General features: G+C 53.2%; 7 protein-coding genes, 1 long non-coding RNA gene and 1 pseudogene across 18 annotated transcripts; 4 read left to right on the forward strand and 5 right to left on the reverse strand.

Moving 5' to 3' along the window:
• Nucleotides 1-7147: 7147 nt before the first annotated feature.
• LOC112836890 (carboxylesterase 4A-like) lies at nucleotides 7148-13670 on the reverse strand (annotated as a pseudogene).
• A 1177-nt stretch (nucleotides 13671-14847) lies between these two features.
• On the forward strand, nucleotides 14848-23271 carry LOC141370537 (uncharacterized). Its single transcript, XR_012374636.1, has 3 exons — nucleotides 14848-15323; nucleotides 21432-21591; nucleotides 22972-23271. It is a non-coding gene; the product is annotated as an uncharacterized lncRNA (long non-coding RNA).
• Nucleotides 23272-25834: 2563 nt separating this feature from the next.
• On the reverse strand, nucleotides 25835-37621 carry CES3 (carboxylesterase 3). Of its 6 annotated transcripts, none has more exons than XM_073880168.1 (13): nucleotides 37318-37621; nucleotides 36031-36235; nucleotides 35789-35927; nucleotides 35490-35623; nucleotides 34830-34983; nucleotides 34622-34726; nucleotides 34014-34115; nucleotides 33512-33649; nucleotides 28659-28739; nucleotides 27443-27590; nucleotides 26646-26795; nucleotides 26429-26507; nucleotides 25835-26349 (listed from the first exon to the last, which is right to left on the reverse strand). In XM_073880168.1, exons 1-13 carry the CDS (start codon nucleotides 37397-37399, stop codon nucleotides 26139-26141), a joined length of 1728 nt encoding a protein of 575 aa, XP_073736269.1. In that variant the 5' UTR covers nucleotides 37400-37621; the 3' UTR covers nucleotides 25835-26138. The 6 variants fall into 6 exon arrangements, with proteins under 6 accessions (XP_073736269.1, XP_073736270.1, XP_025744841.1 ...); XM_073880169.1 differs by having other exon boundaries at nucleotides 34622-34752; nucleotides 34830-34864; nucleotides 37318-37620; XM_025889056.2 differs by having other exon boundaries at nucleotides 25835-26325; nucleotides 37318-37620.
• A 3845-nt stretch (nucleotides 37622-41466) lies between these two features.
• Nucleotides 41467-52141, reverse strand: CES2 (carboxylesterase 2). The gene is made up of 12 exons (XM_025888865.2): nucleotides 51954-52141; nucleotides 47838-48042; nucleotides 46825-46966; nucleotides 45862-45995; nucleotides 45523-45781; nucleotides 45160-45258; nucleotides 44753-44893; nucleotides 44538-44618; nucleotides 44142-44286; nucleotides 43589-43726; nucleotides 42992-43064; nucleotides 41467-42533 (listed from the first exon to the last, which is right to left on the reverse strand). Exons 1-12 carry the CDS (start codon nucleotides 52027-52029, stop codon nucleotides 42347-42349), a joined length of 1680 nt encoding a protein of 559 aa, XP_025744650.1. The 5' UTR covers nucleotides 52030-52141; the 3' UTR covers nucleotides 41467-42346.
• Nucleotides 52142-53180: 1039 nt separating this feature from the next.
• Nucleotides 53181-55068, forward strand: CIAO2B (cytosolic iron-sulfur assembly component 2B). Its single transcript, XM_025888867.2, has 5 exons — nucleotides 53181-53367; nucleotides 53527-53606; nucleotides 53841-53966; nucleotides 54421-54466; nucleotides 54858-55068. The coding sequence occupies exons 1-5, from the start codon at nucleotides 53223-53225 to the stop codon at nucleotides 54953-54955; spliced, it is 495 nt and encodes a 164-aa protein (XP_025744652.1). The 5' UTR covers nucleotides 53181-53222; the 3' UTR covers nucleotides 54956-55068.
• Nucleotides 55069-60769: 5701 nt separating this feature from the next.
• Nucleotides 60770-64115, forward strand: RRAD (RRAD, Ras related glycolysis inhibitor and calcium channel regulator). Its single transcript, XM_025888993.2, has 5 exons — nucleotides 60770-60909; nucleotides 61165-61549; nucleotides 62210-62283; nucleotides 62414-62618; nucleotides 63472-64115. Exons 2-5 carry the CDS (start codon nucleotides 61180-61182, stop codon nucleotides 63747-63749), a joined length of 927 nt encoding a protein of 308 aa, XP_025744778.1. The 5' UTR covers nucleotides 60770-60909; nucleotides 61165-61179; the 3' UTR covers nucleotides 63750-64115.
• A 2518-nt stretch (nucleotides 64116-66633) lies between these two features.
• Nucleotides 66634-76155, forward strand: CDH16 (cadherin 16). 2 transcript variants are annotated; one of them, XM_025888922.2, is made up of 18 exons: nucleotides 66634-66768; nucleotides 67758-67815; nucleotides 68102-68185; nucleotides 68602-68757; nucleotides 68828-68966; nucleotides 69352-69510; nucleotides 70274-70470; nucleotides 71071-71193; nucleotides 71404-71554; nucleotides 71737-71964; nucleotides 72047-72123; nucleotides 72197-72385; nucleotides 72482-72723; nucleotides 73210-73343; nucleotides 74119-74361; nucleotides 74490-74597; nucleotides 74900-75016; nucleotides 75786-76155. In XM_025888922.2, the coding sequence occupies exons 1-18, from the start codon at nucleotides 66635-66637 to the stop codon at nucleotides 75881-75883; spliced, it is 2637 nt and encodes an 878-aa protein (XP_025744707.2). In that variant the 5' UTR covers nucleotide 66634; the 3' UTR covers nucleotides 75884-76155. The 2 variants fall into 2 exon arrangements, with proteins under 2 accessions (XP_025744707.2, XP_025744708.1); XM_025888923.2 differs by having other exon boundaries at nucleotides 66678-66790.
• A 12885-nt stretch (nucleotides 76156-89040) lies between these two features.
• PDP2 (pyruvate dehydrogenase phosphatase catalytic subunit 2) lies at nucleotides 89041-97422 on the reverse strand. Of its 5 annotated transcripts, none has more exons than XM_073880176.1 (3): nucleotides 97357-97422; nucleotides 96138-96307; nucleotides 89041-93961 (listed from the first exon to the last, which is right to left on the reverse strand). In XM_073880176.1, the coding sequence occupies exon 3, from the start codon at nucleotides 93905-93907 to the stop codon at nucleotides 92312-92314; it is 1596 nt and encodes a 531-aa protein (XP_073736277.1). In that variant the 5' UTR covers nucleotides 93908-93961; nucleotides 96138-96307; nucleotides 97357-97422; the 3' UTR covers nucleotides 89041-92311. The 5 variants fall into 5 exon arrangements, with proteins under 5 accessions (XP_073736277.1, XP_073736276.1, XP_073736278.1 ...); XM_073880175.1 differs by having other exon boundaries at nucleotides 96138-96336; nucleotides 97357-97407; XM_073880177.1 differs by lacking the exon at nucleotides 97357-97422 and having other exon boundaries at nucleotides 96114-96729.
• A 13349-nt stretch (nucleotides 97423-110771) lies between these two features.
• Nucleotides 110772-119852, reverse strand: CA7 (carbonic anhydrase 7). Its single transcript, XM_025889067.2, has 7 exons — nucleotides 119609-119852; nucleotides 116821-117018; nucleotides 113942-114060; nucleotides 113068-113163; nucleotides 112902-112964; nucleotides 112218-112373; nucleotides 110772-111535 (listed from the first exon to the last, which is right to left on the reverse strand). Exons 1-7 carry the CDS (start codon nucleotides 119646-119648, stop codon nucleotides 111413-111415), a joined length of 795 nt encoding a protein of 264 aa, XP_025744852.1. The 5' UTR covers nucleotides 119649-119852; the 3' UTR covers nucleotides 110772-111412.
• Between the last annotated feature and the right edge of the window lie 3928 nt (nucleotides 119853-123780).

Raw genomic sequence — 123780 nt, forward strand, 5'->3', positions numbered from 1 at the left:
TTACCCTCCAATGGGGAGAACTGCTCTTTCCTGATATTCCCACAAAAATCTTGGGTTGACTTTAATAGGCTCTAATAGTTTGGGTTACCTGATCATCCCTGAACTGTGGACATTGAATTGCTGTCGAGAGGGTAATATTGCAGGAATGGATGTATTGGGCAGGCAAAAACACCAGACGGTACCTGGGTTAGTGCCTGGCACGAAGTTACAAGCTCTCAAAGAATGGTGGCTATGACAATCTTAAAGGTCCTTTCTGGCTCTGAAATTCTAGGATGTCTATAACTCTATACTTTGATACAAATCCAACGATAAATGTTGGCAGTCAAGGGAAGCCTGGGATAACAGTTTGAGTTCATACAAGGTCTAGTTAAAATACCATAAAATGAGCTGAGAAGGGGCCTGAAAAGGAACACATGCTCTCCTATAGCAGAGGGTAGCTGCCTGTGGCTTGCCTTCTTTTGTAGCTGAGCCAGAGGAGAGGCAATGACAGAATTAGGGTGTGACCCCGGAAGGGATTCCCTGAGGCTCTGGGGGCTGCTCTGTCCATAGCTGTCTCGAAGGATCTTGCTTCTTTTAAACATTGAATGACTTGGCTGGACCAGCTCTGGGAGCTGAAGGATGCCCAGGATGGGCTGGGGGGAGTGCATTGGGCTGCAAACACTGCCCAATGTGGCTGCTTTGGTTAGGTGGTGACCAAGCAATCCCCCAGTCAGAGCCATGTGTGGCGTAAGGGTTGTGTGTAGGTGGCAAGCCCAGAGGAGGCAGGGCTGGAGCTCAGGTTCCAGCCAGGCTCTCATTCACATGGTAAACCAGGTAAGTGGTGCCCCCTGGAGGTTAGTGCTGCAATAGCTCTTCCGTCTGCCCTACCTGGACACTGTGGAAGGGAAGCCTGTGCCACCTGGGACAACGGGGTTACTGGCTGTTTCCTGGCTTCTCACTTAAGATTCCCATTACCAAGAGCTGTTTGCGTATCCTCCCTCTTTGAGAAAATTATTCTTTTCCCAGATGTGCTGAGTATTGTAGGTGTATTGGTCGCCTGGAAGCTAGGCAGTTAGGATTTCTCCTGGTAGGGAGGATCAGAGAGGCCAACTGAATGTCCGAGGTCACACAGCAGAGGAACAGTTGTATTAAAACTCAAGATCCCTGCCCATCAGTGGCCTTTCCTAGCCCAGCAGAATTCTGTGTTTCGGGAGTAGCAAACTGATGGTGGTATTCCTGGCAGATGCTGAGAGGCCCAGTTTTAGAGTCTTGGGTCCGGGGTCTCTGGAAGGACCTGGAAGCTACAGTCCTTCCTCCAGGCCAGAAGAGCTGCTCCTTAGTTAAGAGACATAAAACAGCCACAGGTGCCTCCACCAGCTTTTGATGAATTTTTCTGCCACTGATGCTAATTTCCTGAAAGGCTTTTCTTCCACCTTCAGGTTCCCCCTCAAAAGGGTTCTTGCTCCTTAACAGTAGATGCATAATGCAGTGGCTGCTTGGTGAGGTCACTGGCATGCTCTTCCACCAGTACCTGTGGCTAAAAGCTGGGAATGGATAAGTCCTGGACCACAGCCAGAGGAGACTGGGGCTGGAGTAGGGTCCCACTGGGATTGTTCCCAGATGCACAGATGAGGAGAAGCAGGCCCAGAGAGGCAAGCGGCTTGCCTGAAGACACACACAGAAGAACAGGCCCCGATAAGAATATTCATCCGAAAATAGGTATGCTGAACTCTGCTCTGTGAGACCATCTGATCTTGAGTTCTTTCAGGCTTCAAATGGGTCTTCCTCTCCTTCCCATTTGCCCCACAGACCAATGGGCCCAAACCCAGCTCCTTGTGACCATGAAGTTATCATTGTGATTTTAGAGAGTAGGAGGCCAGAATCCTGTCCTGATCAGCTTTCCATGGTGGAGAGGAGGAGAGAAGGGTCTTCCCCAGCAACACTGGGCCCTACCTATGTCCCCACCCTGGACAGGACATCCCCTTGGGGCTTTTTCTGGATCTGGTGGGTAGGGGCTGAGGTCTCCCAGGCCCTAGGAAGGGGTGATGAGTTCCCAGGCTGGGCTGGGTGGGAGAGCTCTCAGCCAGAGTGCCCCAGGAGCCCTCCGGTGTGTGTGGGGGGAGGGGGAGTGGTCAGAGCTGGCCTCCTGCTTTTGTCTAAAGCTCCTTGGAACAACAGGACATCTAGGAGTCTCTCCCAACTTCTACCTCCCCTTCCCTCATCTGTCACCAAGTCCTGTCCATCTGCTTTATGAACTTGCTCGCTGTCTTCTATGAAGGACTCATTGTCTAGTTCTGCATTGCCCTCCCCTGGTTTCTCCAATTCTACTCTCCTCCTTCGGTTCCTCTGGATACTGTAATCTCAAAGATCCTTCTGGAAGGTGAATCTGACCAGAACATTTCCCTCCCATGGCTCCCCAGTGCCTCAAGGTAGAGTCCATGCTCCCTCCCAGGCTTACAAACCTGGTGCCCCAGTTCTGGGCCCGTTTCCCCTCTTAGCCTTCCCGTATGGGCCACAGTGACACAGAGCTGCTGGGATGGAACAGGCTAATTCCTACCTCCAAGCCTTTGCTCCTGCTGTGCCCTCTAGCCGACATAGCTCCTCCTCCTCCCCCCCCCCCCCCCGCTGCCTCCATACCCTCCACCCTTTCCTACTGGTCCTTTCAGATGCTCCTCCAGAAGACTTCTCTGACCCACCACCTCACCCAAGTTACATCAGCATCTCACTGTGCTCCCACAGCCTTTGCCACTGACCCTTTCTATCATCCACCCAAGGTCTCAGTGGCCAGGCAACTGGGATGAGAAACAGATCCCTGCCTACTGCCACCGTCTGAGTACCCGGGTACTTCTCTTTCGCAGCCGGAACAGCCTCAGCACTGCCCTGGCTCTCTGTCCATTTGCCTGTCTGCGTGTGTGTCCACCTGCTTCTGTTTCTTCCCTCCACGCCCTTGACTTTCTTGGCAGATTGTTCCCCTGTCTCTTTTATCTGGCTCTGTTCTTCCTCATGCCTTAATATACTTGCACCTCATTTCATGAAGGACTCAAGGTGGCGTCTTTGTCACTTGCGTCCCTTCCTCACTCAGTCCCCATACGCCAGTTTCTCACAGGCGCTTTCTCTTTCCACACAGCTAATGAATTTGGTATATGGAAAGGGGAGTTCTGACTCCTTTAGAAAAGCGATGTCCTCTCCCTCCCAGGAAGTGGGGCCCTTCAGGGCACACAGCAGGTCGCCAGCCCGTTCCTACCAAGGCCAGACATGAGAGGGCTGGGGGCAGAGGGCACAGAGAAAAGGCCACTCTGAACCCCGTGCCACTGCATCCAGCACTGGTCAGGAGCCTCAGAGCCTTTAACCCAGGCCCCTGTGGCACTGATGGGGGAGTCCCACAGAAGAATTGTGAACCTTTCTCCTGAACCCTCCCCCACCGCATCTTCCCTTCTAGAAACTTCAGCCTCATCTAGTGTGTCTTGGGCATAGGCTTCCCTTGTCCCTCACTACAGGGCTCCAGTATGTCCAGCTTGGGCTGGGAAGGGGTCAGTTGGGGAAGGTGAAGCCTTGAAGTGGTGGCACCTGACCCTACTGCTCCTCTTCCAGCCCCTCTCCTTCACCTGATACCTCCCTGGACCTCAGAGCTTCCATAAGCTTGGGATCCCGGCCAAGGCCCTGGGGCATCCTCCCTGGCAGCCTGTGGGCTCTTGGAAGGCAGGATTGATCCCTTTTGGGTCTCCTAGAGTCCACAGGTGGCCAGTCACGGCACGGGACCCTGGCGAGGAAGTCCATGACTCATCCATCGGTGATGAGCACCTGTGGCCCTGTGCTGCCCACCCAAACTCCTGCCCACCTCCCGGCCACGGGGGCACTAGCCAGCATGGGTTTCCACGGCCACCAGCAGGGAACTGCTCTGGGCGCGGCCAGCCCAAGCGGGGCCCTGGAGAGCCTGAAGCCAGGAGAACCGCGAGACCTCAAGGACCTTGGGCAGAGCCCGCCCCTGCACGGAACGCCTGCGTCGCCTGCCTGAGACCGGGGCTGCTCCGTCCCACCGCGCTGCCTGCCGCCCGCCGCCCGCCGACTGACGGCTGGCTCAATGGGCACGGGCCGTCAGGGGCGCAGGAGTCCTCCAGGGGAGGGAGGCCCCGTTCCGCTGCCCCCCGACCCCGGCCCCCCGTCCTCGCGCCCCCACGGCGGCGAGTTTCAGCTCCCGGCGCCCTCGCGTCCGCCCGGGCTCTGGCCCCGCGCCAGGCGACTGGATCCATCACTGCCGCTGGCAGGAGGCGGGTCGGCGGGTCCCCCGGGGCTCCCAGGCCGCCGGCGCTGTCTGCCCGGGCCGCGAGGGCGGCGGCGGCGGCGCTGCGGGGGCTGCGGTCAGCGCCGCCACCGCGGACGCGCCGAGTCTCCCGCACTAATTGGCCCTCCCTCCGCCGCCCTCGCGGGTAATTGCTGCTTCGCGGGGTGGGGGCGGCCGGGGTGTCGGAGGGGAGGGACGGGCGCCGCTCCGGAGCCGGGCGTGAGGCTCGGCCCGAGCTGAGCCGCGGGGCGGCCGGGGGCCACGTGCGCGCGCTGCTCTACGGCGGCTTTGCGCCCGTCCGCCTTCGTCTTCGCGGCGGCCCTGGCACGCCGCGGTCAACCCAGGGAAAAGTCTCTCAAGTGCCCTGGGGCCTTCACCAAGATCTGAGAACCGCTCCCTGCGGGATGGGGCCTGGCAGGAGGAACAACTGTGGGTGGCCGTCGGAGACTCGGGTGCAGCAGGGAAGCCGAGGTGGGCGCCGGCCAGTAGGTAGCCTTCCCCGCCTCCCTCAGCCAGTGGTGCCTCCACAGGAGGAGCGCACAAGGAGAGGGGAGTCTTCCTGAGAGGACAGGGTGGGTGTGGGGCAGGAGCTGTGGGGGGCAGGGGGCCAGCCCACCATCCTGGCGGACCACTGGAATTCCTCCAGGCTCCAATTCCGAGAGAAGGTCCTAGGGTATCCCTGGGAGTCCTTTATGAGCCTGGCATCTGCTGCAGCCTGGCTGAGCCCTGACTGAACCCTAGTTCCTCCTAAGCCGCACACCCTCGGGTCTGGGAGATAACAGCCTCTGGGCAGGTGGCTCTTTGGAGAAGGTTCCTTCCCCAGACGTGAGAGAGCCTGAGGAGGGAACCGAGGGACCCTCAGAAGCAGGCCTGGACCAACCTGCAGTCAGACGTCTGGACCTTCAGGTCGGCGCTCAAGCCCAGCTAGGCCCTGCGGAGTTCTGCCCAGGTTGCCCAGGACCACCCTCCAGGCGGCTGAGCTCCTAGCTCTCACTCAGGGTCCCACTGAATGGTCGTTTGGTTGACTGTCCCCTGGTTAGAGGTGGGCAGGGATGTTCTGCTGCCTATGCCTCCCCTGAGAGGAGAGCTGCCACACCTCCTCTGGGGACCATCCTCCCTCAGGGACTGCTCCAGGTCTGGACGGAGGTGGCAGGGTGAGTCAGACAGGCCTGTGTCAAATTCCCACGCTGCCACTACTAGGTCATGACCTAGAGCGAGGCCTTTTATGTCTTGTGTCTGTTTCCTTATCTGTAAAATATGGGTAATAAAATCCATGACACGGTTGCTGTGAAGATAAATATTTGCTTGAAAGGGGTTTTGTCCTCTTCCATCCATCACTTTGCTTTTGGGGTTCAGATACTGAGGCATGGAAGGTTGGGGGCCTCTGCCCCCCCCCACTCTCTGCAGCTTCTAGTTGTCTCAGGAACTCAGGAAGCCCTAGGAATAGAGACTAAGCAACATGGTAGTTTGGGGCATAAGACCTGTGGGACGCTACACGATTGTTTATAGGAGCATTATTCACAATAGCCAAAAGGTGGAGACAAACCAAAGGTCCATCAACAGATAAACGGCTAAACAACATATGGTGTGTATTATCTATTTATTATTTATTCCGTCTTAGAAAGGGTATGAAATTCCGATCCATGCTACAACATGGATGCAATCTGAAGACAGTATGCTAAGCAAAATAAGCCAGACGCAAAAGGACAAATATTGTACGATTGCACTTCTATGACGTACTTGGGATAGTCAAATTCACAGGGTAGAAAGTAGAATAGTGGGTATCAAGGTTTGGGGATGAGAGGAAATAGGGAGTTAGTGTTAAATAGATATAAGATTTTCAGTTTGGGATGATGAAAAAATTCTGGAGATGGATAGTGGCAGTGGTTACATAACAACATGAATGTACGTAATACCATTGAACTGGGCATTTAAATATGACTAAAATGGTAAATTATATGTTATATATATTTTACCAACAAAAAACTAAACTAAACCAAAAAAACCTTGGGTACAGGTTGGGGTATGCCCAGGTTGAGTTGTAGGAGAGGCCAGAGTGAGGAGTCTGGATGCAGCACCAAGACCTAAACCCATGGACAAGTGAGCATGGGGTATGGGTGTCCTTGAGGGGCACACTTGAGACAGTGAAGAAAAAAGCCAGGTGTTTTGCAACCCAGGCAAATTGCCACAGCCCCTGAGTGTAGCAAAGCAGGCTCGGCCCTAGGAGGAACAGGCAGCAATGCACCCTTCCTCTGAGGGCTCAAATCAAGATGCCATCTGCTTTGCTCAACCATTGTACAGATGGAGAAATTCAGGTCAAGTCCACATGTTTTTACTGAGGACCATTCCTTGGTCCAGGCTTTGGAGGGGCCTTGGGGGGAGGTGCGTAGGGGAGGGAGAGAAGATCCTAAGCAATCAAAGCTTCACTACATGTAATAAGTAACCTGCCCAAGCCCTCAGGCCAATGTGATGTGAATAGGCACAAGGTTGAGCAGGATGAGTGGTAAATGATAAACTGGGTGCAATGCTAGGGGCAGTGGCAGTCTGGGTGGATTTCCCAAAAGAAGTGGCTTCAAGTCAACCTTGAAGGGTGGGAGGATTCGGAGAAGTAGGGCTTGCCCTGAGGCTGGGCACAGCGTAGCAGGAAAAGGACCTGGCCTAACCTGATGGCATCAGTGAGACAGGGGGGCATCATGGGATGTCAGGTAGTGCAGGGCCCCAAACAACAGGCTAAGGCTCTAGCTCTGGCCTGGAGATAGGAGGGAACCTCTGCAGGTCTTACATTGTGGAAGGCAGGACGCTTGTCTCAGATGTGTCCATGGTCAGTTCTCCCTAAGGCTTAGGTGGTGGGACAATCCCTTAGGCTCCCTACCTGCATAACCACCCTCAAAAATGCCTCTGCTTCTCAGGTCCTCAATGCTGGTGCAGTCTCATCCGAAAGGCGATCTTCTCCTCCTTGAGCTTCACACCCACCCTCGTGGTGAAATCCATCCACAGGTACTTCTCCTCCTTGTTGTATTGTGGCCGGTAGGTCAGCTTCCCAACACTGGGGTTTCTGCCTGGAAGGAAGAAGGAAAGGGGATTGTTCATGCCCATTTTCACCCTGCCTTCTTCTCTTTCCCTTCCCCGATTCACCTTCCCTTTGGGAGTTGGGGTCCAAGAAGTCTTTACAGAGATGATATATAGACCTTTAAGAAAAATTAGAAGACTATGTGGTGGCAAGGGCCTTCCAGGCAGAGGGAACACTATGTGCAAAGGGTTGGAGGTATGAAAGACCAGGGCTTTTGGAGGAAGCAAGTGTAAGGTTACAGGAAAACATGGGGCGTGTGAAGACGGTGGATGTGGAGAGAGGATGACACAGTAAAGGTTTTGAAGATTTTCATGCCAAGAGGCTAAGGGCTTGGGACTTTAGTCTGGGAGTAGAGGGAAGCCATGAAGAGTTTTAAGCAGGTGAGTGGCTTGGTCTGATGATATTTCACAAAGATCCCTTGAGTGTCATAAGGGAGATGGATGGTAAGGAGAGAGAATGTGGAGATGGGAGACTAGTCACAAGGCTGGCCAAAGCTCAGACCACATGTCACCTCTGCCAGGAAGCCACTCCTGCCCACCCAGTCTCAGTCAGACACCCTTCTCCGTGCTCTCAAAGTACCTTCTGCTCCCCCCCCCCAGTAGAGCAACTTAATGTTTTTGTTATAATATTAACCAGTTGCTGGAGGATGCGGGTCATGTCTGCAAGATTCTTGAATTCCAGCTCCCAGTATAGGGCTGGGTAAAAAACAGAGCATTATGAATGCATGAGTGAATGAAGAGTGTGGTCATGGGACAGAGAGAAACACATCCTAGGGACGTTTAGGACCTGGTGAGTGGGGAAAGGTGAGGGAGAAGGGGCAGTCTGCTTGGGCTGATTGTGCATTTCCTTTGGGACACGCAGGGACAAATTACCAGATGCAGCTGGCCAGTGGGTCAGATGCCCAGATGTGTTGGGGGACCAGACTCACCCTGTATGGGCTAAAGGCGGCCCAGTATTTCATCATCTGGAGGCTCAGCGCCTTCTCCTCAACTGTGGAATGGCCGGGGGTCGGAATATGATGTGACATTTGGAACAGAACGTGGGGGGCTAACATCCCACCCTGCTCCTTCCACTATTGCTTCCATACCAAAAGTCTTTCATTTTCGGGAACATTCTAGATTAGGAACTGAGTAGCTCCTTAGGGTCGGTCAATGGAGAGGGGGCATCCCTCACCCCCCACTATCCATCCAGGCCTAGGGGCCTTTCCTATCACCTCTGCCCACCCGTCTACCCAGCTGCCCCGAGGCCTTTCGGATGAGACTGCACCTGTCCATCTGGCCTCATGCATCCCTCTGCAGCGAACTTCCACTTTCCATTCTTCCTGCCTCTGTTTCAGAGCCAGCCCTCATCATCTCCTGTGGGATATACCCCACCTTCCCTCCCAGTTGGCCTCCAGGCCTCTGCTCCTATTTCTTTCTAACCCAGTTCAGCACACTGAGCCATCTCTCTAAATGCACATCTGGCTGTGTCACTTCCCTGCTTCAAATCTTTCCCAGGGTATTTTGAATAAAGCTGTTTAGCTTTTCTGGGCCTCAGTTTCTTCATCTGCAGAATGGAGAAAACTTCTCTTTTTGTAGAACTGTAGAAAGAGGAGACTTCCCTTTCTGGATTGTTGAAGGAATTGAATGAATACACAGAAACGGCTTAGAAGAATGTCTGGCACACAGAAAGTGTTCAAGCGTTTCAGTATTATTACTGTGGCAGGTAAAGCCCTGTGTGATGTGGTCCCAGTTCACCTCCCAAATGTGGCCCTCAGAGGGTACCTGACCTGACACCCACCCTGCAGGCACACTCCAGGTCAGTGGTTGCTCCCCAGTCTCCAACCCAGGCCCCTGACTCCCAGGCCTGGTCTGGACCCCAGCCTCGCCCACAGGGCAGATGGTGCACTCTGTTCAGGGGATAGAGCTTTGGGGGGAGGTAGGGAGGCAGGAGGTGCTGGGTGACAATGCTGAGTATCCCTACTCTCAGCACTGTCCTCTCTCGGACTGGCTTGGTTTTCTCATCAGTGCAACCCATGGCCAGAGGTGTACCCTTGGACACCTGTCCACTTGTCTGTGGACCTGCATGGTCCTGTACACATCTGCATATGCATCTGTGCAGTGGAGGATGCACTCATGAATTGTGGACCTGAGTCTGTGCTGGGTCTGCCCGGGCACTGCACTCACCAGTCCCGAGATACACATGGCCCACGAAGACTGGCCAAACAGGGTTACGCAGTCTGGGTCTCCACCGAAGGCTGCGATGGTTTTTTTGTACCCAGCGCTGAGTTCCCGCGGGCCTGCGTGTCGCCCGCGCTCGGGAGAGCGGGGCTTATAATCAGGGTCCCGAGCCCCGACCGTCTGGTTGCTCAGGGGATCCTACCTGGTTCTGTCTGGCCCCACCTCGCCTCGCCGCGTCCCTGAGACACCTGGTCTTGGGACCACACCTCTTCTCCTAGAGTTAGGTCCCTCTCCATCGCAGTACGGAGCGTCCGCAGAAGTTAGGCGCAGACCCTGCACGCACCTCTTGCAGCCACGCCCCCACAGCCCCCTCCCCTCCCCTTCCACCCGGACCGCACCTCCTCCGCCCTGGGCACAAGTCCGGAGAAGGCCGGGTCCCTCGTCCCCCGCGCCGGTCCCCGGCCCCGCCTACCTCAGGAAGGCCAGGATGCCGAGCCTATGCTGCCGCAGCACAAGCACCGCTTTCTCGCGGGCGGCCAGTTCAGACGCATAGTACGTGGAAGCGGAGCCCACGAGGAAGGGGCCTCCTGGGAAGCAGACCATCACCCGGGCGCGGAAAGCCGAGGCCTGAGCGGGGCGGTGGAGTGGCTGAGCCGGGCGGCGCGCATGAAGATGAATACTCAGCCGCAGCACAGCGTCCCAGGCGCGCGCTGGCGGTACACGGTCAGGTACAGACCGTCCTCGCTGAAGCTCAGCCACTTGTATTGTTTTCGCGTGCTGGGATACATGGAGGTGATCTGCCCCAGGCCTCCTGAAACCTCCTGCGGCCACGATATGAGTTTGGGCCCGATGTGGTGGCCATAGAGCGGAGAATGGTTGAAAACCCAGGTTCCGCATTTGGGGGAATAGAATAGAACCAAAAGCAATATTTAGGCTCTCTCTCTCTCTCTCTCTCTCTCTGTGTGTGTGTGTGTGTGTGTGTGTATCTATCTGCCTGTGTCCGAGTGGCTGCCACTAGCGTTAGGGTCCAGGGGTGGGAGGCAGCTCAGCTTGGCTTCCCCAAGATCCACCCCTCTGCCTTGAGCCTGGCCCCATGAGTCTTTGTGGGGAGAGATTCCCTGCTCCTGTTGGAGACGCTGTTGGTGCTGTCAAGCCAGAAACCTGGGCACCCTGGGCACCTCCCTGTCTTTCACGTCCCCTCCCCTCCCTCAGTCTCTGTTCTGCCTCCCAAACAGCTCTTAAATAGGCCTCCTCCTCTATTCCAGAGCTGCTGCCCTGCCAAGGCCATTACCACATCTGGCCAGGACACTGCCCCAGCCTCTTTATGTCCCTTCCAACTCATCCTCCTCAGAGGACTGATAGAAAACAAAAACCTGACCATTTCACTCCCCTCCTTAAAACCTTCCTGGGCCCCCCTGTGTTCAGGATTAGGGCCAGATTCACCCGCACTGCCCCAGGCCCTCCTCATCTAGCCTTCTTCTGGCCACCCCTTCCTGCAGATACACATGGACCCTAGCCTCCCACCTCCAATTCCCTATGCTTCTGTCCCCTCTGCCAAATGCTTTCTCCTCTGCCTGGCAAACTCCTACTCATGTTTAAGGCTCAGCTCAAGTGGTTCCCCCTCTGCTGGGCACTTCCCCTCTGTGCTTCCCCAAAGCTCTAACCACGTTGACTACAGCACTGGGTTGGAGTTGAACCATGCACTCCCAAGGGGCAGGGATGGATGAGGATTTATCTGAGTCCTGGCACCCATGTGGACATTTGTGGAGCTTGGCTCTTGGGCCACCTCACCTTTTCTCCCTGCTGGCCCAGCCCTGAGAGTGGCTGTTCTCAATAGTTGGGGCTGGGTCCATCTGACTGGCTACAGGAGATCCTGTCTGCCTATTCTGCTCCATTCTCTGCTTGTTCCCTTGCTGCTCTGGCCCCAAACTAGTCATTATCCAAACTAGTCACTGGTCTTCTTCCCCTCTTAACTACCACCCTGTAGTCTGTTCTAAGCCATCCACAAATTCCTATACCTAACACTCTGTGTTCCAAAGCGCTATTGTCTGACAGTTCATGGCCAGTGTTCCAACAACTGACACCCAGACTTCGGTGCAGTGGATACTCCAATCTCTAAACCCCTGATCCTTGGGGCTCTAGTAATGGCTATCCCATGTTCTGTCACCTGATCCATGGAATTCCAAATAACAATCACAGAGTGTTCAGAATGTCTGGGCTTCTCTCAGTGATGGTCGTTGTTCTAATGACCAACACCCCAGCATTCTAGTAACAGCCATTCATGTTCTAACAGTGGATGCCCTGTTCTCAACAATTAGACACCCAGGGTGGTGGTTATCGTTTTTTTAAACATTCTTTTTTTTAAGATTTATTTATTTATTTGAGAGAGAGAGAGAGAGAGAGAATGTGCATGAGCAGCGGAAGGAGCAGAGGGAGAGGGAGAGAGAATCTTAAGCAGAATCCACACAGTGCAGAGCCCTTGGCGGGCCTGATTTCATGATCCCGAGATCGTGACCTGAGCTGAAACCAAGAGTTGGTCACTCAACTGACTAAGCCACCCAGGCACCCCTCCCCCCTTTTTTTCTAGAGAGAGAACGAGAGGGCACCTGTGCTTGTGTGGGATGGAGGAGGGGCAGAGGGAGACAGAGAAAATCTCAAGCAGGTTTCACACCTAGCGCAGAGCCCAGCATGGAGTCTAGTGCAGGGCTTGATCTCACAACACTGAGATCTCGACCTGAGCCGAAATCAAGAGTCAGAGTCTCAACCCACTGAGCCACCCAGGCACTCTGGTGGTTGTAGTTTCTTAATATCAACTGACACTCAGGTTCTTACAGTAGACATTTTTCTAAACCCAGTGCTTTATCCAACTAATTGTTAATGATTGCCACAGAATATTCTGGACAGTGGGTTACTCAATGATCTGAATAAATAATTAATACATTTGTTCTGGGTAAATTCCCAAGCCCAAGGCTTCAAAAGGCAGGCATAATCTCAACAATGCTCATGTGACTCAGGGTTTGAGCCTTGCTAGAGGTTGCATTAAGATTCTGGGACATTAAAACTGAACCTGAGCCTGTGACCTCCCCATCTTGGAGCTCCTTCTGCAGTGAAGGGTTGGATGTGCCATGTGGGCTTGTCCTTGGGCTCAAGTCCCAAGTGAGAGGGAAGAGCTCAGGGTTCACTGAGTATGGTGTGTGTGTGTGTGAGAGAGAGAGAGAGAGGGAGAGAGAGAGAGTGAGAGAGAGAGAGAAAGAAAGAAAAAGGAAAGAAAGAAAGAAAGAAAGAAAGAAAGAGAAAGAAAGAAAGAAAGAAAGAAAGAAAGAAAGAAAGAAAGAAAGAAAAAGAAAGCAAGCACAAATGAACTGCTCCTCACATACTTTTAGGACAACTCAGCTCCCAGAAGGTCCCGGGGGCACATCAGTGAGCACCTCCTCCTTACCTGGAGCTCTCCCATGAGAGAGACAAGAACAGAATTATCAGTGCCTTAAACACCATCTGGGCCAATTACTTCATTATATAGGTTTGGAAACTGAGGCCCAGAATGGGCCCCTGGCCCACTTATGGCCGCACAGTGGACCCTTTTTAGAGTGTTGTTCAAACCCTGACCCAGAGGCAGGCATTGGGCCACTGCCCTCCTTAAGGTTCGCCCACCTCCCAGACAGTAGTCCTTTGGCTCTTATGCAGGGACATAGGTGGTGGCATTTCTGATTCCTTCCCAGGATTCTGGGGGCCCTGGGGCAGTGAACCTGCAGGCACCCACAGGAGGTCTGGAGAAGGAGACTCCTAGGAAGACATTGATGGGTGTCTTCCCATGTGCATCTGTTTTCCTTGGAGGGTCCCATATTTGGTAACCACTAGAGGTTCTTTGGTGTGCAGGGTACCTAGGAAGAGAGGAGAAGGGTCACTCTGGCCCCTGAAAGAACTCTGTCCCATCTGCCATGGCACCAGTTGCAGCTGGAAGTTTTTCACAATTGTGTACTTGCCCACTTTTTCTGTGTTTCTCTCAGTATGTTCGTCTCTCATTATTTAAGATTTAAGATTTCAACACTATGTTGGTAGGTGCATAAAGGTTCATGTCTGTTGTATAAATTATTTTCTGTCATTTAATGCATCATTTAATGTCAATATCATTGTGTCATTTTGATTCTGCTTGTCTGATAGTGATATTACCATATCTCTTTCTTATTGCTAACATTTACCTGGCATACTTCTGGGAAGAAATCACACACATATAGGCATTCTCATTCATATATCTACTCAAATTAATACTCACACGTACATACAAATCTATACATACATAGGTACATACAAGCTCAGCTCATTTACAACGAAGCATGCAGAAATGCAAGAGCTAAATGCACACCCATATGCATACATACATATGCATGTAAGAACAGTTATATAAAGGTTACAGTGTATCCATATGTAGCATACATTCATTCACATGTTACACATAGGCACACAGACACACCACAAGAAGATCTACACCTTAGCCAGCTCTTGGACTGAATATGAACTAGACCAAGTTGAATTTAACCTCTGCCTATGGCACTTCCTCCTCTTCTGGGCTCTCATCCAGCCCCACTCACTTTGCCAAGCGTCACTTAGGCCTCACATCTGTTGCCCTTTCCTGAAGCACCCTTGTCATTTCTTCCCCTCCTTTATCAAAACTGAATTGTTCTGTGCCCTGGTCCCCTGGGGCCCACTCTGCAAATGACAGAAAGCAAATATGATCCAAGTATTACTGAACTTGCCTGTGTATCAGAATCATGTGGGGGAAATCATTGTTAAAACCCAGGTTCCTAGGCCCACCCTCTGAATGAGAATCTCAGGGTTGCATCAGGAAAGTGATTTACAAACACCTCCTGGTTTTGGGAATAGCATTTGGAGTTGGTGTGATAGAGGACACACTCTAGCTGCAGGTGGCCAAAAGTACCTCTCTGCGCATGTCCCCAGGTCTCTGCAGGGCTGATGAAAGCAATATCTGAGCGCAGAGGGATGGTTGTAATGGTGAGCCTGCAAAATCACGTAGGCAGGACAGTGCGGGCAAAGGGTCATCTCAAATCTCCTATGTGTGCTGTTCTTTGCAGTTTACAAAGCCTTTTCACATGGTCCTGCCATGTGAGCTTCTCACTGGCCCTGGGGAGAGCTGGGGGAGGCCTATGGGCCCAGAGAGGGGCAATGACCAGCCTGAGGTCTCAGGACAGAGCACAGAGGCGGAGGTCTGCCACATTATCTGGATTTGCCCTGAAGCCTGGGTCCACTCCTGATTGACTAGCCAACAACCATGAGTTACTGATCCTCTGGCACTGTGCCAAACACTTTACATGGACTCTCACCTCGTCCTCCTAAAACATGTAGAGGGTAATTGTTATTATTATTGCACCATACATATGTGGCAATGGAAGTTATATAACTTGCTCAAGGTCACACAGTGAGGCTCTCCTCAGAGTTTTGCTCTAAGCAGGGTTGTTTTGCTGTCCTCACTCCAGTCTCTGGGGGCACCTAAGCATGCAGCAGAGTGCTCTATACCCATGAACAAGAGCTGCCTTGGAGTGGTCTTTTTTTTTTTAAGATACTTCACTTTTTTTTTTTTTTAAGATTTTATTTATTTATTTGACAGAGAGAGACACAGCGAGAGAGGGAACACAAGCAGGGGGAGTGGGAGAGGGAGAAGCAGGCTTCCTGCGGAGCAGGGAGCCCGTTGCGGCGCTCGATCCCAGGACCCTGGGATCATGACATGAGCTGAAGGCAGACGCTTAATGACTGAGCCACCCAGGCACCCCTTGGAGTGGCCTTCATCACAGCCTTGCTATCTATCCAGAGACAATAGGTAAGCACTTATGAAAATACTCCACCTTTTGAGTAGGCATAAAATGTTAATTAAAACCAGGAGTTAAGGGGTGCCTTGCGGGGGGCGCTCAGTTGGTTAAGCATCTACCTTCAGCTCAGGTCATGATCCCTGGGTCCTGGGGTTGAGCCCTGCCTCGGGCTCCTTGCTCAGCGGGGAGTCTGCTTCTCCCTCTCCCTCTGCCTGCCACTGCCCCTGTTCATGCTCTCTCTCTCTCAAATAAATAACAACAAAATCTTTAAAAAATTGTTTATGTGTAAGTATCCTGTAGCCTTGTTGGCAACAGTCTTCCCCGCCCAACATGACCAGAAGGGATGGGTGAGGAAGGGATGTTATATCTACATTATATAATATATACTACACGGTCAGTAATGGCATGTTCTGTAAGACTCTATAGCAGCAGGGGGCTTAATGTGGTGGTTCTGAGCCAGGCTGCTGGGTTTGAATTCCAGCACTTGCCATTCATAAGCTGCATGACCGTGGGAAAATCACTTACCTTCTCTGAACCTCAGTTACTCCATCTGTGAAATCAGCATAATAGTAGTACTTAACTCATACAGTTGTAGTGAGGGTTAAGTGGGCCAATGCAGGGAAGGCACTTAAAACAGGGAAAATCCATTATGTCAGCTGTTGTCATCAGTACTTGGGAAAAGGCTGATGTCATTCCCGAACTTGAAAAGGGCAAAATTTGAAATTATATATTGGTCATGGAGAGTGAACACCAAAACACTCCAAAGATGTCTAAAGTAACAGGAAGGATTAATGTCAAAGTGGTGTCAGTGGTTGCCTCTGAGTTGCACGCATTAGTGACCTTGATTTTTTTTTTCTTTAACTTTTCTGTATTTTCCATATTTTCTTTAACAACATTAATGGAGGGGGGGCTCAGTCGGTTGGGCGACTGACTCTTAATCTCATCTCGGTTTTTGATCTGGGTTGTGAATTCAAGTCCCGTGTTGGGCTCCATGCTGGGTGTGGAGCCTACTTAAAAAAAAACAAACCCAACCAACCAAACAAAAAACAGTGGAGAGTTCACCATCAGTGTGGGGTTCAAGAGACTAGGGATGGGAGGACAGGGAAGGCAGGACCAAGGAAGTGGGGGCTATCAATAGCTCCATTTGGTCTGGACCATGATCTTCTTTCTGGACCACATTCCCCTCTGCATCACCTCTACCAGCCTTCCCTGTGGGTTGTGTGTAGCCACATCAATAGGAGTATGGAGCCCCATTTAGGGGAGATGACAGAGCTGCTTGTTTCTTCTGCCTAGGATCTGACAAGGTTGGTTTACCCTAATGCAGTAAGCATGTGTCACTCAAAGCAAGGGCCAAGCGGGGAATGGAGGACAAGGGAAGGGAGTGGTAGAGAAGGCAGACAAGACTATGAATCTACCTATCAGGCCTGGGGGCCGGTCACATAGAGACTACTCTACTCAGCTGTGCAGCAACTTGGCCAGTTCTCTCCTCTTTTTAAAATATTTTATTTATTTATTTATTTGAGAGAGAGAGCGAGCGCACAAGCGGGGTTGGGGGAGGGACTAAGGGAGAGGGAGATGCAGACTCCCTGTTCAGCAGGGAGGCTGATGTGGGGCATCCCAGGACCCCAAGATCATGACCTGAGTCAAAGACAGAGGCTTAACTGACTGAGAGGCCCAGGTGCCCAACATCTTGGCCAGTTCTGGGTGGGCCTTAAGGTCTGGTCCTGCCAACACTTGGCTCTACTCCTGTCATTTCTCCCTGAGTAAGAAACAGCCTTTCACCTGGTCCATCCATATGGGGAGGAGTGTGGGCTAGGACTCACGTGGGCTCCATCCGATGTTGACATGGGGCACAGGGAATGTCGAATGGGGAGCTGGGTCAGCCAGGTGGCCTTGGTGCAACACTGTCTTAGGGTTAAGAATCTGTGATTCTGATATGTAGCACGAGGTGGCTTCTGTTCTGAGTCACCCGGCATTCTGTTTTTGGAGGGGGGAAGACCGAAGCCCCATCTGGTCCACTATTGGGCTTTACACATAAATGGACATGTCTAACAAGTGAGGTGGAGTGTTCTTAGAGGCCAGATGACAGGGTGAAGTCACAGTCCTGGAGAGAGGAGACTTGCTTGGAGCTGGCCTAGCATGTTGGGCCTGAGGTGAAGGTAGAGGGCCTAGTTCTGGACCCACCAGGGTTCTGATGTTGTGACCTCCCACCCACAGGGGGCAGTAAAGGGTACCTGTGAGGGTGGAAGAATCCTCTCACTGAGCTGAGATCCTGTGCCCAGGCTGGTCAGGGATGACTCTCATCAGGGTATATCAAAAACGGGGGGAGGTACGCTTCTCTATTCCAAACAGCATCAAAGGTAGTAGCTGCAGACCCAAGGAGAGTTTGTGTCTGTGAGGATCGCACCCTTAAGGAATCTCTGGGACCTTCTGGCAAGCAAGGATTCATAGATGACTAGCCCTGAGGAAGCCTAGAGGCCAGTGCCAGGGGTGAGGGTGGGAGAGTATAGCCGACACCAAGCCATGGATGGTAGATACAGCTAGGACCCCCCTAAGAGGGGCTTGGCCAGTGTGCCTGGCTACCTCTGCATCTACAGGCATTGCTCAAGAAAACACAGACTCAGTTCAGCTCTGGACTTGATAACTTCTGGGGCGCCTTCATGGCCTGGAGGCTCCCAAACAAAAGAAGTCCTAAACTTATACTCTGAAAACTACAAAACATTGTTGTAAGAAATTAAAACAGATCGGGGTGCCTGGCTGGCTCGGTCAGTAGAGCATGTGACTCTTGCCCTTGGGGTTGTGAGTTCAAGCCCCATGTTGGGTCTAGAGCCCACTTAAAAAAAATAAATTTATTTAAAAAAAGAAATTAAAGTAGATCCAAACGAATGGGAAAACACCCTGTGTTTGTGCATGAAAGGACTTCATATTGTTAAGCTGGTAATGTAACACTCCCCAGACTGATCTGCAGATTCAGTGCCATCCCTGTAAGACTCTTGGCTGACTTCTTGGTAGAAATCGACAAGTGGATTCTAAATTTCATACGGAATTTCAAGGAAGCTGGAATAGCCGAATCATGAACAAGAATAAAACAGGAAGACTCATAATTTCCTACTTCAAAACTTACTACAAAGAAATGGTAATCAAGAGAGGGTGGTATGTACTGACATAAGTCAACTGTAGAAATGAATGGAACAGAATTGAGAGTCCCGTGTATATATGTATAAATAGACCTGTTTACGCGTGGCTGAGTTTCGACAAGGGTGCCAAGGGTGCCAAGATCATTCGGTGGTGGGGAGAATGGTCTTGTCCATAACATGGTGTTGGGACATTTGGATTGCCACATACAAAAGAACGAAAAAAATGAAGACAAGCCATGGAATAGGAGAAAATATGTGCAAATCATATAGCCTTTAAGGGACTTGCATTCAGAATATATAAAGGACTCTTACAACTCAATAAAAAAAAAGACAAACAACTCAATTAAAAATGGGCAAAGGATATGAAGAGATATTTTTCCAAGGAATATGTTTAAAAGGCCAATAAACATATGGAAAGATGTTCAACATCATTAGCCATCAGGGGAAATGCAAATCAAAACCAAAGTAGATCCCACTTCACACCCACTGGGGTGACTGGAATAGAAAAGTCAGATTGTAGATGTTGCCAAGGACATGGAAAAATCTAAATCCTCATAGACTTCTGGTAGGAATGTAAAATGTGCCACCACTTTGGAAAATAGTCTGGCAGTTCCTCCAATGATTAAACATAAGAGTTAGCGTGTAACTTAGCAATTTTACTCCTAGGGGTGTGTGTGTGTGTGTGTGTGTGTGTGTGTGGTCTATCTTCAAGAGAAATAAAAACATGTCCACACAAAAACTTGTACACAAACATTTAGAGCAACATTATTCCTAATAGCTACCAGGTAGAAACAACCCAAATGATGAATCAGCTGATGAATGGGAAACAAAATGTGATATATCCATAAAATGGAATACTCTTTGGTCAAACAGAATGAAGTACTCATACATGTGACACCATGCTTATGCTAAGTGAAAGAATCACAGATGACTATGTCTAATAAGATTCTATGAATATGAAATGTACAGAACAGAGAAGCTAATAAAGACAGAAAATAGATTAGATATGAAAAATCATTTCATTGTATACTTCAAATAGGTGAATTATATGGTATGTGAATACAATCTCAAGAAAGCAATCTAAGAAAAAAGGAAAGCTGATGTGAAACAGAAGGACAATACCAACATTTTTGCAAGAATTTGGATTGACCAGAACTCTGATGTGTTGCTGGTGGGAGTGTAAATTGGTACAACCTCTTTGAAAACTGCTTGGTATAATCCACTCGAGTTGAAAGCTACAACACCATGACTCAGCAATTCCAAATCCCTCCCCTAATTCCTCGTGGTAGATATATACTGAATGAACGTGTCTGTATGCTCACCAGAAGACTTATTAGAAAGTTCCTATCAACACCATTCATAAAAGCCCCAAATTGGAGACTACCCAAAGGCCTGTTAAGAGAACGGGAAACATGCCGTGGTGTATTCACACGATGAAATCCTCTGTGACAATGAGATTGAATGATCCGCAACTACCCAGGACTCTTTGGATGCATCTCACAGACCTAATGTGGAGGGAAGTAGCCTGACACAAAAGAGCATCTACCATAAAATTCCTTTTTATTCCATTTTATGGAATCATAGGTTGTGTGATTCCATTTAGCAGGCAAAACTACCCTCCGCCATTGCGAATCAGTATAGCCATCACCTTTGGAGGGGAGTCCCGGAAAGGGCACAGGGGAACTCGTCCCGGGGGCTAATAATATTCTGTTTCTTAATCTGGGTGCTGGTTACATACTGGTGTGTATGTGAATATTCATTTTGTGAAAATTAATCAAGCTTTATACTTAGAATTTGTGTACATTTTAGTACATACATTATGTTTCAACATAGAAGTTTACTAAAAAAGAAAAATAAAGGAAAGACTTGGCTGGGTGTGGGGGGGCGGAATTTTGTGGAAGGAGTGACTCCTGACAGAGCAGGAACCTCAGCAACGTACAGAGCTACAGACCATCTCTGGAGGCTCTCTGGAGGCTCTCTGGAGGTAGGAGTGTGCTGCTGAAACCACTCAGACTCAAGAAAAAGCTGAGATTCTATTTTGGGGAAAAAGGCTGGGAATCAGAAAATAGCACTTGCTGCAAATGTAACCTTCGGTCACCATCTGATGAAGCAGCGCTGGCTCCAGAGGAAGAAAGGGAACGGAGGATCTAAGAGGTCTGCCACCTGAGGGTGCTCAGGGAGCATCTCTGGGGATGGAGAGTTACATCTAAGTCACTGGGAAGTATGTTTGGGAGCTCCCAGGGTGTGGAGGGCCCTCCAGGGGTAATCATCAAGTCCACATCTGAGCTGAGGCTATGCTTTATTGAGGAGCCAGCTGCAGATGCAGCCTTAGCCCAGGAGCACCGGCTGAGCCCCTCCCAGGGTGTTCTATCTGCCCCCTGTGGGTGGAAGGCCAGGCCAGAATCATGCTCTCCGCCTTCACCCAGGCCCAGCCGCTGAGCTGGCTCTGAGCACAGGCTCCTTCTCTCTCCAGGACCTTGGCCTTACCCTGCAATCTGGCCTCTAAGGACACCCCACCCCACTTGCCAGACATGTCTGCATATATCTAAAGCCCAACAGTGGACCAAATGGGGCCTTGGTATTCTCTCAGAAACAGAGCATGCTGGGTGACTCAGGAGAGGACTCATCCAGTCCTATATATGAGAATGTCCACTCTGGCCCAGCCAAGACTCTTTCCAAGCATCTTTATTGTTGCCACTGCCATCGTTATCATTATTCCTATTGTATAGGTAAGGAAACTGAGACCCAGAGGGAGAAATGACTTGGCCCAGGCCTCACAGGAAGTGTGACTTGCATTCCCACAAAGGAAGGTGGCTTACTGTCAGTAGGAAAGAGCAGAAGAAGGATGGGACCTTTGTTCATGCTGTTCCCTCTGTGTGGAATGCCATTCCCTGCATTGTCAACCAGGTGAACTCCTGGCTATCCTCCAAAACTCAGCTCATCCCCTTCTGGGTGTCTTTCTGATATGCTACACCCCTATAGGATACAGCCAGATTCCAGCAGTTTCTTGCATGAGACCAACCTGCCCAGACTTCATGCATAGACAGGGAACCGAAATCTCTGAGAGGGAAGGACCTGCCTGAACTCATGGAGAGACTCAGCCCAGAGACTGGCTCCCAAGGATTACCCTGGCTGCCTGCAGGTGAGCTCACCTCATGCCCTGGAGGTGGCCCGGGACTGGGGTTGCAGGGTGGGAAGCTCTGACCTGAGCCTGCTGTCACTGGATGTCTCGTCCAATTAGGAGACAATTGAGGAATTCCCACTGCCCACCTGTATTTTTCAGGTGGCCCTAACATAGTGCAGTCCCACCCCTGACTTCAAAGGTCCTAGGATACCTTCAGGATACCTTCAGGCCCTCTTGCTGCTGCCTGCAATGCTGTCCCTTTCCCAGAACTCTGGCCATGGCATTTCTGGTGCCACTCCCCAGGCCCAGCCTGAGACCCAGGTGTGCCTCCAGCTGGCCACATGGGGGCCAGGGTGCAGCCCCGCAGGAATGGGGTCCTGAGGACTGATTTGTGGGTGAAGCTCTGGGAGGCTGGGAAGGGCCAGGAGCCTCCCTCCAGTTTTGGGTCATGGGTCACAGAGAGCCTGACAGGGGCTTGCTCAGTCACACTGGGCAGATTCCTCCCAGCCCTTGAGGTGGTGACTTTAGGCAGCACCCACCCCAGGGGGTGGTCCTAACAGAGACTGGACTCCTGGGGGCTCACCCTGGCTCTGCCTCATACCTTGCCTGCCACATAGAGGTCCCCTCAGGAGGCGGGGGCCAGGCAGGGGTGATAGGACTCTGACCACCCACCCACCCACTCAACTTAGCTGCTCTGAGGCCCCTGTGGTGCTTCTAAGTCTGCTTGGAGGGCTGCCTGGTCTCCTAAGAGGCCTGGGGGCCCAATTCCCCCTCACTGCTTATCTCATCCAAGGGGAGTGATGGCCTGGCTCAGAGTCTTCACTTGCTTGGGGCTCTGAATGGTGTTGGGGTATGATGGGACCTGGAGACGAGGGAGAAAGATGGCCTGGGTGCTGACCCTCCATGGTGGGGGTAGGCTCGACACCTCAAGCCCTTTACCCTGCCAGCTTCACTATACCTGGAGGCTGAGTCAGCGGCAGGTGAGGCCTGGAGTCTGGTCAGGGGGAGGCCTGTGCACGCGGACCAGCCATAGCATCTGGAGTGCAGGCCCGAGGATGGAGGGGGCTTGTGTGGCATCCGACCAAGAGCAGCTCTGGACCCTGTCATCTCTCTTACCACAGTCTGAAGCTGTTACCCTGCAAGACCCCCTCCCTCTGGCCATCCCTTGCTGGCCTTGCCGCCCATTAGAACCCCAGTCCCTCCACCTACATCAGCCTCTGAGATCTCTCAACTCCAGCAAAGTGCATTCTAGACATGAGGGCACGTTCTGGAGTGGGAAGGACAACTCGGAGGCCAGTGGATTTAGCTATGAGTCCGGCTCTGTCATCTCTGTGTGTGTGGCCTCAGGCAAGGCACCCTCCCCTCTGATCCTCTGATTCTCAGTGTCCTCATCTGTAGAATGGAGGTCCACTCAGGACCCTGACGGACCATTCAGGACCCCAGAGGACTGTTCAGATGCTTGAGGGAGACGATGGATGTGAGTAAGCCTGACACAGAGGCAAGCTTAGCAAGTGTCCTCGTGGTGATGCCTGGCCAGCTGGCTGCCTTGTGCCCTGAGCCTGGTCGAAACTGTAGTCAAGGGGGCCATCTGATTCAAAGGACAGTACGGTTGTGGAGCCTGTGTCCGTATCTAGGCCAGAGAGCATTTACTGAGCCCTTGCTGTGTGTCAGGCACCATGCTAGGCACTTTACAGCTAATTATCATTCAGAGCTCACAGCAGATCTATGAAAGGGGACATGATCATTGTCCCCATTTCACAGATGGAAAAATTAAGAAACAAAGAAGCTAAATAATTTACACAAAGATACACACTCAGTAAATTGCAGAACTGAACTGGAACCCAATTAGGGTGTGTGACTATGAGTGTGTGGGACTGGCCACGTGGTGAGTAACTAAGTTTGGTGCTGGGTATACACATGCACGTCTGTTTCTACTGGAGTGGCTGCTGGTACCTCGTCCAGGTGGCTGGGCCCAGATGTGCGCATCTGACCCCACGGTCACCCCTGGTGCACACACACGCTGCTCACATGGACCTTCCTGTGACCCCGCACAGGGACGCTCCCTGGGCCCACCAGCCCTTCCCTGCAGGACCTGGCCTGTCTGAGTTTGTGGGTTCCCCCTGGCTTGCTCCCCTCAGCTCTGTGTAGCTGCTGGATCCTTAGGGCAGGGCCATCAGTCAGTCACAGATGACCTGGCAGGCCGGGGAGGGGTGTTCCACGATCAATGGCCCAGGGAAGAGAGACCAAAAAGACAGGAGGACTGAAATCCCAGCAGCGCACCCACCTTGTATGAGCGCTCCCCCTGAGTGACTGGGGTGGGGCCGGGCCATCCCCCTCCCTCCCTGTGTGGAAAAAACTCTAGAAGCTGGGGTTGGGGGCATGAGAGGGAGGGAAAGATGGCAGTGGGACAGGGTCTGAGGCCCACGCTCCAGAGCCCTCTGGCGATGGTGGCCCCCAAAGCTGGTGATGGTTCCCCCCACCCCATGGCTCCCAGGTTTGGTGCACCCTCAGGCCTGGAGGAAGAGGCCTCTCTACATCCAGCATGGTCAGATCTGGGCCCTTGATTCCCAGCCTGGGCTTGCTTGCCTCCAGGCAGCCCCTGGGGAGTCTTCCTTCCCCTCACCTCTCTGTCCATCAGTCAGCAGGTCTACCGTCTACTCTAAATCTAGAGCCAACCAGTGCCTTTCTACCTAGCTGGAAGCCACGCTGGTCCCCTCCCTGCTCTCCCTGTCCCCACTCTCACCACCACCCCCAACCAGTTCATGTCACCTGCTGGTTAAAACCTTCCCAAGGCCCTCCATTACCCTCAAGCACACACCCGCATTGCAACCCAAAAGGCCCCTCAGAGTCTGGTCTTTGCTGACCTCTCCAGCCTTTAGAACTGTTTCCTCAGTACATTTCAAGCTCCAGGCCTTTGTGTCTGCTGTTCCCTCTGCCAGGAACACCCTTTCCCGCTGCTCCCCATTCCTTGAGTCCGCTGCTCTGGCCAGCACCCTGGAGTAATCTCTGCTTGTCCTTCAGGTCTCAGCTTAGATGTCCTTCCTTCCTTCCCATGTCCCCCAGGTCAGGGCTGGCCTATGCCTCTGTGTACCTACAGTCCTCTGTGTCCCCAGTGGCACGTGGTGACTGGGGCTTGTTTACACGTCAGGCTCTCCACTCGCTTCTGGGGACAAACTTCCCTGCTGGAGAGAAGGGGAAGGGAACGGGAGGCCTTCAATGCCAGGTGAAGAACATGGACTTGCCCTAAGGGTGGCAAGGAATCACATGGAACTTTTGAGCAGGGGAGTGGCATGACTCAGGGCCCATTTGGCTTTATGTCTTTCCTTCCTGCCCAAAATGGACTTCCCTGAACAGCACTGGTGCCAACTGCAAGTGCTTTTCATGTAACTCTCAGCAGCCAGGAACTTAGTCTGCCTGAGGAAGGGTATTTGTGGGATTGGACCTGTAGGATGAGAGAGTGGGGGCAGGGAAAGTCCTTGTGATATGGATTAGAACCCAGATGTTTCGAGGGAATGGGACAATGATCCTCAAAAATAGAAATGTTTGCCCCCCCCCCAAAAAAAACCCTCTGGTTCCTTTTCACCTGTTGTAGCCTGAGTGGGTAGGCCTCTTCTTTTCTCTGTGACAAAAGCCTGACTGATGCACTAGTCCAGACACCCTCCCCCAACTGTTCTTCTGTGCCCTGGAAGGTACTGTGGGGGCTGTGCTGAGCTCCCCTAGAAGTTGGTCTCCCCAAGCTGGGAGGGGAGGGAGGATCCCAGCCAGGCCATAAAGTGTTGAAGCACTAGGGCTGGGAAACTCACATCTCATGCTAAGAGTCAGGGCTCTGGCCTAGCTGGATTCTGTTTTGTCTTGTGCAGGAGACAGGTGTGGGCAGCATGGAGAAAGCGACCTCCCTCAGCCTGAGTCAGGCTTTGGGGGTGATTACTGCTTGGGAGGCTACGATCTGTTCTAGGCTGGATCCCCTGAGGTCTCAGGACTCCCCTCTACTCCAGGACTGCCTTGTCCATCCACCCTCCTGGCTAAGGAAGACATCTGTGCCAGACTGAGCATAGGTTTGGTGGCTGAAGAGCCTGGGTTCATGTGCAGCAGCCGTGGTTCCCCGGCTCTCTGTCTTTCACTCACTCATCAAACATCCCTGACTCCGGATCCTGCCCAACCCTTGTGTGGGAGACGCAGAGTGGGGTCAGGCTGACTGCCACTCTCAGAGAGGTGAAAGAGACACAGACAAAGACGGTGCTAGCCTGCAGTGGGCTATGCTGTAATGGACACAGACTCAGGCCCAGAGAAGGCAGGGAAGGTTTCTTGGAGGAGGGGGGTCCCCTGGGGAGCTTGAAGAATGAGCTGGGACTGCCCATGAAGCAAGGGAGAAAGGCATTTCAGGAAGAGGGAGGAGTTTGTACAAAGGCCCCTGCAGAAGGAAGCAGGTGGCATTTCAACAGAGCACAATGCCATTCATAGAGGGGCTGGTTCCTTAAGGGACATGTCTATACATCAGCTTGGTTTAAGTTAAAGTTTCTTAGCAGCGGGAGAAAGAAGCTGCTTTGCTGGGACTCTGACCCCCCTCAGAGCTCCTCCTGAGCCTTTCGCATCTGCCGCCACTGGCCGATCTTGGCCGGAAGCCTCTCTGCCCAGAACTGCATTTGGGCTTCTCTCAGCTTCTGGCCAATTCGTGGTGTCAGGCTGATTTCCAAGTATTGCTCCAACTGGTTGAAGGGGGGCCACGGAGGCAGCCCCTCACCATTGGGGTCCCTGGGTGGGAGGAATGAATGAAGGCTAAGGCCTCCCGTGTTGTCCCCTGGGGGAAGATCTGAGTCATCGAGGCCCAAAGCCACATGTGCTGCTTGTCACTCACCCTGTCCGGGCAAACTGGGTCCACTGAGCCATCATGGTGAGACTCAGCTGCTTCTCCTCCTCTGTAGCTTCTGGAAAGGCTAGGGAAGGAACAGTCAGGTGGGTCGTGGAGAGAACCCAAGGGTTCCTTGCACTGACTGGAGACATGTGTGCCTACAAGCCCCAGCTTAGCCCGTTGAAGCCTGCAGCCCAAGGATCGCCTGTCTATGTGTCCTCACCCAGCAGGGAGTTCTCGTCCGTAAGGAAAGGACCCCCGAACATGAAGGCTATCTCAGCCCCATGGTCAGCCTTCACCCACTCCGGCTTGATCTTCGTGAAAGAACTGGGTCGATGCTGGAACTCATAGAAAAAGATGGGGACTCCAGAATCTGTGGAAAGAGGGCTGCCTCAGGGTTAGGTATCGTCAGCCTGATCGGGTCCTGCCTTTGGCAGGCCCGGCTTGTAGTAACACCAATCCCAGTAATGATACTGATGATGACAATGTCATTATCAGCAAGCATTTCCTGAGCACTTGCTGGCTGCCACACACCATTCCACGTGCTTTCTGTGTCACCACTCATTTCACCCTCCTGACAACAGACGAATTAGAGTCTGTTACTGTTGCCATTTTACAAATGAGGAAACTGAGGTACAGAGGGGATAGGCATCTTGCTCAAGGTCACAAAGATAGGAGCTTGGAGTTGTTTGAGGGCTATGTCAGGGACTAGCCACCAGGCTTGGAGGAAGCAAGACTTTTCTCCCAGGAGAAGTGCTGAATGTGGGAAAAATCACTCATGAGTCAAATGAATCCCTGAGAATTGGTGATGAGCCCGGCTGGGTGACCTTTGATGAGTCACTGCACCTCTCTGAGCCTTGGTTTACTCGCCCGCAGAGTGACCTGCCAGAGTCCCATCTGCATCCCAGAGAGGAAGCGGGGAATGGAGGCAGCGGCAGGGTGTGGGCCATGTCGCCTGTGATAACCCAGCTCCTGGTCCAAAATGGAAAGGGTGGGGCAGGTGACCAGGGATAGACTTACCTCGGAGGTTTCTAGAGAAATTCAAGGAGGGTAAGATAATGGTGATGTCAGCCAGAATGTCCTGGAAGGCGTTGCGTTTGGCTTCTGTGTCGGAACTGCTGCCTAGGTATTCATCTGTGATGCTGGGCATCACCTCAGGGGGCACATCCTGGGGCAGGAGGCCAGACTCAGTCCCACTCAGGTTCCGGAAGCCCCAGGAGACCCTCCCAAGAAGCCCCACACCCACCAGCATGGCCTCTTTCATATCCCAAGACTCATGTGCCCAGAAACCCTCCCTCCCTTGGGGGTTCTAGATAGTGTCTGGGCAGGATCAGGTCAGATCTGGAGCCAGAATGCCAGCTCTGCGATTGCTGCTTGGCTGTGTGATCTCAGCTAGAGCCTCCCTGAAAATTAGTTCCTGCCTGGCAGTGTTGTTTGGCAGCCTACGTGAAGTTCCTAGCTAAGGATTCTGGTCTTGAGGGATTGCCCGGTTGAAGTTAACCAGGAAGTTAGTGAAAGAACAGATCATGGGGGCTCCCCCAGAGCTCCAGAGAACAGTAATGAGGTTGTATGAATGGGGAGAGCTCTGGGGGTTCCAAAGTAGGGAGCGAAATATGCCTAGATCGAGCACTCTCTGAATACTAACTCCCAGTAGACTTTTCAAATACAGCACCCAGTTTCCTTGGGTGGGAAGTATATCCTCATTTACAGATGAAGAAATGGGCTCAACGGCTAACTGTGGACAAGTGACCAGGGTTGGGTTTGGACTTCGGGTCCAACTGGCTCCACATCTGACAGGATGATCTTAACAGCTGAAGCTCTGGGATCAGACAGACCTGGCAGAAGCTCTGCCTCTGCCCTTTACTTATCATGAGACCTGGAACCTTGGTTTCCTCATCTGTAAAATGGAGATAATGAAAATTTCTATTTCACAGGGTTATAATGAGGATTGAAGGAGATGAATGCCTGTCCTAGGGCTCAGCACAGTCTCTGGCACATAGTATGGGCTCATTAGGGGGCAGTCTATGATGACAATGATGACGATGATCTTTCTTTGAGAACCACACCGACTCATGTGCAAGAGGATTTCTAGGTGGAACTAAAAGTCAGCAGTTGAACCAATGGGTTTGGCAGTGTGGGGGTAGCTGTGGGGGATGGAGGGTGAGGGGAGAGGAGGGTGCCCTAGTATTCTGCATAGGATACCCACCGGACTACCACTTCCTCCCTTTTGACTCACCATACTGGCCAAGGAGGGTTTCACCATGGCCAATATATCCTCCGTGCTCATCTGTTGCATCTTATCCAGGAAACCCCAGCCCTGTGGGGACATCAAGGTCCTCTCGTAACAGCCTTATCATCGCCACCCCTCACGTGCAACCACGAGCAGACAAGTGTTCACGGCCCGGTGAACAGAGCCAAATGTGACCAGGTGCTGTAGGAGGGCCCACAGGGGAAGTTAAAATGCTGTCTTTAAAATGAAATGTTGTCGGAGCGCCTGGGTGGCTCAGTTGGTTAAGTGTCTACCTTTGGCTCAGGTCATGATCCCGGGGTCCTGGGATCGAGCCCCGCATCGGGCTCCCTGTTCAATGGGAAGCCTGCTTCTCCCTCTACCACTCCCCCTGCTTGTGTTCCCTCTCTTGCTGTGTCTCTCTCTGTCAAATAAATAAATAAAATCTTTTTAAAAAATAAATAAGATAAAATGAAATGTTGTCTTTATATGTTACAGTTTTAAGGGCATAGTGTCTGGGTTCAAATCCCAGCTCTGCCACTTTCTAGGTGCATGACCTGGGCCTATTACTTAAATTCTCTGTGTCTCAGTTTCTTGATCTGTGAAACAGAAATGACAATAACCTGCCTCATAGGATTTTGAAGACTGAAGTAGCAAATACAAGGACCCTGACATTCAGTAAACACTGTGGAAACATTAGCTATTGAAGTTAGTTTCATGGCTACAAGGCTCTTTGTTAATCTTTGTGAAAACAGGAACAGAAAACCCACAGATGAGTAAACTCAACGAGTGTATACCTAAAGGGGGATGTTAATTGCACTAAAAAGTAGAGGACTAAACTAAAGGCCACAGTAGTGAAAGGTGCAAATGTCTTAAAAATGATGGTCTACAAGAACAATAGACCAAAATCAGTTGTGTTTCTACACACCAGCAACAAACATCTGAAGATCATGTGCCGAAAACAATTTCATTTACAATAGCATCAGAAACAAAATACTTAAGAATCTACTTCATTAACAAAGTGCAAGATTTGTACATTAAAAACTCAAAAACATAATTGAGGGAAATTACAGAGGACCTATGTAAATGGAGAGACATCCTATGTGCGTGGGTGAAAGACTTCATCTTGTTAAGATGGCCATACTTCCTAAACTTGTCTATAGATTCAGCGTGATCCCTATCCAAATCTCAGCCACTTTTTTTTTTTTTGGCAGAAGTTGACAAGCTGATCAGAATTCATATGGAAATGCAAGGGGCTCAGAATAACCAGAACAATTGTTAGGGACTGATTTGTATGTCCACAAAAGGGTGTGTACAGTCATGACCCCCAGGACTGCAGAATGTGACTTTATTTAGAGATAGGGCCTTTAGAGAGGTAGTCAAGATGATTACAAAGGTAATCATTAGGGTGGGCCCCAGTCCAATATGACTAGTGTCCTTGTCAAAAGGGACAATTCGGACACAGAGATGGATGGTACAGAAGGAAGACAATGTAAAGACAGAGGGAGAATGCCCTCCATAAACCAAGGAATGCCTGAAGCTGCCAGAAACTAGAGAAGAGGCATGGATTCTCACAGTACTCAGAAGGAACCAGTCCGGCTAACACCTTGATTTCAGATTTCTAGCCTCTAAAACTGTGAGGCAATTGATTTCTGTTGTTTAAGCCCCGCCCCCCGCCTTGTAGTCCTTTGTTATGACAACCCTAGCAAAGTAATGCAGCAATTTTGAAAAAGAAGAACAAAGTTGAAGGACTTATACTTCCCCATTTCAAAACTTACTACAAAACTGTAGTAATCAGGATAGTGTGGTATTGGCATAAGGACAGACATATAAATTAATGGAATAGAAGTGAGAGTCCAGAAATACATTTATGGTCAATGATTTTCAGTAAGGGCACCAAAACAATTCAATAAGGGAAGAAAGGTTTTTTAAACAAATGATTCAGGAACAGCTGGAGAACCACATGCAAAAGAATCCCTAACTTAAACCATATACTGAATTAACTTCAAATGAATCAGACCTAAATATAAGAGCTAAAACTATAAAATTCTTTGGACAAAACATAGAGGTAAATCTGGATGACTTTGGATTAAGCAATCACTTCTTAGCTATTACTCCAAAAGCACAAGCAACAAAATAGAAAATAAATCAGACGTCATCAAAATGAAAGTGTTTTATTTATTTATTTATTTTTTAAGATTTTATTTATTTACTTGAGAGAGAGAGAGAATGAGAGATAGAGAGCACGAGAGAGAAGAGGGTCAGAGGGAGAAGCAGACTCCCCGCTGAGCAGGGAGCCCGATGCGGGACTCGATCCCGGGACTCCAGGATCATGACCTGAGCCGAAGGCAGTCGCTTAACCAACTGAGCCACCCAGGTGCCCGAAAGTGTTTTTTTTTAAAGATTTGTTTATTTATTTGAGAGAGAGAGAGAGCACGAGAGGGGGGAGGGTCAGAGGGAGAAGCAGACTCCCTGCTGAACAGGGAGCCCGATGCGGGACTAGATCCTGGGACTCCAGGATCATGTCCTGAGAGCCACCTAGGCAACCCAAAATGAAAGTTTTTTGTGTTGTAAAGGATACCATAACAAAGTGAAAAGACAACCCATGGAATGGCAAAAAAGATTTGCAAATCATATATCTGATAAGGGATTTGTATCTAGAATATATGAAAAACTCTTACAATTCAACAATAAAAAGACAATGCAATTTTAAAATGGGCAAAAGATTTTAAAAGACATTTCTCCAAAGAAGATATAAAAATGGCCAATAATCACACAAAAAGATGCTCAACATCTTAAGTCATTAGGGAAGTGCAGATCAAAACCACAATGAGATACCACTTCACACCCACTCGGATGACTATAATCAAAATGAGAGCTAATGAGTGTTGGCGAGGATATGGAGTAATTGAAATCCTCATACATTGCTGGTGGGAATGTGAAATGGTGCAGCCACTTTGGAAAACAGGCAGTTCCTCAAATAATTAAACAGAGTTACTATAGGACCCAGCAATTCCGCTCCTAGGTATATAACCAAGAGAAATTAAAACATATACTTGTACATGAATGTTCATAGTAGGATTACCCATAATATCCAAAGAGGTAGAAACAACCCAAATATCTATGAACTGATGAATGGATAAACAAACTGTACCATACCCATACAAGGCACTATTCAGTCATAAAAAAGAAGGAAGTACTGATATATGCTCCAACATGGATGAACCTTGGAAACATCCTATTAGATGAAAGAGGTCAGACAAAAGAACCCCACATATTGTAGGATTCTATTTATTTGAAATGTCTAGGAGGTACCTGCCTGGCTCAGTTGGTGGAGCATGTGACTCTTGATCTCGGGGTTGTGAGTCTGAGCCTCACTTCGGGTGTAGAGATTGCTTGAAATGTCTAGAACAGGCAAATCCACAGATTTGACAAAAAGTACATTAGTGGTTGCCAGGGGCTGGGGGGAGGCGGGATGGGAAGTGACTGCTAACAGGTACGGGCTGCGTTTTAGGGTGATGCAAATGTTCTGGAATAAGATAGTGGTGATGGTTGCACAACTTTGTGGATATACTGCAACCCACCGAATTATACACTTTTTAAAAGGGTAAGTTTTATGGTATGTAAATTACATCTCAATAAAGTTGATATTTTAAAAATTATGGTCTGCAAATGCCGGTAAAGTTGTAATAAAACCTGTAGACTCAAGTTGCTGGCTGCAGTTTAAATCGGTGTAGCAATTTCACAAAGTGCTGTGCTAGTGGCAATGCATAAGAGATGGAGAGGTCTCCATAAGATGTATGGATTACTTTCCATAGCTAAAGCTGCCACCATGGACATTTAGTAAACATCTAGTTGGCTGAGAAATGTACAGTTGTGCCCATATGGATGACAGGGGGAGTAAAGAGAATGCCTGCACCAGCGAGGAGGTGAGCAGCCCCCTGAGCCTCCCAATTCCTGAGAAACATCCTTGGCTACAAAGTCCCAGGCACAGCATTCTGCACCAGGCAGGCTTGCCCGGGTCTTGGGAGCCAGCCAGGTTGGCTCTTTCTCACCGTTCAATTCATGGCTCTAAGTTGACAGTGCGCGGCTAAGAGCACAGTTTCCCCTTAACGCTCTTCTGCCATTACACACACACACACACACACACACACACACACACTGCATACACACACCTGGCCTGGAAACTTCTACAAGCTTTGTCCTTGAGTGTCAAGATTGCATGAGCCTGTCATCCAGCAAAAACCCAAATGTCCTTCCTGGAGAGCAATTCCAAAGGAAGAAATCAAAGGACAAAAGCTATGGACGTGCAGAGTGCCCTATTAGCTTCGGTCATAAAAACTAGAAAGTACCCAAGTGTGGAAATTAAGGAATATTATGATGGGACCCTCCCTTTGTGGAAGGTTTTGCAGTCATTAAAATCAATCACCGTGAGGATGAGTAGAAGGAGAATGATAGGAAAGATGCTCAGAAGGAAAGCACGATGTTAACGCTTTGTGCGGGGAGTTCTGTGCACCTGGAAGGGACTGGAAGGCACTTGGGCCATGATGGTTAGGCTTTCGGGCACAGAGTCATACTAACCAGTCTCATAGAGTTTGATGTATAAACCAGACACCAAGGCAAGAATATGCTGCGAATCAGTACTGCCCAGAAGGCTGCTTTGTGCAAAAGCATGGTCTCCAAGCTTTTGCTTTGGGAAAATTAAGCTGGGTAACCTTAAGCAAGTCCCATAAACCTCTCTGAGCTTTACTTTTTCACCTACCAAATGGGGGTGTCAGCTCATAGGTTGCAGTGTGATGTTGGGGTGGCAGAGGATTGGCTAGGGCAGGGCCTTAAAAACACAAGAGCCAGAGGACACTCACCCTGGGGATGAGCCAGCCAAACTCATGATTGTTGACACCCACGAGGAAGGGCACAGAGTGGAAGTGCCTGTCCCTCAAGAGTTCCATGGGGCTCTTGGGAAAGAAGGTGCCATCAACGGTGTAGGAAGCCGTAGTGTTCTGCGGGAGAAAGCAAGGCACGGGTCTTCCCAGTAAGGCCCATGCCTTAAAAGATGGCATCCGGGGGTCCCCCGGCTGCGTCCCTGGGTGGCTGAGCCTTAGAGGGGATAGAGGTCACCAGGGTTGGAGGACCAGGAGAAATAGGGAGACCAGGCAATGGATACTTCCAAGCAGACCTCTTTCCTAGAAGAGCTGGCCCTGCATTCATGCTCCCAGGCCTGCTTGGGCCCTCCATCCCTTCCCCTCAGGGGTGGCTGCCCCAACGCTCACCCCAGACTGCTGATTGCTTCTCTGCTCCCACAGGAGCTGGACGGACCCCTCTGCGCCATTGCCTGCCACCGCCCCCCCCGAGAGGTAGGCATACCAACTTCACGTTAAGGATCTGCTCTTTGTTTGCCGTCTGCCGAAGGCACTGCAACATCTCAGCCGAAGAGGCAGAGCTGCAGCCCAGGGAGTCCGCGAAGCTCTGGGGACAGACGAGAGCCTTGCCTCTCCCTCACCCATCAACCCCCACCTTCCAGCCCTCTGCCTCCCATACACAACGGGCATATCTGTGGGAAAGACAGGGCAGTGATGTCAGAGGTGGGGCCTCGGGACTGGCCAGAGACCTGCCACCAACCCTGAGAAGGCTTCTTTGCCCACCAGCTTGGGTGGTCCCCAGGCACCCCGTGTGTCCCCCATTACATCATGCTGTCATTATTGAGAACAGTGTCATTATCTAGTTAACCACATTCCCAGAGCCAGCGGGCTCAGTCAAGTTCTGCAGAGTGAGTTAAGGAAATGAGACAGGGTTCAGAGAGGAGGGATTCCACACGGCCAGTGCGGCAGGGAGGGGACGACAGGGGCTGCCGAGGCCTGAGTCAGGCCGGGGAGTCAGCTCCCTACTGGTGACACCCCTCTGGGACTTCAGGGCAAGCAAAGGGTGAGCTGTGGCTGGCGCATGTGGGGTGAGAGAGGCAAAGAAATGCAGACCTGAGCCAGGACCCTTGGGTTAGAATCCATTAACGTTGGCATGGTGACGATCCCACTCTGAGCTATGGCCCTGTGGAAGAGCCCTGCAGCCAGCGGGGACAGGACCTGGGTGCAGTGTGGAGGACAGGGGGCTGTCAGGGGACGGCAGAAATGCTGGGCGGTCTGGGGCCACGGGAGATACTCCGGCCAGCCTGCTGTGGTGACTCACCAGGGCAGAGACGATGCAGGCGCCAGCCGAAGCGCCTAAGATGGTGACAGAGTTGAGGTCACCTCCAAAGGGGGAGATGTTCCCCTGCACCCATTTCAAAGCAGCCACCACATCTAGGAAGCCCCAGTTGCCAGGCGCATGCTCATCCCCAGTGCTAGGGGGCAGCGGGGAGGCAGTGGTTAGCGGAGGCGGCCTGGCTTTTCCTCCGCCTTTGCAGATTTGCTCCGAACCAGCCGCCAGGACGGCAGACCCTTCCCCTTTCCCCAAGTCTGGCCTGGCTATGAGGCATGCTTTGTAGCCCCCTGCCCAGCATGTGGTGTGGGTGTGCCTAGCTGGGGGTCAGCCAGAGCTTAGTGCTCCTTGCCCCCACCCCTTACTGGGATCCAGGCCCCAGACCAGCAGTCAACACTTCCTGTTCAAAGGACGAAGTTCTCTGTATGATTCTGGCTCCGGGAGAGCCCCTTCCCCAGAGGGGAGCGATGGGGAGCCTCCTTCTCTGCTCCGTCGGCATGCGGGAAGGGTCCTTTGGTCTCCAGCCACCCTGCTTGCCTGAGAAATCTGCATTCAAGCTCTGGACCCCTACCCTAGTTCCCCAATTGCCCTCACAAGCTGACTTCTCCCCAGTGCCAGCAAAGCCCTCCCCCAGGCTGGCCACCTCACCTGAGGAAGCCAAGAAACCCCAGGCGGTACTGGACGGTGACCACTACCACATCCCCGTAGGCAGCGAGGGCTGACCCGTCTTGGGAGGTGGCAGCACCCGCCACCAGAGCGCCTCCATGGATCCACACCATGACCTGCCGAGAGGCCATGGGGCAGTGACCCCCAGCTACTGGGACACCAGCTGCCCTCCCATCAACCCAGGGTATTCTTGGGACCCCTGAGGCAGTATGAGAACGGGGTGGGAAGGGGACAGGCCAGGTGGAGCCGGATGTGCAGACAGGGCCCTCGGAGGTGCACACCGGCCGCCTGGCCCCTGCAGTGGCCTCAGCGGGGCTGTAGATGTTGAGGATCAGGCAGTCCTCTGAAACGGGGAAGAGCCGGTGCTTTCCATTCAACACAAATCTGCTGTTGTCCATTCTCTCCAGATCCTGCAGGCACCTGTGGCCAGGGATGCGCCCAAGGGCCAAGGGGTCAGCCCCCCAGCCCCGCCATCTAGATTCCTGCAACCTACCGGCTTGTCCACCTCCGAGGGGTTACTCACATCGCAGGGGCATTGCTGGCATCCCGCACACCCTCCCAGGACTGCGCTGGGCGTGCGGCTGAGAATCGGCCAGGCCCCAGAGGTGCCTGGGCGAACGGGAGGCCCAGGAAGACATTCACCAGGCGGTCTGTGCCCTTCACGGCCACCTGCCGGCCTCGCACACGGCCCAGGGGGGTGTCCACTTCAGGCTGTGTGACCCCAGGCCCTGCGGGCAGGACAGATGGCCAGTGAATGAGTTTGCAGCCTCCACAGGTGATGGTGGGGGCCGGGCAAATGGACTCACTACACATTGTTTCTTGGAGCACCTACTCTGTGAGCCCTGTTCTGAGTACTTTGCACACAGCACTGTGACTAACCTTCCCAGCAAGCCTGGGAGATGGGCCCTATGATGACCCCCCACTTTCTCCTCCCCCCTTGCAGGTCTGCCACTCTCCTCTAGGCCAAACCAATCCCCCGAGGGCGAACTAGGTTCTCCTGGGACCCACAGACCTGCTGTGGGGCTTTGGGCCTTGGGCTAGCCATTCACCCTCAGATTTCTCATCTGCTAAGTTAAATGTAATAACCATGTCTTTTCGTTTTCTTTATTTTGACACCTTGCAGACTCTGCAAGGGACTGCGGGTTCCAGGGCTGGCCAATTCTTAGAGATAGTAAACAACTCACTGAAAGGTGTCTTTCAGATGAGAACCAACCCATCCAGAGCCCGTGCCCCCAGCCACCTCCTCTGGGCTTCTCAGAGTCCCCACCACTAACCACCTGCCCTAATCACCCCAGCGGCCAGATACCAGATAATGAGGAACCGGACCATGCCCCAGAGCCCACCGAGAACATTGGAATTAGCCAATCCAGAGCCTGCTTAGCCCCCCGGCCGCTTCCTTCTGCAAACAATAAAGGCTCTTGCCCACGGGTTTTCCCTCTCCTCCTCTGCCTCCTGACTGACCCATGCTTCCCTGCATGCTGCTCGTTTCTCGGACCTGGGAGGAAGCCTTTCGTGACCCTCCCTTCTGTGTCTGTGTCTTGCTGATTAATCAAATCCTGGGTGCCCTGAAAACATAAGGACAATCATGTGCCCTGGCAGGCCTGCCCTGGAGACCACTCGCGACCGCAGTTGCAGAGCCCCAGCCCGGAAAGGATGCACACAATCCCTGGCATTTCTTGGAACTGAGGGCTTCTTCCCCGAGCAGGCTGCCCGCCACTCCCCGTCCCTGCCTCCCTCTTGCCCCTTCCACCCAAGTCCTCCCAGCAACCCTGAAGCTCCCACCTCTGCAGGCTAAGCTGGCACGTCTTACCAGGGGCTGAAGCAGGGAATGCCAGGAGCAGACAGGGCACCCACAGCAGGACCCTGGACCCACTTCTTACCACTGTCCCCATGCTCCTCACAACTAACCGGGGGCAGAAGTGGTGGAAGGTATAAGAAGGCCCTGCCCTTTGGCACAACCAATCTCTAAAGGGTTATGTTATAAAAACCTCAGTGGCCCTGCCCATCTGGCTGGTGGCCAGCCCTAAGACCCAGTACCCAGGTGGGGGAAGGAGGGCTCAGAGAGTGCACTGCAGGGGCGTGGGTGATGCGATATTTCGTGAGGGGCGGGGGGAAGGGGCGGGCAGGCAGGGGGGAAGAGAAAGAGTCTGGGCTTTGTAGCTCTGCAGCCCTGGGCTCAAATTCCAGCTCTCCTGGTTCACTGAACTCCACCAGACCGTGTGCGCTCATTACAAGAGACACACACCACTGATCTGAGGGACTGGTGGCCAGTGACTGGGCTGCAGTTCTGAGGGAGCCCATGGCTCGGGGCAGAGCTGGTGTCCAGTCCTGCAGGCCAAGGGGGTGCCTGAGCCCTGATGTTGGATGGAGGGAACTGAAGGTGATGCTCTTTGTTGTTGTTGTTGTTTTTAAATTGAGATTAAATTTATATAACTTACAATTAACTATTTTAAAGTATATAATTCGGTGGCACTTAAGCGTATTTGCAATTTTGTGCAATTACCACATCTCTGTAGTTACAAAACTCTTTCATTGCCTCAGCAAAATATCCCACACCTGTTCAATAATCGCTCCCGTTGTTACACGCCCCCATCCCCTGATAACCTGATAACCATTCGTCTGCTTTCTGCCTCCCCGGATTTTACCTACTCAGGATATAGCACATAATAATAATCAGCCAGACACAAAGGTCACACCCTTTGTGTCTGGCTTCCTTCACTTCGCATAATGTTTCTGAGGTTCATTCAAGTTGTAGCACATATCAGTCCTTCAGTCCCACTTTATGGCCGAATAATAATATTTCACTGTATGGCTGTATCACAATTTGTTTTTCCATTCATTTAATGATGGCATTTGGGTGGTTTCTACCTTTTGATTATTCTGAGTAATACTGCTACGGACACCCGTGCACAAGTTTCTGTGAGTTCCTATGTTTTCATTTCTCTTGGCTACATACACTTAGGAACGGCCTTGTGGTCACCTGGTAATTCTGTGTTTAATGTCTTGAAGGACTGGCAAGCTCTTTTCCATCGTGGCTGGCTGATACTCTTTTTTTTTAAATTTATTTGACAGAGAGAGACACAGCGAGAGAGGGAACACAAGCAGGGGGAGTGGGAGAGGGAGAAGCAGGCTTCCTGCCGAGCAGGGAGCCCGATGCGGGGCTCGATCCCAGGACCCTGGGATCATGGCCTGAGCCGAAGGCAGACGCTTAACGACTGAGCCACCCAGGTGCCCTGGCTGATACTCCTGTAAAGCCTCAAGGCCTTGGGCCTAGGCGGCCCTGCCATGGGGCCCCAGGACTGAGGATGCCCAGGGTGTATTCTGGGCGTGATTTTCTCATGTTGGCCCCCTCTCTCTTGAGACTCCTCAAGTGACAGGGCAGAAGCAGGGCACTGCCCTCAAGAAGCCATCGGGCTCCTGGCGGGAGGATCTGAGGTCTACGGGTAGAGAGAGTGGAGGAAGAGGAGCAGGAAGCTTCTTAGTCACAACTCAAATCCTACTCCGAATCCCAGGATGACGTGATTTAAGGGCCAGACCTCCTGCATTCAAATCCGGGCCCTGCCGAGCGCTAGCTGTGTGATTTTGTACCCAGAGCCCTGGGTCCGGTTTTGCCGTCTGGGAAACGGTGATGATTCTAGGAAGCACCTTACAGGGTCTGCGGTTACATGTGTGAAAACACAGGACACGGAACCAGAGCCGCTGGAAGCCTGTTCTTGCCTCAGGCCAGGCGTCTGTCAGGGTGTCTGTCTATCTGGGACAGCCTCTACCCCAAATAAAGGCAGGACTCACCTCTGGGCCTCAGTGTCGGGAGCATGGCTGGCCGGGAGTTGGGATGGTTGGGGGGATGTGTGGGGAGTGCGGGGCACTGGCAAATATTTACCGATTCGAACAGAAGTGCTGGCTCCGTGAGGAGCTGGGTGAGGGTCATGCCTAGACAAGATGCCAGATTCTCTCCGGGGGTTCCAGCTGGCACTCAGAGCTGGAGAGGCCCAGGGTCAAACTTCTCTCTGTGGAAAATAACCAGTGCACCTTCCCGGATTGTCTCTGGCAGCCTCCCAGGTGGGGCCCATCCCTCTCCCTGCACCTTGATCCATACGTACATGCAGGAGAGCAGGAGCAAGGAGGGGAGAGAGACAGAGACAGGGACAGAGAGACAGAGAGAAAGACACTGAAACAGGGAACCAAGCACAGTAAGATACCACTACACACCCACTACAATTAATCAACGGTAGGAGACTGATAAGACCAAGTGTTGACAAGGCTATGGAGCAATTAGAACCCTCATAGGTGGTTGGTGGGGGCACAAACATGGTACAGTCACTTTGGAAGACGGGTTGGCATTTTCTTTAAAAGTTAAACATGCACTTGCCATATAACCCAGCAATTCCACTCTCAGCTATTTTCCCCAAAGAAATGAAAACACTGGGCGCGGGAGTGGCTCAGTCGGTTAAGCGTCTGCCTTCGGCTCAGGTCATGATCCCGGGGTCCTGGGATCGAGCCCCGCATTGCGTCGCATGGGGCTCCTTGCTCAGTGGGGAGCCTGCTTCTCCGTCTCCCCCTGCCCTCCCCCGCTCGTGTGCTCTCTCTCTCACCCTCTAAGAAATAAAATCTTTTTAAAAAAAGAAATGAAGGGGCGCCTGGGTGGCTCAGTCGGTTAAGCGACTGCCTTCGGCTCAGGTCATGATCCCAGGGTCCTGGGATCGAGCCCCGCATCAGGCTCCCTGCTCAGCAGAGAGCCTGCTTCTCCCTTTCCCTCTGCCTGCCCCTCTGCCTACCTGTGCTCTCTATCTGTCAAATAAATAAATAAAAAATATTAAAAAAAAAGAAATGAAAACACATGTCCACACAAAGACCTGTCTGAAAATGTTCACAGCAACTTTAATAAAGCCAAAAAATAGAAATCACGCAAACGTCCATTAATTGGTGAACGGGAAAAAAATGTAGCATACCATGTGTGGCATACTACTTTGCAGCAAAAAAGATTCTGGTTGAATCTCAGAAACATTATGTTAAATGACAGAAACCAGTAATAAATGATTCCATTTCTATGACATTCTAGAAAAGGCAAACTATAGCAATAGAAGGCAGTTTGGTGGCTGTGTGGGACCAGGGTCAGGGCACTGCCTGACTACAAAGGGGCACAAAGGAACTCTTTGGAGTTTAGAAACATTCTAAAACTTGAGGGGCCCCTGGATGACTCAGTCGGTTGAGCGTCTGCCTTCGCCTCAGGTCATGTCTGTCTTATATATTTAGCCAACTTTGTGAAACCGTACATCTAAAGGAATTCAATTGTATGTAAATTATTCCACAACAAAACTGTTTAAAAAATAAGATGACTAAAAAACTAATACTGGGAACCCACTTTTGGAAAGTATATTGTGCATCTGCAGGACTGAAAACCATACAGAGACATGCATGCAGTGGGTGCTCAATAAATGCTTTCAGGATGCAGGAGAAGCCTTATGCTCCAGTGCCCCTTAAAAGGAAAGCCCCCCCCCCTCTAGTTCAAGAGGGCCCAGGCTTAAGGTTACCCTTGTCTGCCATCTGGTGGCCAGTGTCCATCCTTCAGACCCCACTTCCAGAGGCTCTGTGGTTGGGCTTACAGGCAGTGGAGGGAAGGAAGGGGGCTTTCCTCCTGGAGAGTCTAGTGCCTGGAGAGGGCAAGTTGGCAGAGGCAGGGCCATAGCAGGACTCTTAGGTCTATGAGAAGAAGGATACAGCCTCTGAGAGAAAAAGTGCTTTGGTAGAGCAAAGAGGCCCAGTGAACACAATTTGGTATCTCTGCAGGCTGAGATCAAATCCTGTGTATGAGAGGGTTTCCTTTGCGGGCAGGGGGAGGGGGGTCGGATAAGGTGAGGGAGGGAAAAGTTTAGGGGAGGCAATGGGGTAAGCAGGGAAACTGATCATGTGGATGCCCACGGTGAGTTGGGGGAAGGTTGGCAAGGAGAATTCCAAAAGGCGAGAGGAGACCCCCTTGGATGGAGAGACCTTTGGAAGCAAGGAGACAAGAGTCTCTTCTCCTGGACTTTCTGGTCTCCCAATCCTACTTCCAGGGAACATCTCACAGATAAACATCTGTATTGATGTGCGGCAGTTGTGTAACGTTTGCCCTCCCCCACCCCCAGCCGTTTCACAGAACCACTGAAAATAAAGGCAGACTTCAGGAGGTGGGTGGCTGAGGGACCCATCTGGCTCTCCTGGCCACTGAACAGCTCGCCCAGGCTCCAGGGGCCCATGGACAAGCTCAGTCTTCTTACAAAAAAATGGAGTTGGTCACCTTGTGTGACACAGGTAAGTGACTAGGTGGGTGTTTAAATGTCAGTGGTAGATGACATTTAGTCGAGGGGACAACGGGTGGGGACAGGGACTTCTACATCCTCAGTAGTTGGTGGGCTCGGTGGCCAAGATCTTGGAGCTCCTGGGTTCCTGTCATCCAGATTTTCTACTGGCTCCGTACAAATACGAGAGCACATGGCGCTTGCTGAGAGCCAGGTGTAGGTAACATTTCCCAAATCACCGGCCTTCAAAAGGAGAGGAGAGGGAGGGTGGGGGTGGGGCCTGAGGCTCAGCGCAGTGTGAACTTCCATCGGGGTTTGCCAATGGGGGGATTCACTGAGTGTGTCTAACATGAGAGGCCCTGTGGGGGCTTGGCAACTAACAAGATGCAGTAGGTTCTTAATAAATGCTGGCTGGCTGGCTGGCTGGCAGAACGAATGAATGGCTAAGTGAAGGAAGGCAAAGCTCCTGGCTCCTTAGTGCGTGTGTGTGGGTATATCCGGCAGACCCCCACCTGCACTCGAGCCCCCCCTCCCCGGCCCTTCAGCCCCAGACACAGCAAGCTACAGCTCTGTGTGCTTCCCCTCCGCCTCCATTAGCTCCCGTGTCTTCTGGGGTAGGGTCTTCGTCCAGAACTGAAGCCTCTGGGCCTTCAGGGCCCGGCCCACTGCAGGCTGCGTGTTCAGCTGCAGGTACTGCTCTTCCTGGTCGAACACGGGCCAGTGGGGCAGACCCTCGCCGTTGGGGTCCCTGTAGACATGCCCTCCCGGCAGGGCAGGGGGAGAGTCACTCGGAGCCCTGCTGAGCCCAGACCTGGCACCCCGACTTGGGTCAGGCAAGGTGCCAAACGGGCCAGGTGGCCTTGGAGAATGACAGGGGGATGCTTCTAGATGTGGAAAGAAACTACCTCCCACTAGAGTGTCACCAGGAGGCAGGGCGACCTGGACTGTTTCTTCCCTTCCCGTCAGAGGGAGGCTCTGTGGGTAACATAGCACTGTCCCCCTCTTCCAGGTCACCTGGAGATGGATGGAGTGCCCAGCACCCACAAGGCCCCTCCCTGTCTGTGTGGGACCTGGAGCTGGGGAAGGAGCCACCATGGAATTAAGGATACACGTACGCTAATGAGGTCACAACAGAAAAGGGGGGCCCGCGAATGGGTTCAAGCACCCCCCCCGCCCTGGACGTTGGGGTGGGGTGTGATATCTCACCCATTTCGAGCAAAGTTAGCCCAGTATTTCATCATCTTCCTGCTCAACAGCTTTTCTTCCTCCGTGACTTCAACTACAGAGAGCAAGAGGGAAAGGGTCCAGGTGAAGGCCAACCCCAGGCCAGCACACGGGTCAGCCCCCACCACACTCACCAGCCCATGTGCAGCTTTTCTTTGGGCCCTCTTCTGCCCTCCCCCGGCCTGGCTCTCTGCCCACTCCCCACCCCAGCCCTGGGGCACCAGGCCCTCTCACCCCAACAAGGCTCATTCCTGACTGAGAAGGCTCTCTCCCTCCTCCTGACACCGGAAAGTGACTTAAGAAACAAATATGCCTGTGAAACACCCTCCTCTGCACCCATGCCAGGCATCCATGGTTGGGGTGGGGGGAGGTGGAGGGAGCATAGGCCCCATTCTGAAGAGTCTTGGACTCCAATTCTAGCTCAGCCTCTCTAGCTGTAAGATCTTGGGCACCTGGTCCCATCCTCTCTCTGAGCCTTGGTTTGCTCATCTGTCACCCTCACGCAGGGACCCAGGCAAGGCCCTGTCCCCCATTCTGGGAACGAGGAGTCTCTGAGGGACCCCTCCCAGGAACACTCACCGTAGCCTCTCCAAGAGAGGGTTCCGAAAACAAAGAGTAACTCGTCACCATGGTCTGCCCTCACATGGGGCGGCTTGCTGTCCTTGAGGAAGCTGGGCCGATGCTGGAACTCGTAGAAGTAGACCGGGGCGTGTAAGCCTAGGGGGTGGGGTGGATAGGCCATGACATGGTGGTCCCTTACCTGGGCTCTCCTGCATCACCCACGGTGACAAGATAGCTAGGTCTAAAGCTGGTTGGAATCTGAACAACGGGGTGAGCGAGCCCCTGGCTGGAGCGAGAGCAGTGGGAAGGACCTGGGTTCAAATCATCACCTCGGAGCTTCCTAGCTGTGTGGTTTTGGGCAAGTCACTGAAGGTCCTCATCTGTAAAATGGGGAAAACATCCATCTCTTAGACTAGCTTCGAGGATTTACTGAGATGAGGGACATCAAGTGCTTGGCACCTAAGGACCCAATACATAGACATGGGTTGGGACCTGGACACCAATAGACCTCACCTGGGACCTATAGCTCTGAGCTGCCCCCTCACTGGTCTGGCCTTATAGATGTACTCACGCTGAAAATTGGCTACTTGGAGTGTAGGGATCACGAAGATGCAGTCCCCCATCATCTCAGAGAACAGGGCTTGGAGGATCTGTGGGTCCCCACTGTCCCCCATGTACTCCTCCATCAACAGGTCAACAGACTCAGGAGGCAACGTCTACCCCAGGGGGATCAGAAATAGTCAGGTTAGGCAGGCTGGCAGTAGGAGGGAGGCAGCAGGGTCAGGTTTGGGGAGATGGATCCTGGGGTGGTATAGGGAATGGGAGGAAGGGGCCGAGCTCTGGGGTGACCCCAGCCTTTGCTCATGGGGGACAATGCATGGACAAGATATCTTGGGGCTGGGTTTTCCCATGCCTCTGGACAGGACAGGAGTCCCCCTCCATTGGGGCAAGACCCCAGAAGCCTCACCAACATTGTCGACACTTGCTGCAGGATAGCCTTCACCGTCTCTCTGTCCAATTCCTTCTGGGTGTCAAAGATGTTCATGGTCTGGGTAGTGGGGGAATCTCCAGTTGAGGGTAGGATGGGCCTAGAGCTCTGACGCCCTGAGCCCTGATTCCCCCCCACCCCCACCCCCACCCCCATGGGCCCCCGGCACCTGGGAGCTTGGGGCTGGGACTCACCGAGGGGATGAACCAGCCGTACTCATCGTTGTTGACACCAATGATGCTGGGGACAGGTTGAAAGTCAGCGGAGGCCAGAAGCTCCTGGGGGTGCCTGGGCAGGAAGGTCCCATCCACTACGCCAGGGATGACCATGAAGGGCTGAGAGGGCCCACAAAGTGAGGTCCCAGACAATTCCTGATGCGCTCTGAGTCCCGTTCACCCCCTCCCAACTCATCCAGGATGCTCACACCCCCTCCCCCAAGAGGTCCTGCCATTGGCTTAGCATGGCCTGGCCTCAACTTTCCACCCAGGGCTGTGAGGACACCAAGGTGTGGAGATGGAGTAACTTGCCCAGAGAATGTAAAGGACAGCCTCCCCACCCCTACTGGTCCCCTTCTTCCATACACACGTCCATTCAGCCCAACCTGGCTGATGGCCAGAATCTCCTCTTCAGTTTTGCCCCGCAGGCAGCCCACAAGGGCCTCTGAGTCAACCTGGCCACAGGCAGACAGGTTGGCCACCATCTGTAAAGAGACCAGGCAGGGGCTGGCTCATCCTTCCAGATAGGGGAGAAGGATTTGCCCAATGTCCCAGCCAGGAGCAGGTGCACCCCAAATCTCAAGGTATTAGGTGTGGATTCGGAGGTCTCAGCCAGAGGGGCTGGCCCACCTGCCTGGACAGTCCTGCCCATGACAGGGCCCCTTGTTATCCCCATTTAAGAGAGTAATGGAGGCTGAGAGCTAAGAGATGAGGCAGCAGTCTGGCTTCCCACAGTTGGGGGTACTCACCATGGAGACCTCATTGGATGAGCTGACAATGAGACCAGGCAACAGGGCCACACCGCTCTCCATGATGGCACGATGGAAGAGTCCTTGGGACATGGGGGACACGATATGGGAGGACACGCTTGTGCCACCCGCGGACTCGCCAAAAATGGTGACATGGCCAGGGTCTCCTCCAAAATAGGCAATATTTTGCTGGACCCAGCGTAGCGCGGCCACTTGATCCAGGTAGCCCCAATTTCCAGGTGCGTGCTTGTCTCCAGTGCTGAGAGGTGACAAGGACAAGCATGATGGGGCTGTCCCGGCTTCATTCAGCCGGCATTGCCCTGCCTAGCCCCGTCTCACCTGAAGAAGCCCAGCAGACCCAGGCGGTACTGGATAGTGACTACCACCACATTCTCAAAGGCCGCCAGCACAGAGCCATCATATAGGGAAGCCATGCCCATCACAAGCCCGCCACCGTGGATCCACACCAACACCTGGGGAAATAGAGGCACAGACACCATGTGGCTCCCACCCAGCCCAAACCCCACTGGGGCTGCTACCTGAACTCTCCACCACTTTTTTTTTTTTAAAGACTTTATTTATTTATTTGACAGAGAGAGACACAGCGAGAGAGGGAACACAAGCAGGGGGTAGTGTGAGAGGGAGAAGCAGGCCTCCCGCGGAGCAGGGAGCCCGATGTGGGGCTCGATCCCAGGATCCTGGGATCATGACCTGAGCTGAAGGCAGACGCTCAACGACTGAGCCACCCAGGTACCCGACTCTCCACCACTTTGGCTCTGTCTGCCTAAACACATAGAGCTCAGGCAGGAGAGGGTGGTGTCTTCACAACCTGGGCTGAAGGTGACCCAATTTCTATCAGGAAAACTGGGCTTCTCATACTTTGGGTCCCACACTATGTACCAAAGCCTGGCTCCATCTCTCCTGGAACTCTCTCTGAGGTGAAAAGAAAAGGGGGGTCATCCCACATGCATGTTAATTAAAAGTTTCTCCATTCTCGTTGGTCCAACAGATACAGCACCTGAGTGGGTCTCCTGGGCATGAGTTGGTTGGGTGAGTCTTGTGTCCATCCCAGGGCCATAGCTTCTGACCTCTGTGAGCAGCCAGGGTCCTATGACCCCATGCCCAAGGGTCAGCCACTCATGCTGGGTAAGAAACACTCTCTTGGACCCAACAGTGAGAGGCTTCTTAACAGGGTCCACACTGCAGGGGGCCCAGGCTGATCCTGTCCCTTCTAATCTTCTTGCAGAATCTTCTTGCAGAAGGGTGCTCCCACACCCCAGCCGGCGGGGGCCTGGCACTCACCGGCAGACTGGAAGCTTCATGGGCGTGGGCAGGTGTATAAATGTTAAGGTAAAGGCAGTCTTCGGACATGGAGGTGAAAGGCAGGGTCATATTCAACAGTTTCAAAACCACTGCATTCATGGTAGTGATGTTCTGCAGACACCTAGTGGGGCCGTACCACGGTCAAAACCAGATCCTGGGCCCAGATTTGTTACCCGTCACCTTCAGTCCCACTTCCCCCAAGACCTTGTCACACATGGTCCTTCCCTAAAGCCCCTCTGCACCAAGTCACAGGCCGCAGGCTCTGGGGAAGCTGGGAGGGAGCCCCGTCTTCCAGGGATGCCTCAAGGTTATGAAGGCCTTGCATACCAACACTCCTGAGGCTGGGAAATCTCGACTCTTGGGGGTCTCTGTGAGAGCTGTGGGTTGCAAGTGTTGACATTCAGCACTGTATTCCTGTACCCAGACAGGCGTGGAACAGGGGAGTAGCCCACATCCGTGTGCTGCCCGAATGAATGGATATTAACTTCTCATGAGAAGGGCAGTGGGACAGCCCTCAGCTCCAATCAGGCTCTCAGGCTCTCAGGGAACCTCATCTCTCCTACTGAGTTTCCAGTTGCAAGAACATACACATGCCCTTTGGCCCATGGCAGCTGGCCCTGTCACTGGCCCAGTAACTGCACACAGAGGGGGTCCTCCACTCCTCAGGGATCTACAGTACCTGCTGCTGGAGTCAAGGGCTATTACGGGGTTCATGGAGCCAACCCAAGCCTCCCCTGGTGGCAGAGAACACCTGACATGGCTAGAAGTGAGGCAGATGCGTGTCTCTGCTTTAACTGTCAAGCCTGGAGCCTGGGCAAGTTACTTTACCCTTCCAAGTGTCTGCATGCTCCTGGGAAAAATGCATGTGGGGATCCACTAAACTCAGAGGGGAGACTGGCCTTGACGGTTTAGATAAAATGACAACTGCAGCCTGGCCCAGAACTTGGAGTACCCTCCACCCTCCACTGGAGTTCCTTGGACTCCCTGCTTACATGGCTGGGTGGGAGGTCCCATCCTTTACACCACTCCAAGGTTCAGGAGGCTCGGGGGGTGCAAATCGCAGGGGCCCTAGAGGCGGCTTGGCAAAGGGAATTCCCAGGAAGGTGTGGACTCCCACATCAGTATCTTTTACATGGACGAGGCTCCCCTGCACCTGCCCGGTGTGTGTGGTCCGGATGGGGCTGGCAGAGTCCTGGCCTGTGAGCAGAGAAATGGACATCAGGGTTGAGTCTACCCATCAGCTGCCCTCCCAGGCTATTGATGTTGCTGGCTGCTTCCGGTCCTCAGCTCAAGGAACTCTGATCTACAAATACTTGCTTTACAAATTTCCTGCCTTTAATCCTGGGTGTCCACAGCACACCTCCCCCCACGCTCCCGCCCACTCCCCCAACTCTCTTCGCTGGGTCTGGCCCCAGCCTTTTCCACCACACTCGGTGAGGCTTCCTGGGACCCAGCACCATCGTTGAGCCCCAGGAGCTTCAAACAAATGGTCACATAAGCTTGAAGGGGTGAGAGTATCCTTTCTGCTGACAATGTGGATCACATGAGGCAGTAGAACTGTGGGAATTGGACACTCAAGGCTCCTGTCCCTAGGGATCTCGTGCTCTAAGTGGTAAGAAATGACATAAAGAAAGCATCTTTCAAACCAGGAGTGATGATATGGTGAGGAGAGCTATGTAAATGAGGCACCACTGTAACTAGACGGTAAGAAGGACCACCCGCCCTACTATGGGTATCAGGGAGGGAGGAAGTGACTGAGGTCGCCTAACACAAGGAGCCCAGGTGAGATTCTTAACACACAAAGAATTTCTACAAATGAATAAGAAGTGTGCCAGTTGTGCATATTTGGTGAACGAATATGAAATGGTGAGGGAATACGTTCAGAGTAAGGAATACAAATAAATGGCTCATATGCCAAGGAAGAAATGTTCACTTCACTCATGCTAAGAGAAAGACTCGCTGGAATCTGACTGTGATGTTAACAACTGACTTTGTCACAAAAAGCAAGACAGTCAGATGATGTATGTTTTCTGATGGAAGTCCATAGCCCCACATGAAGTAGTTTTGCCCCAAAACATAACAAAGCAGAACCTGAAATTGAAATCTGATCAACCCTGTAGAATACAAATAAATGAATACAAATGTACAGCCACGCATACCAGGGGCAGGGAAACAGTTAAAAGACACCATATGGATGTAATCAGCAAAGCCCAAACTCTGGGATCCTCTCCAGAACAACTAAATTGGTTTCTTCGATATAAAAACAAAATTACAAGGAAAATAAAAGAGAGGCAGAGGGAGACTGAAGACTCAAAGAGAGTCACATAAAAAAGGCTGATAATAACACACATTGGTAAGGATGTAGAAAAACTGGAACCTTCACACCTTGCTGGTGAGAAGGTAAAGTGGTGCAGGTGTTTTGGAAAGCAATCTGGCAGTTTTTCAAAAAGTTAAACATAGAGTTACCATACGACCCAGCAATTCTACTTCTAGGCATAAGCCCAAGAGAACTGAAAACATACATCCACGCAAAAACCTGCATGTGAATGCTCATAGCAGGATTATTTACAATAGCCAAAAAGTGGAAACAATCCAAATGTCCATCAACTGACAAATGGATCAATAAAATGTATCCCGCCTGTACAATGGAACATCATTCAGCATACAGAGAAAAAAGTACTGAACATGTTAACATGGATGAACCTTAAAAACCTTACGCTCAGTGAAAGAAGTCCGTCACAAAGAATCACATATGGGATGATTTCATTTATATGAAATGCCCAGAACTGGCATATCCATAGAGACATAAAGCAGATTGGTGGTTGCCTAGGGCTCAAGGTGGGGGAAAGGAGGAATCGATGTGCTGAACTTTTGAATATACTAAAAACCATTGAATTGTATACTTTAAACAGGTGAACGTATACTATGTGGATTATATCTCAAAGCTGCAACACATCTACCAATTTTCAAAGTATGGACCTTATTTGAATCCTGATTTAAAAAAAAAACCCTGCTAGTATCATTTATGAGATAATATGAAATAGGAACATTTAGCTAGATACTTGATTACATTAAGAAATCATGGTATTGTTATATGTATATATATTCCTTTTCTCTTAAGAAGACATAGAAATATCTACAGATGATATAATATCATCTACAGATGATATAATTTGCTTCATATAATGGTGCAAGGAAGAGGTGGTCGTCTAGACAACACCAGGTTGCTCAGGTCTTGATAAACACTGAAGGTACGTCATGGATTCAGTGGGTGTGTTATACTGTTCTACCACAGACCGGAAACCCTTTGGTGCTGTGTGACTGCAGGCAGCACCAACCCTCTCTATCCCTCAGGGTGCATGGAGATAAGCAGTCAGGCTCCCAGTTTCCCTGGTGTCATCTCCACCAGCTCCTGCCTGCCTGGAGCTTTCCTTCCGCAGGTTCAGGTTCTGCTTCTGCAGAATTTGGCCAACCTGAGCCTGGTTCATAATAAAAAGTAAAAAACAAAACCAAAAAACAGCCTCAGGGATCTATACTACCTACAGATCAGAGACAACAGGGCATGAGGGACCTTGAGGTGGACCCAGAAACTGAGTCCTGAAAGCAAGGAAGAGCTCTCAGGAGTGGGCAGTCCCACCTCCCTGCCTTTCCTCATACGGTCCCCTTCACCCTGAACAAAGGTCGTTCCCATTTCTACATCTGGGGGAATCCTGATCGTGCACCCCTTCACGGAAGCTCTCCCGGGTTCCCCAGTCACAGCTTATTGCTCCCGCTCTCCAGCCCCGAACACCCTTATCAGGCCTGTGACCATGAGGACAGTGAACTCAGTGACTCCAGTTTTGAGGAGAGGGTTGTTGGTATTGTGGAGGGGCTGCAGAAGCCTCGCCGCCCCTTCTGAGGAAGCCCAAGGGGGTCTGGGCAGAGGGGAAGTGGCCATGCAGTGCCCGCCTGTCACTGGTTTTTGCCTGTTCAGAGCCCACTCCCCTGCCAGACCCACCTTTCCCTTCGCAGCTCGCCTGCCTATTCCCTGCTCAGATCACCTACTGGATCAACACTGATGCACATGCTTGATGCCAGAGCATGTGGATAAGGCCAGGTCAGCAGCCGCTCACAGGTTCCACAGAGGGCAACTGAGCAATGTCTTCCCAAGTCAAAGGCCCACCCCTCCCCCCAGTAACATGCTGTCTACACAGGTGGGATATCTGTCCACGTAATTCACTGTGGCCACTGGCCTCCAATGCCTGAAGGTTGTTGTGGCAAAGGACACAACCTGTTGAAATGTCCTGATCAGAAGCCAGTTACATTAAGGATGCTTCCTCTTTGAAGAGAAACCCTTGCAGGAAACGGTATGAGGAAGCTCTAGCATGTATAGCTGTGGGGAGGTCACCCCCTATGTCAGGAAGTGGAAAAGCTGTGTGCTAGAAAGGGAGGGAGTTTGTGATCATTTAGGTGAAAACCAAGGATGTGTGCATCCTCTGTGCATCCTCAGGAGTAAATTCCTGAGCAGTGTGTAGAAGGCCCTGGGGATCCTAATGGTCCCTTTGCTCTGGAGACCAAAAGGTGCCCTCACCCGATAGATGCATGGGGTGAATAGGATATGACAATCTCTCCAACAGACAGGCTTTAGGATGCAGGGGTGTGGGCTTGCGCAGTCAGATTCCTCAAGAGCCAGTAATCTTGACTGGAGCCCCTTTGGAGGGGCACTTGGCAGGTGCTGGGACACCCCTCTGGCCAAGGGCGCAACACTCAGAGCCAAACCGTGGCAGGAAGATAATTATTATTTTTCGCAGGCAACGCTAGCTCTACCACAAACACTAAGAAGGAAACGTCCTGAATCACAATCACCACTCCCGCCTGAATCGCCAGGTGCCGCTCAGAGCTCCTGACCTCGCTTGCCCCTCCGTACAGTGTGACCTTGGTCAGCCACGACCCTCTCTGCACCTCAGGGGGCCCAGCCAGGGGTTTCGAAGCATTGGGTCTGGTGCAAGTTTCCCCATACTGTGGTTCTCCACCCTCATCCACCTCCCTGGGGCCTTCCCTCAGGTCCTGCCTCTGCAGAATCTGGCAAATCCCACCCCAGTCCTTGCCGCCCCTCGAAAGAGCCTCACCCTGGCCCAGGACGAGGAAAAGCAGGAGCCCACAGACCACGGCGTTCAGCCGCACGCGAAGTCGGTCCAGCAGCATGGTCTATTCGCAGCACATTGCTCTTTTCACCCAAAGACTGCCCTGGTGCCCATCCAGGGCAGTTCAGAGTGTCTCAACCAGGTCTGGAGTTTGGACTGGTCTGGGAGTAGGCGGGGCTAGCTGGGCAGAGAAAGCAGTGGGGGGCGGGGAGGCGCACTGAACAGCAAAAACCAGTGACAGGCGGGCACTGCATGGCCACTTCCCCTCTGCCCAGACCCCCTTGGGCTTCCTCAGAAGGGGCGGCGAGGCTTCTGCAGCCCCTCCGCAACACCAACAACCCTCTCCTCGAAACTGGAGTCACTGAGTTCACTGTCCTCATGGTCACGGTTCCGGGCTGGAGAGCGGGAGCAATAAGCTCTGACTAGGGAACCCGGGAGAGCTTCCGTGAGGGGGTGCACGATCAGGATTCCCCCAGATGTAGAAATGGGAACGACCTTTGTTCAGGGTGAAGGGGACCGTATGAGGAAAGGCAGGGAGGTGGGACTGCCCACTCCTGAGAGCTCTTCCTTGCTTTCAGGACTCAGTTTCTGGGTCCACCTCAAGGTCCCTCAAGCCCTATTTTCTTTAATCTGAGGGTCTCCGCGGGCCTCCTCCCTATTCAGCCACAGCCTGCCTTTTGAAATGCATCCATGACTGTGGCATTATCTTAAGGACAACCGCAACCCAATCCTATGGCTTTCCCTCTCCCCACCTCCCGCAAAGATCGGACACTTTGGACTCTGCAGGGCACTCTGGGGCCCAGGTAGAATGGGCGGGGCAGAGGTGCCTCACCGGGAGGCTCCGAAATGCAGTAAACGGTGCCAGGACAGAGGACCCTTGGTACGCGGGGACCCGCCCAGCCTGAGGGCCGACTTCCTGGAGGAAGTGGTGCCCGAAGATACGCCTGGCCGGTCTTTAGTGTCCCCGAGAGCCAGCCGTGGCCTCCGCCGTCCAGCACCTAACCTACGGGCTCGAACGGCCCCGTGCCGCTCAAGTGCCTTCTCTGTGTATTCGCCGGGGCGGTCTGCATTTTTCCGGGTTAACGTACAGAGGGCACCGAGGCCACCGCTCCGCCTCAAAACACAGGTCGAGTACGGGCACTGCAGCCTGTCACACAAGCGACCCCGCCGCCACGCCACGCCCCCTGCCCGTTCCCCGGAAGTGCTCCTGCAGGAGCGGAAGTGCGCGCCTACAGCGGCCGACGCGGTTTCGGGATGGTGGGCGGCGGCGGCGGGGTAGGGAGCGGCCTCCTGGAGAACGCTAACCCCCTCATCTACGAGCGCTCTGGGGAGCGACCGGTGACCGCAGGCGAGGAGGACGAGCAGGTTCCAGACAGCATCGACGCGCGCGAGATCTTCGATATCCGTCGCTGCCGCGCGCGGGCGGGTTCGCGGGGTCCTGGGAGGGGGCTGAAGTGATGATGTCCAGCAGTTAGTGGCGCTGTATCAGGGCCGGGCATTCCCGGCGGAGGGCTCTGAGTGGACCAAGGCACAGAGTCCCTTTTCCTTAACTTGCCACATCTGATTCGCTCCATTAATGACCCGGAGCATCCACTGACACTGGAAGAATTGAACGTAGTAGAGCAAGTCCGGGTTCAGGTGAGTCACAGCGTCCGAGAGGGGCAGATGGTTCGAAAGAGTCAGAAAAGCTCATCTGTACCAGGAGACTGGCGTTCTGTCGGCTCACGGACTCGTCAGGGGGTCTTCGGAAGGGGGTGGATTGTTGTGCCCATTTCGTGGATAAGGAAACAGGCCCCTGGAGGTTAGACGATTTGCCTGAAGTAACATAGTAAGAAGAAGGGAGTGCCTTCTGAGATCCCATTCTTCAACCAGGTGAGCGATCCTGAGAGCACGGTGGCCGTGGCCTTCACACCCACCATTCCACACTGCAGCATGGCCACCCTTATTGGCCTGTCCATCAAAGTCAAGCTTCTTCGATCCCTTCCCCAGCGTTTTAAGGTAAATTGGAACTGAGCCCCCGGGGTAGGACAGGGGTGAACTTCTGCTTCTGAGGAAGACATGGAGAGCATGAACGTGAACATCAGAGTGAAGCCTGCACGGATCCCAAGTAGTGGTGATGAAACTGGGAGGAGCCTTTCCAATTGAATGGGACAACAGATATAAAGGCCTGTGCTGGAAAGTGCAGAAAAGTAGTGAGTGTGGCAGGAAGGGGACGAGGAAGCTGTAGATAGATTTGGAGCATGGATGGGGCAGAGGCAGGCCTTTAAGTCAACAGTAGCAGCCAGTTCTTTGGGTAGAGATGGAGTGGCTGTGGGTGGGTTTGGGGCATAATGGAAGGTCCAGAGTCCACAGTCACGATTAGGAGGATCAGTGGAAGGTGATGAGTGGGGGGAACCGGGACGAGGGGATAGATAGGTGATAAATCCTCACACCCCCCCTCCCTCCCTCCCAGATGGATGTGCACATTACACCGGGGACCCATGCCTCGGAGCATGCAGGTAAGTGTGGGCTGATGTTGAGGCGTTGTCCCTGAGGCTTCCCCCTTGCCATGGTGGTTTGTAGGGCAAGACGGAAGGAGGAGGGCTGGGTGGGTGACTCCTCAGTGGAGGTGGCAGCCTAGAGTGAAGCTGGCTTAAGTGTCCTATGCTTACCATGTTCTTCCAATCCTGCCCTCTCCCTCTAAGTACACAGGACCAGGGTGTGTCAGACCTAATAGTACAGGGGGCAGCAGGTGGTTTGGGTAGCTTGGTTGAGGCTTGGGGTCCTGGGAAGGAGGTGACAGGAGGTTGGTGCAAGTGTGTATGTATATATACAAGGGTTAGAAGTGGAGCTGGTTGGCAGGCTGGCCAGAGCCGGGCTTTGATCCTTCTCCATTCCTTTCCCATCCAGTGAACAAGCAGCTTGCAGATAAGGAACGGGTAGCAGCCGCCCTAGAGAATACCCACCTGCTGGAGGTTGTGAACCAGTGCCTGTCAGCCCGCTCCTGAGCCTGGCTTCTTGCCCCCAGTCACACCCAGGTCTCATGGCCTTGTTTTCTTGAATCACTGACAATGAGAAACTAACATTTTGCATTTTGTAATAAACCCTTAATTTATATTCATTTTCCCAGTGTGTCTCAGAATCTTTCATCTTGGGTCATCCCGGGTTTGGGAGGAGATGGTAATCGTGAGTGCAAGTTCCTATACAGGCTGGGATGATGAGATACAGTGCATTTTTAAAATTTCTTCCAATGGTTTCATTAGGAAAAGTTGCAAGTATACAAAAAAATTGAAAGAGTAGTGAACACCCTCTATATCCATCATCTATATTTAACACTTGTTAACATGTTGCAACATTGGCCTTATTTATGTGTGTATGTATAATATAAATGTATTTGAGAGTAAACTGTAGACACATGAGCCTTCACTTCCTAAGTACTTCATCCTGGTCTCCTAAGAGTAAACCTGTATAACCATAGTACTCTTACCTGGCCAAAATTGAAAAATTCTCTACCACCATCTAATATCCAATCGTTTATAAATTTCCCCAAAATATCGTTCATCGTTGTTGTTGTTTTTTCTTTAAATCAGGCTTTGGGGCACCTGTGTGTCTTAGTTAAGCATTTGACTCTTGGGGCGCCTGGGTGGCTCAGTCGTTAAGCGTCTGCCTTCAGCTCAGGTCATGATTCCAGGGTCCTGGGATCGAGCCCCACATCGGGTTCCCTGCTCTGCGGGAAGCCTGCTTCTCCCTCTCCCATTCCCCCTGCTTGTGTTCCCTCTCTCGCTGTGTCTCTGTCAAATAAATAAAACCAAAAAAAAGAAAAAAATTGACTCTTGATCTCAGCTCAGGTCTTGCTCTCAAGGTCTCAAGCTCGAGCCCTGCATTAGGCTCCATGCCCAGTGTGGAGCCTACTTAAAAAAAAAAAAAAAAAAAAAAATCAGGCTCCAGTGATACTTTATGTATTGTATTGGTATCTCTCTTTAGCCTCTTCTAGAACTGTCACCCCACTCCTCATCTTTTGATCTTTTTTGACATTGACTTTTTTGAAAGTCAACTCAGATGAGTTGTCCTGAAGTCCTGCAATCCGTGTTTCTTTGCTACGTTTCCTATAAACTAGAAGTTGATTGAGTTGAGATTTGAGTTTATTAATGAGAACCTTGCCCAAGAGTTTTGTCTGTATCCGCTAGCATCCACCAGTAGCTGTGCGATGCCTGCTTGTCTCACTGTTGGTGATGCCCGGTCTGGTCCCCTGGTCAGGGCAGTGACAGCCAATTTCTCTGTTCAAAGGACCCTGAAGTGCCCTCTTCACCAGCATCCCCAGAGATGTGTGTCACTTCAGGTGCTGAGGTCTGGGCCCTCTGCCTCCCCCAACCCTGTGCCCAGAGCACAGTCGGTCACCAGCATGGACCATGGGTTTGGATCTGGGATCAGCCAGTTAGAAACTATAATGCTGTGATTCCCGGCCTCAGTTTCTTTCTCTGAGGATAAATAGGAATATTAAGCCTTACCCTGGCCACTTCTTCCCTGCGAAGGCTCAGGTGTGATTGTGGGCAGAGACTTCCAGAGGCTCTTTGCAGATCTGTTGAGGGTTGCTGACAACATTGAGCCTGTCCTGAGAGTGGGCACTAGCTGAAGGTCAATCCTCCACCCAGCCCTGCGAGGCAGTTGCCTATTTCACAGATGAGGAAACGGGCTTCTGAAATAAATAACTCACTCCCCAAGACCTCCAGCCAGGGAGTAAAGAGGAACCTGAGCAGTTTGGCACGTACTCCTCAGCTGGCAGGGGGCGCTGTTGCCTGGATGGAAGGGCCTACGCCCCCACTGTCCCCCCACAGCTGCCAGCCCCCAATTCCAGGAAGGAGGGGCTTTGCCACCTAGTGACCAAGATCTGGCTGCCCACGCTTAGAGAGATGAAGTCATCAGCCCACATTCCCCAGTTTCTTCCTGTGTAATGTGGGCATAGCTGTGACGATCACTTGGGACTGCTCTGTGAAGATTTAAAATGGATCTGCACCCATTTCAGGTGATCTTCCAGGCACTGTACCCCCTCTCCAACCTTTCCAGAAAGGCAGGGTGACCAACCAGAGCCCCTTGGGCCCAGGGAGCATTCCCAACCACCTGTATCCAGCTGTGGGCTTCACCATGTGTGTACCTCTGCCCTGCCAACCCCAATCTGTCTAAGGTGTCTGTGGCGTCTGTGTTCAGCTGGGGTTGGGAAGTCATGGGGGAGGTAGGTGTCACTGAGTCATTCAGCTAGCCCTCCTGGCAGCCAGGCCATGGTGGGCAAGGGACATCAAGCTGCTCCTGTCACAGCTGGCATATCAGATAGTCCCCTTGTCAATCTTGACTCATCTGTGCGTGGCCTCTGGCTGCCTGCAGGGACACCATCTGTGAATCCTGGGCTAGTGCCCAGGGAACTTTCTGGAACTCCAGCTGTTTGTACATGGGTATGAGATCGGGGTGAGGTTTGAGGTCTCTGAAGCCCTCTGTCAGGTGTGTCTGGCTCTGCTATTTCTGGCCTGTGACTTCTCAGGCTTTGGTTACCATGTCTACAAAACTGGAACAACAAATCATAGCTGGAGAGATTGGCCCAGGGATTAGATGACATGTATGAACATGCCCAGCTATGTCAATTTGTGCTTATTATCATGCCCACAGCACAAGGGCCTGACACACAGTAGGTACTAAGTACAGGTCATTGAGATGAATGAATGAATCGAGTCTTATTTATTTATTTTTATTTTTTAAAGATTTTATTTTATTTATTTATTTGACAGAGAGAGAGAGATAGTGAGAGCAGGAACACAAGCAGGGGGAGTGCGAGAGGGAGAAGCAGGCCTCCCGCGGAGCAGGGAGCCCGATGTGGGACTCGATCCCAGGACCCCGGGATCATGACCTGAGCGGAAGGCAGACGCTTAACGACTGAGCCACCCAGGCACCCTTTTTATTTTTATTTTTTACTTTGTTTGTTAAGCAGGCTCCACGCCCAGTGTGGGGCTCAAACTCAAGACTCCAAGATCAAGAGTCACATGCTTTACTGACTGAGCCAGCCAGGTACCCTTGAATGAAATGAGCCTTAGAACAAAGGAACTGGGGCATAGGGGCTGTTGTGTGAGGAGAGCTGGGGATACTGAAACCCAGCCAAGTTCCCTTTGCAACCTTTTGCTCCTGGAGGGAGAGGGAAAGGTGTGAGGTCCCACAGAGGGAAGGTGGGTAGGGAGGGGAGAGGAAGGGTATCTGCAATGCCCCTCCCCTGGGCAGACCACTGTTTTGGAGAGAACGGAACAGAAGCAGGAAAGAGGAAGCAGGAGGGGGCCCCAGATTCACTCAACCTGTCCCATCGACACAGGGATGGTAAAAGTGTTCGTACTGAGATATGACTATATGCCAGGTCTGTGCCAACCATTTTACCTCTGCATTTCATGTTTTTTATATCTTATAACAACCCCCATACAGACATTATCCCTGTTCCACACAGGAGGAAACTGAGGCTCACCCAAGATAAATGGGCAGAGGGGAAACAGCTAGTAAGTGGCAGAGCTGGGATTTGAAGGCTGGGCTGTCCTGGGTGTGTTCCAGACTCAGTTTGCTCCTTCTGGGTAACCAAGCTCAGCCCAAGAGCTGGGAGGACCAGGAGCGGGAGTGGAGACGTCTCAAGGTCACGTCCTGGTCTTGGCTCCTGGGGCCCCTGGCCATACCTAGGCTTGTGGTGAGTGCGTCTGGCCTGTTGGGGAATGCCTGGGGCCTGACTGGCGCAATGTGGATGCAGTTTGCTTGGCAATGAAAAAAAACACTGCTGAAGTCAAGAGTTCAGATTACTGGAGGGGAAACCCAGCCCCAATTCCTTGCATGGCTCCTGCTGGGAAGGGTCACAGCTACACCACATACCTACCTTCTGCTGGACATTCGGGGGTTATTTTCAGGGGTAAGATCATATCTGAGGTGGGTAGGAGGGCTCACAAACAGCCCAGGCCAGGATTCCTGATGGGAAGTGGTTTGCTGGCTCTTGAGACGCGTGTCCTGGCAGGAGGCTCCACCCACAATTCCCTCTTGGCCACTGGATCTCATCCAGTAAGCTGGAGCCAGTCTGGGGTTGCCCAGGCCCCCAAGACCCCGGGGCCATGGGAAGGACACAAGCGGCCAGGACACCCCTCAGCCTAGCTGCCTACTTTGAGGACCTCAAGACCAGAGAGTCCTGCATGAACCCCCTCATACTTACCTAGCCAGGCTCTCCTCACTCCAAGGCCCTCTCAGCTGTTGCCAAGGAAACTGATAGAGCAGCCAGAAAACCCCACCCAGGTCTCCATGGCAACCTTCAACAGCCCACCAGGATCTCCATCGGTGATGTCACCTGCACCCTGAATGGGCGCCCCCACCCTCGCCACACTCATCACAATCAAACGTCAGAGTCTGATAGCAGATCCCTGTCTGCCAAACAAACCTCACACATCTTAGACATGAACGAAGGAGGGAACAGGTCATTTTACAGCTGGGCACCCTGAGGCTGGGAGGGGAGGCAAGCCCCAGGAGCCTGGAGGCAGAGACAAGTCTAGGAACCAAGCTCCCCCATTATATCTTCTCCCCTCTTGCCTTGGCATCCACCCTAGTTCTAAGGAGTGGGTGAGCTCTGGGCAGTGGGGGCACCAAATGGTGGCTCATCCCATCCACCAGCCCCAGCCGTGACGCAAACTGTACTCTACACCTATGCCCCTCCTAGGTGGGAGTCTGAACTTCCAGGCACTGCATAGGCCCTGAACTACAGGCCCATCTGGGGCTAGAGGGAAGGAGAGAGACGTTGAAGACTCTTAGAGCTAGCTGTTGGATCCGGCCCTGACTCTGGTCCAGTCCCACCCCTAGCCACTCTTGCTGCCATCTGACACCTGTCTGCCAGGATTTCCCCAGCTTTGAGCAACCTCCAGCCCAGGAGCAGAATGATTGGGAGCAGAAAGGCCAGGAGCAGAAGGGCCAGGGAGGGCCAGGAAGGGCCAGGACCAGGTATTTTTAGCAGAGTTGCTGGCAGCTGTCTGGAGGGTGCTGGGAGGTGAGGCGGTGCTGAGTTCATCCTTTCCCTTCTCGGGGCCTATATTCCCTCCCCCAGAACCAAGCATGCACCCCTACCTGCAATACACTGCCAGAACAACTCCCTTCCTTCACCCCCTCCCCCAGAAAGCTCTCCACGTGGCCCCAGAGGCTCCCATGGTTACACTAACCCTCACCCTGAAGGACAGCCTCATCAGGTAGAACCTCCAACTCTCCAGGGCAGGGAGGGGAGTAGGGAGGACTTGGTGCCAAGGCTAGAAGCCCAGATTTAGGACCCTTCAGTTTTACCTCATATATGGGCCAGTGGGGAGTGGCCACCGGCCACTGAACAGAGAAGGGTGAAGTCTGTCCAGCCTGTATCCCTCGGCTTGCTTGGGCAACAGGCCAGGGCTGGGGGAGAGAAAAGGAATTCACTGTTAAAGGGCCAGACTAATTCTTCCCCAGAGGGGAGCTGGCACAGTTGGCTAGTCCGGCTTTCCCCCTTGACCCCACCCAGGAGGGTACCCCCAACTCCAAGCCCCTCCCCCACACCATTCAACCTAGTCCCCCCTCCTGGTTCCTCCTTCCCTGCCTCCCACCTCACACGCTCAAACCCGGGCTTTGTCTGCCCAGTCGGGTGGGGCGGGGTCTGGGTGGGTGGGTGCGAGGTCCTGGGACGGGGGCGGGGGATTCCCCCGAGGGGGAGGCGGACCGACACGTCAGCCCCCGCAGCAGCGGGGACGTGGGCGAGCGCGGGGGTGGGGGCGAGCGCGCGGGTGGGGGCGGAGGCGGGCAGGCACTTAAATAGGCAGCTCTGGAGCCGGGACCCAGAGCGGACTGAGGAGGCGGCGGCTGCGGCAGCGTCGGGCGTCGGAGCCAGGGTCTGCGAGTGGACTGTATCCGGGCCTGGAACCTACTTCGGACCGTGTCCGTGTGCGGTTGGGTGAGTGTCCTGGCGGAGCGGGGTGCGGGTGGTCGCACCGTCCGTCCGGGGTGCGGATGGACGAGTCGGGAGGGTGGCTCACGAGTCAGGGCGCCAGGACCTCCACGGCCGGGAGGGGACTGCGGCAGGTCCTCGGCCCGAGCGTCGGGCCTGACCCCGGCGTCGGGCAGGCGCGCCCCGGGGAGGGGGGGTGGTCCAGGCTCCCACACCGTCTGCACCGCGGCTGACCTGGCCGTCCCCACTCCCGTTCCCCAGACGGCGTCGGGCGCCATGACTCTGAATGGCGGCGGCAGCGGAGCGGGCGGGAGCCGCGGCGGGGCCCGGGAGCGCGAGCGCCGTCGGGGCAGCACACCGTGGGGCCCGGCGCCCCCGCTGCACCGCCGAAGCATGCCGGTGGACGAGCGCGACCTGCAGGCGGCGCTGGCTCCGGGCGCTCTGGCAGCGGCCGGGGCCGAGACCGGGGCCCAGGGTGCGACGCTCGACTGGCCCGAGGGCTCCTCCGAGTCGCTCAGCTCAGGGGGCAGCGACTCAGACGACAGCGTTTACAAGGTGCTGCTGCTGGGGGCGCCTGGCGTGGGCAAGAGCGCTCTGGCGCGCATCTTCGGTGGTGTCGAGGATGGGCCTGAAGCAGAGGCCGCAGGTGAGGGGCTGGGACCATTCAAGGGAGGGGAGATGTCAGGGCAGGACTGAGGGCTACAGGGCTGGGGACCTGGATTAAAAGCGGCACGTACCATGGGATTCTGAAGGCACTTTCAGAATCATGCCTCTACCTACCCATTTCACAGATGGGGAAACTAAAGGGAGAAGGGATCTCCAGCCCTTGGTAGGGGAAGAAATGCCCAGAGTAGAACGCCCAGGCCATACCTGTAGGATGGGGATAGGACATCCCTCCCTGCCAGGGCTGGCAGGAACACAGCCAGAGGAAGTTTCTAGAAGAGCCCTAGGTGACCAAGGCTTCCAAAAGAATGTGACAGTCACTATTCTAACTCAGGCTACTGTGGTCAGAGCTACCCTGGGGCCCACGCAACAGGAGGGCAGGGAACGCAGGAGTGGCAATCCAGGACATTGTCAGCTTGGCGAAGCACTGTCTAGGTGAGGGTCAGGCACACCATGCCCTGTACGGCTTGCTTCTCAGCCCTGTCATTTCTGTTGTCACATAGTGGCCATCAGTGGAGGGAAAGATTAGGGGGGTTCTAGGGTAGAGATGGAGGGTGTGGCCAAAACAGGAAACCTGGCACATGGTGTGGGAGGGAGGCTTTTGGCAGCCAGCAGGTCATCTGACTACTAGTCTCCTGCCTAGGGCACACATATGATCGGTCCATCATGGTGGATGGAGAAGAGGCATCACTCATGGTCTATGACATTTGGGAGCAGGTAGGCTGCAGGCTGAGACCCAGGCCAGGGTGGGAGGGGTGACCTGGGGATAGGGGCCTGCTTAGAGGGGCAGCCTTGTAGCCTGGGCATGAGAACTGTTGGTAGATATGCATATGTATGTGTCCCCCAGGATAGCAGCCGCTGGCTACCTGGTCACTGCATGGCTATGGGGGATGCGTACGTCATCGTGTACTCAGTGACGGATAAGGGAAGCTTCGAGAAAGCCTCAGAGCTGCGGGTCCAGCTGCGGCGGGCACGGCAGATGGACGACGTGCCCATTATCCTAGTGGGCAACAAGAGCGACCTGGTGCGCTCTCGAGAGGTCTCTTTGGATGGTGAGCAGGGAGTGGGTCGGAAAGGGAGGGACATCCTGGCTGGGCTGTGATCCATTCAATCTTGGCTCAGCTCAAGTCCCTGGGGATCATAAGTGGCTAAAAATGTTCAGGAAGAAAACTTGAGGGGGAGAGGGGGGAAAGCTGCTGCCCTCCCACGGGACTCACAGCGGGCTGAGAGGCCTGGGGGGAAGGACCAGATGTGCTGGGGAGGAAGAAGCTGCTGGGCCCTGAGCTGGGCCACCTCAGGACCCTCCTCTCCTGTACCCTTTGGCCCTGGCCTGACAGATGAGGAGTGAGGAGAGTGCAGGGAACTGGGCTAGGAGGTCCGAGTGTGGATTCAGGGCCGGGGCTGGTCTCGGCGTGGGCTTGACCCTGGGGAGGATCTGCTCCTCTTCGGCTCAGCATTCTCCTCTGTGGACCTCAGAACGGAGTCCCTCAGAGGAACCTAGCAGTGACTCAGTAACATCCTCCTCCCAGCTTCACAGGTTATTCATCATAATATAACATCAAACCATGAAATACTAAGGTGCCTAACAAAGTCCTCCTTCTCTCGTATTGACTGCTTCAGCATTTCCATTTAAATATCAGGCTTCAAATTATTTCAATAAATGAGTTTCCTCTTGTGAGCCTTTGTGAGCTCCTTAAAGGTGGGCACATTCTGCCAGTTGGGTGGCCCAGCAATGCCTTGGATCCTCTGTACAGGAGCTGGGGTCGGTGTTTCTGGGGACCCCCCCAGGGCTCCTCCCCTGGTGCCCAGATTCCTGAGTGGTAGCTGCTATGGGGTGGCTAGAGTCTGAGTGGGCTTTTCACCCCCTCACCCTTTATTTCACTGCCATGTGCCTGTCCCCACCAGAGGGCCGGGCCTGTGCCGTGGTCTTCGACTGCAAGTTTATTGAGACGTCCGCGGCGTTGCACCACAATGTCCAGGCCTTGTTCGAGGGTGTTGTGCGCCAGATACGCCTGCGCAGGGACAGCAAAGAGGCCAATGCACGTCGACAAGCGGGTACCCGGCGGCGAGAGAGTCTCGGCAAGAAGGCAAAGCGTTTCTTGGGCCGCATCGTAGCACGCAACAGCCGCAAGATGGCCTTTCGTGCCAAGTCCAAGTCCTGCCACGATCTCTCTGTGCTCTAGACTCCACAGGCACATACTGCGTTGTGCATACAAATGGGCAGATTGGTGGGCTGGCCCAGCCACCTGCCCTGGGTGCCTCAGGGCTGGCTCGGACTCTGGGCATACCCCACCTCATGGTTATGGACAGATAGACAGGGCTGCCCGGGCAGCTCCCAGTGGCCATCAAGGGCTGGGCCCACAGCGATGCATGTACAGGCCAGTGTGTGTCCCAAGCAGTGGCCCGAGCCCAGCCCCTGGGGCAGGCCTGTGTGTGGGGACAGGACTCTCGCTTTCTCCACACTTGGGGTGTGCATGCTCTGGAGGGAGGCTGTTCAGTGCAGTGGTTATTTGTTTACATGCAAATTTTTGTAATAAAGACTATTTCCTGATAGATCAGGGCTGTTGACTTTGTGTTTCCTCCCGATAAGGGGCTGTAAGAGCAGGAAGGGTTCCTGAGGTTGAGAGATGGGGCCTCACTGCCCTACCCTAGTGTGCAGCCTTGACTGTCCTAATATGTGGGCTCTGATCTAGCCAGAGGGACCAGAGGGGCAGGTGTGGGTTGTGGCCTGATTGGAGAGCCAAGCGGCAGGAGGAGACAAAAGCCCCTCCCAGATTTTTCTCTTGCCCTGGGGCCTGGCATTGCGCAGCTGATTAAGGGTTCAGCCACCCCACTGTATGTAAGGAAAACTGAGTCTGTCTGAGGGACCATGGCCTGCCCCAGATCTCATGGCTAAACAAAAACACTGGGTCTGACTTCTGGGCTGGTGTCTCCATCCTGCCTCCTCCTGAGGGGCTGGAAATTTGCTGAGGTGGGGTAGCTGTGGAAGACTTCTGAGACTCCCTGGCTGGGAAGGGAGAAGGCCAGTGTCTGGGGCTGGGCTACGGAGCAAGGGCCTCACTGTTTTCTCCTCTGGGAGGGGCCAGGCCAGAGCCTCCCATGCTCAGCATTGGCTAACATGGTCTTGGCGGGAACCCCTCCCCGGAGCCCTCCCTGCCTAGAATGAGGGGCTTTGTATTTGCGTGGGAACGTGTGTGTGTTTGCTGATAGCTGGGGGTGTGCCTGTCTCCCTGCCACCCACACCAGGCACAGGTGACTGCTGGGACTTGCCCTACAGTGTTTGGGGAAGGAGTATCTATCTACATTTGGCAATGGCAGATGGGGAACTGAAGCGGTTGAGGTCACACAGGTAGAAGTGGCTGAGTAGGGACTGGTATATAAGTCTGCCGGTCTCCAGAGCCTGAAGGCAGCCTGTGGCGAGGCCTGGGACAGTTTCTGAGAAGGTTCTGGGCAAGGGTCCATACATTTCCTTCATTGGTTCGATTCCTTTATTCTACAGGCCCCTAGGAGCTCTTGCAACCTGGTTAGAACACTGATTGCAGTTGTTCAATGGCAGAAGGTGTCAGGGCCACTCCTGAATGTGCAGGACCTGTCTTGACTCACCCACATGCCCCCCAGGGCAGTGTTAACTGCTCAAAGCTGCTGCCGCTCCCCACTCCCACCCTGCAACATACTTAGAGGCATGTGGAAGGCATGGTTTTCTCAGAGCAGGTGAACATCCTGAGGCCTGAAGAAGAATCCAGGCCTTCCTGGCCCTGCTACTTATTGGCTGTGTGACCTTGGGCAAGCCACTCAGCATCTCTGTGCCCTAGTATGCGACATGGGGACAGTGCCCCTTCCAAGTGGAGATGGGGGAATACTGAAGGCATGTGCTTAGAGCAGTGCCAGGTGCACAGTAGGAGCTCAACACATGGGAGATCCCTTCAACAAGCCCACAGTGCCCTGCTCCAGACTGGGGTGCCTGGGGTGCCTGAGTGACCCTGAGGCAGGCGCTGCACTTGTGGCAGACAAGACTGAGGCGGTTGCGGGGTCCCCGCCCATCCTGCAGACATGCGGTGAGAAGGACTCAGGGAAGACCATGGGAGACTCTGAGGGCGAGGATGGACTGGCAACAGGGTCCCTGCCCCTGCCCCCCCACACCCCTGGTCGTGGACTCCCAGGCACCAGAAGCTTCTCCTGGCTCCACTTGGCTGCCCTCAGTGGGGGAGGGGTCTCTGGCCAGCCCTGTGATTCCCTCAAGGTCACCTGAGCTGGCTCAATCTGCTCTTCCCTCTCAGAGGCACGGGACAGTCCGTTGTCCCAGCCCTTTCCGTGTCAGCAGCCAGTGTGAGCCCTCAGGGAGCCTCAGGGGATCTCCACGGGCTTCTGTGCCCCTACCCACTGGTCCCACTGGTGGGTGGTCTGGAGCCACAAATACCTAGTTCAGGTCATGCTCATTTATCCTTCATGTGCAACTTCTAGCTCCTTGCTTTTGATCCAGTGAGAAGCTGCCAGGGCCAAGTGAGGGCCAGGTCATGACTGGGTCCCTGAGACCTTCCCTGGAGGGGTCCCAGTCTGATGGAAGAGATAGACAATGACAATCTGCTGTCTTTTCTGCTTTGATAGAAGTATAGCACGTGGCATGGCAGAGAGGGTATTCCCAGAAAAGAAGCCTGAACAAGCCTGGGAGCCCAGGGAAGGTTTCCCGGAGAAAAGAATCTTTGAGCTGAGTACTGAAGTCTGAGTAGGTGCTCACCAGACAGATGAAGGGAGGGAAGGGCATTCCAGACAAAAGGAACAGAGTGGACCAAGGTAGAGCTGCAGATGCTGGTGCATGGGGGAGAAGTGGGATCGAGTCTGGAACCCCAGAAAAAGAAGTAATGTCCAAGCCCAGAGGCCCAAGAAGTCCCCACTGGGCTGTATAGGAACGGGAGAAGTGCCAGGCCAATGATCTCCCCACCTCCTGGGGCTGGCGGTCACGGATGCTGAGCAGCCCCCAGCTTTCCAAAGTCAATGAGTAACTTGGGGGGCTGGGCAGGGCCAGGCCTGCTGCTGTAGGCCCAGTGGTGTTTTCCAGTCCTGAGCAAGCATGGCTGGACCGCCTACCTGCTCAAGTGTCCGCCCTGCCCTACCCCACCCATCCCGGCCTGGCCAGCGCTCCCTGGAGAAAGAACCCTGTCTCCAGGCAGCTGGACCAAGGGAGCCCGCCTTAGGCACCGGAGGGTGAGGGCCCTGGAGTGGAGGGGTGAGCAGGGCTGAGGCTGGGGTTGGTGGTAGGGGAAGGAAAAACACTGGCCTGTCCAGCCCTTGTTCAGGGAAGAATTCCCAGGAGTGGCTGGAGTGGTCGTCCATGCTCTGCATGCCCAGCTCCATGCTGAGGGCTGGCAAATCCCAAGAGGAGGGCAGCGTTCCTGCCCCGAGGGGACTCCGTGTCTGAGGGATGGCAGTGGGTGGAAAAACAGGGCCCAAGACCCTGAACCATGGGTCCTCTGTTCCAGGAGGAATTGTCCTATGGTCAAGTCCTGTGTGACCTTGGTCAGGCCTTGCCCTTCGGGCTTTGCCTACAACATGAGGCGGCTGCAGGAAGTGACCCTCAGGGTCATCAGGGTCTTTCCAGCTTCAGACTTTTGTGATATTTGGGGCTGCTGGGCAATTACCACTTTGGGATCTCTGTACAAGCTGGGGAGGCTATGTCAGGAAGGAGCCAAAGGTGTGGAGGTGAAACTCGCATGGAGGTCCTTGTGGTGGCAAGAACCAGAGGCAGGATGGCTGGGCCTGGAGGCCTGGGTGGGCCTGCTTGAGGAGCTGGATGCCCTTCAACCCTGTAGGAGGTGGGGAGTCACAGGCTCCTCTAAGGGGAGAAAGAGGAGGCCAGTCTGTCGTGAGGTCCCTCTGGCTACTGGTATGAAATGGGCCGAGGCAGGGGACAAGGGTGGGAGTGGGTGGAGGGCAATGTCCAAGTGGGTGGGGTGGGGAGGGGCAGCTCTGAGAGTATAGAAGGACAGGGGACAGGAGGAGGCTAGGCTGCCTTTCCCGCAGTGACAGGTAGCAGAAGTCCAACTGAAGAAGGCACAGTCGCACCCTGTGGGACCTGGGGAAGCCATGGCTTGGGCTGAGTGGGGATGAAGGGAGGGATACTCTCTAGGAGGAGAGTAGTGGGAGGGAACCCTTGCCCACTGATCTGGCTGGATCCTTCCTGCCGTGTCCCTCAGGCCCATCCTGACCATGGTCCCTGTCTGGCTGTTGCTGTTTTGCCTCTCTGTAGCCCAGGTGAGCTGGGCCCCGCTCGTCCCCTTCGGATCCCGGCCTTGGGGGTTGGCGCCCTTCTCTCCCATTCCACCTGGACCCCAGCCACACCGACCATGGAAGGGACTAGCTGTGGGAGGGTGTACAGAGCTGGCTATAGACCTCCTGTGGGATCAGGAGGTCAAAGGCCAGAGGGTGGATGGGCTAAGGTATGGTCAGGCCCATGGAAGGGGCAGAAATTCCCCATCCTGGTCGGGCACCCATGACAAGAAGGCAAAGCCTGGAGACAAGGTGAGAGTCCTCCCCCCAGGTTTTCCCCAAGGTCCAGCCTGCAGAACTGTATGTGGAAGTCCCAGAAAACTATGGTGGAAATTTCCCCATGTACCTGATCAAGGTGAGCCTAAGAGCTGGGTGGGCTGCCCTCCCCCCAGGTCCCACTTCCCCCGCCTCCGGCATTCCTCTCTCTTTCTTGCTCTGCCTTTCTTTCAGTCCTGCTTCCTGGACAGTATGTGATATAGCGTGAGTGACTAACAAAATTTCAATTCCAGAAGAAAGTGGAGTTTTAATAAATTATTGGTGGTGGGGTTTTGGGCTTTAGAAAGGAGGGCAGGGAGTACTGGGGAGCATCAAGTACAGGGGAAAGAGCTCTGGCTTTGAATGTTGGTTCTCTGATTTACTGGCTGTGTGACTTCAGGCAAGTGCTAGCCCTCTCTGAGCCTCAGTTTCCCCACATATAAAATGGGACCATTGGGTGGAGGGGCATCCCCCAGGCGTAGCTCCCACTGCCTTTACCTCTGCTCTCCCTCACAGCTGCCACTGCCCTCTGAGGAGACTGAGGGCGAGATTGTGGTGTCGGGGACCCCAAGCGTGGCAGCTGAGGGCCCCTTTGCTGTGGATCCCGAGTCTGGCTTCTTGCTGGTGACCAGGGCCCTGGACCGAGAGGAACAAGCAGAGTACTGGCTACAGGTATGACTGGGCACGATGTCGGGGAGAATGGTGAAGGCGGGCCAGGGTGCTGACGAGCCTTCCCTGCCAGGTCACCCTGGAGACTGAGGATGCACGTGTCTTGTGGGGCCCGCAGCCTGTGCTTGTGCGTGTGAAGGACGAGAATGACCATGTGCCCCACTTCTCTCAGTCCATCTACAGAGTTCAGCTGAGCCAGGGCACCCGGCCCGGTGAGTGCCTAGGGCCACCAGCGAGCAACAGGTCAGGTGGGCCCTGAGGAGAGAACAGAGAGTAAAGAGATGGCTGACCGTCGGCATGAGGACAGGGCAGCCAGGGTCCAAGCTGCCCCCTCCCATTTCTGTGCCATCTTGTTCCCCCCACCCCACTGAGAGTCCTCCAGTCCCATCCACTCTTGGCCTCAGTTTGCTCCCCTGCAAACTGAGTACTGAGGGGACTCAGTACTCAGTTTGCCCTCCTTTCTAATCTGTGGCTCCCCTCCAGCGTCCCGATATGATGACAGATATGGAAGGAAGTACCAGGGAGAGTTGGGGGAGGCATGGGAAACTCTCCCCACCCCCTGCACCCCTTAAAGTTTGCCCTCTCCACACACGCCAGGCATCCCCTTCCTATTCCTTGAGGCTTTGGACGAGGATGAGCCAGGCACAGCCAATTCAGATCTCCGATTCTACATCCTGAACCAGGCCCCAGCCCAGCCTTCCCCAGACATGTTCCAGCTGGAGCCTCGGCTGGGGGCTCTGGCCCTCAGCCCTGAGGGTGAGCCTAAGCTGGGTGTGATGAGGGGAGAGGGTCAGGGAAAGCTGGGGAAGGCGGCATGTGAGCTGTAATGGTAGGACGGGTTGGAGCTTGAGAGATGGAGGAGAAAGAGTATTCTAGGTGGAGAGTGGCAAGGCAAAAAGCTTGAACCATTCATGGAGAGAAAAAATGGTATGAACGGAATAGCCTCAGCCCTATACTCTGGATACCCAAGCCTAAGGGGCAAGGATAGGAGACACCTGAGGGGTTGTAGCCTAGGATGTTGCTGGGAGACCTTTGGACTGATTGTAAGGGAGAACTGGACCTGGGAGTTCAGACCAGAGGCACAGGATGGGGATGCAAAGCAAAGCTAACCATACACCTACCAGCCAGTCACCCATTCGCCCATCTACCACCCAACCCCATACACAGCCCGTCTATTCAAATACCTACGCAAACTAACCCATCCACACACCCAACTCCCCATCCATTTACCTAGTCAACCATCCATTCATCCAGCTGGTCATCTCCTCATCTCCCCATCCCCCCGTGGACCCCTCCCCTCATCCTCGTCATCCACCCATTCATTGTGTGGATAGATATAGAAATGACTTTGCAAACTTTCAAGTCCTGCTTGGGTGCTCACTCTGGTGCTAAAAGCACTTCTTGCTCTTGGGCCCAGAGGGCATCCTAAACACTGGCCACATGCTTGGCTTTGTGTTTGTGGCCTCTCTGAGAAGGATGCCCTGGACTCCTGCTCAGCTGACCACCCTGCCCCTTCTAGGAAGCACCAGCCTAGACCAGGCTGCAGAAGGGCTCTACCAGCTGTTGGTACAGGTCAAGGACATGGGTGACCAGGCTTCGGGCCACCAGGCCACAGCCACTGTAGACATCTCCATAGTAGAGAACACCTGGGTGCCCCTAGATCCTGTCCACCTGGCAGAGAATCTCAAAGTTCCATACCCACACCACATGGCCCAGGTAAGTGAGTGGCTGTCAGTGGCTGAAGTAGCCCCGTGGCTGGTACAGCTGGGCCCGAGTCTCAAGATTTGGGGGGGGTGGGTCTGAGGCCCAGCTTGACCCCTGCTCCTCCCCTACCTATGTTCCTCCCTCTACTGTCCCCATCAGTTCCCATCATGGAGTACGGTGTCCAAGGCCCTGGGACCAGGCCCACAGCCCCTCACCTGCTCTCCTCTGGCCAGCGTGGCTCTGGGCCCTGACCTGCCCCTGCCCCAGGCTTTCCTAGGGAGAACAGCTGCCACCTCCCTGCTGCCATGGGGATTGTCACCCGGGCTTGGAATGTCTCAGACCTCCTCGAGGAATGCCCTGGGGGCAGGCCCAGCCCAAGAGGGCAGAGAATAACACAACCTGGTCATTCAGGCTTGGACCAGGGCCACCAGGGACTTGCTACAACAACAAGTGTCCCAAACCAAAGGACCCTACCTGGGCCCCAGGGAGGAGAGCAACTTGCAGCAGCAGGGACCCAGGCTCCCCACCCAGGAAGAGATGAGGCAGAAGAGCTGACACGGGCTACTCCTGGCCCTCATCCCGGGGTGCCCTCATTCTGTGTCCCACTGCCAGGTACGCTGGAGTGGGGGAGATATACGTTATCACCTGGAGAGCCAGCCCCCTGGACCCTTTGATGTGGATGCCGAGGGGAAACTCTACGTCACCCAGGAGCTGGACCGAGAAGCCCAGGCTGAGGTGAGGTGAGGGGGAAGCCAGGAGGGCAGGCTGAGGGGTGCCCGGTCACGGTCCGGTTGGCTTCTGGGGATGTCACATCCCCTCACAGGCACTGAGGCAGTGGAAGAGCACCCAGAAGAGCTGGAGCTGGCCACCAGAAGGGAACGCAGACCCAGGCCAGGCTGGAACTGCCCTTGGCCTTCATCTGAAGCCCCCCACTGCCCACTTCAGTACCTGCTCCAGGTGCAGGCTTGGAATACCCGCGGTGAGGACTACACAGAACCTCTGGAGCTGCGTGTGGTAGTGATGGATGAGAACGACAATGCACCTGTCTGCCCCCTACATGACTCCCCAGTCAGCATTCCTGAGCTCAGCCCCCCAGGTGGGCTATGGGCCTTGTTAGGAGATGTGGGAGGGTTGAAGTCCTTATGACCCATCCCATTTTGCTCTTCTCTGAGCTGGGCCCCTCCTTCACAAGAGCTCAGGTTCGGTCTGGCACAAAAGAGGAATGGGTGTGGTGAGGCCTCCAGACTGGGCTGTGGTCCCACGGTGCTGTCTTCACAGGCACCGAGGTGACTAGGCTGTTGGCAGAGGACATGGATGCCCCTGGTTCTCCCAATTCGCACATTGTGTATCAGCTGTTGAGCCCTGAGCCTGAGGAGGGAGCAGACGGAGGAGCCTTCGAGCTGGACTTCACCTCAGGCAGTGTGACACTGGGGGATGCCCCACTCCGAGCTGGCCAGAACATCCTGCTTCAGGTGATGGCTGCTGACCGAGGAGGAGCTGAGGGCGGTAAGTGCCCGGTGGTGACCTAGGCTCTCTCTCTTTCTCCATTCCTTTCCTGGTCTCTCCAACACGCCCTCTCCTGCCTTAGGCCTCAGCAGCACATGTGAGGTCGCTGTCACAGTCACAGACATCAATGACCATGCCCCCGAGTTCATCGTCTCCCAGGTAAGCAGGAACAGGGGAGGAGATCTTGGGAAGGCACTGATGAGGGGCTCATGGCCTGTCCCCATCTCTCCAGATTGAGCCTGTAAGCCTCCCTGAGAACACCGAGCCAGGGACTCTGGTGGCCACGCTCATGGCCACCGATGCTGACCTTGAGCCTGCCTTCCGCCTCATGGACTTTGCCATTGAGGCGGGGGATGTGGAGGGGACCTTCGGCCTGGATTGGGAACCAGACTCCAGTCATGTCCAACTCCGACTCCTCAAGGTAAGGGGCTGGGGAAAGGGCACACATATACCCACGTGCATGCACCAGGGTGCCATCCCCTGGCCCAAACAGTGACCCAGACCCCATTGGTTCTAGAACCTCAGCTATGAGGCAGCTTCAAGCCACAAGTTGGTGGTAGTGGTTCGGAGCGTGACAGAATTGGTGGGGCCAGGCCCAGGCCCTGGAGCCACAGCCACAGTGACTGTGTTGGTGGAAAAGCTGGTGCCACCCCCCAAGTTGGACCAGGAGAGCTACGAGGCCAGCATTCCAGTCAGCACCCCAGCTGGCTCCCTCCTGCTGACTGTCCAACCCTCAGACCCCAGAAGCAGTCCCCTCAGGTGAGCCAGAAGCCCAGCCCTTAGCTGGGCTGGACCTCCTCTGCTCCCCAGGGATGACCCCCAGGGCCTCAGAGGGGACTCACATTATCTATGTTCTGGCATGTTCCTCAAACCATGGCTAATGCTAAGGCTGTGACTCCTGGGGCTGGGTCAGAGCTAGATGAGTTGGATAGGGCATGGAGAGGAGAGTTAGGACTCCATGCAAGCTCCGATGCTGCCTCCCATCCTGTCCCTTTATGGGGTGACCTGAGACTAGTGGAGTTGAGTCAGGCCCCCCAGGCTCTGATAGCTCCCCTCGCCCCAGTATCTGTGATTCAAGCCCTATCCCTCAACAAGTCCCTAAAGCTGGGGAGAGAAACTGGGCACCCTGAGTCACAGAGAGGATATGGAACTTGAGCAGGTCGCATGGCCCTGGGGGGGTCTCTGAGTAAGACCCCATATATGGTCCCAGTGCCTCCCTGCCCCCTTGTCTTCTTTGGGCCTCAGGTTCTCCCTGGTCAATGACTCAGAGGGCTGGCTCTGCATTAAGGAAGTCTCTGGGGAGGTGCACACAGCCCGGCCCCTGCAAGGCGCCCAGCCTGGGGACATGTACAGAGTGCTCGTGGAGGCCCAGTATGAAGGTATGGCCGGGCAGTGGTGGGGCCTCTGGGAGGGAGGGTAAGCCTCGGGCAGACAGAGACATGGGCAGGGCTGAGCTTCCTTCCCAGGGTCCTCCTGGCATCCACTCTGCCCCAGGCAGGAAGGAGGGATGAGGACTGGGGCCAATGTCGGTCTCTGGGATGCTTGGCGTCTGTTTCCCCTCTCAGTCCACGCTCCTCACTGGACACTTACAATCCTCCAGCCCTGCCCCTTGGCCCTGGAGGGCCTCTCAGGTGTTGGCTTCAGACATAGGCTAGGAGCAGAGGCTGTGGGGCCAGGCAGGTGGAAGGAGTACCTGGGGCTGTGTCTATGGCAGGCGAGGCAGGACGTGAGCCTGAGTGGGACACTGGAGCCAGGTATGGAGGGCCCTGAATGCCACATTGACCGAATGAAAAGCTGGCTCCGGGGTGGGTATGTCAGGGAGGCGGGTCTCAGCTCTGGGCTGGACTGTCCTGTGGTGCACGACAGACCCAGCAGAAGTGAGCGCCCCCAAATCAGGGCATCTCCGCATAGTTGGGCCCTGATACCAGTGGGTGGGGAGGGGGTGGGGCACTGAGGGCAAGCCTGGAGTCCAGAAAGGCACAGAAAGTCCTGGCAGCCGCTTGGATAGTGAAGGGGGCAAGTGCACTGTGAGCAAGAGACAGGTGCGAGGATGCTGCTGGGGATGGGGAGGAGGGGTGGGGTAGAGCAGGTGTGGCAGAGACTCCGCAGGGCGAGATCTCCGGGCCTGGGGCTAGCTCAGCACTGCCTCTGCAGATGAGCCGACCCTGAGCACCTCTGCAACCCTCGTGATCTACTTTCTGAAGGCCCCGGCTGCCTGGGCCCCCACCCTGCACCCCATACCCGCCCGACACCTCTGCACACCCCGCCAGGACCATGGCGTGGTTATCAGTGGACCCGGCGAGGACCCTGGCCTGGCTGAGGGGCATGGCCCCTACAGCTTTGCCCTGGGCCCCAACCCTACAGTACAGCGGGATTGGCACCTCCAGGCTCTCAACGGTGTGTGGTGGGGAAATGCGGGACACTGTGGCCAAGGCGGGAGGCGGTGGGGCTCTCGGAAATGAGATGGGGCTGGGCCTCGGGTCCGTCCAGGCTAGGGGCTCTGGTCACTGCTCACGGTCCCACAGGTTCCCATGCCTACCTCACCCTGGCCCTGCATTGGGTGGAGCCACGTGAGCACGCAGTGCCCGTAGTCGTCAGCCACAATGCCCGGACGTGGCAGCTCCAGATCCGAGGTAAGGCCAGGGCCCTGTGTGCCTGCAGTTCCCCAGGGAGCTGTTGCCATGCAGGAGGAGGGACTGGGTACACGCGCCTGCAGGTTCACGGGGGCTACAAATGCGCGTGCGTGCCTGCACGTGTGTGGCCAGGCACACAGATGCCGGCACACAGAGGCGCGCACAGAAAGGAGTACTGCGTACACATAAATACACATGTGTGCCCCAAAGTGTGTATTAGCTGGCTGCGCTGGAGCCTCCCAGCAGCTCGAGAGCCCTCCCCCACCGCCTGTACCTTCCTCCCTTGTCCCCTTTCCCCCCAGTGATTGTGTGTCGCTGCAACGTGGAGGGGCAGTGCATGCGCAAGGTGGGCCGCATGAAGGGCATGCCCACAAAGCTGTCGGCAGTGGGCATCCTCGTGGGCACCTTGATGGCAATAGGTAATGGATGCTGGGCTCTTGAGCGGGAGAGGGTGATGGATGGTTGGAGTGATAGCCTGCAGGTGCACAGTGCCCTACTTGACGGTGGTCCCCAGGGCTGGAGAAGGAGCCCCACAACCCTCCTAGTCATCATGCTCCTGCTTCGTACTTTCCTGCTCGTCATCGTGATCACTGATGACAGTATTTACTGTTACATTATTATACGTTGACTGTGTAATATAGGACTGTCACATTGAATCCTCCCCACAACCCTGTGAGGTAGATTGTGGCATCTCCCCATTTTCCAGGTGATGTCCCTGAGGCTCAGAGAGGTTAAGTGACTTGTCTAAGGTCACACAGCCAGAATGTGGCAGAGCCCAGGTCTTTCTAGCCTCATCCCTTTAGTCCAAGCCTCCCTCTTTATCCTCTTGATTTCTTTGGCCCTCTAGATTTTTCCCTGGCTGTTTTTTTTTGTTGTTGTTGTTAGTTCTAGCACAATGCTACCATGTGCCTTTTTGTCAGAGTCCATGGGAATAGCTCGCTGTTTCCCAGATGACTAGCATTGAACCGTTCCCCAGAGAAGGGGGCTTTGGAGGCTGGGGTGTTCTGGACAGCTGCAGGCCAAACAGTCAGGCTTCTTCTGGCCCCAGGACCACAGTCATACTCACCCAGCGTTGCGGATGCTGTCTAGGAAACCTTGCTTCCTTTTTAAATCAATACCAATAGCAGGGTGGTGGACAAGTCCCATGGCTCCTTCTGAGAGCTGATCCATCCCTCTTGGGCCCCTCAGGCATCTTCCTCATCCTCATCTTCACTCACTTGACCCTGGCGAGGAAGAAGGACCTAGATCAGCCAGTGGACAGCGTGCCCCTGAAGGCGGCGGTTTGAATGGTCCAGGCAACCCTAGCTGGGAGCTTGGCCTCTACCTCCATCTGAATCCCCCGGGAGAGGGCCCAGCACTGCCGATCACCGGGAGCTAGGACAGAGTAGGAGCCCCTTGACCTGCCCTCGGGTGGAATCAACATCACCAGACAAGTCTGTAGAGCCGGAACACTGACTTTATGGGCTGTGCATGGGAGTGCTCCAAATGGGGCCACGTCTGTCCACTAATAAAGCCTCAGAGAGCAGGGCGTGGGCTGTGCCTGCATCTCAGTCCCGTGCGTGTGCGCATTACCCTTGTCATCCGTCATTCCTTTCCCGTCTCCTGCTGTGCAGAAAGGGCCTAGGGACTTGAGGGACAAGCCTGGGTCCCCTATGAGGAGGGACATGGGGGCATCATGTCGGTTCTTGGTGAGAACTTGAGGTTGGAGCAGGGTGGGTGATTTCTATGGGCATTTGGAGACCATGGCTGCAGACCCTGGATGGGTCCACTCTGACTAGGTGATGATTGAGGAGGGTGTCCTTCTGAGTGCATTCTGTTTTCCAGGACATTTTTGCTAGGGGAGGGCACCTGTGAGTCTATGTCCTGTGCTTACGTGTGCGCCACTGCTATATCTGTGAGTCACCTGCACATGGGTGAGCAGAGGTCCCATAGTCTTAAGAGGGGTCTGCACAGGAATCATGAGGGTCTAATAGGGCTGGAACGGGAGAGGTGAGGTTGGGGATGGGTCCCTTTGCCCTAGCATAGGCCCTAGCACACCTCCGGGTTTCATATACAGGATGGTGAGTGCGTGGGGGGTGGGGTCTACAGAAAGTCAGAGAAGGGGACTCACTTAGACAGGAATCCCCATGGCTCACCCTGGAGCTGCTCCTGCCCTGAGTGAACCCCTTCCCCTGACCCAAGATTAAGCCGTGGTCCTGGTGCCCTGCTGAGCCCTGACCACACCTCCAGGCTGACCTCTAATCCCTGACCCTTGACTGACCCCAGACACATGCTGATCCTCCATGCACCTATCCCAACCATCTCTGGGGAGCCAGGGTGGGACTTGCTGTCCCAGGCACCTTGAGCTGATGATGGTAAATCACGGGGAAGGGAGAAAAACAACCTCTGTGGGGCCCAGGCCCTATTTTTAGGAGATAATCTCTCCGCTCCTGGCAGATTCTGTGGGATGGGGGCCAAGCTCAACCAAGAGAGATGGGGTGGGCATCCTGGCTGGCCTGAAGAGTCTGAGAGACTCACAGAGGATCCCCAGCCTCGGGCTGAACTCTGAGGCCAGTCCTGCCATCCTGGGCCCAGCGCGCGCGTGCGCGCACGCGCACACACACACACACACACACACACACACACACACACACACACACACACACGAGGTTCTGCGGACTACTGAAGTCCAAGCAGAGCTTCCTGTCCCTCTCCCAGGATCCTCTACTCAGCCTGCATCCACTTAGAAATCTCCAGGGTGCAAAGCTCTTCAAAGGTGGCATCTCATCTAATCTTCCCACCAACCTGTGAAGGCAGGATTATTGGCCCCGTTTGCCAGTGGAGTTTCTTGAAGTTCAGAGAGGTTAAGGGCTGCAGCTGAGAGTCTTAAAAGCAGACGAGGTGGGACTGTCTGGCCAAAGTTAGAATTACTTCTCCCCAAGTGTCCACAGCCTTCAGCGGCCTCGGCTCCCATGAGATCCCTGAGAAGGGCCTTAGATCATCAGGCCAGCTCCTTCTTGTAAAATTGGGAAAGTGAATCACGAAGAGGTGAAGGGACCTTCCCAAGTCCAGCCAGCCGGTGGGATGTAGCACCTGAGCTGGGACCCTGGCATCACCCCACTCTGTGGGTCTTTATTCTGGATGGATGGATAGGTAGATGGGTAGGTGGGTGGATGAGTGAATGAGTGGATGGGAGGACAGGTTGGTGGATTGTAAATGGGTAAATGGGTGGATAGGTGGATGGGTTGGTAAGCAGGTTGGTAGGGTGCCAACAAAGGAAAGAGTAGATGATGACAGGGCAAATTAAGGCACCTGCCCCAGTTTGAGGGCTTTTTGTCTTTGGCCTCCAGGCCCCAGGCCCCAGGCCACCCTCTGATGGTGTCAGTTCTGGTGCTGACCCTAAGGTGCATAATCCCCAGGGACACAGGCTCACTTTCCCAGAGAGTCTGTAGACATAAGCCTCTCCATGATCCACAGACTATTCTATAGAGGAAAGTGAAGGTCAGAGAGGGGCCATGGCTCCTCCTGAGTCCCAGAGGGAGAGAAACACAGAGACAGCACTGGTTTGTGGACCTGGCCATGGCTAAGTGAGTGCTAGTAGAGATTACACTAAGGAGGCAGGCCTCATTCTGCAGGCAGGGCCTAGCTGCTAAGGCAAGGTGAGGAATAACTAGTGGCTCAGTGTGGATCCATGTTCTGCCTCATCTTTGCTGTGTGTTCCCAGATGAATCACTTCACCTCTCTGAGCCCTGGTTTACTTGTTAATAAAATGAGCCTAGTAGAATTGTTGAGAGGACTACATGAGATGATCCCCACAAAATGTGTTTAGCACAGCTCTGGGCACACAGCAGGAGTTGAGTACACGTGGCTTTCCCGGGTGCACAGACTGTGGGGGTACCCACTGCAGATGCCTATAGCCATCTACTCTCATATTCCCCAGGGGCCCCATGAGGCCCAGGTGTTCGGGAGGGAGTATGAAGAGGAGCCCCAACTCTAGCCCTGTTGGCCCTGTTGGGTGACCCTGGGCAAGACAGCCCCTCTGGCCTTGGCTCCTTGCCAGCTCTAAAGCTCTCTCTGGGGGGTTGTTGAGGGGTCTCACAGGGTTCAGACTGGTCTGGAGCATCAGGGAGTCACAGGGTCTGCCCCAGTGGGGAGCTCATGCTCCCCCCTCCCAGGCCCCTTTCAGAGGCACTGGGCCAGATCAAAGGGACCCAGCACTGAGGATTGGGAGGCGGGCTTGGAAAGAATGTAAACATGAGGATATTTTTAAACTTTTTCCAGCCCCAGAGATTAAGGCTCTTGAAGGGAGAGGCCCAGAGGTCGGTCTGGCCCTCACTCACAAAGAAAGAGTCTGGGGACCTCCATCTCACCCACACCTACCTGTACCCACCCCAGGACTCTAGCTTGGGCCTCAGGGAAGTTCTTCCTCTGATCACACCTCCAGAGGTCCTGCTGCTGTGGGATCACGTGTTTCTAATGAGAGGACCTAAGACATGTGGGAGGACCCAAAGGATTTCAAGGGTTATGGGGGCCTACCTAGCAGGGCTAGTGTTGAGAGACTGAGCTTGTAGACCCCTTGGCCACCCTGTCACTCCATGAGGCACACACACATGCATGTGTGTGTGTTGTGTGTGTGTGTGTGTGTGTGTTGTGTGTATGTGTTTGTGGGTGTGTAGGTTCATATTAAAGTCTGGTCTGCATGGTGTCACAGTGTGTGAGTGTGCCAGGAACTCACCTCAGCCCCTCTTCCTCCCCTGCCCTAGCATCCCTAGCATCTCTCTCCCCAAGGCCACTTGGATCAGTGGGGTTTGGTGGGGAGTGAAGCTGACAGGAGTTAGCTCTAGGGGAAGATGAGGAGGGCAAGGGGGCTGGGAGCAGAGGGCTGAGGAAGCTGGGGGAGGGGCCGGGGCCAGGTCTGTGCCATGCAGTGAGTCAGGCTGTGGGAGGTTCAGGGGCCACTGACGTGGTGGTGGGGGTGGGAGAGGGTTGCTTCCCCGCCAGGTATCGCAGTGACTCAGGAACTTGGACACAAAGCTCCCTCCATCTCCCCACTCTGGGTGTCACGGTGACGCTCACCCTGGGTCCTATGGCAACAGCCGCTTCCCTCTGAGTGATGCCACCACCCTCACACACTCGTGCGACAGAGTGGAGCACCCACAGAAGTGTCACAGGGAGACTCACAGAGGGGACTCAGTCACAACATGCTGCCCTCCCTTGTCGGGACTCCCACAGCCTTACCCTGTCCACATCCCCGCTGTTTGGGAAGTCAAAGGGTCAGAGTTCGCGGGGGTATGTGACAGCCAGGCCAGGCTGTGGTCACCAGGACAACGAGGGGCTCTAGCCCCAGGAGAGGCCTTGCTGGATGGTTGCCAGGCTTCAGGGGGCCGCTGTGCCATCTCGTCCTGCTTCTCAACCCAGAGAGGGACAAGTGAGCAGCTCCAGGTCACACGGCTCCTCAGTGGAGGGCAGGCTTCAGGACGCCATGCCTTCCAGATCCCATCCGCTGAGGCGGCGGAGGCAGAGGACCAGGCCTGGTGCTGTCTCCTAAGATGCTGCAGGACTTCAGGCCCAGGATGGTGCGGGAGCTGGATGGGGCACAACTGCCCGCGCGGGGGGCCTGGTGCTTGCCTGAAGATGTCGCTGGGTTGTCCCCGTGGGCATGCCCAGTCACAGGGGCTGTTGCTATTCCTACCTACTTAGTGGTGGCCGCAGGGTCAAAGATAGTGGCTGGGTGGGAGGGAGTCATAAGCACCAGTCTCTTATCTGACACCTTCTCTGGAAACTTGGCAGGGGCTGCCAGACTTTGGGGGCCTGGGTGGGGGGGGGGCAATGAGGTGGTCACATGGTCTGGATGGGGGGATGGGCTCACTTGGGACAAGGCCTGCGGCAGCTGTCTCTCCCACAGCCAGGCAAGGTCTCATCAGAAGTGGGACTTCGAGTGGGACTTCCTATGCGGTCATTAAGACCCGCAGGTCATCCTCAGCTTCCTACCCAGTCCCAACCATAATACATGACCCCGGAGTTTCTGATGCCCCAGAAGACAATGTGCTGGGTTCCCCGGTGAGGCCGTAGGCGGGGGCTTCCTCTAGGGGGAGAGCACTGTATCGTGAGCTGCAGAAGCCCAGTCGGCCACAGTCCTGCCCACGTCTAGGCTGTGTGACTTTGGGCAAGTTGCTTCCCTTCTCTGAGATTCAGTTTCCTCATCCCTTTCCGAAGCTGTTGTAAGAACGACAAAGTCCAGTGGTTAGGAATTTGGGCCGAGGGCTGTGGATGTGTGTGTGCACGTACGCTAGGGTGGGCCGCCAGAATGGGGGAGAGGGAGGCACACAGGTTCCCCACCCTGGAGACTCCCGCCTCATGGATTTTCCATTGGCACGTCGGCACCCTCTCCCCCAAAATAGGCCCTAAGAGCCGTGCGCGACAGAGCCCAGACTGAGGGGACTTTTTTTAGCAGCCCTTTGATTGTCAGCTCTCAAATGGCCACTATTTCAAGCCCCAACGCCTACAGGAGTAGGGCCAAGTGGGGGCTGCGGTCAGTTCAGTGGGCCTGGCTGGCTCCTGGAAGGCAGCCCCCGGGGGCCAGCCCCGCCCTCTGACACCCAGCACTGCTTACAGGGGGAGCACAGCATCCCCTGTGTATTGGGCTGAGGGCTTGTCCGTCCACCTCCAGGGAAGCTGCAGACCTGGCAAAAACCAGCCTCATTTACGAGCTCACCACGCAGGCCACTGGCTACCGCGGCCAAGAGAAGAGCACATTGTGGGGATTAACTTAGATAATAAGAGCAAAGCTCTTACTTAGCGTAGGGTTGGCACGTCCCTGGCCCTCAGAAAATGGGACTAGCTACTATTATTTATGTTGTCATTACAGCTACAGTCATTCTTGGTTTTGCTGTTACAGTAACATTATTTTATCAGGTTTCCTTCCAGTCTTTTTATTTAAAATGTATTTATGTCTCTGAGTTCGGGTAATAATACTCCTCCCTCCACACAACTGGTTTCCGCAGAAAGGAGCCCCTCCGACTCGGCTGGGGTGTTCCTCTGTGCATTCTGGACACCCGAGACGGTACTCAACATTTCAGAATGTCTGTGGTATGCCCACAGCCTCTGTCATCTCAAATGCCATCAACCCCTGCCCTTGTAGGCTTTCAGGGCCCCAGACACAGAAAGTCAAGTTCTAGATGCTGGATCCCCAGATGGCTCCTGCACCTGGGTTCCAGAACCCTCCGGTTGGAACCTAAGGAAATGGGCTTGTTTCCACAGTTAGAGGTGAGGAAGAATTTTCTAGCTGTTCAGATGCAGAAGATTTGGCAATGGGTCATGAAGAGAAATGGAGATGCCCTCAGCCTTCTGGTCATAGTTTGTATGTGGGGAGCGGTGATGGGGTGGGCTGCCGAGAAGAAGGGAAAAGGAGATGGGGTAGAAAGCCAGATTCTGGGAAGTGGCTGGGAAGGGAGAGAAAGGGAGAGTGGCTAAGCAGCCTTCCCACTTCCCTTCTGGGGTCATTTCCCAGCAGGGCAGCAAGGTCAGCTGGGACTGGGGGTCACATGTTCCACCCTTGCCCCAAGTGGTTACTGCACAAGGTGAGACTTCCTCGTTACCCGAAGCACAGAAATAGGTCCCAGGTGATGGCCAGTGATCCATGCCCAGAACCGCCAGGGTTATTCTGAGAGTGGCAGGCACAGAGCCAGGCCAGGCTTGCTCAAATGGGACCGAGCTGGAAGTGGCATCCTTGGCCTGCAGGCTCACCCTGCCCTTTCAGGAATCCTGAATGGGGTGTGGGGACTGGGGTCATATGCAGGCCGACCCTCAATAGGTGGGCTTCGAATCCTGACTTGGCCATGGGATCTTGGGCAAACCACTTGGCATCTCCAAGCATCAGCGTCCTTCTCAAATGACAGGGACCTTGGTCCCTGCCTCTCAGGATAGTTGAGAGAACTCTTTGAAGCTGACAGATGGTGCTAAATTGATGTGGGAATCCCCATTTCAGCTGTCCCAGAGTGCAAGCCCAGGGGTCCAGAGAAGGCAAGGGTGTTGTCTGCATAGCCCACAGGCTAACGGGCCTCTTACCCACCAATCTGAAGGAGGCAGAGTCAGGCATAAAAGCACGTTTCTGGAAGGGCTTGTGGGGATTTTCCAGGAAAAAACTCCATCCAACTGGAGAATTCCATTCCCAGCCCTGCTGCCCAGGGTTCAGGGTAAGGAGGGGATGCTCTGGCTCATTCTGGTTCTGTCCAACTCCCGCTCCTTGCCCTCAAAGCCCAGGTCAGGATGCCTCAAACCATAATCTTCTGCTGTTTGCCATGGAGTGTGAGGGGCCTGAGGCCCCGAGGTCCCCCTCGAGGGTCCTCCCCTGACCCCTCATCCCTTCCAGGGGCTCTCCCCTTCCTTCATCCAGCGTGTCCTAGCATTTGCCCTGGAGCCGGCCCCTGCCTTCAGGGTCAGCCCCGATGGACATGGACGAGCCGGCGTGGGGGCCGCTGACTGGGGGAGAGATGGCCCTTGACCTGGCTCGGGGGGTGGGAGTTGACAAAGGCAGCCGGAGTAGGGAAGGATAGCCAGGCTGGTACAACCGCCAGGAAAACCTCAGAGGAGTGGGACATGCTGTAGCACACTGTGACATTTCCGTGAGGCTGGAACACAGGTTTGAGGGAGTCTGATGGGCACCGTGGTCAAGGGTGGGAATTGAACCGAACCCAGTTATTTGTTGAGCGGGAATTGGAACCCAGTTGCTTTCCCAGCCCAGACCTCTTTCTTCTCAGCTACCCCCACCAGGGTTTTCCCTGCATCTGGCCAGGGTGGGGTCCTCTCGGTGCGGAGGGCCAGGCTGGCAAATAGGAATCTCAAGACATAACAGGGCATTACAGCTGGGCCCAAGGGCACCCGGCTCACTTTGCCACAACGTAGGCACCCTCTGGGATATTCCTGCACCCACAAAATGTACTTTCTGCCCACAAAGTTCCCCGGTGGTGATAAGACACTGAGCTCGGCTGAGAGCAAAGCTTTTGTAGGGTCCCAGCAGGGGCCTGGGGAGCCCCAGGCCCACTCTGTCATTTTATCTCAACTTCAGCCTAGCACCTGTCCCCTATCCAGCTTCAGCCACCATCTCCTCCTCCCCTGGGGAGGGGAACAGGGCTCCCTTCCACCCTGCAGGCTGGCGCCAAGGTTTATGAGCCAGTGCAGAAGCCTCTGAGAGCCGTACGGGTGGAAAAAGTTACCCGGTTCTAAATCAGCCAGCCTCTGGGTGATCTCATCCCCTTCCCAATATAGTCACAGTCCCCTCCTCCACTGCCAGCCCCTGGCCCGTGGCTAAGTCACGAGGGAGCTGCTGGAGGGGCATGTGTGAGGACTGGGGGTGGGGGGAGGGAAACATTTCAACTTGGGGTCACACTGTACATTCTGTTTCATAATGTGATTTCCCACCCCACCCCCCACCTACAGTATTTCCATTTAGCAATTTCCCATCTAATAATAAAGATCTTCCACCATCACTTCTTTTCACTGTCTCTTTAAAGTCCACCCGACTTTGCACCAGAATCTCTTTGTCCAGTAGGATGAGCAAGGCCATGTCAGCGGTGTCCACTTTCTCTCTCTTCTTTTTAAGATTTTATTTGTTTATTGGATAGAGAGAGGATGAGAGATAGGGAGCACGAGAGGGAACAGGGTCAGAGGGAGAAGCAGACTCCCTGCTGAGCGGGGAGCCGGATGTGGGACTCGATCCCGGTTCTCCAGGATCATGACCTGAGCCGAAGGCAGCCGCCCAACCAACTGAGCCACCCACGCGCCCCACTTTCTCTTTCTTATCAGCACCAGGGCCATGGCCATATTTGTCCAACCCTCTTTCTGCAGTTGCCTGGTCCTCTCTCTCCCTGATACCTTCTGACAGGTGCTGGGCAGGAAAGCAGGTTTCACTGTGTGGCTGAATAGTTCTGGGCTCTCCCCCAAGCCAGAGGTGACAAGCCTCAGGCAGGGAGGGGGATCAGAGACCAGTCCGGGGCCCCGAGGTCAGGAAAAGCAGTGCAGGCTGTGATCTGCTGCTCCCTCCTACCTGCTTGAGGCAAGCAACTCCTCCCCCGGTTTCTACCTGCTCTTGCCCTCCCAACCCCACAGGCCAGGCTGACTGGAGACACAAGTAAAGGCCATACACGGAGCGTCCTCTGTTGCATGCACACAGCCCCAAGGCAGGCGGAAGCAGAGACCCAGCCTCAGGGCGGGACCCCTCACCGTCCGTCCAAGTCACATCTTGCCAAATGTTCCTCTAGCTTCTGCTAGAATGCTTCCACAGACAAACAGCTCCCTCCTTCCTGCCAGGCTTTAATTTAAGGGAGCAGAGAGGGCATGTTTGTTTGTTTTTTTAATCAGATGAATTGAACAGAATCGCACGATTGCTTAGGCAATCACATGAAAGCGAAGAAGTTTTGAAGTCAGACACCAGGGTTCAAAACTCAGCTCCACATTGACTAGTTTGGTGACCTCGAGCACATCAGTTCCCTTTTCCAGGCTCAGTTTCACCATCTGTATAATGGCTTCATGACACTCTCTTCCTATGGTTGTGAGATTTACTATGAAGGATTGGTTCGTGTGCTTATGGAGGCTGAGAAGTCCCACGCTCTGCTCTCTGCAAGCTGGAGGCCAAGAAAGGCAGCGGTGTGGGTCCAGTGCAAAGCCAAAGGCCTAAGAACCACCGGAGCCAATGGTATAAGCTCCAGTCAGAGTCCATAGGCCTGAGAACCAGGAGCACCGGATGTCCCGGAGCAGAAGACGAATGTCCCAGCTCAACGGACAGCACATTTTTCTCTTCCCTGGTCTCCTTGCTCTATTCCAGTCCTGGGCTAATGCCCACCCACTTTGCTCAGTCTACTGTTTCAAATGCTAATCTCTTCTGGAAACAGCCTCACAGACACACCCAGAAATAATATTCTACCAGCTTTCTGCGCATCCCTTAGCCCAGTCAGGTTAACAGAAAATTAGCCATCACAACCATCAGTCAGATTGACCACTTATCAAGACCTTGCTGCACACGAATGTCAATCCCCAGTGTCAACAGTTGCTAAGTTGAGCCCAGATTCGAGAGGAGGAGAATTAGACCCCACGGCTTGATGGGAGGAGTGGCAAAGAATCTGTGGTCATCCTTAAAATCCCAACAAGGAGCAAAAGGTGGAGGGTTCCAGGCTCCCTCCCAGGGGTGACCAGGGAGGCAGCCTGACTGATGGAAGAGGTGACCTCAGCTTGTGGAGGAAAGACCTCCTTCTCGTCTCTCACTTCTTTCTTCCTGTGTCACACCTGCGGAGGAGTTGGAGGAAGCTGGGGAGGAGGATTCTGAGCTCTCTCCCAAGGGTGAGGGGGAGCCTGGAAGGTTTGGAGCAGGTGAGTGATACGTAATATTTGAGTCCAACCAGGATCACTCTGGCTGCTGTGTGCTGGGTGGAGGCGACTGGAGGGGGCAGCTGTTGTTTGGGGGGGAGGGTGGGGGGTAAAGGTGGTTTGGACCACTCTTGGGGCTGGGACAGGGGATGGGGCAGGAGGAATAGACTCCAGAGCTGGGCGGCTATCTGTGGGGCCCGGCTAGAGGGAGCAGGAAGAGCAGGTGGGAAGGGTTCAGAGGTGTGGGCCAGTCCACTGAGGGGAGCACCCACACTGGGGGAGACTGGAAAAGGTGGCAACCGATCCCCCACCACCTATAGCCCACCACCGGGCTCTGCAATCTTGGGGTTTCAGCAGCCCTGTTCCCGCAAACAGGGCTGAGTGACCACAGGACAGGGTCCTTCTCCCACCACACACTCATTCTAGCCCCAGGCATGTCCAGGGTCTGGTGAGGCTCCCTGAAGGGTGTCCCAGGCTGCCGTCCCAGGGAGCCCCTGCTCCGGCAGGGCTGTGCCTCAGGGTCTTATCTCTGGAATACTGTCCTCCCACTCGCTCCCGCTGTGGCTGGCACCAACATGGCCAGATGGTGACATCTAGAGGCAGCCTCCTGTCTCACACTGCTTCCGGGCAGAACCTCACAGCAAAGGGCCTGCACGGGTGGGGCCAGCCGAGGGCTTCCCCATTGGTGTTCCGGTGGTGTCATCCCCAGGACTGAGTGACCAACCACCATGCAGAGCTCAGGACAGACCCGGCTCCTCCGTCCCTCCATGCCAAAGCCCAGTCTGGAGTCGGCAAAGCCCCTGGAGCCCCAAATGAACCCAGAGATACTCTCCCCTCCCACAACCAAGGACCTGTGGGCTCGGTGACATTCCCCATCCCCTACCTGCTGCGCCACTTTATCTCAGAGGAAGGGTCTTCCCAGCAGCTCAGCCAGCCTCTTCTCACAGAGCCAACCCCTCACCTCCACCTCACCACCCAGGCCCATCCTGTGTCCTGAGTCCCGCATGAGACTCTCTCACCTCCCCTTAGCGATATGCTTTTAAAAAAATCACTTGTGCATTTCCATCCGTCCACACCTATGGGTTTTCTGGTACCAGACACTCCTCGCCCCCTTTCCTCACACCTCTTCACACCACTGCTCACGGTTTTCCTACTACTCCTCTGACCTCTCTCTGGTTGATTCCTCTTCCTCTGCTCCTCCTTAAATCATCCATCCCTCTGTCCATCCCTCCGTCCTTCCTCATTCATTCTACAATCAACAGGACAGGGGGCCAAGCCTGATGTTCCAGCAGTGGAGTGGGGAGGGAAAAAACAAGGACAAATGTCCCCAAAGCACCTGTTTGCAACCTGCAAGGGAAGTGAAGGGCTGGGGGTGGGATCTGGGGGGCTGCCCCCCACCTCCGTGCTGCTGAAGAGCAAGCCATGCCCACAGTCCTTTCTGTGCTCCCTGCCTGGCCGCGCTCACTTTCCTATCCGCAGAGCCCACCCTAAGGTGTCCTCCTTCCCCACCCAGCCACCTTTGGCTACCTCCCCTCCCAGCCCCCATTGCACTCTCATCCCTACTTCCATAAAGACCCACTGGACCGGACCCACCCCTGTGCTTCGCTCCTCTTGCTCAGTGTCACACCGCTCAGCCCCCCACTGGGAGGGGCCATCCCCGGAGCCTGGACCTGGGGCACACGAGGTTTGTGCAGGGTGGACTGGACAGAGAGCAGTTGGTGACAGACATTCTTTTTTGTTCATCTGCTGTAGGGAGGACGAGGTTGGGCCAGTGAGGGCTTTCCAGAATCCTGGAAAGGCAGGAAGAGTTAAGACGTGGGACAGAGCAGGTTTGGGAAAGTCCCTCTCCAGACCACTTTTCCAGACATGAGGGAAAGGAATGTGTGCTGGCCTACTTCCCCCTTGCTCCTCTCGGCCGGCCGGGCAGTTTCCCATACAGAACAGATAAGGTCAGGGGCTAGCGGAACATAGACACTCTGATCCCAAGAAGTCTGGTAAGGATTCACCCGTGCCAGAGGGAGCTGCATGGAGCACCGGCCACCCACGATTCAGAGGGCCACCAGCCTGGGAACCACTTCAGGGCATTTAGTAGCATCAAGTAAAATAAAAACAAAAACTCTAGATATGAAGGAAACAGCATAAATTTATTTCTTCCCTTGGAAGGAGTCCAAAGAGCTCAATCTTGAAAATTTAATTCTCCGTTTCCCTTGTATTTTTATCGTGTTCCAAAATGATGGAATATTGGAACACATGTGTTAAGTATATCTAGCTCCTTTTCAGCACCACCTACTTCTCCATCCCATCTCCACCCACCCTGGGCCAAAACTGTGCAGTGAAAGAGTTTCATGCGTTATGTTCCCTTTCTGAAGGGGCCAGTACTGGGACAAGTGGATGGACTGTGGACTTGGCTCAAATCCCAGCCCTACCACGGTGTCAGGGGCAAGTATTTTAGTTTTATGATATTAAAGAGGGAAATGGCTCCTCTTGTTATCTTCATCAGACCACAGACATTCCCTTTTCTACCTTTCCCTCCCCCAAATCTGCTCCTCTTCAAGCCCAGACGAACCACCCTAGACCACACTGAAGTGTTAATGACTTAATAGTTGGATTGCATTTTAAGAAGTACCCATAGGGGCAGTCCTTAGGAGCTTTCTCTCTCCAGAGGCAGGGAGACAGAGCTCAGGGAGTTGGGGGTGGGATGGAGGGGGTCTTCAACACTGGAGATAGCTGCCTGGAACTTTTCCCTAAAGCTGGCCCTGCATTTAACACAAGCTGGTTTTACAAGCTCAGCAGGCCTTGGCATGGAGTGTGTGGAGTCCCTTACAACAAAAGCCTTCATTTCCTTTTCCTTCATTTCAGGTGTCCCGTTCCCCCCCCCCCCCCCCCCGCACACACGGTTAACACCCAAATGAGGACTTTCTGTGTGGTCAGCAGCCATCAAAAATTTGCATTGGAAACTTCTTTGGGGGTGGGGGAGGGGAGACCTTGAACAGACTAAAATCTTCCATGGCCAGATAAAGGTGGTGAATCAAAGACTGGTCTAATCTAGCACCCTAAAGACCGAAAGAAATTACTATTCACACCAAAAGAAACCAAATTTCATTTTGCCTCCTTTATTTACAAGTTTCATTTAAATATCTCTAAGAGTTAGAAAATCAATGTCAAATAAGAACATTGCTATACAGCTTAAAATACAAATGTCAGTAAATATTAAAGAACAGGGTTAATCATTTTTCTAAGTCAATGCTTGATAAGAATTATTTTCCAGGAAGCAAGTTACACATCAGGTGCCCCAGGCATAAGGGACAGAGCCTCAGCCTGCTCGGCCACCCGTGTTCCCTCTCAGTGATATGCGAGGCAGTTCGTATGAGGACAGTACTGCCAGCTTTTATACCCCAGCTCCAAAGCTACACTGGGGATTTTTCTGCCAGGGGAAGGAGTCATGTTCAGAGACAAATGCACCACTTTAAGATGAAACTAGGATGGCTCAGTTCCAGGATCCTCTGGTTTAATCTGGGAAGTAGAGGCCTCCCAAGAGCTGTCAAATGAAGATAGGTTACCAGGAACTGATGGACCTAAGAGTCAAGCCAGACTCCTTCTGAACACATTTTCTTGTTCCCAACAATTCATTATTCTCTTCTTTCGCTGACTCAAGTTCAAACTGTTTGTATTTCACTTATATACAAAAGGTGCCACAGCTCAACTGCGTCTAACCTAACTTTTACCCAGTGTGTCCGATACGAACGATCTTTTAGGCCAATCACACTTCTGGGAAAACCATGATTATATATTAACATACCTCAAAATTCACATTTTCACTATAACAAATCAGCTTTTTTAAAAAATAACAAATTAGCCTTAATGTTACAAACAATCCTTCAGAAAACTGAATCTAAGTAACTCGACCTGGCATACTGATTTGAATTTAGAACTACACCATCTTCCTTATTTTGACCAATCCCCAGAATCAGCAGAGCTGTATTCTTTATACATAAATCAATATCTAAATTATGCCAATATTACCAGTTTCTTACCTACACTAATACGCAATTTAAAGAAACAAGGCATACTTTATTCAAGTTATATCCAAAATATTAAATGGTCAATGTTATTTTTTAGTTAGTTTTAGATGTCTCAAAATTGAAAGCTTTACATAAAGAAATGATCAATGCTTTGGAAGACCGACAAGTGCCACCAACCCCCTCTCAAATCCCAGTGCCCTCAAGCAATAGCCCGTGTGTCTCAGAAAGGCCAATGACACCAGAAGGGTGGTCTGGGAGACAGACATGCTGGGGCTTAACCAGGACACTCTCCTTGGAGCATTCAGGGAAAGAGCTGAGAGAGCTCACAGTGGAAAAAGGCAGACAATAAACCGGGCTTTCTTTCATCTCGATATAGCAGTTAGAAAGCAGGCAATATATGAGGCAGGGAGAGAACACAGATATGCTTGGAGAAGCAGGCGGGAAGTCTGTATCCTCTCAGCTGTCCCCCGAGTTACTGAATCAGATGCATTTTATGACCCACGAGAGCGAGGCTCTCAAACAGGATTCAGACAGTCTGTAATGCTCCGAGGTGCACCAGGGTTTAGCTGGCATCAAGAACAAAGGATGTCAGACCGGCAGTCTTCAGCTCTAGCAACAAACCTTCATGCAAGCCCAACAGTGGTGATGCACGTTTCATTTCTCAACCTAGGAGATCAAAAGGAACACTAATGGTTTCAGAATAAAAGGACCGAGGCTGAAGCACTAGAGACGAAGCCCCTATCACTGAACAGTTACACTGGAAAACGGACAGGGGAATGTCCCCCAGCTAGAAGTCCCCCAACACGTGAATGAATGTCACGGGGACATGAAAAGTCAAACTCTCGTTTATTTCAGTGGATGGCACAAGGTGGAGATGAGGAGAGGATCACTCGACGTAGTGCAGGAAGACAGAACTGTCAGCTTTGTGGGATTATATTTGTGTTTCTGTTTAGGGACACATTTCCTGTTGTTTAAATGCCACCGCAATTCACGAGAACATGAAATCTGTTCCCCAAGAAAGGAGACACGTGGTTTAATTTGAAATCAACACAAAGACTGTGCTGCCCACAGAAGCCATTACGGGTCACATTTTTATTTTTGCCCCGACTCCTCTACTAAATACGGTCTGGTCCCTGCGGAGTAGCCACGGCGGCTCAGCCCACAGTCTCGCGGCAAGTGTCCCGTCTGACAAATCTCACTCCTCCCTCTTCCCCGCTGCCTCTCTGGATGCAGGCAGCCCTGGTCAGCGACTTCTCAGTCCTTCGTGTTTTCACCTGTCCAGGTTCAGGCGGAGTCTTACTTAAGTCCACAAGCCACGGCATCAGCCAGTCCTGTCTCCTGTCACAACAATCATCCTCCGTAATCGCACTTTCTCCTTCCCTGCAACTCTCTGAAGAGGGAGTCTTCCTCCCGGACAGCACTGCGCAGTCAGCAGCAGCAAAGCACGGGTAGGAGGATTAGGTGGAATTCACAGAAGAACGTTTGAGAGGTATAATCAGAAAGGCTAAGGGCTCTAAATAACCCACACAGAGGCTAAGCTCTGCAGGGTGTTTTATTAATGCAGGGAAAGCCAGGAATTAAAGCTGAGACAGAAGTTACCTCCGCGTATGGCTCAAGGTTTAAGGGGCGGGACACAGCAGAAGGGATCACAAGCCGCACAAGTGAGTTCAGCTGGTCCAGAGGCCTAGCCACCCCCCCCCACCCCCTCAGCTGAAAATCAAGATGAGTCATTCCAAGCATGCTTACAGCAGGTCTGTTTGCAAGTTTGAGGGCTCAGTTTTAGAGCAAACTAAAACACAACGAGGACGCAGCATCACAAAGTGCTTTCACAAGTATAATCACACAAAAAAGTTAAAATATTGCATAGAAAAGTGTCCTAGAATATGTTTTGTAAACCCAGGTCTTAGTAATTTAAAAATAAAAAATAAAACCTCCCTTCATAGTCTAGACGTCCATGATTGTGAATCAGGAAAAACCGCCAAGTCTGCCGATTTTGCGGCACAACCTCAGAAAATCCTGAAGTTCTTCATATTCTAAGAACGATAATTAAATTTACCCTTTGAAGGCTCAGGCTGACAGTCTAACAACAGTGTCTTTATAAAAGGACTTTGGCTCTGGGCCCAAGCCTATGTGCTCTCAATGCTCTGCCCGCTCTACGTAGAAAAGGTGACCAAACACATGGGGACATGAAATCATGCCACTGCTTTTAAACCAACGCTGTTTTTTTCCTCATGTCAGTCTGTGATTAAGCAAGCTACATCCGCTGGCCTTACTGTCTGAAGAGGCAGCTTAAGACCACGGGAACATGTCTTAGCAAAGCATTTAAGTTGACCTTGGCCATACGCGAGCCTCTCAGCCCCCCTTGTAATATGCATCTATCGAGTCTGCGTTAAAATACGCCACCGTGACAGTGATGTCATCCCTGTACATCCTCGCCAAGTCCTCTGGCAACGTCAGCATCGCCGTTAGCCGCTCCGGCTCCATCTCTCCATACTCATTGGTCCCTATGGCGTGTCTGATGAGACGCGTGGCTGCGTTTTGGTCGGCTGCGTGGCGCCCCTGGTCTTTGCGCTGCAGCAGCAGGCTCTGCATGAGCCCCAGCTTGGAAGGTCTCTGGGCCAGGTCTGGCTTGTGCCGACCCACTTCGGCCAGGTGCTCCACCACCAGCCTCACCACTTCCTCGTTGCCCAGCACGTCCCACAGGCCGTCCGAGGCCAGCACGAGGAACTTATCCTGGGGCCTCAGCCGGTGGTAGGTGACCTCAGGCTCGGCAGTCAGGTAGGGTGGAGTATAGTAGTGTGGGGGGGTGAACTGGTAAATGTTGAGGGCCTCGGTGTCAAAGCCCCTCTCCAGGACGCTGTGCTGCAGGTCTTTACTCCACTTCAGCTGCACGTCCCCAAAGGCCCTGCAGGGCATGAGGACGCCCAGCAGCCTGTGGTCCACGATGACCGTCCTATCCTCTGATTCAGGGTGCTCCCTCTTCAGCCGTGCCAGCTCAGCCGGGTTCCAGGCATTGTGGTCGCAGGTGAGAGGCAGACAAGACCACATGCCATTGTCTTCCTGGACCCCAAGGATGGCTCGACAGTCACCAGCGTTTGCCACATGCAAGTGAACTCCATCCACATGGGCCATGCAAGCTGTTGCCCCGGAGAAGGCAACCTGGAGTGAAAGGTTCCTTGTCATCTCATCTTCCAGGGGGGCCTGGACTTCCAGCGAGATGTCAGAATCCAGTCTCTGGAAGGAGTGCATTAATGCTTCCTTAATGTTGAGTCCCATTTCCATGTGCAGGTCAAGCAGCTCCTGCCAGTAGACGCGGAGGTGATCAAGGTGCACTGACGTGACATCCTTGTAGATACTGTCCCCTGGGTGCTTGAGCCAATGCAGGATAGGCAGCAGAGGCTTCATGCTTTCCATGGCTCCCTCCATCTGCTCCAGGGTCTGCTGGGACATCAGTGACACGGCCACGTAGTAGAAGAGCCTCTCGCTCACTGCTTGAGCACATGCATGGCCACCGTGTCCGTCAAAGATGCCAAACATCAGCCCGTTGGTCTGTAGGCAGGAGGCGATACCTCGCCGGTCTTCCACTGGGGAATTGGCAGCCAGCTGGTTGCTCTCAAACCGTAACACTGAATTTGGGACTCCACTGACGAGGTCAAGAGTCTTGTGGGCCGACTCGCCGGCTCGCAGCACTTCATTTACCTGCTGAGGGCTGAGCTGCAACTGAAAATCATCTTCCTCTGTTGATGTGTGTCTGTAGGCTTTCTGCAGAGCAACGTCACTGCACGGGACACTGACTTTTCCGGTGCCTGGTACCTGGGAAAAGAGTCTCCATCTTGCTTTATTTCTATTTGAGGCACACCTTGAATATAAACGTCTGCCTCCCTGTAACGTGGCAATGCTGTTCCTTGCAGAATTTTTTAAGATCCAGAAGGGCAAAGTACTTGACATTATGAAACTATACCAGCAAATGTGTTCCTTCAGCAAAAGGGGCTTTCTTTAGACCTGAAAATTAAAGAGTTGAAGAAAGCTCAAATTCAACTTCTTAAAAACAATGACTTCTGAAAACATTTGCTACCATTCTGAACAAAAGCGATTTAAGATAAACTTCAAGAGTTGACTAAATTCAAAATACTTAAGCAAGTCTCCCTACCTCCCAATACAACACACAAATAACATTCCAGAAAATGGAGAAAACAGGGTTTTTATATGTTCTCCACTCTTAGCCACTGAAGGCTTCCCCACAGGGCTTACTCATTCCTCACAGCTGACCCAGGGGCCCCCCTTTTTCTTTTCCTTCCCAAATCCTTTCCCTTGCCAGAGCCCAGGGTCTAGCTCCCATGTTCACTTTCTCCAGCAGACTGTTTAAATGTTTATTTAAATATCTGCTTCTCCACTATGCTGTAAGCTCCATGAAATCAGGAACCTAGGCTCCCTTACTCACCAGTGGCTTTCCCAGTGCCCAGGCCTATACGAGGTACACAACAGGCCCTCAACTACTGGCTAGACATAGCATTTCCAAAGGCCCAAGAGCACACCAGGTATGACCCTAGCTGTCTGACATCAGACACACTGCTTCACTTGCCTGCGCTTCAGCTGTCTGACAGTGGGATAAGAACACTAGCCTCATGAGGTTTTGTGAGGATTTATTTTATTTTTTTTTAAGATTTTTATTTATTTATTTGACACACAGAGAGAGAGAGTGAGAGAGAGAGAGAGAGAGAGGGAGAGAGCACAAGCAGGGAGAGCGGCAGGCAGAGGGAGAAGCAGGCTTCCTGCATGAGCAGGGAGCCCGACGTGGGGCTCGATCCCAGGACCCTGGGATCATGACCCGAGCTGAAGGCAGCGGCTTAACCAACTGAGCCACGCAGGCGCCCCGGTTTTGTGAGGATTTAATGAAATTTGACCCTTCTGCTCCAAAAAGGTAGTTATTACTTTTATTATTAGGTGACTCCTCTAGTCATTCTGTATACATTTTTATATAGTTGAAACCACAACGTACACTGTGGTTTTCTTCTTAAGAGCATTTTATTCATGATAAACATTTCATGCATGTGCAATACCCCATTTTGGCATAAACAATCTCAATTTACTTAACTGTTCTCTAACGTTGTAGATTTACAGGGCCTTTCCACTGGCTAACATTTTATGAAACACCATACTGCACTGCCTTGCACACCAACCTTTTCCCTACTTAGGTTTTAACCTACTTATTTCCCAAAGGAGGAATCAGTAGGTCAAAGCGTGTAGACTCATAACTGCCTAACTGATTTCCAAAAGATTCACATCTGCTTCTACAAGGACATGACGGGAACAGTTTCCTAGCACCTTCAACAGACTCTGGTGGCATTTTTTCTTAGACAAAACCAACCAACCAACCAACCAACCAAACAAACAAACAAAAAACTGCTCTATTTTCTATTTTCTCCGGTGACCTAAGAGGAGCGTTTCCCACATGTTTTAGGATTTCGTTCAGGAGACCTGCCCTCCTCCAAGTTTGTCCTTTGGGGCACTGGGAGCTCTCAGAATTGAGGATCTTCCTCCTCCCCCCAGTTCCACCCACTCCCGAACTTGGGCCCGGGCGCTAGGTCAAGGAGTACAGAGGGCGCCTGGCACCTCCCACCCCTCTGGGGCCCTGCTGAGAAACCAGGCAACGGTGTCCGACGCAAGTCGGTCCGCCGCAGCCGCAACCGCAGCCGCAGCCGGGATACAGTTTCGTGTCCCTCGAAAAAACAAACAGGTCCCAAGTTCAAGTCTCTGACCCACAGCCTCATAGATAAGAGTTCGGTCTCCGGAGTCCACCAAGCCCGATCTCCCTCAAGCCCCGGCGCGACCACGTCCCTGAGCCCCAGCTTCCCAGCCTGAAAAACAGGCAAATTCAGTCGAGGCGCCTAACTCACAGGGGGTGCTCCAAGGGCTAAAGCAGCTCGTGCGGGTGCCCGGGTCCGAGGTCAAGGGTCCTTGTCAAGTCCGCGAGCCCACGTGGCGCGTGCGCGCGATGGGGTGACTGTGGCTGCGGGCCCGCCCCCTCACCTCAACTCACCCGGGCTCTCTGCCTCATCACCTGATCCGATCCTGCTGGCCGGGGAGAGCCAAGGCACCGGCGACGCCCTGCGGGGTGGAGAAGTCCCCAACCCACGATCACCCCCTTCCCTACCTCGGATCTTCGCTCCCCTCTCACCAGCTTGCGCCACCGCCGCGCCGTCCGTCCCGTCAGTTTGGCGCCTGCTCACAGTGCCGCGGCTGCCACTCCTCCCGCCTCACCTCCTTGAAGCGGCCCCTTGTGCAGATCCAGATGGAGAAGGAAGCATCCTCTCGCCGGCTCTTATTGGTTTACCTGCGGAGGCGGGCCTTTGACGGACAGAGGAATTGCCCAATGGCTAAGGAGGACGAGAGGGCGGACAGGGCGGGAGGGACCAAATCCGGTTCCTCCCCACCCGTCCCCACCAGTCTCCTGGGCTCCGGTGGTGGGTGGGCTGAGCGCCCCGCAGGCTACTCCACCCGGCATTCAAGTGGCTGGCAACCCCACCACGTGACCTCCCACACACTGCACACCCTAAACCGAGCAGCCCCTTCAGTTCCTTGCTGTTGTTTAATAATACCTCACGGCTTCCCCTCCATTGCTTTGCCGACCCGTCCAGACTCCTCTCTCAACCACTTGGACACCTCCCTCTGGGGGCCCTACGTACGCCTCTAACACATCTTTCCGGGGACTCATCTTCCTGCCAAACCTGCTCTTTCTCTCCTACCCTAACCCAGTAATGGGCCCACCATCTTCCCAGATAGCCTAAACCAGAAGCCTGGGAGTCTTTTTTTTTTTTTTTGGAAGCCTGGGGGGTTTGTGGCGTACCCCCCCCCCCCCCCTCAGTTATCACCCCCCTCCCCCCCGTCAGTTATCTAATCTTGTTCATTTTATCCCCCAACTATCTCTCCAGTGCATGCATTTGTCTCCGGCGACTTCACTACCCTATTCCAGTCCTCTCATCTGGTCTCCCTGACTTCAGCTGCCGACTTAGCAGCTCTTCCTCTACAGAATAGGCAGTGACCCTTCTAAAACTCAAATTCCTGCTCTGAAATCTTCACTGGTTCCCCAGGGAGCCATTGGGCCTTCAAAAAACAATTACATTGGTCTGGTCACTGACAGTTACCAGAAATGGTTAGTGACTGGGAGGCCGAGAAAGGCTGAGAACCAAGACACCAGATAATCCCTCAGTCCCTCACCTTGTGGGATTCCAGGTTTCCCCTGCTTGCTTACTAATGGCTTTACTCACTCTTCTACTTACTGTGGTAAGGCAAGTGCAGTGCTTCCCTGGAGGCAGAGAAAACTAGGAGATGACCAGAAAGGCCACTAAGAGAGCCCTGAGAATGTGGTCTTCGGGAAGGAGGACATGCCGGCTTACCTGGAGAGCCTGGCCAGCCCACCTGGACCCAAGGACATGCTGCCATCAAACTGCTCCTGTCAGACTTGCTCCTGGTATGACATTTATACTGCCACTCACCTTTGGCCCTTTCCGGAAGTTTTACCAGTAAGTCAGAATTTGCAGTATCTCTCTTCCTGGATATTGAGAAGGCATTTTCCGACTGAAACTAAAAATAACTCTAAGGCATTCCAAAGAAATGGGTGCAATTTTATTTTTCATATAGATAATTCATTTGGGGTGACAAAGGGTGACACAGCTTAATTACTCCATCTGCAAGCATTTATGAGTGCCTGAGGTGACTGCTGGAGACATACAGCTGGCTGTCCCCACCACACTTTTCTGAGAAAAATTATGTCACTCTGCGAAGTCTGAAACCACAACGGTTTTCTAAGTTACCGCACACACAACAATTCCAAAGTAAAAAAATGTACCCTTGATAATTTTGTGTGCACCGGAACTTTCGTTTAAGGGCTATAGCTAGCTTAGTCACTGACATATAATCGCCAGCCCAAGAACTCCAGCCAGTCTCCCTGGGCTTCTTTGTTTCAAGGTCTTATACGTAGAAAAATGAAGGAAAAGGACTTACCTTTCCTTGGGAAAGGAAAAGCAGCGGATCAGCTGTCATTTTTTGAGGAAATGTAAAAATATTCAGCCTCAGTCAAAACCAAGCAAATGAATTAAAATGAGATACTGGTTTTTGTCAATCAACCTGACAAACATTAAAACATGATTAGTACTTCATATTGGTGAGTAGGCATTGCCATCTAGGCAGCTGGGAGTGTAAACTGAGGCTACCCGATGGACAGGTCTTTGATCCACTTATTCTACTTTTTTAATTTATCCGAAAGAGACGGTCAAAGGTAGGGGCACCTCAGTGGCTCAGTCGGTTAAGCGTGTGACTCTTAGTTTCGGCTCAGGTCGTGATCTCAGGGTAGTGCGATCAATCCCCACCTTGGCCTCCGCACTCAGTGCTCAGCGTGGAGTCGGCTTGAGATTCTTTCCCTCTCCTCCTTCTCCCTCCCCCTTTCTCTCTCCCTCTCCTCTTACCCACGTGTGCATGTGTGCTCTCTATCCAATAAATAAATAAATAAATAAAATCTTAAAAAAAAAGATGAAGGTAAACTATGAATTTTGTACAGTAAACATATATATCTATCACTCCATCTGGCTCATCTTGTATAATCAGGAACAAGAAGGAGGAGGAGGGGGAGGAGGAGAAGGAGAAGGAGCAGCAAAATTGTATTTTAAAAAACAGCCTGACCCGGGTAGGGAGTTAGATCCCTTGAGTGATTCTGGCAAAATTCCCTGATTTCCCAGCTACACAGATAAGAGCTTCTATGGAACGTTAGGAAAGCTGGATCTGAGGATGTTGTTGTGTCAGGGGGACCTGAGATGGTACAGCCAGTCTTTTTTGCGGCTGCCAAAACTATAACATCTAGGCCTGCTATCTGGGAGAGTTTGTAAAAACCTCAGGTATCTTTCTTCTTTGCCAGTGCGCAGATGTGCTTATCCGTGCAGTGGTTCTGAGGCATCAGCGCTCCTCAACCCAGCCGAATAAACCCAGAAAACCCTTCCTACCCCTCTGAGCACATCTGTGCTCTCAGACAATTGTCTCCCAGACTGGTGCCATCCCAAATCAAGTAATTCAGCTTCACCACCTTTGCCCAAGCAGGTGGCTTTTCTTGGTGCCATTTTCTCCCAAACTGACCACACGTATGGACACGTGTGTGCATGTACGCATGCACACACACACACACACACATACACACCCCAACCCACAGGGCCCCCTCTCCTTCAGAGGGAATGGTTAACAATCCCTGTAGAGCAGCAAACTCAAGGACATATTTAGCAAGTCTTGGAGATGCTAGAATTAAAAAAAAAAAAAATACAAGTCTTGTCTCAGCCCTCTTCTCAAACCTGCTCTGAAACAAAAGAGCTTGCCAGGTTATCAGGAAGCCTCAAAGCGGTTGTGTTAATCTTCTAGCTCATACAGCCAAAGCTAAAGATTGCCCTTTGCTGGAAGCAGATAGTAACATTAATTTATGCATTTTTTCTTCTTCCTCTTTTCCCCTTTGTGCATGCCTCTTTGCAGGCAGAGAAAAAGTTGAGCATCAGGACACGTGCCCAACAGTTAACAATGCTTATCTCTGGGTCATGAAACTTTCACATTCTTTCCTTTTCCATTTGTTTCTTTACACACTTTCCTTTTTTAACATGCAGCACGTATTTAATAATCAGGAAAATCCCCAATAATGTCTGTCCTACACACTAACACATACGAGTGGGAGAAGAGAAGGCCCAAGTGGGCTGTCTTGGGGCAAAGGAGGGGCAGGGACCAGAGGGCTATTTTATATAGGTAAATCAGGGAAGGCTCTCTGATAAGATAGGCTTTGGAGAGAGATCTGAAGGAAGTTAGAGAGTGAGCCTGGCCTATCTGGGAGAGAGCATTCCGTGAAGAGAGAAAAGCAAGGACAAAGGTCTTGGGCTTGAATTTTATGGCCAGGGCTGCAACCTTGAGTCAGGGGTTGCATCAGGAAATGCATCAGGAGAACAGGAGAAAGCATTTACTCATGCTTTCTGAAAGTGTGTGCCGTGGAGCACCATCCCAGAAAAATAGTTCTGAGAGAAAAGAGTCCCATCTCTACCCACCCCTGGAACAGATTCACAATGAACAGGGACTTAGTCAAGGCACTGAGAAATCATGCAGCAAAAGGAAATCATCCAACTTTATTGCAGCAATTCCAAATATTTCACCGTGAACCTCCTTTTTGCTATAAAATCTAGTCACATCTGGCAGAACCCATGTACTTCGTGAGAGGCCCACATATCCATTCTTTGAAGTGCAAAATAAAGTTCAGAGACCTGAACTGACTTCCCCAGGTTCCCAGGGGTCCCGCTTTACACTTGTGGCTAAGAAGGGTCCAAGCCCTGCTCTCTGGACTCACAGCCAAGCCACTCTTCTAGAAGTGTTTTATCCACATTTAATAGCCTAAGAGGTCAGTTTGAGCTTCTCTGAAGCCAGAGGAAGAGTTCCCCTGAAGGAAGAAAGTTACTCACTCACCATACTTCCTCTTTATTTAGCCAACCTTTTTTTTTTTTTTTTAAGTAAGCTCTAGGACCAATGTGGGGCTTGAACTCACAACCCCGAGATCGAGTCACATGCTCTACCGACTGAGCCAGGCAGGTGCCCCTCATTTAGGCATCTTTAGGTAAAGACTAATTTAAATTGGGCCTTCATCTCTAAGGGTGCTAACAATGTATGTGTCTTTTCTGAGCCTGGTCTCTTAGTGGGCATGCTGGGCTAGTGCATTGCAAACACACTCATGGAAAAGCAAATATACTTTAATCAGCCAGTAGCAACAATCGAAACCTCCACTTGAACACCCTACTTCTTGTAGAAGGCTGAGAATCCATGAACTGGGTATTTTTTCTTCCCTGCCTAAGGACAGGGTGGCACTGTGGCCTCGGGGCTCATTTATGAAGTTTTTGAGCATTTTTTATACCTGCTTTTCCAAAAGACAAGAGCCTCCTCTAGCACAAGGCAGCCCAAGTAATGTGGTGGTTTCAGAGGCTGGGCTGTGGGTCAGGCAGACATAAGAACCCCAGCGCTGTCATCGACTGGATATATGACTTGGGCAAGGGACATCGGTCAAATTTAGAGTCTCTGTATTGCCCTGTGCTGAACGGGGCCAGTCATTCCCATGTATGTTGTGGGGTCCTATCCCTCCTCCTAGCTGTATAGTGACTATGGAATGGGGGCAGAGAGGAGTATGTGGGGGTGTTGAAGCAGAGATGTCCTCCTTTCCTTGACTCTGGAGCTATTTCTGTCTGAAGAACTAGGACCCATCACTGTAATCAGGGCACCCCCATCCCCAGGCTATGCTGGAGACTGGGTCAAATTTAATTCAGCTTTTTTTTTCATGCTTACCTTCTATTCCATGTACCTACCTCCAGGGCAAAGCCCCTGCTGTTTTCCTGCCTGGAATGCCCTCCTCCATACCTTTGGTGAGCAGTGGGGCCATTGCCTCAGGCCTCCACATGCCCTTTTCCCAATAGCCCGGTGGTGCTCAGTGGCATTGACCAGTTGCCTGCTGCACCCAGGACTGGAGCCCCTTGGACAGCAGAGGAAGCAAGGGCTTAGGGTGCTCAGCAAAGCCAGAGCACAAACAGCAGCAAAAGTATTTTAAATATTTTAACAAGTAGTAGCCCCCCCCCCTCCCGGGGCAAGTTTCTTTCCTAGCATAGCTAGCTAGCCTGGGCCCCTGCTGGTGAATATCAACTAGGATGGACCAGAGACCAAGCTACAGCCTCACACATGGCCACAAGGGGGCGTAAACACACTGCAGGAAGCACCTGAGCATCTCTCACTTCCTAGAGCTGGTGGAGGGAGTGTGTGTGTATGTGTGTGTGTGTGTGTGTGTCTGTCTGTCTGTGTGTCTGTGTGTGTGCCTGTGTGTGTGTCTCTGTGTGTATGTGTGTGTGTGTCTGTCTGTGTCTGTACGCATGCATACGCATCCCTCCACAATGCTCGTACCGGGAAGTGACACTGTCATCAGTGGGGAGGCTAATGCCTTTCAAGGGGCCTAGAGAGTGGTGGTACAGACTTGGCTCTGAGGTAGGCCAATCCTGGCCCCAGCTCCAACCATGTGACCTGGGGCAAGTGTCTTAATCAATCTGATCCTCAGCATCTCATCTGCAAAATGGGAATAAGAATGGTACCCACTTCAAAATGTCTTGGGTCAATTCATGAAATGAGTTAATTAAATGAGTCAATTCATGAAAAAAAGTCAATTCATGGACTGTGTTTACTTGTGGGTCACCCCACAGGCACATGGAACATGGTCTCAGAGGAGGTCCAAAGGAAGGTGCCTTAAAATAATTTGTTAGTTAATATTTTATTGAAATAAAAGTGTGAGGAGAGAAATCAGAATTATGTTTACCTTCTTTATAGTTACCTATCACTTTAGTAACATCTTGCACTGTTTTTATATTTAATTACCTATGTGAGGGCCCTATAATCCTTTCAGTGTGTGGCTTAGGTAGGTTTTCAGTTCATGGAGGCCCCCATAGGGGCTGCAGCTGATGGGGCCCCCTGTGTCTTAGGAGGTGCAGTCCCTGAGGGGCCCAGAGTGGTTGAGCAGATATACATGCAGCGCCCAGGAAAGTGTAGGTCCTGGTGCCATCCTCTGAGGGAGAAGCTGGGTGGTAGGCAGCAAGGTTCACATGGGGTCTGCAACCCTCCATCCCTAGAGACCAGCCTACTCCCTCAGGAGCTGACTATGGAGAGGCCCCACCTTAGAAACCCCCCATTAGTGCTCTCACCTGGGCCCCCACCTCCTTCAGGCCATGCCCAACCCTCTCCCTTCTGCCCTACTCACATGCCTCTCCCTGTGGTTCTTTGACCTCCAGACGGAGTCCTCTTCTGTCCCCTAGACTTGTGGTACCACCTCGGAGAGCATTTAGGGCATCTGGGGGGCACTTGTCACTTGGTTAGGGAGACTACTGGCATTCGGGGTTGTCAGAGGTACTGGAGGTCCTACAGGGCAGTTTCACCCAACAAAGAATTGTCTGAGTCCTGCCCTACCTTCCAGTGTCTCACCTGGATGTTCAGACAGGTGAAGGATCGATTTGTCTTCATTGGAGCCTACAACCCTGTTCCTTTTTTCCAATTATTTTTTTAAACTGAAGCATAGTTGATATGCAATGCTACATTAACTTCAAGTGTACAGTGTGTTGGACAAATCTATACGTTATGCTATGCTTACCACAAGTGTAGAACCATCTGTCATCATATTACACTATTACAATACCATATTCCCTATACTCTATGTTTTATCCCCGTGACTTATTCACTCCATACAATCTGGTTCCATTTTATTTGGAAACACAGAGTAATGCTTGTACAGTTTTAATATATAGCGAATCATTGTACTTGATGTTGCTTGGAATTTTACCAATTATGCATAATTTGTGCATTGTGCTGCTCATAATCTTGAGAGACAAAATTTCACCTCCTATGAGTTAAAATATGATGACTTATAAAATATTGTACAGTGGATAAATGTGTTTTCAAGTTCAGTGAGTAGATGGGATGTTTTCATGTCTGTTCTAAAAAGTACAGGAGTTGTTCACTATCTAGGAAAAATCACACCACGATGGCAACAATACTCATGTCCCTCTGCCTGGAATGAATTTGTAGCTGCCATGTTACGAGGCTTCTGTATATGGGTACAAGCCTCAAAAGACCTCATCACATCCTTGTGAGCTAGCATTTACATTCTGATACACATATTATTTTATTGAAAATTATGTTATTTGTATATGTAAATGTGTAATATGAAGAGCTGTCCTTTATATTACAACTAAGGCATTTAAGTGATTTTTTGAAATCAGGTGTGTAGATAAATTGTATTTTCTTTGATTTTCGTTGAAGGCTCATAATGGGAGGTATTGCATTTATTATTATAAAAAGTAGGCTCTGAAAAGAAAGTTGGCTCTGGGAATCTCACAAACACAATATGAGCCAAAAAGCCAGAAACTAGGAAGATTTCTGAAATGAATGATTTCACTTATTTGAAGTTCAAAACCAGACAAATGTAATTTATACTATTAGAAGTCAAGATGGTGATTACTTTTGGGAGGTAGGAACTTGGTGAAGACAGGGGGTTTTGGGAGTGCTGGAAACATACTTTTGCTGATCTGGATGCTGGTTCTTTCTATAGGTGTGTTCAGACTATGAAAAGCGAATAACCCGAGTCTCCTTGGAGGAAACATTTGACAAACCCAATTGAGGGACATCCTACTACTAATAAACCGGCCTGTACTCTCTGACCATTTCAGTGTCACGAAAGGCAAAGACAGATGGGGAAAATGTCCGTAGAAAAGGACACTAAGGGCACTGGACAACTGAATGCAGTACATGATCTGGGACATGATCTGAGAGTTTCTGTCATTGTTGTTACAAAAGACATTATTGGGACAATTGACAAAATATGAATAAGGTATGTTGATGAGATAATAGTAACATAACAATGTTAATTTCATGCTTTTTTTATTCTTATACTGTGGTTACATAACAGAATGCCCTCATTTTTAAGAAATGCACTGGAAAAATGTATACATATGGAGAGAGAGAAAGAGAGAGAGAAAGCAAATGTGATAAAATGAGGGGGGGGGTCTGGTGACCAGTCTACAGTATATTCATTATATTATTTTTTTTAACTTTTCTAAAATCTGAAATTATGCTAAACTAAAAAGGTTTCGGGGTAAGGGATTCTGGGTCTACTAGCAGCACCCAAAACATTGGCCATTCATATCTCTGTTCCCGTGGCTGCAGCCCCAGTTTTCCTGGGTGTCAGTGTGAACAGGGGCAGAAAAAGAACAATCTGAAGCCTGACATTTCCTGGCACGGCCAAGTCTTGTGGGCCACAGGCACTGAGGATCCATCTCTAGGGGTCTCAACTTGCAGAAGGGCTTAGGAAAGTGGGCTGGGGTTGGTCAAGCTCTTGCCTGCTGCCAGACACCTGACTTTCTTTCCTCAGCATGACCTCTGACCTCAGGGGGCACTGAGATTGAGGCAGGCGCCCCAAAGACGGTAGAGCTGCTGCTGCTGCCCTGATGTGAGCCCCCAGGAGTTGCTAGAGCCACTACCGGCACGAGCTAAAGTAGCCCGGTTGATGCAGGGCTCCCCTACCCCCAGCCTGGGGTCATAGGGCCCATGTGAGCAGCTCTGCACCTAGTAGACCCACGCTGCAACAGGAGGGAGGAGCTCCCCTCCAGGTCCCCTCTACTGCCCCCAGAAACCACAGGCTTCTAGATTTAGTGCTGGGGTCAAGGCTTCAAAGGCTTGGCTGCCCCCAAAATATCTTTTTAGCTCACCTGCCTCTGCCTGAAATTAAACCATTAGAGCTCTGCTCTCCTAGGAGAGAAATCATTTCCAAGCACTGACTTCTAAAGTTCAGACGCCATTGTTGTATGGGTCATAGTTCATGGGCCTTGGATATGTGAAACACACGGAATATCTTTATTTCCTGTACATCAATTGCAATCCAGCTCTGAGCCCCGATAACCTGGGCTGGCTGGAAATTCAGCCCAGGTAATCTCCTGTCACACTGATGGGCAAAGGTCTGGGGGGCTTGAGAGACCCTTCCGTTCAACTGTCCCTGCCGGTTTGGGTCCAGCACCTTGGCCCCTTATAGCTTAGGGGCCCAGGGGGTGACCCACGTCCTGAGATCCAGAGCTGTCGCCTGGTCCCCAGCTCAGCCACAGCTTGGCTCTACTTCTGGGAAATCTGCTTTCTCTCCTCCCTCAAGTCCCCCCTTATACCCCTTGGCTCTCCCACTAACACACTGTACAGATGTGGAACCGAGATGCAGCGAAGAGCTCACAGGACAGACTGAAAAGGAGGTGATGAAAATCACTCCCCCAGAAGGTGTTACTGCCTCCCAGGGGCACCTGCATTTCATCAGGGGACCATGTCAACTGAGCACTGAAGCTCAAATGGCAAGATTCTGGGGCTCTGTGACAGCCAAGCCCAGAGTTATTCTGTGTACAGGCCTTTCTGCTATGTAAGGCTCTCCTGAGGAGTGAAGAGCACTGGACAGGAGTGATAAATCCTAGCTCTCCCACTGACTCACTTCAGCAGACTCCGTTCCCTCTTTGGGCCTCACTTGTCCTGTCTGTATAGGGGGGTCAGAACAGGAGTTCTTTTGGTATGGATACTCTAGGATCCCTATTATGGCTGTGGATCCTCTAGGATTCCCTGGGCAGTTTATTGATCCCTATTATGGCTTCCTCGGGCTGAAAAAGTTATACCCTCTAAACTCTATACCTGAACACTTGGGCGAAGTAGCAGCGGCATCAAGGACCTGCTTCCCAGTTCCCTGGGGGAGGCCTGGGTAACTGGAGAGACAGGACAGTGTGCCCTCTGGAGATATCTGTGCCCATAGCAACCAAGGACTTGCCACTCCCAGCAGGAGCTGAGAGACGAGGAGGAAGAGCTCCTTCCTGAAAACCTGATGGACCCCTGGGAGCCCAGGTGACCCTATAGCCCCCGTACCTTTGCCCGCAATGCCTGTCCCAAGAGAGCAACTCAGTGGGACTAAAGAGCCACCTGCTCACCCTCTCATGCCTCTGAAGACAAAAACTGAATTGCAGCTGAAGGGATTTAGATTAGACTCACAGACTGCCAAGCCAAGAGCCGCCAGGGCCCAGGTGTGAGTCCATTCCTCCGGGCTGACGAGGGGCAGCAGGAGGGCCTGATGAATTGTACCTGCCAGAATTTGCACTTGAGCCTGGGTTGGAAGGTGGAGTAAGGCCAAATGATGCCTAGTGCTTTCTGAGCCTGAGAGAGTCCTCTTCCTCCAATCTGGGAGGCCCCCAGCTCTTGCTCCAGACCTCCAGCAGCTCCTCACACCACCTGGATATAAAGGTAAACTTCTCCCTGGCATTGGAGGCCTCCAGAGCCTGGGGAGCCCTGTGTCCCCAGCCACACACCCCCCCTCTTTGTTGACACACGCTGGGTGATAGCCAGACCTTCCTCTCGGTCTGGTAAATGGTCACTGCTGCTGAGGCTTCTGTGCTTCTGCTGGGATGCCAAGTACTTTGGCTTTGGACCCCTCTTCTAGGAAGCCCTCTCAGACTATTCAAGTCTCCTCAACCAAGTCAGGACCTTTTTCGGGGACACGACCACCTTCCCCCACTCTTGATGGTCTCTTGCAGTCAGCTCCTTGCTGAGGGTCTTGGCCTCTCTCCCGGAGGAACAGCAAAGGTCCTGCAGAGTGACCTGGGGCAGGGCCAGCCAGGTTGGAGGTTTCCTGGAGGTGGAAGGCCCTGACAGAGGGAGTCAATTTGGCATCAAATGTTCTGAAACTGCTCTTGTGGAGGACAGAGGCTTGGAGCAGATCTGACTCGTTCCTGTCACCACCTTGCCTGGCTACCGGCCCAGCCAGAGGGCCTATTTGGACACCTTGCTAGCAGATGGCCCTGCAAAAGGAAACATCCGTTTTGGGCTGTGCTCTCCAATATGGTAGCCACTGGCCACATGTGCTCTTAGGCACTTGAAATGTAGCTACTCTGAATCAAGATATGCTGTAAGTGTAAAATGCACAGTGGATTTCAAAAACTGAGCACAAAATACGATGTAAAATATCTCGTTAATTTTTTTTACATGGATGACATGTTGAAATGATAATTACTTTGGACATAGTTAAGTTAAATAAAATATATTATTCAAATTACATGCACTTATTTCTTTTTACTACTTATCTATTTATTAATATTTCTTCACTTTCTTTTTTTTAAGTTTATTTATTTACTTAAATCTCTTCACCCAACCTGGGGCTTGAACTCACAACCCCAAGATCAAGAGTCATATGCCCTACAAGCTGAGCCAGCTGGGCACCTCCCCCCTCTTTTTATCTTTTAAAATAGAGCTACTAGAAAATTTTGAATTACATATGTGACTCACATTCTATCATTTCCGTTTTACAGAGGAGAAGACAAGCTTCCGAGGACTTGAGTGACATGTGGTGCAACGCCCAGGTAGGAAGGCGCTGGTGCATCTGCCCTAAGTTTGTGAGCAGAAAAGGCTCCAAAAGGGATGTGTGTCCCAGGCCCTGCCTCTGGCTGCAGGACAAATACTAGAACCTTCCATGCTCCAGAATCACATTCCCCACTCCCCTCAGAGTTATGACCAACCAGCAGTTTATTCTGCCTTTGAGGGTGAGTTCAGAGTTGATGTCGTGACCCGTGGACATGGGCGGCTCCCAAGATGTCCCGGCTGGACAGATGCTGTCGTGTGACCCCATCCTCAGGCCAGCCCTAGCAGCAGTCCAAGCCTCCGTCCTGCTCCAGGACCTCTCAGCTTGGACATCAGTGAGGCGCCCTCCCAGACATCAGCTCTGACAGCGGGGCTGTCAGCTTACCTTGCAACCTTCACCTCAGACCCATTTCTGTCTGTATCCCCAACCTTTGCTCAGGCCACAGGCCACTCTCCTGAGAGGCGAGCACTCTGGCCGGTGGGTGTCCCTGCCTAGGCCCATGGGGACCCCTCAGGCCTCTGCAGCAGTGGGCAGCTATAGAGGTAACTACAAGGTCGGGAGCAGGTCCTCTGCAGACAGAACTCCAGGGGGCCGGGTCTTTACAGCCACCCCATCTCCTGAGGCGCAGAGAAGAGATGCTCTGAGACCCAGGGCCTGGCTCCTCCAGGTTTGGAGGGAAGGCGATGCCCCTAGCCTGGGCACAGATTCAGCATGCTGTGGCCACTGGCCTGGGCCACCAGCCCAGATGTTTTCGAGGGCCACCCCGGCTGCCAGGGAAGGGCTCTCTGGGATCTTGGGAGCAAACAGAGCCCATCTTGTCTTGAGTGCTCCAAATGTGCCCTGCATCAGCCCCAGGGGGCAGTCTTGCCCTGGGTAAGGATTCAGGACACAGTCCTGGGTCCCTTGAGGCCAGGTTTGCTGGAGGCATTTGGGATCCTGCTGGGGCATCCCATTTGGATGTAAAAGGGTCAAATCTTGGGCTGTGATTATAAGGAGGCCACTTTTGATTTTAAAATAGTTTTAAATTAAAAAAAAACGAATTAAGGGGAAGGATTTAATGGGTGAGGATTCTTGGCAGCCTTGGGATAATTACTGTAACACCAAGCTCCCATTTCTCAAGTCCTTGGTGGCGCCAAGCCTGTCATGCCAGCATCCCTGGGAAGGGCTGGCCAAGGTCCCTGGCATGGCCAGTGGCATCGGCCTGTTGTTCCAACTCCACGTGGCCACCACCATACCCAACCCTCCCTCCCTTGGGCCCATTCTCTCTGGCATAGGGCAGGAGAGTTACGGGACAGATCCAGGTTCAAATCCTACTCTACCACTTGCCCACTTACCCTCCTCCAGCCTCATCATCCTCGTCTGTAAAATGGGGGTGAAGACAGTTCTTGGATCCTAAGGAGAGAGTCAGACATCTGCCCCTGGCCCTTGGCCTGCCTTCAGAGTCAGCTTTCCTAGCATTACTTCTCTGCCACTGCCTGCCTTCAAGCTGAGCCAAAGCTGTCCTCGAGACACTACCCTTCTTAAGGTCTCCCGAAACACTGAGGGAGAAAGTGGCCCTTTACATCTGGCCAGGGGCACCTGCAGGGGCAAAGCTGTGCCTGGTCTCCCGCCGAGGGGCCCCGTCCCTTCTCTGCAAAGGCCCTGACCCAGCACCCCCTCAGCAATGTATCTTTCTGCCTCAAATTTGCTGTCCCCGTTGTCACCTCTCCTCAGGCCTTAGCCCCCTGGCTGGCTGCTGCCTGCCCCTGCCCCTCTACCTGGGTTACAGTGAGCGGGGTCTCTAAACCCATCCGTGCGCTTTCCTTAGGGGGCCCCCCAGATCTGGGCTGGGCTGAGGCGAGGCAAGGAGGCACCCACTCTCAGGCTCCTATAAATGCAGGGTCTGGCCCGAGCATGCATGCCTCATCCTGGCCCCAGCCCTGCCCCAGACTCCTCAGCAGCCCCCAGTGGGTCCCTTTCCCCTGGTGTTTTGAACCCTCTTCTGTGGCTTTTCTCCCACTTCTCAGCAGCTCCTGCTTAGGGTTCCCTGCTTTTCCTCCTCTGGACATCCTGGGCCCCCTCCTTCCTGTGTACCCCTCCCCTCTAGCCCCTAGACCTCACTATCACCTTGAATTAAGATACGCCAAAGCAGCCCAACCCTTTACCTCTCCCCTGGCTAAGACTGCAACATCCCACTAATTCCTAGCGCTCCCCTCCGGGGCCCTGTGAGTGCTCCTGCGCAGGCTCCCCAGTCCGGGTGGAGGCCCGGGTACTTGGATCCTCTTTCCTTCCCTGATAGCCAAACCCTATCTTTGGGCTGCACCTCCTAAACTTTTCTCATCCAGCCCTGCTGCTCCTCACCTCTACCATCTTGTCCCCTTTTTCTGGGCCACTGGCCCTTGCCTCCTCCCTGCTGCCACTCCTGCCTGCTCATCCCCACCCCCAGGGATCTTCCTCCATTGCACATGGGGCTCTGCCCCGCCTCCACCCCAGACTCTTTGTGACTCCCCATTAGCCTCGGGAGAGCCCCAGCCTCTCCCCCAGGGCTCCAGCGTCCCTGGTCCTTTTCAGCTCCACACTCTGGGCTCTCTCGCCTTTCGGCTTGCACACCTGCTTCCGCCTGGCTTCAAACTTTCTGGTCCCTTCTCTCTGCCTTGGAATACTGGCTGGAATTTAATTTTCTTCACGAGATGAGGTAGGCCCTCCCCCTTTTCTCTGCTCCCATGGCCCCTGCCATGCTCTCTCTATAACCCTCACCTGCTCAGTACCCTTGTCCCTCCCCACATACTCTGCTTGACTCACCACCGTCAGTTCCACCAATGTCTAGAACAGTCCTTGATACAGCACAGGCACTCAGTGGGTATTTGTTGCATGAATAAATGAGTTTATTAATCTTTGCATGGATGGATTGTCATGTAGGTGGCTTTGGTGGCTGGGTGGGGGATGAGGGAAGATACTACAGAAGCTGTAGCCAGTGTCTGCCCAGGGCAGCAGGTGGCTGGAGGGAAAAGGCCATGTCATCTCCAGCAGGCTGGGTGCTGATTTTAATGGCCCGGCAGTGAGGTGCGTGCATGGCAGAGGCCTGCAAAAGAGGTAACGCTGAGAGGGCAGCCCTGCCCCCCTCTAATTATTGCTTGAGTCTTCCTGGCAATGCCAGCTGCCTGCCCCAGAGAGCTGGGTCTCGTCCATCACAGTGTGAGCTCAGGGTGGGGCTGCTGCCGCTGCCAGTGGGGCAAGAAGGGAGGAGAGTCCCAGGGGCCTTTGGGTCTTGGAGGGCAGAGGCAGCCTTCGGCTTGGACCATGCTCAGCTCCTGTCCTTCCTGTTCTTAGCTGAAGGGTGTCCCCTGACTTGAGGGTCCCATCAAGAATCCTCCAGGGTGGCCACTGAGCAAGCCAGCTGAAGGGGGTGGTCCACAGCACCCCCCAGGCAGGGAGTCTCGGATGGTTTGGTGTCTGCTGACGTGGAAGCCCTTGGGAAAATGGTGCTCTAGTGGCCGGCTGGGCAGGCGGGCGGCTCAGGCCCGGAAAGAGGCCTTGACCACACGACCCTTCAGTGGCTGTGGCGGCCGGAAGTTGTTCACCATGTGGATCCTCTCGTCGTCCTCTGAGGTGAAAAGCAGGCTCCGGAATTTCTCCATCTTGAGAAGGTGGAAGAGATACTCAGGGCAGAATGGGGGTGCTGTGGTCCTCTCTGATCCCAGACACATCTTCTGGCATACCTGGCCAATCAGCTGCACCTCTCCCGCCTCTTACCCCGAGGTCCTGTTCCCCCTCCTCCCTACTTGTTCTCTCTTTGGGATCCTGACCTCAGTTATCGACCCACGAAGGGGCCTCTGAACCTGGCCCCTGCTCCACCTAGCTCCAGTTCCAAATCCATCTAGCTAAGACTTATCAACAGATGCAGGATTCCGATTCTAACACAGTAGGGATCATCCTAGGATCCAGGGATCTCGCCTCTTAGCCTGTGGTTATGTCCTAATGACTAACAATCAAGCGACCTCCCAACCAAGAATCTAAATGTTAAAAAAAAAAAAAAAAAGGGGGGGGGGGGGGGGGGCAGCGCCTGGCTGGCTCAGTCCATAGAGCATCCAACCCTTGATCTCAGGGTCATGAGTTCAAAGCCCACGTTGGGCATGGAGCCTACTTTAAAACAAAACAAAACAAAACAAAAAAGGAATCTAAATGTTTATTAGCAAAAGATGGGAGCCTTGATGGTGGGACCATAAGCTGTAGCTTTGCTGGTTGGGAGAGTCGCACTCCCCGGGAGGGACCCTGAGTGCCATATCCTCCCATCTCACCCGGGACTCTGGGAGAACTCACCTGCCTCTCGGAGATGCTGATAGGTTCCCGGAGCACGATCCAGGTGACGCTCTCACTCAGCGGGGGTGTCGTCAGGGAGCCCGGGTAGGTCCAGTAGTGCCGGCTGGCAGGCAGGAGGCACTCGGGGTTGAAGCAGCTGAACTGGGCTTTGGTTCCCTGGGGCAGGGCAGGCAAACCCAGGAATCAGCATAGACCTGCCACTAGGACCAAACCAGCATCCTCCCCACTCTTTGCTGTCGGCAGGATTTAGGCTTTTCCTTGGCCCACTGATGCAAATGTGGGCATAGGTCTGTGATACCAGATGCCGTCTCCCCCCGGGGCCTGGGCCCTGTCCACCTGTTTGCCAATATGTAAACCCTGCTGCTCCTAGAGCCCTCTGGTCTCCACGTTCTGTCTCTGCCACATCCTCCAACTGCCCTTAGCTGCCTGTAGGATGGCCACTGACTCAACAAGCATCTTACCAGTCCTATACCCAACCGGGTGATGTGCTGGGTACTCCGCGAGGCCACTGACGCTGGGGAAGAGGAGTCATTTGCAGGGCACTGTGGCTGCTCGCCCGTACCCTTCATCTCAGCAGGGGTTTGCTGTCAGATTGGAGCGGTGGTTGGGCTCCCCCTCTGCTCCAGCCTCTTCCTCCCTCCCGCCAGGCTGCTCTGGGTCAGGGGTATGGACCCCCAGTCTCACCTTAAACCGAACCATGTAGAGCGCATCTGTCAGACGGTGCATGCTGGGGTGCTCATCCCCTGTCTGTCAGGGAAAGGGCAGAGTGAGCCCAGCACCCACCATGTTTGGAACGAGGGGCAGCGCCAGGCTTCCTGTGCCCCTCTTGGCCCAAGTAACCACCTCTTACCTCCAAGAAGACACCGACCACAGCCAGGCCATCAGGTGCTGAGGCTGCCTCCCCAAAGGTGCTGTACTTCTTGGCGTTCCAATGAACAAGGTGCAGCTACAGGGGCAAGGCCAGTGCTTAGCGCCTCCGAGGGGCCATGGGAGCTCAGAGCCAGGCTTCCCTCACTCCCACTGGACTCCTGGCCCCTCTGCAAGAGGGGTAAGGCTGTTAAACCTCCCAGGCCTCTGGCAGGGCCCCGTAGAGCCCCCAGTGGTCGCAGATAACATCCACACTGCTCTGGGCCCAACCCTTTCCTGAGCCCCAGGTGACCTACAGAGGAATCTGGTTCGGGCCTTGCCCTCAGTGAGCTGTGAGATAGATAATGGCCCTCCCGAGTGACACATCTTGGAGGAGGCGGTGCCTGCCGCTGAGACCCAAGAGTAAGTAGGGGCTTCTCAGATGGAACCCTGGTGAAAAGCACCCCAGGCAGAGAGAATAGCGTAGGCAAAAGCCTGGAGGTTTGAAAGAGCTGGGCGTGGACAGGAGATTCATCATATGCCGGCCCATTTGGGGAGAGGTCAGGAAAAGACGAGGCCAGGCAAAGCCACTACGTGCAGGGCCTTGAATGCCAGGCTCAGTCCATAAGGGGTTGTTAGCAAGCGTGTGGTGGGACTGGACTTGTCCTTCAGAAAACTCCTTCTGGATATACAGACCATATCCGTGGGCAGAGTTCAGTTGGAAGACGCTGTGCTGGCGGCAGGTGGAAGGTGTCTCTCCCAAACCCCCTGGGTGCCCCTCCTCGCCCTCTCCAGAGCCCCACACCAAGCACCCATCAAGTCCCTGACTCTCCTGTCCTTCCCCAAACAGTACAGGGATTCCGGTAGAGGGCCCTTACCTCACTGGGGAATGACTTGCCATCTACCGTGTGCTCTGAGCCCACACTGTGCTTCTTGCCCCAGTGGAAATGGAGCTGCTTGAGCCGATACGGCCCATCCAGGGGCCCCCCAGTCACAACTGCAGGAAGAAGTGGGGTGTGTAGTCACTGATGTGAGAGATCCCAGACCTCCCAGCAGGTGGTGGTGCCAGGCCCAGGCCAGTGTCCAGGGGCGGGAGAAAGTTTTCATTTGGAAAATTCGTTGGGCTAACTAGGCTTGGGTCCATCCTCACCCAGTCCCCTGGGCGCTGTAGGTGGCAGAGGTCGTGACAGAGTACACCAGTCCACTTGGCCATCCTCCCCATTCCCGCCCACTTTTGCGTGGAAGCTGGGACCTTGTCTCCCAGGCCCCCATTTCCGCTAACAAGAGGCCTCTCGTGTCTGGATCCCTGACCCAGGGCTAGATTAGAAGGATTCTTGTGTTGAGTCCTTCTAGAAGCCTGATAGAAGTCATGAGGGACAGAACCTATTGTTATCTCTATCTTATAATGGAGGGAAATGAGGCACAGGAAGGGCAAGGCATTTGGCCAAGGCCACACAGCAAGGCACGGAGCTAGGATATCAGCCTGTATATCCTTCGTAAGTCCAGAGCCCAAGCCCCTACTCGCCAGATCACACTGTCTCCCTAGAGCCTTGAGCATTCTCAGGACCTGGTGGTGTCCAGAGACCAGCTCCTGAGGGTCCACACTCTGATGGCCAGGCCCAGGCCATCTTCTGTGGCCTCTTGGGAGGTCCCTACTTGTGCTGGTTTTGTGACTTTCTCACCCTGATACCTGGTGAGCTGGGGCCATGCACAAGGCCTCCTGGGACTGATTGAATTTCCAGGTGAAAGGGATCTGGCAGTGGAGGGAGCCCCGGTGAGGCCTGAATGTGAACCCTTGGATCAGGTGACGGCCCTAGGCTCAGAGTTCCCCTCTGAGGCCCGTCCAGGATGGGTGACCAGGGCAGGGCCTTGCCCCTTGTGGGCCCTGTGAGGAGGAGGATGACCTAACAGTCCAAAGGCCCTTCCTTGCTACCTGGCCTTACCCAAGAAGCAGGATCTGTCCATAGCATTGCTAGAGGGTTGACAAAGGGAGTCTGGGAGGGTGGCCATGGCAGGGGCCCGATCAGGCTGTCCCATCCTGGGGACGCAGTAGCAGGAGGGCCTGCAGGCTGAGCTCCCTGATGTGACCTCTGGGGCCCCACCCGTCTGAGCATGCCCCACCTGGGATGCTGCAGTGTGGTCTCTCAGGGAGTAAACTCCCTACCTAACCCCTTGAACCTGGCTCCTTTAGCCCTCTCCCTCTGTCCTGACTATAGAATATACTATCACTCACTCTGCACTCACCATGTATTCAGCACTCTGCTGGCACGAACCCGATAGCGTTCTTGAGAGGAACATGTTATCACCCCCGTTGGACAGATGTATGGCTGAGGCTCAGAAAAGCAGGTGTCCTGCCCAAAGTCACACAGCTGGCGAGTGGCAGAGCCCCATCTGTCTCACTCCCAAGCTCAATCTCTTTCCACTGACTCCCTGCCCCCTCAAGCCTGGGCATTCTGGTAGGAGATGAAGCCCCAGTCAGGCCTCAAAGTAAGCCACTGGATCAGTGATCCAGAGGCATGCCCCCTTGGACTCCCTCCCCACTTCCCGACAACAATGGCCTTCACTAAGCTACTGAGGTGAAGCCTCAATGCCCTCTGAAGGCTGTTACAAGGTACAATCATATGAAAACTGTTCCTTTAAAAACTGTCATTTAGGGTCATCAAGAGCCCCATGTCCCTCCCCCAAGCTCTGGTGAGAGGCTTTATTAAAAATTCTGTATCAGGAAGGCTTGTCTCTCTTCTGAGGGTCTGCTGGATTTCTTCCCTTCTGCAATAAGAACTATAGCTGGTCCTCTTTCCCTTTTTTCCTAGCCTACCAGGGAACTCAGGGCTAAGCAACTAAGATCACTCTTTTCTGGCTTCCCTCCTCTTCTCTGCTTTTTGATTTTCTGCTTGAAACATTAAGCTCCCTTGTGTGCTTTCATTGTGTGTGGGGGGGGGGGAGGGAGAGGTGGAGAGGGGCAGAGTACCAATTACTTCCTTACATAAGAAACTCTAGCAGCTTCCCTCCTTGCTCCACTCCACCCTTCATAGACCTGTTCATGAGAATAAAATCTCTTCACTGAGGAGCACTCCTGAGGCTTCTGCCTAGGAATTTATTATGAAAGAAGCCAGACTCTCAACCCAGGGTAAACAGATGTCGTAAGTTCCTGCTGGCCTCCTCTGGCCCAAGCTGGTTGGAATCTTGGGGTTGAGGATGGTCTGGAGACAAGACCTTTGGAGTTGGACCAAGCTGATTTGGGCTTCCCCGCTCATTGAGTCTCTGCTTGCCCATCTTAGAGGGGGGTTCTTGAGAGGAATAAAAGAGCGTCCTAAGACCTTAGCAAGGGACCTGGCACACAGAACACTCTAGCTCCCTTCTGTCTCTGGGCTTGGCCAGATCACACAGGGAGGAGGGCTTGGCCTTCGGCCACACAGGAGGTCAGTGACAGGGCCTGGAGTGAAAACAAACCTGCCCTAAAGCAGTAAATGGAAGATAAGGAAGGGAATTCACTTTTCTTGAGGATCTGCTGTATGCCAGCACTACAAACATCACTTCCGTTTTTCATTTTTCCTCTCTATGACCCCAGAGAGGAAAAGAGGGTCTTTTTGCTCCCATTGTTTGCATAAGGAGACTGAGGCTCAGCACAAGGCTTCAGAGCTGGTGAGAGGTAGAGCCTTCCTTCCCCACCACAACAACCTGCCCTTCCTGAGACTGCCCCTACGCAGGGTGAGGACCTCAGTGGGAGGGGGGCCAGCCTCTGGAAAGGGCCACTTACCAGTTCGGTCATCGCTGTCATTGAAGTCCACCTGGACAGAGTGGCCATTGTTGGCGATGCTGAGGGATATGCAGGCCTCATAGGAAAGCTCCAGTGGCTTCAGGCTGGGCGAGTACACAGCCTGGCTGGACACAATATTGATTGGTGACTGGCGGTCTCCCTGGGCAATGGGATACAGCTTGTGCCACTGTGAGGGGCCTGCAGGTGGGGAGAGGGCAAGGGCTCGGGCTAGCTGGGATCTCTGGGCTGCAGGCCGAGGACGCCCGGGGGGGGACCATCTCCTGATATCCCTTCAGATGTCAGCCCCTGCTTTGGAGCTGTCCAGTCCCAGCTCAGCCACTTCCCTCTCTGCCTCCATTTCCTTTCTGTAAAATGGCCTCACTAAAGCTCTCCTCCCAGAGGTGATAGGAGGCCCAGAGAGGTAATTCATGGAAGGGAGCACAATATAGCCACAAGCCCAGGGGCCGCTCTAGGCAGGGACTCCTCCGCAACTCCCAGTGCACGCTCACAGTGGACCCCAGGCCTCCGAAGTCCCTGACCTGACCGTACCAGGTATCTGACCTCTTCCCACACCTTGAGCACATTCGTGTTGATGTTTGTGATAACAATAACAAAAGCTAAAGTCAACCTAGCTTTGGCTCTGTGACATGCACTTGCTCCTCACAACCGTACCGTGAAGCAGAAAGCAGCATGATCCCCATTTCATAGATGAAAGAACTGAGGACCATTCATGCACACGCGCGCGCGCACACACACACACACACATACACGCACACACACACACACAAACTTGGGTACGGATATAAACATACAGCATGTGCATGGGCAGCCCAACTGCCCTCCCCTGGCATCTACCTACAGATCTATAGAGATTTTCATATGTGCACACATATGTGTACAGTGACCTGGGTTTGTCAGGCCCAGAGTGGCCAGGCCCAGCAACATACATGAGTACAAACACACACAGTCCTGCTGACTGCACCTGATACACGCATATGTACCATCACACACAAACACCCACTGTTGCAAACCCAGGTCTGCAATAAAAGACTATAGCAAAACACATGCTCGTGCAAGCACGCGCACGCACACACACACACACACACACACCTGCGTGCACACCCACGAGCGCCCACCACCTGCCTCCCAGAGGCTCCATCTGCAGCCGAGAGGCTCGGCATCTCCCTGGGGAACATCCTGAGATACAACCTATTTTTAGAGCTTTTGCCGGCTGGTGCTTCTCCCCGTTTTTGGCTTCTTAAGTTTTCCTGAGAAAACAGCAGCAGGTGCCGACAGAGCTGTGTCCCCAGTGGATGACTCAGAATCGTGGCCCAGACCCACTGGGTTATTTTTGAAGTCCTGCGAGCATGCTGCATGCCCGCACCTCTATCTTCTGTCCTTCCCTCCCTCGTTGCCCCTAGACTGAATGACCCAGGTCTGGCTGGGTGAGGGGCAGTGGCCTGAGGGTGGCAAGCCTGTGGGGCAGGCCATGTAGGATACTGTATGTTCAGAGCTGGTGGGCAGAACTAACAGTCAGGGGACTCTGCTTCTGGAGGAAGCACCCAGAACCTAGTTCAGAGCAGGTGCTAGAGGGAAGATGATCTTCTATGTGTTCTCCCCACCTGCCCCTTCTCTTCCTCTCTCTCCAACTCTGCTGGTCTCTGTTACCTTTTTCTGAATGTCTCTAGCTTTTCCATGCCCAGATCTGTAGGTCTCCCCTCCAAAGTATGCTCCTATGTCCCTATGTCCAAGAAGGAACCAGACACATCACTGCACCTCCCCAGCTCCCTCTGGCCCACTGCAACCTCCTAACCCCGAGACTAGCCCAGGACCTCCACCCTCCCTCAAAGAGTGATTCCCAGAAAAGGGGAGATGAGGAGTGTTCCTCTCACCAGCACTTCCCTGTCTCCCCACATCCACCTACCCTGACGGGGGTTTCCTTCTGATAGCGTGGATCTTGGGTCTTCATTTTTCACCGGATGGAGTCGGGGAGCCCTTACCCCACACCCCCACCCCAGCTTGGTAAAAAATAACCCAAAATGTAATTGACCTGCCCCAGACCCACATTCAAGCCATCTGGCTCTCACCTCTGCCTCTTCTCCCTTCCTCTGCATCTTAAGGAAACTGAGGCAGGATCAGGGAGCTATTTTCCCAGACAGGAGGTTGATGTGGGCCATGCGCTCCCACGCTTCACACCAGGACGTGCTCAGACACCCTACTTGATGTAGACACCCAGACACACGCGTGCACCCCCAAATTCCCCCTTCCCTCACATACCTGCCGACACAAAAGCTCCGATACTTCCGCGGGGAAACTCTCTCGGGGACACCGCGCCCTTGTCCAGCAGAGCCCGGCTCCCGGGAGGTCCCCGCACACACGCCGTGCGCGCTCCCCGCATAGACACCCGCGCACAGCGCTCCGCCCCAACCGCCCCCAGCTGCCCAGGGCCACCTCCGCCCCCTGTGCCCGCCGCGGGTGAGTGAGTTTGGGGCCCAGGTCCGGGCGAGAACGGCAGTCAGGGGCTGCGCGGAGGAGGCGGCAGGACGCGCGCTCAGCCGCGGGGTGGCTCGCTGGCGGCGGGGCCGGCCGGGTCGCAGCGCGGACTTTGGGCCAGGAGCCGGGCAGCAAGGGCTCGGGCCCGGCAGGTGGCCGGGGTTATGGGCGCTGGTCCAGAGCGGGGTCCCGGTCTGGCCGGAGGGTGGGGGGCTTGCGGGTCCAGGAAATCCGACTGGGCTTGAGGGTCGGGGGTTAGATCCGGAGGGTAGGGGCCGGCGGGGTCTGTACCTACCGTCGTTCTGGCCGTAGCCCCAGCCGTGGTGGCCGGTCATGCCGCTGCTGTCCCCGCAGCCGTGCACCTGCCTGTTCCGCTCAGTTCCGCTGACTCCCGGCTGCGGCTCCGGCCCGCTCGCTACCGCCGAGCAGCCTCTTAAAGCTGCGGCGCGCGGGAGGAGCAGTTCCCCGGGGACCCGCCCCCCCAACCCCCAGCAGGGCTAAAGAGGCCAGCGGTGCCCCTCCCGCGCCGGCCCGCAGGCCAGTTGAACCCCAGAGTTGAGTCCAGGTGGGGGGGTCTGGGGACCTAAAGCTCTCTCCCTACTCCCCATCTCCCCTCCCCCGCCCTGGCTAGACGACTCTCCCTACTTTTCACGTGCACAGGCTCCCAACTGTACTGTGCTGAGGACTGCTCTGGTTTCTCCACATCCCATCCCATCCCGGGGCTTGTCCCTGAGCCGCAAATCCCATTGCCGGGGACCTGGACCCTGGGTCCTGAGTCCTCTGGGATTGGAGAGTCCCCTCTAAACTGCAAAGTGCATTGGGACCATCAGGTGTCCAGAACTGGAACCAGACACTATGGCAGGTGCTGGGCCAAGCTGTGGGTCCTTCCTGCCATCTAACTCTCTTAGCTACCCTAACATTGAGTGGTACTTCCAAGAGGCCTCTTTCACAGAGAGAGGGCTGAAGCCTAGAGAGGTAAATGATCTGCACAGCCTGCAAGGGATTCCCACCCAGATGGTCTCACTCTAGACACTGTACTCTTGACCACTTCTCTTTGGTGCTTGGGGCAGGGGTCCCATGGTAATGGGGGTCTAGGAGCCTGGGGTAGGAGAGGGGACAGGACTGGCAATCCAGACCCCTGACCCCACAGGGGGAGTGGGGAGGAAGTAGCATCAACCAGCGGGCATGAGGACAGATGGTCAAGAGCTCCCCCACAGAACCAAGCCTGAGACCCTGCCTCCCACCCTCTTCTTCTCTCCACTGCTTCCTCCTTCCCTGCAGGACTCTTTGCCTGTCCCTCTACAGCCTGCTGTTTGTCCTTCCTCTCCTTGCCTCTTGATGACCTTTGGCACACCTGCTGGGAACTCAGGCCTTCCACCCTGTACTTGACCTCACTGCCTGCCTTGGCCCAACACTTTCCCACCTGCAAGCCTTGGTCTTTGTCGTTCCCTCTTTGCCCGGGCGTCCTCTATCTTCCATCCACTGGCTTCAGGCCGCCCAATCTGATTCATCTTAGGATGTGGCCTTGTGCCAAGGATAGGCCTTGTCTCTGACTAGGCCTCAGCAGGCAGTTTTGGGGAGACAAATAGATGGGTGGATGGAAGGACAGACAAATGATCCCAGCCAGGGACCTGTACCCAACAGGAGGTGAAGGGCCATTTGACCTTGACCAGAGGAGACTATTTCAGGCCCTGCTCTTGGCCGACCTTGTGAAGGAATCAGCCATTTTTCTCCCTGACTCCCCTACATCTCTGTGGTTATCTCAGTTCCCCTCTTCTAGGCCCTGAACCTCAGTTCCCGCAAGTTAGAGTTGTGGAGATTAATCGACAACTGGTTGGCTGGGTCACGGTCAGTCAGTGACTCCCCAGCCCTGCCTAGATGCCTTTCTCTGACCCAGGAGCTGGAAGCCACCCTCACTAGAAATACGACTGCCAGGTGGCAGCAGGAGACTCACGATAGAGATTCAGGGGATGGGGCCTCCAAAATCAGCGTGTGACAGAGAATGCAACGTCGTCAAGGCCCCAGGTCTAAGCCAGAACTGTCGTCCTCAGACCAAGGAGACAAAAGCTTGCTCAGTCCCAGAGGAAGCAGCCACACTTCTCCTGGGGGAGTTATAACACTCTCAGTTCTGGGGAGGGGCTCCAAATGTAGCTACTTCATTGATTCACCTCTTCAGAGTGACCCAGGCCTACTCCATATTTATTTATAGTATTTAATTAAAAAGTTGGAATTATTCATATAGCTTTGCATCCAATTTCATCTGTACACCAGCCCTAGGTGGATTTTTGCCCCTTTTTACAAATGAGGAAAGTAAGGCTTAGAGAAGTTGAGTTAGGGAAAATAGCAAGTGACAGAGCAAAGACAAAAATCCAGTGCTGCTGAGTCCCTTATTCAACATGTCTAAAAGCACGGAGAGGGGGAGGAAGTGGATTTTAAATTTGATTGTCATTTGCATATATGCAAGACTTTCTCTGGAAGGACTTAAGAGAGGCTTGGGAGAGTGTTTGTCTCCCGGAAGGAGACTGGGAGACGGGAAGGGTGGAGAAGGTGCAGAATGGGGGGCGGGGGTTGGGAAAGGACACTAAGGCTTACTCCTTTGTACCTTCTGGAAGAAACTATTACCTCTTTAACAACCAAATACAAGTTGATCTAATTCTTTCCTTCCTGTACCCAGCAATTTTCTCCGGGTTCTGGAGTGCTGGGGACTCAGGCAGGTGAGAGGAGCCGATGCACTCTGCCCATTTCTGCCCATTTCAGGTGAAGCCCCCGTTACCCCAGCAGCCCATTCCGGTCACCTTGGGAAAGATGATACCCCCATTCAGGTGCCTCCTGTCTCAATTATGTGCTGTCTTTAAAAATGAATTGATTTCACTGCCCAGAAATTTACTCTTTGGTCTTACTGGCCTTAGTGGCTCCTGGATTTCATTGTTGTTTATAAGGGAGGGGGAGCAAGGGCAGGGGGTAGGTGGTATGAGGGCTATGATAAATGGGGGGGGAGGGGGAGGAGGGCAGAAGCAGCTTACACAGCCATATCTCATTCATCAAGTGACCTTGACCAGCTCTCACTCCCTCTCTCAAAGGTACAATGCCTTTGCTCTACAAGGTAATGAGGAGATTGTCCCTCCCTGCCCACCTCATGGGGATCCTGTGAGTATTGGTTGAGACAACAGATGTCAAATGCTGTTCCAACAAGTAGAGTCCTATGTACTGTATATGACTCTGTCACTGTATGTTATGCACAGGATCCACAGGCCAAGCCCAGAAGCCCTGTGGCCTGGAGACTCTAAAAGCAAAGTTACAGCTTTTTGTATTTTTTAAAAAAACATTTCCATTCCATGTATGTATGTATATGTGTACAAACAGTGGGATGGAATGAGCCCTGATATGGCTCCCAGCATACCTGGCTGTGGGACCTGGGGCAATTTACCTCTCTGAACCTGACTTCTCATCTATAAAATGGGAATGAGAGTCTAGGAGGCTAATAGGATGGTCAGATAACATGATATCTGTGAGACTCCTGGTGTCAAGGATGATGCCCTATGGTAAGCATTTCCCTGCACGATCAGCCTTGGAGAACTTCACACTCCGTAACTGCACAATGCTCTAATGTATAGATTATTTACAGTTTTCACTATGGTAAATGGCACTACAGCGAACATTCTTATTTATACATCGGTTCATGTGTGTCTGATAATTTCCTTGGGACAAATTGCTGAATGTGGAATTACCAAATCCGATGGTACACATATTGCCAGTAAGGCATTTGAAAATGAGAAGGTATGGTGGAAGTACTTTTCAAAATTTATTCTTTTGTTCAATACGCATTTATTGAAGACTTACTAATGCCACATTCTGGGCCAGGCATGGGTGATACAACTGTGAACATGATAGAGCCACACCTGCCTCAGGGGAGGGGTAAGCAAGAAAGACAAGAAATTGGCCAAAGAGCACCAGGATGAGAAGGGCAAGGATAGGCAAGGACAGGGAAGGGAGAGATAGTGGTGGAGGCCAGGGAGGGTGTCCTGGGGTGTGACTCATTCTTTCTGGCTGGTTTCCCACATATTGTAAGCTCTTCCAGGGCAGAGCTAGCCCCAGACTGCCTGGGAGCCCAAGGATCCAGTCTCCCTGAGCCAGGACCAACCAGGATGGGTAAAATAATAGATCTGAGCTGGGGTCTGGCCACATCTGTCGGGGTGTTTGTTTCTAATCCTCGTACCACCTTTTAATAGCTGTGAGGCTTTGGAATTGTACTCATTTTTAATGTAAGGCTCTCCAAACCTCTGCTCTCTTGTCTATGAAATGGGGTGAGCAACAGTATCTGTTGCATTGGGTGAGCACAAAATGAGGTGATGCATGGCAAGGGCCTGCCTGAAGATGGTAAGTGCTCAGTAAGTGGGGGTAATACTGTGGTTATAGGGCTCGGTTTTCCCACTTGTTTTGTTCAGTGGGGGGTTGGCCTAGGTCAGT

Source organism: Callorhinus ursinus, unplaced genomic scaffold (assembly GCF_003265705.2).
Source record: "Callorhinus ursinus isolate GAN/ISIS: 27379988/994484 unplaced genomic scaffold, GSC_fseal_2.0 scaffold37, whole genome shotgun sequence".
NCBI lineage: Eukaryota > Metazoa > Chordata > Mammalia > Carnivora > Otariidae > Callorhinus > Callorhinus ursinus.

Bases quoted from the DNA above. Each gene is read 5' to 3' on its own strand.
- PDP2 (XM_073880176.1), bottom strand. From the start codon at position 93,907: ATGTCAAGTACTTTGCCCTTCTGGATCTTAAAAAATTCTGCAAGGAAC.
- CES2 (XM_025888865.2), bottom strand. From the start codon at position 52,029: ATGCTGCTGGACCGACTTCGCGTGCGGCTGAACGCCGTGGTCTGTGGG. The intron at 44,287-44,537 runs GTGAGGCTTCTG...CCCCTGGGGTAG, and splicing joins AGCAAGTGTCGACAATGTTG to ACGTTGCCTCCTGAGTCTGT. The intron at 43,727-44,141 runs GTGAGTACATCT...CCCACCCCCTAG, and splicing joins CCAAGTAGCCAATTTTCAGC to GCTTACACGCCCCGGTCTAC.
- CA7 (XM_025889067.2), bottom strand. From the start codon at position 119,648: ATGACCGGCCACCACGGCTGGGGCTACGGCCAGAACGACG. The intron at 112,965-113,067 runs GTAAGAGGTGGT...TTTCCCTGACAG, and splicing joins TGGTCGGTGTCTTCTTGGAG to ACAGGGGATGAGCACCCCAG. The intron at 112,374-112,901 runs GTGAGACTGGGG...GCCCTGCCCCAG, and splicing joins TCTACATGGTTCGGTTTAAG to GGAACCAAAGCCCAGTTCAG.
- CES3 (XM_073880168.1), bottom strand. From the start codon at position 37,399: ATGGGGACAGTGGTAAGAAGTGGGTCCAGGGTCCTGCTGTGGGTGCCC. The intron at 34,727-34,829 runs GTGAGTCACCAC...CACTGCACCCAG, and splicing joins CCTGCATCGTCTCTGCCCTG to GTCCTGTCCCCGCTGGCTGC. The intron at 26,508-26,645 runs GTGAGGACACAT...TTCCTTCCCTAG, and splicing joins GGACGAGAACTCCCTGCTGG to CCTTTCCAGAAGCTACAGAG.
- CIAO2B (XM_025888867.2), top strand. From the start codon at position 53,223: ATGGTGGGCGGCGGCGGCGGGGTAGGGAGCGGCCTCCTGGAGAACGCT. The intron at 53,967-54,420 runs GTAAATTGGAAC...CCTCCCTCCCAG, and splicing joins CCCTTCCCCAGCGTTTTAAG to ATGGATGTGCACATTACACC. The intron at 54,467-54,857 runs GTAAGTGTGGGC...TTTCCCATCCAG, and splicing joins CCATGCCTCGGAGCATGCAG to TGAACAAGCAGCTTGCAGAT.
- CDH16 (XM_025888922.2), top strand. From the start codon at position 66,635: ATGGCTGGACCGCCTACCTGCTCAAGTGTCCGCCCTGCCCTACCCCAC. The intron at 68,758-68,827 runs GTATGACTGGGC...CTTCCCTGCCAG, and splicing joins AAGCAGAGTACTGGCTACAG to GTCACCCTGGAGACTGAGGA. The intron at 72,724-73,209 runs GTGAGCCAGAAG...TTTGGGCCTCAG, and splicing joins CCCAGAAGCAGTCCCCTCAG to GTTCTCCCTGGTCAATGACT.
- RRAD (XM_025888993.2), top strand. From the start codon at position 61,180: ATGACTCTGAATGGCGGCGGCAGCGGAGCGGGCGGGAGCCGCGGCGGG. The intron at 61,550-62,209 runs GTGAGGGGCTGG...TCTCCTGCCTAG, and splicing joins GCCTGAAGCAGAGGCCGCAG to GGCACACATATGATCGGTCC. The intron at 62,619-63,471 runs GTGAGCAGGGAG...TGTCCCCACCAG, and splicing joins TCGAGAGGTCTCTTTGGATG to AGGGCCGGGCCTGTGCCGTG.